Source organism: Balaenoptera ricei, chromosome 1 (assembly GCF_028023285.1).
Source record: "Balaenoptera ricei isolate mBalRic1 chromosome 1, mBalRic1.hap2, whole genome shotgun sequence".
Classification (NCBI taxonomy): Eukaryota; Metazoa; Chordata; class Mammalia; order Artiodactyla; family Balaenopteridae; genus Balaenoptera; species Balaenoptera ricei.
This window is the reverse complement of record NC_082639.1, coordinates 68,493,330-68,597,991: the sequence shown is the minus strand read 5'-3', so window position 1 is coordinate 68,597,991 and position 104,662 is coordinate 68,493,330. Positions and strand designations below refer to the sequence as shown.

Below are 104,662 nucleotides of genomic sequence, written 5' to 3'. Positions count from 1 at the left end.
GGCAAGACTGAGATCAAAGAGACCACTTTTTAACCTTTGCATTTATTTATTCAATCATTCATCCATTCATCTATCTGTTCTTTTTTTTTTTTTTTTTGAAGTATAACTGATTTACAGTACTGTGTTAGTTTCAGGTATACAGCATAGTGATTCAGTATTTTTGCAGATTATATTCCATTATAGATTATTATAAGATAATGGGTATAATTCCCTGTGCTATACAGTAAATCCTTGTTGTGTATCTATTTTATGTATAGTAGTTTGTATCTGTTATTCCCATAACCCTACTTTGTCCATCCTCTCTTCCCTCTCCCCTTTGGTAACCCCAAGTTTATTTTCTATGTCTGTGAGTCTTTTTCAGTTTTGCATATAGTTTTATTTTTTAGATTCCACGTATAAGTGATATCATGTAATATTTGTCTTTCTCTGTCTACTTACTTCATAAAGTATATTACTCTCTAGATCCATCCATATTGCTGCCCATTTGCTCTTCTTATTCCTTTGTTGTATACCTGAAACTATCATAACATTGTAAGCCAATTATACTTCAATTTAAAAAAAATTTTAGTCAAACAGGAAAAAAAAAAAAGATTCCCAGGTCTGCCTAGAGTAAGGCCCTAATTCCTAGACTCAGGCCTTAAAGACTGAAATGGCCAAAGGGTTTTGCCACTTAAGTTATTCCTGTAGCTGAATAGGGGGGCCACCTCCAAAAGCAGTGAGCATCCCCCAAGCTGTGTGTAGTCAGGAAGACCAGAGAGCCACGGCTGCCTCACCCGAGGGACAGAAAGGTATGGCCCTGCCTTCCTTCTCCTTCTTCACACTTCCTGTGGTTCTGCAGCCTCTTCCGGATACAGACTCAGAGTCTCTAGCTTCCCAGTACTGTCTTGCTTTGAACATTTTGTTTTCTTTCCACTTATTTTGCTTCCTCATCCCGTAATGCCTTCCTTTTCTATTTTCTTCCTCCTCAACATTTTTCCTTCCTTGGCTTTCTTCCTTCTCCTCTGTGGTTAGTCTCCACTTCTGCCTGTTATTCCTCAGCTGCTTAATATACACTTGAAGAATGAATTAAATTAAACAGATGAATGACAATTTAGGAACCCCCAAGATTAAAGAAGAGCCTGGTCATGACCATTGTGACCCATTTTCTAAAGAGAAAGTAGAGCATATTTAAAGAAAAATGTCTCTTTGAGAAAATAAAAATAATGAAAATAAATATTTTCCTATGATTAAATAATTTCCATTCCGTATGATTAAACATACAACTATTCCTTTATTGATTTCTTATTATTCTGCATTGTAGATGAACAGTGAACTGATTTTAACATGATACTCAGACTTAGGCTCAGGAAGAACACCCTACAATACTTATGTAATTTCACATTTGGGGCTACAATAAACTGTGGTATGAAAAATGTCAAATTTACCAATTTTACTACATTTAACATTTTTATTATTAAATGAAGAAGAATGTTGCATAATAAAATGTTCACAGTAATCATGAGCATAAAATAGAAATATATTTTAAAGAAATATAAATTTCACTCTTCCAACTCAAGTGTGTTAAATCATCATTTTCTTTAAATCAATTTATTCATTTCTGAATCCCTCTCCCAGAGTGTTGGGAATTCATGCTCTGGCATTTGGGGAACTCTCCACTTTCAAAATTGGACCAAGGACATTGAATCCAGCAGCAGGACAGTACATGTCCTGAAGCAGTTAGGGCATGTGTCCTAAGCCAACTGTCCCAGTGACAGCTTGACTGGGCCCCTTCTCCCTTGACTCCTGGATAAGGCTACTTCCAGTTTCCCTCTTGATATCCATGTGACACATTCCTGTTCTTTAAGTCAATGAGCATTGACTATTGTTCCTTATAACAATAGAACCCTAAGAAACCTGCATTTACTTCTCTGTTAACACTCTCACATCCTGGATGATTTGATTTGGTCCCATGCTCTATTTTTCTTTTCTTTTCTTTTTTTTGTATATGGTACAATTAGTGTTTTTATTGAAATACAGTTAATTTACAATGTTGTTTCAGTTTCAAGTGCACAGCAAAGTGATTCAGTGATACATATATATATATATATAATATATTCTTTTTCAAAATTTTTTCCATTAAAGATTATTACAAGATACTGAGTATAGTTTCCTGTGCTATACAGTCAGTCCTTATTATTTATCTATTTTATATATAGTAGTGTATATCTGTTAATCCCAAACTTCTAATTTATCCCTCCCCTGCCCCCTTTCCCCTTTGGTAACCATAAGATTGTTTTCTATGTCTGTGAGTCTGTTTCTGTTTTGTAAATAAGCTCATTTGTATCGTTTTTTTAGATTCCACAAATAAGCGATATCATGATATTTGTCTTTCTCTGCCTGACGTACTTAACTTAGTATGGTAATCTCTAGGTCCATCCATGTTGCTGCAAAAAGCATTATTTCATTCTTTTTTAAGGTGGAATAATATCCCATTGTTTGTGTATATATATGTAACACCTCTTCATTATCCATTCATCTGTCTATGGACATTTAGGTTGCTTCCACGTCTTGGCTATTGTAAATAGTGCTGCTATGAACATTGGGGCACATGTATCTTTTCAAATTAGAGTGTTCCTCTTTTCCAGATATAAGCCCAGGAGTGGGATTGCTGGACCATGTGGTAACTCTATTTTTAGTTTTTTAAGGAATCTCCACACTGTTTTCATTAGTGTTTGCACCAATTTACATTCCCACCAACAGTGTAGGAGGTTTCCCTTTTCTCCACACCCTCTCCAGCATTGATTATTTGTAGACTTTTTGATGATGGCCATTCTGAGCAGTGTGAAGTGATACCTCATTGTAGTTTTAATTTGTATTTCTCTAATAGTTATCAGTGTTGAGCATCTTTGTAAGTGCGTCTTGGCGATCTCTATGTCTTCTTTGGAGAAATGTCTATTTAGGTCTTCTGCGCATTCTTTGATTTGATGAACCCTTAAGACTCCACACAAAAACTATTAGAACTGATAAACAAATTCGGCAAGGTAGCAGGATACAAGATTAACATACAGAAATCTGTTGCAGTTCTTTACACTAACAATGCAATATCAGAAAGAAAAACTTTTTTAAAATCCCTTTTAAAATTGCATCAAAAAAATAAAATACTTAGGAATAAATCTGACCAAAAAGGTGAATGACTTATATGCTGCAAACTATAAAACATTGGTAAAGGAAACTGAAGGTGATTCAGAGAAATGGAAAGATATCCCATGTTCTTGGACTGAAAGAATTAATATTGTTAAAATGGCCATACTACCCAAAGCAATCTACAGCTTTAATTCAATCCCTATCAATTTACTCATGACATTTTTCATAGAACTAGAACAAATAATCAAAAAATTCATATGGAACCATAAAAAACCCAGAATTGCCAAAACAACAAAGCTAGAGGCATAACCCTCTCAGACTTCAGACAATACTACAAAGCTACAGTAATCAAAACAGCATGGTATTGGCACAAAACACAGACATGGATTAATGGAACAGAATAGAGAGCCCAGAAATAAACCCACACACCTACAGTCAATGAATCTTCAACAAAGGAGGCAAGAATATACAATGGGCAAAAGAGTCTCTTCAGCAAGTGGTGTTGGTAAAGCTGAACAGCCACATGTAAATCAATGAAGTTAGAAAACTCCCTCACACCATACACAAAAATAAACTCAAAATGGCTTAAAGACTTAAATATAAGACATGACATCATAAAGGACATCTTCTAGGACATCTTCCTAGAAGAGAACATAGGCAAAACATTCTCTGACATAAATCGTAACAATGTTTTCTTAGGTCAGTCTCCCAAGGCAAAAGAAATAAAAGCAAAAATAAACAGATAGGACCTAATCAAACTTATACGTTTTTGCACAGCAAAGAAAACCATAAACAAGTTGAAAAGACAACCTATGGACTGGGAGAAAATATTCACAAGTGAGCAAATGACAAGGGTTTAAATTCTAAAATATAAAAACAGCACATACAACTCAATACCAAAAAAACAAACAGTCCCTTACTTTAAATACCACACATGTTGATATGCCAAGGACTCTCAAATGCATGTCTTCAGTCCTGACCTCCTCCCAGAACATCAGGCTGACCACTTGATATCTCTACTGGATGTCTAAAAAGCAATTAAGTTTTTAACAGGCCTACAACAAAACCTGCCTTCAAACATGACCTCACTTCTCCCCTAGTAGTTGCTGTTTTAGTTAAGGATACCAATACCCATCTAGCTTTATTCAGACAAAGCCTAGGAATTCTTAATTTCTCTTTTTTTTTTCACTCCATATCCAAATTATGAGCAAATCTGTCACTACAAAATATTTTTCTCTCTAATATCCCTAGTGTAGACTCTTATCTTATTTAACTTAGATAGTGATGCAAGCTCTGTTTTGGTGTTTCAGTTACCTGTTGTTGCATAACAAAGTACCTCTAGTGTTTAATGAGTTAAAACAATCACAATTATTTCTCAGGATTCTATGCATTCACCATTAAGTGCTCCTGCTTCACTTGACTTTGGCTGGGGTGTAGAACAGCCAGAAGTCCAAAATGACCTAACTCCCAAGGCTGGAAGTTGGAAGTTGTTTCTGGCTACTGGTTAGTAGCTTTCCTGGGGCTGTTGGCTAGAAGTCTTGATTTTCTCTGACATGGTTGCTTGGCTTTCTCACAGTATAATGAGCCATAAGTTGATTCTTTGCAAAGACAAAACTGATTAACTCCTAGCAAGACAGATCAAGAGAATGAGAGAGAGAGAAAATGAGAGGTAGAGAACACAAATGATCAACATTAGATATGAAAGAGTAGGCATCACTATCACTACTTACCTAATCCTAAAGACATTAAAAATATAATAAAGATATTATTAGCAGCTTACATCAACATATTTGACAATATATATAAAATGGAAATTTTTCTAGAGAAACCCAACTTAAAACTGATAGAAGAAAAAATAGAAAATTTAAAATTTCCACTCTCTAATAAAGAAATTAAATCTTTTATTTAAAATCTTTCCACAAAGAATCATGAACAGACAAAAAGTTATCAAAATATCCGTCAGAGTTACAGAAAGATAGAGAAGATGAAAAGGCAGAGGGCTATGTACCAGATGAAGGAACAAGAAAAAACCCCAGAAAAACAACTAAATGAAGTGGAGATAGGCAACCTTCCAGAAAAAGAATTCAGAATAATGATAGTGAAGATGATCCAGGACCTCGGAATAAGAATGGAGGCAAAGATTGAGAAGATGCAAGAAATGATTAACAAAGACCTAGAAGAATTAAAGAACAAACAAACAGAGATGACCAATACAATAACTGAAATGAAAACTACACTAGAAGGAATCAATAGCAGAATAACTGAGGCAGAAGAACGGATAAGTGACCTGGAAGACAGAACGGTGGAATTCACTGCTGCGGAAAAGACTAAAGAAAAAAGAATGAAAAGAAATGAAGACAGCCTAAGAGACCTCTGGGACAACATTAAACGCAACAACATTCGCATTATAGGGGTCCCAGAAGGAGAAGAGAGAGAGAAAGGACAAGAGAAAATATTTGAAGAGATTATAGTCGAAAACTTCCCTAACATGGGAAAGGAAATAGCCACCCAAGTCCAGGAGGCACAGAGAGTCCCATACAGAATAAACCCAAGGAGAAACACGCTGAGACACATAGTAATCAAAGTGGCAAAAATTAAAGACAAAGAAAAATTATTGAAAGCAGCAAGGGAAAAACGACAAATAACATACAAGGGAACTCCCATAAGGTTAACAGGTGATTTCGCAGCAGAAACTCTGCAAGCCAGAAGGGAGTGGCATGATATACTTAAAGTGATGAAAGGGAAGAACCTACAACCAAGATTACTCTACCCGGCAAGGATCTCATTTAGATTTGATGGAGAAATCAAAAGCTTTACAGACAAGCAAAAGCTAAGAGAATTCAGCACCACCAAACCAGCTCTACAACAAATGCTAAAGGAACTTCTCTAAGTGGGAAACACAAGAGAAGAAAAGGACCTACAAAAACAAACCCAAAACAATTAAGAAAATGGTCATAGGAACATACATATCGATAATTACCTTAAACGTGAATGTATTAAATGCCCCAACCAAAAGACATAGACTGGCTGAATGGATACAAAAACAAGACCCATATATATGCTGTCTACAAGAGACCCACTTTAGACCTAGGGACACATACAGACTGAAAGTGAGGGGATGGAAAAAGATATTCCATGCAAATGGAAATCAAAAGAAAGCTGGAGTAGCTATACTCATATCAGATAAAATAGACTTTAAAATAAAGAATGTTACAAGAGACAAGGAAGGACACTACATAATGATCCAGGGATCAATCCAAGAAGAAGATATAACAATTATAAATATATATGCACCCAACATAGGAGCACCTCAATACATAAGGCAACTGCTAACAGCTATAAAAGAGGAAATCGACAGTAACACAATAATAGTGGGGGACTTTAACACCTCACTTACACCAATGGACAGATCATCCAAAATGAAAATAAATAAGGAAACAGAAGCTTTAAATGACGCAATAGACCAGATAGATCTAATTGATATATATAGGACATTCCATCCCAAAACAGCAGATTACACGTTCTTCTCAAGTGCGCACGGAACATTCTCCAGGATAGATCACATCTTGGGTCACAAATCAAGCCTCAGTAAATTTAAGAAAATTGAAATCATATCAAGCATCTTTTCTGACCACAACGCTATGAGATTAGAAATGAATTACAGGGAAAAAAACGTAAAAAAGACAAACACATGGAGGCTAAACAATACGTTACTAAATAACCAAGAGATCACTGAAGAAATCAAAGAGGAAATTAAAAAAAAACTAGAGACAAATGACAATGAAAACACGACGACCCAAAACCTATGGGATGCAGCAAAAGCGGTTCTAAGAGGGAAGTTTATAGCTATACAAGCCTACCTAAAGAAACAAGAAAAATCTCAAGTAAACAATCTAACCTTACACCTAAAGAAACTAGAGAAAGAAGAACAAACAAAACCCAAAGTTAGCAGAAGGAAAGAAATCATAAAGATCAGAGCAGAAATAAATGAAATAGAAACAAAGAAAACAATAGCAAAGATCAATAAAACTAAAAGTTGGTTCTTTGAGAAGATAAACAAAATCGATAAGCCATTAGCCAGACTCATCAAGAAAAAGAGGGAGAGGACTCAAATCAATAAAATCAGAAATGAAAAAGGAGAAGTTACAACAGACACCGCAGAAATACAAAGCATCCTAAGAGACTACTACAAGCAACTTTATGCCAATAAAATGGACAACCTGGAAGAAATGGACAAATTCTTAGAAAGGTATAACCTTCCAAGACTGAATCAGGAAGAAACAGAAAATATGAACAGACCAATCACAAGTAATGAAATTGAAACTGTGATTAAAAATCTTCCAACAAACAAAAGTCCAGGACCAGATGGCTTCACAGGTGAATTCTATCAAACATTTAGAGAAGAGCTAACACCCATCCTTCTCAAACTCTTCCAAAAAATTGCAGAGGAAGGAACACTCCCAAACTCGTTCTATGAGGCCACCATCACCCTGATACCAAAACCAGACAAAGACACTACAAAAAAAGAAAATTACAGACCAATATCACTGATGAATATAGATGCAAAAATCCTCAACAAAATACTAGCAAACAGAATCCAACAACACATTAAAAGGATCATACACCACGATCAAGTGGGATTTATCCCAGGGATGCAAGGATTCTTCAATATATGCAAATCAATCAATGTGATACACCATATTAACAAATTGAAGAATAAAAACCATATGATCATCTCAATAGATGCAGAAAAAGCTTTTGACAAAATTCAACACCCATTTATGATAAAAACTCTCCAGAAAGTGGGCATAGAGGGAACCTACCTCAACATAATAAAGGCCATATATGACAAACCCACAGCCAACATCATTCTCAATGGTGAAAAACTGAAAGCATTTCCTCTAAGATGAGGAACGAGACAAGGATGTCCACTGTCACCACTATTATTCAACATAGTTCTGGAAGTCCTAGCCACGGCAATCAGAGAAGAAAAAGAAATAAAAGGAATACAAATTGGAAAAGAAGAAGTAAAACTGTCACTGTTTGCGGATGACATGATACTATACATAGAGAATCCTAAAACTGCCACCAGAAAACTGCTAGAGCTAATTAATGAATATGGTAAAGTTGCAGGATACAAAATTAATGCACAGAAATCTCTTGCATTCCTATACACTAATGATGAAAAATCTGAAAGAGAAATTATGGAAACACTCCCATTTACCATTGCAACAAAAAGAATAAAATACCTAGGAATAAACCTACCTAGGGAGACAAAAGACCTGTATGCAGAAAACTATAAGTCACTGATGAAAGAAATTAAAGATGATACCAACAGATGGAGAGATATACCATGTTCTTGGATTGGAAGAATCAACATTGTGAAAATGAGTATACTCCCCAAAGCAATCTACAGATTCAATGCAATCCCTATCAAATTACCAATGGCATTTTTTACAGAGCTAGAACAAATCATCTTAAAATTTGTATGGAGACACAAAAGACCCCGAATAGCCAAAGCAGTCTTGAGGCAAAAAAATGGAGCTGGAGGAATCAGACTCCCTAACTTCAGACTATACTACAAAGCTACAGTAATCAAGACAATATGGTACTGGCACAAAAACAGAAACATAGGTCAATGGAACAAGATAGAAAGCCCAGAGATTAACCCACGCACCTATGGTCAACTAATCTATGACAAAAGAGGCAAAGATATACAATGGAGAAAAGACAGTCTCTTCAATAAGTGGTGCTGGGAAAACTGGACAGCTACATGTAAAAGAATGAAATTAGAATACTCCCTAACACCATACACAAAAATAAACTCAAAATGGATTAGAGACCTAAATATAAGACTGGACACTATAAAACTCTTAGAGGAAAACATAGGAAGAACACTCTTTGACATAAATCACAGCAAGATCTTTTTTGATCCACCTCCTAGAGTAATGGAAATATAAACAAAAATAAACAAGTGGGACCTAATGAAACTTCAAAGCTTTTGCACAGCAAAGGAAACCATAAACAAGACGAAAAGACAACCCTCAGAATGGGAGAAAATATTTGCAAATGAATCAACGGACAAAGGATTAATCTCCAAAATATATAAACAGCTCATTCAGCTCAATATCAAAGAAACAAACACCCCAATCCAAAAATGGGCAGAAGACCTAAATCGACATTTCTCCAAAGAAGACATACAGACGGCCACGAAGCACATGAAAAGATACTCAACATCACTAATTATTAGAGAAATGCAAATCAAAACTACAATGAGGTATCACCTCACTCCTGTTAGAATGGGCATCATCAGAAAATCTACAAACAACAAATGCTGGAGAGGGTGTGGAGAAAAGGGAACCCTCTTGCACTGTTGGTGGGAATGTAAATTGATACAGCCACTATGGAGAACAATATGGAGGTTCCTTAAAAAACTAAAAATAGAATTACCATATGACCCAGCAATCCAACTACTGGGCATATACCCAGAGAAAACCGTAATTCAAAAAGACACATGCACCCGAATGTTCATTGCAGCACTATTTACAATAGCCAGGTCGTGGAAGCAACCTAAATGCCCATCAACAGACGAATGTATAAAGAAGATGTGGTACATATATACAATGGAATATTACTCAGCCATAAAAAGGAACGAAATTGAGTCATTTGTTGAGACGTGGATGGATCTAGAGACTGTCATACAGAGTGAAGTAAGTCAGAAAGAGAAAAACAAATATCGTATATTAATGCATGTATGTGGAACCTAGAAAAATGGTACAGATGAGCCAGTTTGCAGGGCAGAAGTTGAGACACAGATGTAGAGAATGGACATATGGACACCAGGGGGGGAAAACTGCGGTGAGGTGGGGATGGTGGTGTGCTGAATTGGGCGATTGGGATTGTACATGTATACACTGATGTGTATAAAATTGATGCCTAATAAGAACCTGCAGTATAAAAAAACAAACAAAACAACTAATACTAAACTTTCATTGGGTTATTTGTATGGAAATATGTTAATATAAATGTTTCAGACATTACATGAAATTTCTAAAAATCTTGTATTTGTATGGAAATATGTATGGAAATATGTTAATATAAATGTTTCAGACATTACATGAAATTTCTAAAAATCTTACATTTGTATTTGTATGGAAATATGTATGGAAATATGTTAATATAAATGTTTCAGACATTAAAAAAAAAAATCCGTCAAACACATGAAAAGATGTTCAAAAACACTCATAATTAGAGAAATGAAAATGTAGAAAGCACTGCTATACCGTTTCTCACTTGTATTTAAACTTTTAAAATTTAAATTATGGCACATTTTGTTGGTGAAACTAGAGGGAAACAAGCACTCATATATTACTGGTGGGAATGCAAGCTGGTACAGCCTTTCAGGAGGGGAAGTGAACAATAGGTAAGAAAAGTACCTGTGTCCTTACCTTTTGGCCAACAATCACACCTCTAGGAATCTACCATGAAGATATGCTTCCAACAATGCAAAAATAACATACACAGGGTTATTCATTACAGCATTCTTTGTAATTGCAAAATGTTAGAAACAACATAAATGCCTATATATAGGAGATCAGGTGAAGAAATGGTACAATACACAATGGAGAATTATGCTGTATAAAAAAATCTCTATGAACTGATATGAAGTAATTTCCAGAATTTACTATTAATTGAAAAAAATAAGTGCAAATAAGAGTATCTATAGTCATCTACCTTTCATGTAAGAAAGAATGTAAGAAAATATACACGTATCCACTCATTTGTGCAAAAGAAATATAGTCAGCCTTCCATATTCATAAGTTCCACATCCACAGATTCAACCAAATGTAGATTGAAAATATGCAGAAAAAAATTCCAGAAAGTTCCAAAAAACAAAACTTGAACTTGCCACACACCAGCAACATAGTGTTTACATTGTATTTACTACCATTTACATAACATTTATATTGTATTAGTTATTATAAGTAATCTAGATATGATTTAGAGTATTGCAGAGAATGTGCATAGGTTATATACAAATACTACTCCATTTTATATATAGGACGTGAGCATCTATGGATTTGGGTATCTACTGGGGGTCCAGGAACCAATCCTCCCAGGGATACCAAGGGATGACTGTACAGGAATGATAACCCAGAAACTGAAGAGATTGGTTACTAATGGGTGGGGAAGGAGTAGAGTAAAAGGGGGACTGAAAAAGGAGTAGTAGGTATGAGGAAGGAACGTCACTTCTCTAAATATATTCTTTTGTTTGCCTCTTACTCGTAGAACTATAGTAATGTTTCACATACCAAAACAAATCAATAAACAATTTAAATCAATCAAGATGTGGGAGGAACCCAAAATACAATATGAACTGTAGCGACGGAACCTAACCTAACGATTTGCCCAGAAATGATGGAACCACATTCAAGGAGAGGGAGGGGGAAGAAAAGAACTAACCTAAGTAACTGAGAAAAACAGTACGTTGACTAAATACTCTAACACTAAAGACAAAAAGAACTGTAAAACATCTTATTCCGGTTACTAAATGTGTTAGCAATAGGGGTTTGGGTTAGCAATTTTGAAATAAATTAATGTTTGTTCCAACTAGAATTGAAGGAAAATTAAATATATTGTAAATAACAAGAACTATGCTTCTTTTTGCCAAAGAAATTACAAATAAGAAAAGGAAGAAGGCTAGCAGGAATCCTGTAGTGCTGTATTAGAATTGCAGGAATTGGTATAAGCACGCATACAGATAGATAGATAAGAAATATAGATGTATGTGTATGTGTGGATTAGTATGCAACATATATTCCTAGATCCATTAACTAAGAAAGGACTATCTTGCGGTGCCAGAACGTGAGACGGTGCTCCAAAAAAATGTCAAAAAGACACAGGATGACTGAAGGGGAAATAATTTGAGAAGCAAAATAAATAATAATCGTATTAGTTTATAACCCATAGAATAAAATAATAGCCATGAACCCATCCTGATATAAATAAATAATTTAATATGTAAATAAATGAATGACAAAGTACAGCTCTGAATTCCAATTAATAAATGTAGGAAAAATGAGGGAAATAGAAAATCAATATTAGGTAAATTCCATAAGATCCATCAATGTTTGCTAAAATTAGTAAGTGTAAGTTTGAGGAGAAATAGGACATTTACAGAGTCTCAAAGTATCTCCCCCGAGATATTTATTAATTTTGAAGGGAAAAATAGTAACTTAAAGTAGACAAATTCTGCAGACACCACCTTGACTAGGTAATTGAGGTTAACATTACCAGGATAAACATATTGATATTATGTACTCCTAGTTATCATGCACTGAGAAGAACATATAACTTTTATGGTATTCTTGGTAAAATGCATAACTTTCATCTCCTCATAAGAAAATATCAGATAAAGTCGTATTGAAGTCTATTTTACAAAAAAAAAAAACTGAACAGAAATCTTCAAAAGTGTCAAGGTCATAAAAGACAAGGAAAGAATTAGGAACTGTCACAGACTGAAGGAGACTAAGAAGACAACTAAATACAACGTGGGATCTTGGATGGATCCTGGGACAAAGGCATTAGTAGAAAAACTGACAAAATTTGAATGATGTCTGTAATTTAGTTAATAGTATAATACAAATGTTAATTTCCTAGTTTTGATAATTGTATTATAATTATGGGAAATGTTAATATTAAGAGAAACTGAGTTGAGAGTATATAGGAACTCTATAGGAACTCTTTGTACTATGTCTGCAACTTTTCTGTAAGTCTAAACTATTGCAAAATAAAAATTAAAAGAAAAATCTCACAAAGAAAACCCCAAACCCATGTAGTTCTGCTAGTGAAATCTTTTAAATATTAGAAGAATAAATAATACAAACATTATACAAAACTTTCAAGAACACTTCCCACATCTTGAGATCAGTTAACGTAGATACAAAACTTGAGATCAGAATAACCTATGTACAAAACTTGACAAGGACATTATAAGACAAGAAAGGAAAACTATAAACCACTATCAACATAGATACAAAAATCTTAAACAGTATTTAGGAAATTGAATATATCAATGAATAAAAAGGATAGTACATCCCAATGACTTCAGTTCATTGAAGTAATACAGAGTGTTTTTACATTAGAAAAGCAACTAATATGACATATTAATAAACAAAAAGTTTTGAAATAATATAAGATCTACACAAAGAGAAAATACTTAATAAAATTTGACACACACTCGTGATTTTAAAATAATAATAAAATCCTTAACAAACTAGTAATAGAAGGAACCTTCCTAATCTAATAAAGAGTATCTAATGATAAATAACTACAGCATGCATCACCCTTAATGGTGTAATACTGAGATTTTTTTCCAAGAAAAAGAGTATCTGCTATTACCAGTTCTATTTAACCTCGTATTGAAGGTGTTAAATGTAAACATGCAATAAGTCAAGATACAGAAATAAAAGGCATAAGAATTAGAAGGAAAAAGTAAATTCAGTGATTTGCATAAGTGTTAAATGTGTATGTGGAAAAATACAGAAGACTATGCAAGCACGCTGTTAGCAATAATATGTGAATTTAGCAAGTTCAGTGAATAAAAGGCAAATTGTGAAAAATCAGTTAGATTCCTATATAACAATAACAAAATTAATACTAAAATATAAAAGATACCATTTACAATAACATCAATGCATGTTAAAAAAAAAGTAATAAATCTATCAAATGTTGTACAAGAATAGAACTAACTAAATGGAAAAACGTTACCATGTTCAGAGTGGAAGGCTTTATTTTAAAGATATTATGTCAACCTGGATAAAATCAGGAGAAAGAAACCACACTGTAATTTAATCTGGGAAAGTTTAATACAAAGAACTATTTATAGTAACAGAGGGTTGTGACAATGAGAGATTATCTAGAAGTAAAAACTAAAAACTGTATAAATAGCAGATATAAGGAATAGTCATACCCTTAGGATGAATTAGAACACACAGCCAGAAGTACCAGTAGGGCAAAGAACCCCAGATCTTAAGTATGGCAGTGGCTTTCTAAATGGCAAAGAAATGCCTGTTGCGTGCATTGGTGGAAATTGCTGGAAATTCACTCTCTGGGGTGCTGGGGAAAGTTTCTCAGACAGCGGTGTCTCACTGGAGTCACGCTGCTACAAAACTGCCCGAGGGGGGGTATTGGGGAACGCCACAGGCTGCTGGGTGCTTCTGGCTGCCTTGCACTGCAGGAGCCTGGTACTGGAATAGCCAGCTTCGCGTGCTGCAGGAGCTGGACCCCGGAGAAGCCATGCACGCTTCAGAATTTGCAGAACCGGGAACAAAACCCTTCTCTTGCAATGTCTCTCCAGTGCCCTCTACTAACAATGCTCAACTTCATACCAACTGACAAAGGGAAAACATTTAAAAGGACAATTTTCATCAGAGACTGGGCAATAAAGAGTGAATTTGGAGCCAGGAGGCAATAAATTGATAACTGGAACAGAAGAGGAACACCCCCCAAACTGGAGGACTCACTATTATAAAACTATTGTAAAACCATCATTAAGATAGTGTGTGATTGATGAAAGATAGAGAAACTGACCAGTTGAACAGAATAGAGTCTATAGAGACAGACTCACACATATACAGTCGCCTGATTAATGATAAACACACACTGCAATACAGTGAAGAAAGGATGGTTCATTCAATAAATTGTTCTGAGTCAATCAGAAGGCCAAACAGAAAAAAATTAATTTTGACCCTACTCAAAAATTAATTCTAAATGGATTACAAATCTGAATGTAAAAGGTAAAACAATCACATTTTTAGAAGAAAACTATATGGAACATTTCCAGACCTTGGAGTAGGCAAAGCATTCTTAAATCGGATGCATAAAGCAGTAACTACAAAATCTGATACAGTGAAAAATATTAAAATTAAGGATTTCTTATCAAAAGACACACCACTAGGAATGAAAATACATCTCACAAATTTGGAGACGAGATTTCCAATTCGTATATGCAACAGAGAATTCATATCCAGAATATTTCAAGAACAGGTACAAATCAGGAGAGACAAACCAATAGAAAAATGAGTGCTTCATAAATAGTGAATAGACATATGCAAAGGATTCAACTTCATCAATCATCAAGAAAGTAAAAATTAAAACCACAATGAGATATCACTATTCACCTATCAGACTGACCAAAATGATAAAGATCAACCAAGTGTTGGCTAGAATGTGGCACAATGGCAATTTTGGTTGTGGAAGTATAAACTGGTAAAACCACTTTAAAAACTAATGGGCAATATCAATGAAAGCTGAGTATAAGCGTACCTTATGACTCAGCAGTTCTACCACCTATGCATTCTCCTATCCATATTCATCACAGAACACGCACAAGAGTGTTGATAGCAGCACTGTTTGTAATAGTCCCAGGCTGAAAACTCCTCAAATGCCCATTAGCAATAGAACAAATAAATATGGTATATTCACAAAATGAAATACTGTACAGCAATGAGAGCAAAAGAATGATATCTTCATACCTGGATGAACCCCACAAACAATGTTAAGTGAAAGAAGCCAGGTGGGAAAAGAATACATAATGTATGATTTATCAATGTTCAAGTATAGTCAAAACCTACCTATGGTGTTAAAAATCAGAATAGTGGCTGCCCTTGCAGGAGCAGTGACTAGAAGCAGGAACAAGGGGAGTGTTCTTGATGTTAGTAATATTCTTATTCTTGATCTGGGTGCTGGTTTCATAGGTATGTTCAATTTCTGATAATTTATTGAGCTATACACTTGTGATTAGTATACTTTTCTGTATGTGTTATACTTCTATAAGTTGCTTTTCAAAGAGAGAAAAGGAAACAAAAACAAACATAATGACATCAAATTAATGAATATGGTACAATTAACTCATACTTCAAATGTATTGGGTATAAGATAAGAAAAATCTAACGAATTCTAGTCACAGTCTTCGTTTGGAATAATATTCTCCTGCCGCAAGGGGGTTCCCTGGCTACACTCCTTTACTTATGACACTACATATTTTCTAGATTCTCTTGGTGTTCTGATGCATTTTACCTATTTATCTTTGAAGGGTTCAACAAGGCACACTGTTTACTGAAAATCTGTAAATCTACAGAATAGAATATAGCATGAAGCCTCTCCACAATTACTCCAAAAATGGTCATCCAACAAGTAGTGGAAGATGTTTCTTAAGACTCTTAATCTGATTACTAGAAAGTGTATCCTAATCTAATATTTAAATCTATCCCTTGTCATTTCCAGCCTCTGTTCTTGCTCTGCCTCTCAGGACTGAATTTCTCTGTTTTGGGCAGAGTATAAGCTTTCTATTAAGGCAACTGAGGTATTTTTATCAGCTACATCCTATCTCTAACTTCTTAAACTGACAGTTGGGTAGCACCCACAGATTTTTTTTTCTGGGTGTTGTCATGTTTAAATCTTTTGTACAAACATGTTTCAGGACTCTGTTAATCCTTATGTTAATCCTTATTAACTTTCTGTTAAATTTAGACAATTATGTCAACCTATCGTGTTATTTTTAATCTAATTCGGTTTTCAAATTAGATTCCACAAGTCTTGTGTTACACACAAATGTAAATGAATATCTCCTACCTCATAAGGTGCCTAGCATATAGTAATAACTCAATAATATTCATTTAATTCAATTCGGTGAAATAATGTATTCAAGAAGAGAGCAATTTGAACCCCAATAATTATAAAGTTAATTTACATTTCTCTATCTTGTCTACATATATTTTATAATATTTTTTCCTTTTTTTTCTGAAATCCATATATTTTATGTCTACAGCATTACCCAAGTCTTTAGGTCGAGCAAACCTACTTCACAAAGAGAATTAGATTATTCTGCCAAGACCTGGTTTTGACTAAGTTATGATGGTACCTAGTGATCATTACTTCCCTCTATAATTTTGTCTGCTCATGCATTCAGTCATTCATTTGCCAAGTATATATGGAGTGCCTGCAAGGTGCTCTGCACTTTCTGGAAGCTGGGATGGGGACCTTGAATGTGACAAGTTCCTACCTTCAAGGAGCTTTATGTTCAGTGGGAGAAAAATGGAAAATAAATAATTGAACAGATAAATTAGCAAGTTAATGTCACATAGCAAAAGTTCTGATAAGCTAATAAAAGCAAACTTACATAGTAGAGAGTTACAGGGAGATACTTTAGATAAGGTGGTCAGGGAAGACCTCTTTGAAGAAGTACCATTTGAGTTAAGACCTGAATTGTGAGGAACCAGCCACAAAAATGACCAAAAAAAAAAGTTTCAAGAACAGAAAATAGCAAGCAAAGAAAGATCTGAGGCAGTAACAAGCATGATGAGGAAAAGAAAGGAGGTCAAAGTAATGTATAGGGAGCAACAGCAGAAGTGTGAGATGAGGCGGGTAAGGTTGGCAAGGACCAGAGCAAGTGTGGACTGATCGGCCATAGCAGGGAGTTTGTGTTTCATCCCAAGTGTAATAGGGAGCCATTGAAGGTTTTCAATGGAAGAAAGATATGATCTAGTTGATAGATTGAAAGCATCACTATGTATGCTGAAAAGAAGAGGGATGGCAGTGGAAGGTGGCAAAAGTGGGTGACTATCCAAATGAGTTATGATGGATTGGCCTAGGGTGGTGGTGATCAGGATAAAAATAAATGAAGACGTAGGAAGAATATTTTGGAGGTAAAGCCAGGAGACCTTGCTAATGGACTGTATATGGGACTGGCAGAAAGAGAAACAAAGAACAATTTCTAAATTTTTGGCTTAAGCAATTAACTATATGAAGGTGTCATTTTCTGAGCCAAAGGGAAACTGGAAACTGAGGAAAGATCAGATTTTGGCACATGGATCCAAAAGTTCCACTTTGAGTATACAGTTAGGTGTTAAACAATTATGTAGCATTTTTCAGTTGCCTGTTAGACATACGAGTGTTGAGGAACTCGTTAGGTGTTCCTGTCACTTCACCATTTGTTCATCCCTTTATCTTCCCCTCTCTTCTCTGTCTCTGTGAGCTGATTTTTGGAAACTCCAGTAGAATGCGTATCCCAGGTTGGATTTAGATAATGTTCAATGATTCGTCCCTCTGCCCCACAGCCTAACATGCCCCCAAACAGCCATTACTGAAGACAGAGAGTGTAGTTTAACTTCTGCCTTACATATTGTAGAACGCTCTTGGGGACCATAAAACGTTTCTTGTTGTCAGGAATCAGGAACTGGTTTTTGTCCATTTTTGTATTACCTGAACCAGTGCTAGTATTTATATTAAAAAGATTATTTAAACAAAAGTTATGTAAACCAAATGTTATCACTTTAAAAACACTTCCTAAGCCAGCTCAAAGATCAAAACTTTGACAATTTTTTAATAAGGCAGATATCCAACATTTGCCTGACTTAAAAGTTTGTTTTCTCCACTAACCTGATAGGTCAACTCAAATCCCAACAGCCAAACCAGTTTGGCAAAATAGATGGTGATTTACCTAAAGTGGAACTGGACACTACTTAAATATCATTCTCACCGAATGACTTCACTTCTGATGTAAAGAAAACTGCTTCTGAAAATCTATGTTTTAATTTTAGTCAGAATGTAGCATAATGAGAAGGCTAGGAGAGAGAGGGAGGGAGGGAGAGAGAAGCAGACAGAGAGGCAGAGAGAGAAGAGGAAGAAACAGATTACAGACAAATATATTGATTTGTTTACAAGCATTTAGGACTGCTGGGAACTAGTTTTTAGATCTTAAATGTGTTGTGAATAAAATCTTCAGCTTTACAGTTTGTTCAGTGAAATATAAAAACACTATTCAGTCAAAATAATAAAAGTATATTAATGGCATTACCACAAGCAATAAGTATACTTTCTTATCTTGGAAACCATCTACAAAATAACAGATGTTAAAAGAATTATAAGTAAATTTCTCTTTTCTTTCTATAAAATAGTCGTGAATTCATTTATTTCTTGAAATTAAATAAAAGCATTTCAGATTCCACCAGATCAGCAAACATAGCTCCCTACAACTATTCAAAAATTTGAAAAGAATGATATAGAAAATATATGTATATAAATAAAAGTTTTTCTTATTATTTGAAGTCTGATTTTCAATTCAGTGATAAATAGTATATTGTAGAAGACACTATGGTGTATTGAAAATTACTCTTTGCAACTAATAGGACTTGCACTGGAATCTTTAGTTCCATTTAGTTCCAGTCAACAAATGTTTTTATCAAATAATGATCCTATCTCATATTTCTACTGCAGCAAATAATCAAAATTCTACTTACTAAATCTCCTGAAAAACTTCCAAAAAACTTGAATGTTGTGAGAATTATACTGATTAAGCTTAAATTTTCAATGTTCTAGAAAGCCAAATTTTAAAGTACCTCTTCATTTGTATTATTCATATCATCCCTACTATCTTGCATCAGACTCCAATAAATCTAAACCATGCCATTAAGGGTCAAGAAATAAAGAATAAACAGCTGATAAAAATGGCAGGATTGGAGAATTGGGCAGATAAATTTTAAAACTATTTTCCGTTATTATTAATGTACCAAATCTTTATGGACCATCTCTTGTGTGCCTGATTACTAAGCTAAGCACTGAAGAGAGAGAAGTGTACAGAATAAATATGGTCCCTGCTCTCACAGAGCTTTCCACGCAGCTTTTCAAGACACAGATCTTGAAAATACATTCGCACAAAAATATATAAACTACAGATAATAATTATGACTATTTAAATCGCCAATCTTTCCCTCACTCAACAAAATTATTTTTTAAATGCATCAAGATAGTCCCAGAAGAGTAGGGTTGAATCCAGTTAGATGGAAAATTTGCAAGCTGGGATACGGTGGGATTAGCTCACACATACTGATGGACAGAAAGAGAAGAGGAACAACATTGTCAGAATCTTTGGATTGCGGTGACTTCAGACCACATACTAGCCAGTGGTTCTGAGATATAACTCATAAATCTGTTTCTTAGTGTCCTCTCAAATCTTTGGCACTTGAAAGACGTGCAGTGATAACATTGAATCTGAGAATCTTTTGCTTTCAATCTCTTTAAATTTCTCAAATCCTAGTCACTAAGATTATTTCTGACTCACCTTACAATCCTATATCTATGATTGATAAAGCATAGTCTGACATAATTTATTCTGGAAAATTCAGTTTTGTGTATAGGCCATATATTCAATACTGAGTAAATATTGTATTTATTCTTTTTCCCACATAATAGATAATTTATGAAAGCTCAAGATCTTTATAATTTCATTTTATAGGCAGCTATACTCTCCAGCTTCTTAATATCTTTGCTAAGATAATATTAAATGTATTTGATTTTATTTGACATGGCTTCAGTGAAAATTTCAAAGTATCCAGAAATCAACTTTTGTATCCTCCATAGTTCTTACTATTATTTTTTGAAATATGAGTATTATATTTTTCCCATTCTATATAATTAACCTTGGTGAGAATTCACTAACTTTCAGAATGGTTTCCACTTCATTACTTGTCTTAAGTTTAGAGAGATTGCTCTCATGATTTCATGAGTGTTTGATTTCACTTTATTGGCTATTTCCTTAAAATCATTGGTTAGAATCTAGCAAGAATGTTCAAAGAATAGTGAATAAAGTATGTGTGCGTATGTTTGTGTGTGATTCTCTTTGCAAAATACAGAGTCAAGTTATTTTAATTAATGAGGATCTAATTGGTAGGATGCACAGGGAAATGAGGAAAGTAAGAATCCTAGGCACATGATTAGTTGTCAAGGAAATTCAAAAGCCAAGCACCCAGCCCGTACAGGAAGAAGAGGTTCCACAGTGCTCTTGGTCCTCATGGCACCAAAACATCTTTCAGGCACCAGGGCAACTGTAAAACTCTGGTCAACTTTTAACCCTTCCCACTATGAGAGTCCCTGCATCACTCTAGTTTTTCTGCTACCAACATGGCTCAGTTACTATGTCCATTTCCCCTCTAGCTACCAATTAAGTAATTTTCTCTATATTTCCCTATTCAAATTCCTGATAATGAGTGAATCTAGTGGGACCTGCTAACTACCATCAACACTTTCCAGGCCATCTTAAAAGTGTTCATCTTGGTACAATCATACATAGCCGATAAGTTTACAAGGCATGGAACATGGACACCCTTGCTTTCCTCAGCCACGCCTTGGGGAGAGCAGTTTCCCTTAGGAAGCAAGTAAATGGCCAGAAGCAGAAGAACCATCTTGCACTTATGTAGCAGAAACAAGAAGAAAACTCACATCTAACAGTGGCAGGGCAGAAAGCTAGAATGTACTAGCCCTCTGTTCTGTCCTTCTCTCTCTTTCTTCACTGTCACTGTTCCTCTTAGAATCGTCAGTGGGCTCATCAAGGGCTCATAACACTGCCCTCGACTAGACAAGGGCAACAGTCGCTCCAACACATTCTGCTCACTACTGTGAGAGGACTCTTTCTAAAATGCAAATCTTATGCGATTTGCCATGTAAAACAACAGTTTGGTGACTCTTCATGGCTTTTAGGATGACATAAAATTCAGTAAGGCCCAGGCTCTACCATACTCTCCAGACTCATCTTTGACTATCTCACCCTAAGCACCAATGACACAGTATTTCTAACACACCATGCTTTTACACATGGATATATCTTTGAAGATACTGTTCCCCATGCCTGGACTAAGCTTTCATTATTGTTCATTCTGATCCTCTCCTAGACTAACTGCCAGACAACTGCAAAAATCTGTTCTGATATCACCAACAGAAATGATGGACATGTTAATGATGTTCATATATTACATATCATTATTACCTATTAAACATTAAACAATCCCAGGATATAAATGATATTTCCACTTTACATATGAGAAAAATTGGTTCAAAAGAGTTAAATGATGTGTCTGAGCCAAGAAATCAAAGAAAGATGTATTCATATTATGTTAATCAGTGAACTTCATGTTTTATAAGAAACCAATCCTGGGCATATGTCTGGACAAAACTATAATTCAAAAAGATATTGATACATGTACCCTTATACATGTAGCACTATTTACAATAGCCAAGACAGGGAACCAGCCTAAACGTCCATTGACAGATGAATGGATAAAGAAGATGTGGTGTATATATATACATGAATATATATATATGAATACTACTCAGCTGTAAAAAAGAATGGAATAATGCCATTTGCAGCAACATGGATGTACCTAGAGATTATCATACTAAGTGAAGCAAGTCAAAGAAAAATACCATATGATGTCACTTACATGTGGAATCTAAAATATGACACAAATGAACTTATCTATGAAACAGAAACAGACTCACATAGAGAACAGACTTATGGTTACCAAGGCGGAGGAGAGGTGGGGGAGGGATGGACTGGGAGTTTGGAATTAGCATATGCAAACTATCATATATATGTATAACTGAATCACTTTGCTGTACACCAGAAACTAACACAACATTGTAAATTAACTATAATAAATTATTTTTTAAAAAAAAGAAACCAAGGACAAATTCCTTTATGCTTAAAACTACCAGGTGTTATTAAATTAATAATAGCCAATATAGGCTTCAAATTCCCATTATGTTTTCTATTCTTATGAAAGGAACATTGACCACTCAGTTGCCACGAGCTTAATGATTAATACATAGTTTTAATATATGGCTTTTAAAATTAGGACATATTGAAAGGCGTTTAACAAATATTTGTTAAGAGGGAAAGAAAGATCAGTATTTCCCATGAAGATAATATAATGTTACAATTTACAGAGTTATTAGCACAGGAAAATTAAGCACCTGTTTTGAAGAACACAAAGTTCAGAGATCAGGATCAACAGGTGTTGCTTCTGTTAATGTACAAATAGCCTGATTATATTCTAATGCTCTGTTCCACTGCCATGCCTTTATGCCTGATGACTCTTTGGAAATACTAGGAAGGCACAATTTGTCTTTCATTATTTATGACCTTAGGAAAGCTGAGATCAAATGAAGCATGGGCTTCTCATTCTTTATTTTAACCCAGGTATCCAGCTGAGACCACTGAAGCATAATGCATTTGAGGGAAGATGTAAGACCACACAAATTTACACTTACACCTACCGAAATAAGTGTATATTTTAGTGTTTGCAATAAGACTCCAATTTATCTTCACCTTAGGAGCTAGCAAACTGCTTCCAGGAAGCTTAAAAGAGTTTTGCAAATATTGGAGGGCTTATATGTATAACATTCTATGAAAGAAGAGATTAAAGATAAATAAATTATCTGATAGATAAGTAGATAGGAAGAGATGTAGTATATAAAATAATTATTACAGAAAGGGACTGGAGACAAAACAATTAAACAATGTTTTGACAAAAGTAAAACAGTAATAGAGTCTATATTCTGAAATTAATTCAGCCTGTTCCATTATAAGAAATTAGTTGAATACTGTTCTTTTTATTTTTTGCTTTATCGAGGTATAATTTATACACAAAAATACTGTACACATTTCATGTAAACTCATGCAAACTCTTCATGAATTTGGACATATGCAAAGTTTCTGTTGTCCAGGATGAATAAGTTGTAGAGATCTGCTATACAACATGATACCTATAGGTAACAAACCAGTATTGTACAGTGTAAAATACTATTCATTTTTTACAATGTATGTTGAGGCAGGAGAAATTGGGTTGAATAGAAATAATCAACTTTATCCAGGTTTTTAATATTGTAAGCATGGAATTGTGTGCAGCATTTCTTAATTTTTAAACATAATTTAGATATGTGTCCCTGTATCTAGTTTCTCACTGTTGATTTTAGTAGTTCCCTCTTTATTTTAATTTTGTTTGCTAGGCTTTTCAAGAATATTAGATTGTTGGGTTTCCTTCCCTCAGACAACCAATTTTTAGATTTTTATCAGTTTCCTTGTTCTACTTACTTTCTGAGTTATTAATTTCTTATTTGCTCTGTACTCTCTATCATTTTTGGTGTTGTGCTCATCCTCTGAGTTTTAGGAATGAGATTAGTTTTACCTTTCCTACACATTTCCCTTTAGTTCATAGTGCTTTCAATATATTTTTGTTCATTTTCAAATGCATTTGATAAATGTTTAATTCATTACTTTTAAATTTCAAAATATTTAAAGTTTTGAATTTGCTCTTGAGCAGATCTTTAGATGATGTATTTCATGTTTTAATATGAAAACTTCATTTTCACTTTCTCTAAATAGTATGAAGTTGAGTCTGAATTTTATTTTACATCCAATAGTAATTTAGGTGATTGTGCATAATAATTTAATTTTAAAATGTATACAAATTTTAAAATGATTGACTTTGTTATTGAAATATCTGGCCTTTGGGTATAATTTCTTTAGTTAGTTGAGTGCTTTATAGTATTCTAAAATTATTGCTTCTATCAAGTTATCTGTATATTTCTAACACCTTTTTACATGAAATATTGCAAGGTTACATATTCTGCTAAAATGGTTCATGACTATTATATGGTCATTGTGAACCATGCTTATTGATATAAAATTATCTTGCTTAATGATTTGTCTTGAATTGTCTTTTCTTTGAAATTTAATATTTCTTCCTTTGCTTTTTGTTTCTACTTGTCTTATTACTTTTTATCATTCTTTGTTTTTTAATCACCTGTGTCACTACTTTAGATATGCTTTTACAAGCAGCCTGTTGTTGAAGTATCCTTTTTTTTTTTTTTATAAATTTATTTATTTATTTATTTATTTATTTATTTTTGGCTGTGTTGGGTCTTCGTTTCTGGGCGCAGGCTTTCTCCAGTTGCAGTGAGCGGGGGCTACTCTTCATCGTGGTGCATGGGCTTCACATTGCCGTGGCTTCTCTTGTTGTGGAGCACAGGCTCTACACATGCAGGCTCAGTAGTTGTGGCTCACGGGCTTAGTTGCTTCGCAGCATGTGGGATATTCCCAGACCAGGGCTCGAACCCCTGTCCTCTGCATTGGCAGGCAGATTCCTAACCACTGCACCACCAGGGAAGCCCCGAAATATCCTTTTTAAATCAATATGAAATGTTGCTATGTAATAGGGGAAATTAAGCTATTTGTATCCATTTTCATAACTGATATAACAGTTCTCTTATTTCATACTTCCTCTTTAAAAAAAATACTCATTTCTTTTGCATTTTATTGCGTAGGCTAAACATTCTTAGCTTTTATCTACTCCAGTGATTTAACAATGATATATCCTGCTTTAAAATATGCTGCTAATCACATTAAGATTAAAAAATAAAAATACTATAATTTTCTGATTACCAAAATCAATAATGAATTTGCCTTACCCCACTCCAAGTAAAATGGGAATTTACTTATTTTTTTCTCCCCAATCTATATTTGTAAATATAATCTAGGAGTTCAATATATATTAGTCATACCAAATTATCATTTTTAATATTACATGTGTTTTCATTTAAGAATTACTTTTGATATTTACAGTATTTTAAAGCAATATTTTTAAATAATTGCTTATAATTTATTTTATATTGAAATGTTTTTCACACTCATCCCATTCCTCTAACACCACAAATTACTCATTTTGGTGTTATAAACCTTTATTTATTTTTCTGTTGACTTACATATGACTTGAAGTATTTCTCAAAAAGTATCCTTTTAGGGTAAATTCTCTGTACTATTGTGTATCTGAGTTTATTTTTTCATTAGCAACTCACGTGACCAACACCTTGACTGGATATAATTTTCTTTGATCAAACCTTTTATCTTCAAAATTCTATAAATATTGGCCCCAACTGATGTCTGATGGGCATTGTTTCCACTTTTTGGTGATACATTTGTGTACAAGTTTTTGTTTGAATACCTGTTTCAATTCTTCTGTGTATATTCTTAGAAGTGGAGTTGCTGGGTCATATGCTAATTCTATGTTTAACTTTTTGAGAAAACTCCAAACTGTTTTCCATAGCAGTTTCCCCAGTTTACATTCCCACCACAAACTTCTCTACATCCCCACCAACACTTGTTAATCCTGGTTTATTATTATTATAGCCATCATAGTGAGTGTGAAATGATATCTTATTGTGGTTCCACGAGGTTTTAATTACTCTACCTTATAATAAATTTAATACTCTCTGCTTTAGCAAGTATCTTTCCTATTATTTTGAAACAATCAAGTTAATTTTGTTTATTTTTAAATGACCTTTATATTAATTTTTTCAGATTGAAAAAAATTGATGTAATTTTCATTAGTATTGTGCTAGTTTTAATGGTTAATTTAGGGAAAATTTACATCTTAACAATTTTCAAATATTCTTTGGTGTATCTCAGTAAGACTTTGTATTTTTCATTTAGATTCTGAGCATTTTTATTATGTTTGTTCCTAGTTACTTGACACCAACTGGTCTGGCTATCTTGCAGGAAAGCCATTTACTGACATTGTAATTTTATTTTATTAACTGGTAATCCAAAGATTGAATCCAGACTAAAAGCAATCCATACTAAATACAATTATTTTGAATACTTTATTTCAAAAACTTCAATTAACAATATTTCATGTCCTTTTGAAAAATTAAGAGATCTAGCCCATTCCCAGAAATTATCAATAGGCTGGAACTAAGTTGCACTGTTCCCTTTGCGTAGGAAATACTCTTTCCAGTTTACTTTCATCTGCACTACTCCTTGTTTTATTTAAAAACTAGGGCTGAGTAGGAAGGGATAAACATCAGTGTTCTTATGCTGTTGTTGATATAGTTTATCTAATAACAGAGTTAGAAAAGTAGAACATTTCTTGTAAATGTGAGTCTTGGTTGAGTTTCTCAGAAAGCACAGCCTGGGACAAGGACTTGAACGCAGAGAGTTTATTTGGGAAGGAATGAAGGAAGCCAGAATGAGGGAGTTAGGAAGACTGAGAAAGCGAAGGAGAGAAAAACAAGGGAATATCCTTTACTGAACTGGTTACTGCAGTAAACAATGGAGGCACAATCCTCCCCAAGGACCTCTGAGAACTGTGAAGATGCCACCTCAGAATTTTTCCTTCAAATAATGGGAGCTGGTGTATTCATCCACTGCTTCCCCCTTTCTACATTAGTTGAGGGCTGCAGCTAGGGACACTTCATTCCACCACCCCACCCCCTGCCCCACCCAACTCTGGGCAGAATCAGCTCCCTTAGCTTTGGGGAAAGCCCTGAGGCAGAAAAAACTGAGCGATACTGCTGGGGCTTGAAGTAGGAATCAGGGAAGTATCCACCACAGTCACTTCCAAAATCAAAGGGTGCAGAGGATGTGGCTGGGGAAACCCAGCAGCATCTACAAAGCCATTTTCCTGTCAAAAGTAGGAAAATCAAGATAAAAATCAAATGAATGCATGTTTGAATAAAGTATCTCTGTGTCAAAAAAGATACAAATTAAGACTCCATTGTGAAGAGACCTTCAAGATGGCAGAAGAGTAAGAGGTGGAGATCATCTTCCTCTCCACAGATATATCAGAAATACATCTACATGTGGAACAGTTCCTACAGAACACCTACTGAATGCTGGCAGAAGACCTCAGACTTCCCAAAAGGCAAGAAACTCCCCACATACTTGGCATGTGGTTGACAGGGTCTTGGTGCTCCGGCCGGGTGTCAGGCCTGTGCCTCTGAAGTGGGAGAGCTGAGTTCAGGACATTGGTCCACCAGAGACCTCCCGGCTCCACATAATATCAAACAGTGAAAGCACTCCCAGAGATCTCCATCTCAATGATAAGACCCAGCTCCACTCACCAACCAGCAAGCTAGAGTGCTGGACACCCTATGCCAAACAACTAGCAAGACAGGAACACAACACCACGCATTAGCAGAGAGACCGCCTAAAATCATAATAAAGTCACAGACACCCCAAAACACCACCGGACGTGGTCCTGCCCACAAGAAAGATAAGATCCAGCCTCAGCCACCAAAACACAGGCACCAGTCCCCTCCACCAGGAAGCCTACACAAGCCACTGAACCAATCTTAGTCACTGGGGGCAGACACCAAAAACAATGGGAACTATGAACCTGCAGCCTGCAAAAAGGAGACCCCAAACACAGTAAGTTAAGCAAAATGATAAGACAGAGAAACAGCAGATGAAGGAGAAAGGTAAAAACCCACCAGCCCTAAGAAATAAAGAGGCAATAGGCAGTCTACCTGAAAAAGAATTCAGAATAATGAGAGTAAAGATGATCCAAAATCTTGGAAATGGAGAAAATACAAGAAACGTTTAACAGGGACCTAAAAGAACTAAAGAGCAAACAAACAATGACGAACAACATGATAAATGAAATTTAAAATTCTCCAGAAGGAATCAATATCAGAATAACTGAGGCAGAAGAACGGATAAGTGACCTGGAACATAAAATAGTGGAAATAACTACTGCAGAGCAGAATAAAGAAAAAAGAATGAAAAGAATTGAGGACAGTCTCAGAGACCTCTGGGACAACATTAAACGCACAGACATTCGAATTATAGGGGTCCCAGAAGAAGAAGAGAAAAAGAAAGGAACTGAGAAAATATTTGAAGAGATTATAGTTGAAAACTTCCCTAATATGGGAAAGGAAATAGTTAATCAAGTCCAAGAAGAGCAGAGAGTCCCATACAGGATAAATCCAAGGAGAAACATGCCAAGACAAATATTAATCAAGCTATCAAAAATTAAATACAAAGAAAAAATATTAAAAGCAGCAAGGGAAAAACAACAAATAATGTACAAGGGAATCCCCATAAGGTTAACAGTTGATCTCTCAGCAGAAACTCTGCAAGGCAGAAGGGAATGGCAGGACATATTTAAAGTGATGAAAGGGAAAAACCTACAACCAAGATTACTCTACCCAGCAAGGATCTCATTGAGATTTGATGGAGAAATTAAAACCTTTACAGACAAGCAAAAGCTAAGAGAATTCAGCATCACCAAACCAGCTCTACAATAAATGCTAAAGGAACTTCTCTAGGCAGGAAACACAAGAGAAGGAAAAGAGTTATAATAACATACCCAAAACAATTAAGAAAATGGTAATAGGAACATACATATCGATAATTACCTTAAATGTAAATGGATTAAAGGCTCCAACCAAAAGACATAGACTGGCTATATGGATACAAAAACAAGACCCATATATATGTTGTCTACAAGAGACCCACTTCAGACCTAGGGACACATACAGACTGAAAGTGAGGGGATGGGAAAAGAGATTCCATGCAAATGGAAATCAAAAGAAAGCTAGAGTAGCAATTCTCATATCAGACAAAATAGACTTTAAAACAAAGACTATTACAAGAGATAAAGAAGGACACTACATAATGATCAAGGGATCAATCCAAGAAGAAGATATAATAATTGTAAATATTTATGCACCCAAACATAGGAGCACCTCAGTACATAAGGCAAATGCTAACATCCATAAAAGGAGAAATCAACAGTAACACAGTCATAGTAGAGGACTTTAACACCCCACTTTCACCAATGAACAGATCATCCAAAATGAAAACAAATAAGGAAACACAAGGTTTAAATGACACATTAAACAATATTGACTTCATTGATACTTACTGGACATTCCATCCAAAAACAACAGAGTACACTTCCTTCTCAAGTGTTCATGGAACTTTCTCCAGGATAGATCATATCTTGGGTCACAAATCAAGCCTTGGTAAATTTAAGAAAATTGAAATCGTATCAAGTAACTTTTCCGACCGCAATGCTATGAGACTAGATATCAATTACAGGAAAAACTCTAAAAAATACAAACACATGCAGGCTAAACAATACATTCCTTAATAACCAAGAGATCACTGAAGAAATCAAAGAGGAAATCAAAAAATACCTAGAAACAAATGACAATGAAAACACGACGACCCAAAACCTATGGGATGCAGCAAAAGCAGTTCTAAGAGGGAAGTTTATAGCAATACAATCCTACCTCAAGAAACAAGACACATCCCAAATAAACAACCTAACCTTACACCTAAAGCAATTAGAGAAAGAAGAACAAAAAAACCCCAAAGTTAGCAGAAGGAAAGAAATCATAAAGATCAGATCAGAAATAAATGAAAAAGAAATAGAGGAAACGATAGCAAAGATCAATAAAACTGAAAGCTGGTTCTTTGGGAAGATAAACAAAATTGATAAACCATTAGCCAGACTCATCAAGAAAAAAAGGGAGGAGACTCAGATCAACAGAATTAGAAATGCAAAAGGAGAAGTAACAACTGACACTGCAGAAATACAAAGGATCATGAGAAATTACTACAAGCAACTCTATGCCAATAAAATGGACAACCTGGAAGAAATGGACAAATTCTTAAGAAGACACACTTCCAAGACTGATCCAGGAGGAAATAGAAAATATAAACAGACCAATCACAAACACTGAAATTGAGACTGTGATTAAAAATCTTCCGACAAATAAAAGCCCAGGATGAGGTGGCTTCACAGGCGAATTCTGGCAAGCATTTAGAGAAGAACTAACACCTATCCTTCTCAAACTCTTCTAAAATATAGCAGAGGGAGGAACACTCCCAAACTCATTCTACAAGGCCACCATCACCCTGATACCAAAACCAGACAAAGATGTCACAATGAAAGAAAACTACAGGCCAATATCACTGATGAACATAAATGCAAAAATCCTCAACAAAATACTAGCAAACAGAACCCAAGAGCACATTAAAAGGATCATACACCATGATCAAGTGGGGTTTATCCCAGGAATGCAAGGATTCTTCAATATACCCATATCAATCAATGTGATACACCATATTAACAAACTGAAGGATAAAAACCATGTGATCGTCTCAATAGGTGCAGAAAAAGCTTTCAAGAAAATTCAACACCCATTTATGATTAAAAAAACCCTCCAGAAAGTAGGCATAGAGGGAACTTACCTCAACATAATAATGACCATATATGACAAGCCCACAGCCAACATCATTCTCAATGGTGAAAAACTGAAACCATTTCCTCTAAAATCAGGAACAAGACAAGGTTGCCCACTCTCACCACTGTTATTCAACATAGTTTTGGAAGTTTTAGTCACAGCAATCAGAGAAGAAAAAGAAATAAAAGGAATCCAATTCGAAAAAGAAGAAGTAAAGCTGTCACTGTTTGCAGATCCCGTGATACTATACATAGAGAATATTAAAGATGCTACCAGAAAACTACTAGAGTTAATTGATGAATTTGGTAAAGTAGCAGGATACAAAATTAATGCACAGAAATCTCTTGCATTCCTATACACTAATGATGAAAAATCTGAAAGAGAAATTAAGGAAACACTCCCATTTACCATTGCAACAAAAAGAATAAAATACCTAGGAATAAACCTACCTAAGGAGACAAAAGACCTGTATGCAGAAAACTATAAGACACTGATGAAAGAAATTAAAGATGATACAAACAGATGGAGAGATATACCATGTTCTTCGATTGGAAGAATCAACATTGTGAAACTGACTATACTACCCAAAGCAATCTACAGATTCAATGCAATCTGTCTCAAGCTACCAATGGCATTTTTCACAGAAGTAGATCAAAAAATGTCACAATTTGTATGGAAACACAAAAGACCCCGAATAGCCAAAGCAATCTTGAGAAAGAAAAACGGAGCTGGAGGAATCAGGCTCCCGGACTTCAGACTATACTACAAAGCTTCAGTAATCAAGACAGTATGGTACTGGCACAAAAACAGAAATATAGATTAATGGAACAGGATAGAAAGCCCAGAGATCAACCCAAGCACATATGGCCACCTTATTTTTTATAAAGGAGGCAAGAATATACAATGGAGAAAAGACAGCCTCTTCCATAAGTGGTGCTGGGAAAACTGGACAGCTACCTGTAAAAGAATGAAATTAGAACACTTTCTAACGCCATACACAAAAATAAACTCAAAATGGATTAAAGACCTAAGTGTAAGGCCAGACACTATAAAACTCTTAGAGGAAAACATAGGCAGGTAACCACACAATCCAAAATGGTAGGAAGAGCTTCAGTCGTCGTGTCTGAGTTGCAGAAGGAGGAGAGGTATAATGGGAAATAACGGACTCCAACTAACTGTAGTAACTCCTTTCAGTCAATTTTTCTCAAGTCCTACAAAACACTTCTACTGATATCCATGGACCAGAATTTAGTTATAGGGCTCCCACTAGTTGAAAGGAATTTGGGGCAGGATACTCTTTTAGTGAGTACTGCGTATTAATTTTGAAGTGATTGGCTAAGAAGCCAATTCATTCCCTTAATGAATCTGATACCATATTACTCTATTTTAGTTAGACCCTTTAGAATACAGCTAATGACATATTTTAAATCCCACTGAACACTGAGCTTCAACAGCAGAAACATGAGAGAAAACAAAGTAATTATAGATCTGTACTTCATAGCCACTCTTTTATAAATTTACTGTCTGTAAAAAGATTCTGATGCCTGGGGAACTTTTCACTTAATTCATCATTCTTATTTACAGCAATATCACATATTTTATTTGCATTTAAAAAGAAGAGCTCAGTGGAAATTTCAGTCTTTTTTCTGGTACATTAACTTTTGTAACATGCATATTTTTGTACCACAGTTGTAGTTGGCACTATGGTTTATTTCACAATGGAGTCTTTTTTTTTTTTTAACATCTTTATTAGAGTATAATTGCTGTACAATGGTGTGTTAGCTTCTGCTTTATAACAAAGTGAATCAGCTATACATATACATATATCCCCATATTTCCCCCCTCTTGCGTCTCCCTCCCATCCTCCCTATCCCACCCCTCTAGGTGGTCACAAAGCACCAAGAGGATCCCCCTGTGCTATTCGGCTGCTTCCCACTAGCTATCTATTTAACATTTGGTAGTTTATATACATCCATGCCACTCTCTCACTTCATCCCAGCTTACCCTTCCCCCTCCCCGTGTCCTCAAGTCCATTCTCTACATCTGCATCATTATTCCTGTCCTGCCCCTAGGTTCTTCAGAACCTTTTTTTTTTTTTTAGATTCCATATATATGTGTTAGCATACGATATTTGTTTTTTTCTTTCTGACTTACTTCACTCTGTATGATAGACTCTAGGTCCATCCACCTCACTACAAATAACTCAATTTCATTTCTTTTTATGACTGAGTAATATTCCATTGTATGTATGTGCCACATCTTCTTTATCCAGAATCCTTTAATAACTTTTAAATAACATCAGACTAATGGAATTCTTAATAAAGGTTTCAATGTCCAGCCTATAAATTAGGTAATTCATGTGGCTCTTTAATTATACCACCACATTAAAAATTATTTTTCACAGCAGCAATGTAGCCTCAATTTTAAGAGACTGGTGTTTTAATCCTCTCTCTGTGCTCTTAAGCAAATGGTTTCACCAAGCTATAGATTTTGTCTATTTAAAATGACATAATAATATAATGGAATAATAATACCAAGTAAGGATCAAATTAAATCACTGATAAGCTTATGAATCTAAAATTTCAGGCAAGAGAATCCGATTTTCAGAACTTGATAAAGAGGTCTACTTGTGGTCAGATTCAGTTAGTCTTAGAGTACAAGAATAGTTATTGGTAAAAACCTATGAAAATGATAAAAGGAGACTCAGAAATCTCAGCGAAGGGAGGATGGTTTATAGGATTGCTCAGACTCTCCAGAAAAGATCCACTATAGACAAGATAGTGAAGAGCTTTGTTTGTCATGCTAAGTAGTTTGGACCAAATTTGAAGGCAAAGAAGAATGGAAATAATTCAAAAACAGGTAGGTAAAATAGTCATAGTTATTTTTAGGAAGAAAATTCCACACTCAGTGTAAATGGTCAAAGTGGTGACTCTTTGGGAAACAAAGTGTTTTCAAAAAAAACAGCTAGGCAGCTATAGATCAGGTAAAATGTGATACTTGACTTGCAGTGGTAATTGTAATGAAGAGCAAAATTTAAAAGCTTACATGTTGGGACTCAGCAGCCATCCACCCTCTCTTAATCATCAGAGAAAAAATGATTTATATCCATAAAGAAATGTGTCATTGGGCAAGTGAAGGTCGAACCACACAGGCTCAGATGGTATTAATAGTTACAAATTTAATAATGACACTCTTACCTACTTGCAGAATTTACTCAGCATTACAAGTGAAATGCTGAATTTCAGGGGGGTGGTCATAATTTTATAAAGAATTACTGGCAATGCTTATGAGAGTTGAATTATTTCCAAGAGCAGTGTTGTAATGTGATGGTGGATCATCTTCCATTCTTGCAGATGTTTTTCTTCTGAAGCTAGAGACATTAAAATCATTCTTTTCCCCTCATGCTTACTCCCCACAAATCAAAATTATGGGAAGTTTCTAAACACGTACAGGTGAATGACTACAATGCCAGCCCGTAAGCTAAGTGGTTGATGCTGCTTCATTAGGTCAGATTGAATTGCTGAATCAGTTCTGAACTGAATCACAACCGATGATAGGTTCTCTTGACAGGTAAAGGCAAGCTGGTCCAAAATGTATTACTGTTTTAGTTGGACATAAGCTATATTGGGCTTAAATCAGTAGAGGGCCAACAACTTGCCCTCAAAGCCAGTTGATACCTCTTTATTATAGCACAAAACTACAACCACCACACAGGTCCAAGCTGCTTTTCACCTCAAGGCCCTGGCACATGGAGTTCTTCTTGGAACACTCTTCCCAAACACCACAAGTTTCTGATTAGTGCAATTAATAAGGGCTGGGAGGTGTGTACCACAAACTAGAAAGAGGGGAGGATCCACAGGAGCCTCAGCTAGATCATCTAGCAAATGCTACCTCATGGGAAATGCCACTGTTTCTTAAGGCATTACTGAAAGCATCACTAAATGACAATTTTAATATCTGCCCAACCACAATTTGGAAAGCAAATAGCTATGTAGTGCTTCTAACTTTAGCTTCTTTAATTCTCAGGACATTTTTAAGCTCTCTCTGTTTTGCATTTTCTTTTGAGCATTGCTGTGAGGAAATCACTAATCTTATAAAACCAAAATCATAAAGTGATGACAAATGTCACAGTCTTCAGGAAACTATATCCAGTTGCTGTTTTCCACTCTTTTAATAGTCCAAGTTTTATAAATTAGTATATTTGGCACTGAGATTTCAGAATGATATATTTATTTAAAGAAGTAGCTACTTAAAACATTTTTATCTGTGTTTATGTTTGATATTCTTTGTAAGTCTCCCAGTAACCAATGATATATTATTCTTAAGAGGGAGAGGAACTTTCCTAGGTAGAACTGTGTTTTGAAAAAGCACAGCCTGGGCTTTTGCTTCTGTAGCTTTTTTCTCCTTTACCTTAGAAATACCATTTATTTGGACTTGTATAAAAGACCTTGTATTTTAATGCCTTTAGAATGAGATTTTGTGTTCAAGTGTTTTTATTTAGTTTTGGTCCATTTATTGTCTACTGTTATTCTAATTGTTTTTTAATAAAAACCACTATAATAATTTACTTGACCCAAAAGTATTAGTGTTATATTTTATTTAGAAACTGAAAAGTCTCAGTACCCCTCTGGGAAGCCAAAAACTGACTGAAGATTTATTTTACCAGAGCAGGGAATTATTTTAAGATCAGCTGGACTCAAGCAAGAGTGGAAAACTCAAGGATCAAAGAAGATTATAAACACTGAAAGTGTGGGGAGGAAAATATAAAATTTATCCCAATAACCTTGTTAAACACTTTTGGTTAGAATTAAAAGGTAAGCAATATTTTCAGACTGTGGGAATTTTGCCAGTCTACAACATAACACAAAAATTCCTTTGATACCAGGAAGAAATTTATAGCCATCTAAACCGTGGCCTCACTTAGGTGTACTTTGTCTTTTTGTATACAATTTTTACTGTCAATCTGTATTATCCCATGTTCTTCTAGCCACTTTCTGGATAGTTCTTACATTTTTCAGGTCAAATTTGTTTGGGGTTGGAGCAAAAAAAAAGTGTTTAGGAAAAGAATTAAAATGCCAGTACTAAAACAGTGGTACAGTTTTGCACTGTCAAAAAGCTTCATGGTTCTTTGTATGTTTCATATCATGCCATCTGTGGCTGGTTAGCCTAGTTGATTAGGCCAGTGGTTCTCAAAGTGTGTTCCTCAGACCAGCGTTGCCTAGGGACCTTCCCCTGGGATCTTGTTAAAAATGTAAATTCAGTGGTTCCTCCCAAGACCTACTGAATCAGTCACTGGGATGGGGCCTGGCAATCTGATTTAGCAAGACCTCCATGTAAAAGAGATGCATACTAACATTTGAGAACCGCTGGATAATAAACCTGAGGTAACAGATTCAACTCTTGTATGGTCCATCTACCATAACTTTATCTTAATGTCTCAGACTATACTCTTGTTATGGGCTGAATTGTGTCCCTCCAAAATGCGTATGTTGAAGTCCTAATTCCCCAGTCCCTCAGAATGTGGCTGAATTTAGAGATAAGGTGGTTAAAGAGGATCATTAAGGTTAAATGAGAACTCTGAGGTGGGCCCTAATCCAATATTACAGGTGTCCTCATCAGAAGAGGATATTAGACACAGACAAAAGTCCATGTGAAGATAAAGGGAAAAGACAGCCATCTACAAGGCAGGGAGACAGACGTTAGTAGAAATCAACCCAACTGACACCTTGATCTCAGACTTCTAGCTTCCAGAAATGTAAAGAAATAAATTCTGTTGTTTAAGCCACCCAGTGTGTGGTCCTTTGTTATAACAGCCCCAGCAAAATAATACACCTCCTCATTAACCCACTTAACCTTAAGCTGGAAACTGTTGATGGTCACAGAAAACATATGGCAAACAGGAAAAATGGCATTACATAAAATTATATTCTTCACTGGGAAAACAATTGAAAGGCTGAGTCCTACTAGTGATAGGTCTTAGTGGTATTGTTGAATACTAAGGGTAGTATTACTTTTGTGTGGTTTAGACAACTGTTTTCCATCCTGAGTTAATAATAGAGGCCAGGTGAGCGGAGTGCAATATTTCAAAAAGCCTAATGGAAATCTACCCAAGATAAGACTTCAAGAATATAACTTTAAAAAAAAATTCTGAAATTGCTAGCATGATGTTGGATCTATTGGTTATACACCTGGGATTTAAAAAGAAAAGTTAGATACCCATCTCACATGACATAAAAATATAAATTCCATGGAAACTACACAATTTAAAGATAAAAAAATAAAACTTGAATTGTAGAAAATGACATGGGGGATATATTTATAACCTTTGAGGACAGAAAGTCTTTCTAAACAAGAAACAAAAGAAGGAATCCATAAAAGGTTAGTTCTACCTAAGTAAAAATGTAAAATTCTTGTATAGTGAAAGACACCGTCAATGCAGAAGAAAATGGCAGCCTGGTAGAAAAGTATTTGTAACATATGTAGAAAAGTATTTGTGACATATATAAAAAAGTATTAATACCTGCTATGGACTGAATTGTGTCTGCCCACCCCCCAAAATTCCTATGTTTAAGCCCTATCCCCCAATGTAATGGTATTTGGAGATGGGGCCTTTGGGAGGTAATTAGGTTTTGATGAGGTCACGAGGGCAAGGTCTTCATAATGGGATTAGTGCCCTTATAAGAAGAGACCAGACAATCTGTTCTCTCTCTCTCTCTCTCTCTGCCATGTGAGGATACAGCAAGAAGATGGCTAGGAAGAGAGCCCTCACCAGTTATCTAATTGACTGACACCTTAATCTTGGGCTTCTCAGCCTCCAGAACTGTGAGAAATAAATTTCTGTTGTTTAAGTCATCCAGTCTATGGTACTTCATTAGAGCAGCCCAAGCTGACAAAGATAATATCCTTAATATACACAGTCTTCCTGCAAGTCAAGAGGAAAAAATGAGTGTATTAAAAATGGATAAAGGTCAGGCACAGGAAATTTATAGAGGAAGCACAAATGACTAATAAATGTATGAAAACATGCCCATCTTCATTAGCAAAGTGAAATGCAAGTAACCTAAAGGGTAACTTAAATATGCTTTATTTTTGCCAATAAGATTGGTGACAATAAAAAGATTGCTGCAATACACAGTAGGTGATGTCAGGAATAAGGCATCTTCTCTTAGACGAGAATGGCTGTACACACTGCACAATTTAGCAATGCATATGAACATTGAAAATGAGCATGTCTTAAGCCAGCAATTCCACAACATACACACACACAAATTATAAAGGTGTGCATATCCAAATAGCATTGTTTGAAAAAGGGAAATAACTGGAAACAAAAACAACTCTCCTTCAATAGGAAAATTGTTTATTTAAGTTATGGCACATTTATATTATGTAATACTATTTAGCTGTTAAAGAAGAGTATTCTGAATATATTGACATGGAAAATTGAAATTAAGAAGTGCAGAACACAGTAGATGTCTCATATGATCTCATTTTTTAAAGCTAAGATGATGTTGGTGTATACTAGTGTTGAATTGCCTCCTTTAACGTGGGAAAGGTAGCACTGTAACAGCAGGATGCACTTTGTTAATTTGGAGTTTGCCAATCAGACATTAAAAATAATTCAAATGAAATTAAATACGAAACTCTAAGACTGAGTTTACATCCTAAGTAAAAATGTAAAGGGCACTTCAAATCCAAAATATAGTTCCTTTAGATTTCAATAATTCTACCTTTCCTTTTTATGAATAAGATGTATATAAAACAGTATTTTCATTATTCTTTCATAAACTATCTAGATTATTAACTAAAAAGTATACTTTAACAAATATGAGATTTTTGATAATGTAAAAACCTTCCAACTACTTTTTCATAATTGCATATCATAACTTTATCATATTACTTTCAGTTGATATTTTTGCAGGGCAGAAAGACAGCTCTGCCGGAAATTCTTTGCAATAACTCCCTACAGAATCTTTGAACAGGACACTTAGTATATATGAACTTACATCTCAAGATTCCTAAGATTTAAATTTAGCCAAGTTTCTGATTCATTTCATATACTGTCATGTTTGGGTTCAAAATGAAGAGACTTGGAGAAAAAGAAAAGAAATGTAGTTTAATCTTGTTCTAGTGCTATTATACTACTTTGGGTTTTCTGACAGTTTGATAAAATTCAATGGCAAAGAGTATATCAAGGTATCAAGATATTCAATTATAAGGAGCCTGAAAATGCAAAGGCAAAAATAAATTTCAAATATCCTCATTTATTAGAAAAGCAACTATTTCAGACAGTGTTACAACTAAGCTATTTTTAGGCATTGTACAGAAAGGTCCCACTGCCTGCATTTTTTTTTTTTTTTTTTACTTCTTTATTGGAGTATAATTGCTTTACAATGGTGTGTTAGTTTCTGCTTTATAACAAAGTGAATCAGTTATACATATACATATGTTCCCATATCTCTTCCCTCTTGCGTCTCCCTCCCTCCCACCCTCCCTATCCCACCCCTCTAGGTGGTCACAAACCACCAAGCTCCCTGCATTTTTAAGAACCAAGTTTTTCTCTTTTTATTCTATGGTGTTTTGTTTTGTTTTGTTTGTCATCTAAAATTTCTATTAATTGCAAAAAGCTTGTGGAATATATAATGGCATTCATTCTGTCTTATCTTTATAGATTACAAGATTCTTAGGTGAATGAGACCTAAATGTTTTTAATCCCACGGTGTTTCTAAATAAAAAAAAAATTTTTTTTTTAAACCTGGTTCCAGTTTGAATGCCATTAGAAAGGCAATAATGAAAAAAAAGTTACCTAATGTGGAAATCACTAGTGCTATCTACCAATTATTTTCAGTTCTCCTCCTGGACATTTTATAGTATTGCATTTACCTGCCCCGCTTGAAGTTAGTGGGACCATATTACTTGCTTTGGCCAGAAATGTGTGAGCAAAAGTAATATGTATCACCTCCAGGTGTAAGCTCTAAGAGCCAGTGCATGATTCACCAGGCTGTTGTTCCCTTTAGCACTGCAGACAGCAACATATAAGATGATGGCTGCTTTGTCCTCTGAGGTCTCTGAGTGGTTACAGTGAACAGAGCTCCCCTTCTGAGTGGACAGCATCCACAGGTGAGATACAAACCTTTCTGGGTTTATGGCACTGAGATTTGCGGGTTGTTTGTTATCACAGGTATACTTGCGCCACTGTGTTTTGGAAATGATCAGATTCCCATCAGAATTATGACCTACCTACATAAAATGAGGCACAGGAAAAAGAAAGAAAGCAGATGTCACAGAAGAGTGGACAGGAAAGGGATAGCAAAAGGTAATAATGGAAAACAAGCTGAAATTCTTCCCATCTAATAGCAGGTAAAAATGGAAGTTTAGGTAGGTTCAAGAGTTCCAAGTTTGATATGATCTTCCTAAAAATAACCACTCTTGATAAACATCAGTCCAAGTTTATTTTTTAAAAATCATTTGTTTAAAGCTTTAAACTAGTCAAAGCACTAAAATTACATGAGTTGCATACTGATGGAAGCCACAAAATACACATATCACTCTTTACTCTCTTATGCAATCCAACAAGTATGAAGAGAACAAAATACATTTATTCACGTAACACATTTCATCTACTGTTAAAATATGTCAATAACAAGTTGAAGTCCAACACTATTCTTTACCAGGTGGTAAAATATTCTGACCTCCAGATGAGGAAGGAGGAAAATATACACTCCCATCCTTTATACTCTCACCTTAGACAATTAATTTAGAGCAATAATGGTGATATAGGTGACGCTAGCAATAAGTTTCACAAAAAGTTCACTTTATTTATTTAACAAATAATTTTATTTGGATTCTAAACTCAGATTAGCACAAAACTAAAGTAGGTTTTTCATTTTAAGACTGAAAATGATCAAACAAGACCATCTGTTTTACAAGACAGATATATCTATGTATATATATATGTGTGTGTGTGTGTGTGTTAACTTTTAAGTATTTTCCACTTCAGCAATACAGATAGTTAGAAGCAGCTTTCTGCCTTTAGAAAAAATGTTTAAAGAACATATTTCTATCATCTAGTTAAATCCATCAGCAAAAAATCTGATGTTTTGGGATACACTTACAGCTAATTATGAATCAGCGTTACTTGTCTCTGCATTCACAAGCATGAAAACCCATGTGCTGTTGGGGGTTTTTTGGTCTCATTTTTTTTAAAGTTCCCTAACATCAGGAAAAGTCTGGTATTTTCAAGTAATTTGCCTAGAGTAATATAATTCCCCAGAAATAATTTGATCAAACTGCATGTGAAGTTGCCTAGCTACTACTTTATCCAATGAGAAGGGAAATTCAATTACTCTAATGGTCTAATGATAAATTTTAAAATAGAGTATAAAACTTCAAAACTGGTAAACTTGCTGAACACTATTTACTTCTAGTACTTTGAACAAATATATGAAAATTATTGGTAGATGCTCCATTTATTATTCCTTATACAATAAATTGTCAAACTACACTGAAGTACATATAATAACAGAAATACAATTAAGTCAGATATGCATATTGTTGTGTTCACTTTATTTCACTTTCTGTGGACAAAAAAGCCTAACACAATGTAAACACACATATTCTTTGACTAATTTTTTTTTCAATTTTTGGTGTTTATTTTTTGAGTTTAACAGCATCATAAAACCAATTTAGTTACCCTAAACCTACTCTCAGATAATAGAGATAACCCTTCCAGGTTGTGCAGAGAATGACCACCCTGTCACTCCCCAAAATCTTGCATGCTAAGCTCATACTCTCCCACACATGGTCATGTCACAATATTTCCTCAATGCAGACACACATGGCCAGAGTGACATCATGGCAATAGAGCAACAATTCTGTCATTTGAGTAGAAGCCACGAGGAGAAGAGGCCTAAAACTCTGAATGAGGGTTTCTCCTCCACATCTCTCCCAGATCAGGCTCTATGGGAGTGTTCACTGCAGCGTGCTACCCAGCCTGAGGAGAAAGGATGGAGCTTTGGTTCCTTGTGCCTCATCTCACAATATGTCAACACTCTCTCAAGCAACTGTAGGAAATACATATCTCCTCTAAACCGTCTACAAGTTCTTTTAGTCTCTAAGTGCTCCTAAAACACATGAGAACATTTATGTAATACAACAATGATAACAAACTGCAATGGCTTTTTTTTAAGTATATACACTGAAGATATATATATATATATATATATATATATATATATATATATGTATATCTTAAAATAACCAGTATGTAGTTGCCAGTTTAAAAATGCACAAAAACTTTGCACATCCATGCTCATTTGCACCAAGAAATTCTTTCCAGTTTTGGCAAGTATCAAGCACCTACTCTGTACTCTATATATGAGAATGACCTGCATTTGTATGATTCATCATTTACTGGTCATAAACTAAGAATATCATATGCCAGTGTGTATATGTATGTTGCCCTACTTTAAATTCATTGGAAAAAAAGATAGTTGTCTTTAAATCTTCACTGAGGCTATTTGCTTAATTTCTTTTAATGTATTCATTAGAATTTACCAACATTGACCAAAGTTAACAATAACTTCCAATGTAAATTACCAGTCAAAAGCAAAAATTTGTGAAAATAATAATTTAAGTCTAATTGAACTGCACAGATTTCCTAGAGAATCTAAAATCAGTCTCACAGGGAAGATTAATTTTAAAACAGACCCCAGTTAATGAAGGGACTCTTTTTACAGAAATGCATTTCCCTATTACAAAGCAGAACTAGCTACCCTATGCTGTGATAGACCCATGACATTTTGAATGATTGCTAAAATTCTTTGGATTAAGTTATACAAACAAGCAAAGATAAAGTTTAAAATATCACTGAGAAATTTGGGGAAAGATTTCAACCCTTGATCTCTTGCTTAGCCATTATAAGGGTCTCAAAATGCCTGCTAATTGCCAACCCTCTCCTTGGCATTGGTAGCACAGGCTTTAGAAGATGCCACATTACAGATTTAAGGAGCCCTCTTCAACTGAAATTTCTGATGTTCTTTGTGTGTGTGTGAGAGTGTGTGTGTGTGTATGTGTGTGTGTGTAAGTGGAAAGAACCACACTAGCTGCAGATGGTCTTTGAATATTATTCTCTAGAGGTTGTGTTTCTTTTGTTCCCTGACATAGAAATGACACCATGTCAATGACTCTAAAGGTAAAGTGCATTTGCCAATGTTCTTTGCACCTGTCACTTGGGGTTTAAGTTCTACTTGTTTGCATTATCCATGGCAGAGCTTCTTAGGAACTGATATAATGCATGTCACCTATACACGTGCTCACAGAGCCTTTGTTTCTCTAAAAATTATTGACTATACACTAGAATTTTCAGAGGAAATGGTGATTAGTTGAAAACTATGACTTAACAAGAATATCTTCAAACAACACTTGACCTCCGTAATAATAAATGCAAGCAGTCGTATCTGTCAAATATGACAAGGATAAGCTCATTCTAAACAGGCTCACAAGATCAGGCAAACTGACAGCCACACCTCACGTACGTGGAAGTCATTATAAAAAGCCACAGTGAATCCACTGTGACGTGACAACAGACTAATTGAGGCTACATAATCTGGGGTAAAACAGACCAGATCAAAAGACGGCGCTCCGCTTCACTGTGCCTAGTCTATAAGGAACTGCTATAGAGCAGTGACACCCCCAAATAGCCATTTCACTGCACAGGTAGTAGACCAAGTAAATGCTACAGGCTTCAAGAGAGTCACTTGTTCCAAAAGCATCAATAACACAGATAAGCCCAAAATTGTTTTCAATTTGACTCCTGTGGCATTATTTCATCACGTTTACCTCCGGTTGACAAAAACATGTGAAAATGCGCAGTTATACAGTTAATTTAACAAATTTCGAAAGCCAAATCTGACAAAAGTGCCCCCCAGACTATCTGGCTGAGGGTTGATTTTTCCAGTTAGGCTCTCTATATTTATACATTAACTGAAATATTGCCAAAACTTTCCTTAATTTGGTCCTAGACCTACACTGATTTACCATCCTACTGAACTAGGTGCTTGTTTGCTGAGTTACTTTCTCTGTAACTGGTGACTCAGAAATAGCAGCAACCTTTAAGGAATTTTTAATGGAGCTGAGCTCCCAAACATGTAAGCTGATGATATGTACTCCACAACAGCGTCTGGTAAATGTGTAGAGACTCTTAAGGACAGCCTTCCGTAGAAGAATATACACCCAGGGATCTAAGATTTGATTCCATGTTGCCATTCGAAGAGTAAAAAGGGTTCTTTCACAGGCACCCATAAAATCTTGCCTATTCATTCCAATGCTGGCCATTGTCACCTGCAAAACAAAATACGGAAATCAGCTGAGAGACATTTTCTCGGTCCTATAGTTTTGTGGGTTTTTTTTAACATCTTTACTGGAGTATAATTGCTTTACATTGTTGTGTTAGTTGCTGCTGTATAACAGTGAATCAGCTATACGTATACATATATTCCCATATCCCCTCCCTCTTGCGTCTCCCTCCCACCCTCCCTATCCCACCCCTCTAGGTGGTCACAAAGCTCAGTCCTATAGTTTTTTAACTGAACAAACTGCTTTATGCTATTCATTTCACTTTCCACAAAGTGATGTTATTTTGCAAAATACTGAGAAAAAGAAATGAACAGTCACAGAAACATTGATGTAGACATCTGAATCCTTTGAATTCAAATTGACATCAGAACTACAAAAATGATAACTTATCTGGCAAGTCAAATGTGCACAAATAGAATGACCCAAGAGAGGACAAACACTGATCCTAGTAACAGACCTTTTCTTACTTCTGGGAAGAGAAAATTCAAAACCAACACACATTTGTAAATTTCAATGAAAAAACTAGAATTTATTTATGCAAATAAAGTATAGATAAGCTAAAGTTTGGATAAACTATAGAGTTTTTAAAAATTTATTTAGAGCATCTGATACTAATTTGCACATGGTATGTTATATTGTTCTGGAATGTTACTTTTAGAATTTTCTGCTTGGTAACTACAATGATACCAATGTCTTCTCTTTCATATTTCCTTTCCTTCGTCTCTTACCCTAGCCTTAACTTGGCTAAAATATTCCAAAATGCAATGGGATTTCCTAAGGGCTTTGAGGAAATGGGTTCCCCTCTTCATTACCATTGAGACTTAACAATAACAATGTAGATTTTGGTCTCATGTGTCCATTTCCTGACCACTCATGATGTTAAAGAGATCATTTTGTAGAATAAGTTCCATAAATGGTCCCAGCTATAGGTTAGAACTGGTCTAATCACTGAGCCCAGCTTTAACTTCTAAACGAACAACTGCAGAGCAAACAAGATATCTTTGAAAACACCTTGGATATAAAAACAAATAACAAATAAATGAACAAAAGGTAAAACTGCAAACTTAAGGGAGACTTAGATTATTATGTCACCAGGATTAAGAGAAGATGTAAAAGCCTAAAACCCAAATGAAAAGAAAATCAAGTCTTCTTGGTCTTCTTGATGGATCATTATCAAGAAGAAATATCTTAATTTGGCCTGGTGATACTAATGGTTGAAGGAAAAATGTCCCTTACCAAAACCTTCATTATCTACACAACAAACTAGAAACTCCTTAATTGCCTTCTTGATGATGCATCTGAAATCCTCCTCTATAACCTCATCTCTCCTGCCAACACCCTCTGCTCCAACCGCTGTAAAGGCCTCATCTGTCCCAAATGCACCATTCCCTTCTGAACTTTGGCTAGTGTAAGTCTCTTCATTTTGAACTTCTACTCCCCCTTTCTCTGCCTGACAAACTCCTACCCATCCTTCAAACCCCATGTCAAAATGGGCTCACCTCCATGAAACTTTCCCCGACTTCACCGAGATGAATTAGCAAGTTGTGCTGCCCCAGCACCCTGTCTATACCCAGTTGTATCACTTGCCACACTGCCTGATAATTATGTATTATCCTGTATATCTATGATCATCTCTTCTTTTTATTTTTATTTCTAATATCTGGTACAAAGCTGATACCTAAGATGTTCTTAGTAAGTGCTGAAATGAATAAAATTGTATTATTTTTTATTCATTGAGGCTATTTCTAGAAGCACAGCAACTAGTCATCAGAGAAACATCTGCTCGTCCATCACAGAGGTCTAATATTTTGAGGCTTAGAGTGCTTCTAAAAGTTTTAACACAACACCATCCGCTAGAAAGGATTCCAAGGTGGTTTGTTGCCACTAAAAGGAACAAGATCTTGCAGTCCACACAGATCCTTTGGGAAATGGTTCTTTCCTTTATGGGTCCTTCTGTAGGGGAAAAATGTATCAAAGTGCAGGCTTAATGATTCTCTAGCTAAATAAGGCCGGCCAAGTTTCAACACAGAGAAAATTAGTCCCCATACAATAGTACCTGGGTCAGGTCCAGAGTCCTATGTCCCTGCTCCCCAAGTTAGCCAGCAGGATTGAAGAAATAAGCCTATATGAGCCCTGTTTCTCTCAGAAGAAAGCAGAGCCAAGCCCCAGTTGGCTATCGGATTGAACTATTGGGTTGGCCAAAAGTTCGTTCAGGTTCTCCATAATATCTTACAAGAAAACCTGAACAAACTTTTTGGCCAACCCAATATTTTCACTTCATGTTTTTTCTTTACTCATCAAATATGTGTTGATTATCTGCTATGTGCCAGAAAATGTGCTAGGCACTGAGGACACAGTGACAAACAAAGCAGACATTTCCTGCCCTTATGGAACTTAAAATCTATTTGCTGAGTTTTGCGAGGGTTTTTTTGGTTCAAGAATGAAGGAATCAATCTTTCTCTTGCCTCATGAATATTAAGTGAATGCATTTCCTATAATGACTAGGTGTGTTCCTGAAGATCTCAGAGCCCAGCCAAGACATGGCTTTGTGTAGTCGGGAACAAAGATGCTTGGTGCAATTGCATGGAACAGCTGGGCCTAGTTTAGAAGCAACCTGAAACTAACACAACATTGTTAATCAACTATACTCCAATATAAAATAAAAATTAAAAAAAAAAAAAAACGCCTAAATTGCATGACACACACTTCTCTGACTTGACTCTCCTCCCTCCCTGCAAGCAGCAGTGTGGTCACCAGCTGTGAAAAGCCATTGAGTCCTCTGCTGAGGGCAGCCAGTACACAGGCTTCTCTCCAGAACACCAGGGCAGTGGCCAGGCACACCCTCTCTATCCCTCCCTTGACCCCCAGCCCCAACCTGGAAGAGAGGTTGCTCAAGGGTCTAGCTTGGGATAAGCACCAACCACTTACCCACCAATAAAGATGTGGGTGGAATATTCATGTAAAAGAAAGATCATAGTATATTGTTGACAATAGTATATTATTGAAAATTCAGGACAACCAAATATGCAACAAAGGATAAATTATGGTAATTTCATGTAATGGGAAAAAATGCAAGCACTGATGTTTGTGATTCAGTCTTAATTTTTTTTAAAGCAAGTTACCAAACTTTGCCGTACGACATGTGCGGCATCTTAGTTCCCCAACCAGGGATCGAACCCATGCCCCCTGCAGCGGAAGCAGAGTCTTGACCACTGGACCACCAGGGAAGTCCCGCAAGTTACCAAACTGTATTCACTGTATGATCCCAATTTTGAAAAAAAAAAATACATAATTTTGTGCATGCATAGAAAAAAAACCTGGGGTGTATTTCAATGTTTTCCTTTGTTAACTCCAGATAGTAGAACTACAGAAGATTTTGATTTTCTCCTTTGGTTTGTCTCTAATTTACTAATTTGTTAGATAGATTGTGCATTGCTTTTGTAATCTGTATCTTTTTTTCCCATGTAATTTGTTGAAATATACAGGCGTACCTTGTTTTATTGTGCTTTGCTTTATTGCACTTTGCAGATACTGCATTTTTTTCTTACAAATTAAAGGTTTGTGGTAACCTTGTGTTGTCAGATGATGGTCAGCATTTTTTTTCGCAATAAAGTATTTTTAATTAAGGTATATACATTGTTTTGTTAGACATAATGCTATTGCACAGTTAATAGCCTACCATATAGTGTAAATATAATTTTGTATGCCTTGGGAAACCATAATTTCATGACTCATTTTATTGCGATATTCAGTTTATTGCAGTGGTCTGGAACCAAACCCACAATATCTCCAAGGTAAGCTTGTACTATGGTACTAAAGAATCAGAGCTATTGTTAATCATTTGTGAATGTCTATGTGTATGTGAGAGAGGTGCTGCAGAATTGCTGGGGAATTTCAGCCCTGATAAGCCTGGTAGAAGGTTGGGAGTTGGGGTAAGAACAGGAGTGTCTACCGTTTTCCCTAGGCTCCATCAGCAGTCACCTCACAAGCCCTGAAAGCATTCTTCTCCAGCCAGCCCACCAGAACTTGGATTCCAGAGAGCCATGCACAGATTCTCATCACACACGCAGCCTTTCATCTAGTTTCCAAGAGCTACCCGACACATAACTATTATGTGTTATTTTCTAAAATATTTTCCACTGGACCTTGGCAGGTTACAGTTGGTCATCTTTGTTTATGATTAGAATTCTAACTGAGAAGTGGAAAGGCCAAATGTTTGGATATTCTATGAAAAAATAAATGAATTAACCTGATACTTCTCAAGACACTCAACGTTAAGACAATAGAGAAATGATGAAATCAAAGACGTGTATGGGCCAGAGTGTTTATGTTCATTGCTAGCTGCAAAGAGCAAAACAGACAGATGATACAATAAAATCTCCATTTATTTGGGCCCCATAGTACAATTATATCAACTGTTAAGGTCACCAAATTAATGAATCTAACAGGCTACTTTACTCACAGATAATAGAGCTCATGGTCACTAAAGTTTTATTCTGGGAGTTACTCCATCATCCCCTACCCTAAGTCTGTATATTTGTTGACTGGTATCAGCACTCCAGTGGCTGTTCACAATTAAAAGCAATGGTAAATTCAAGAATTATACTTCTGTTCCTTTGAGTAATCACGAAAGTAAATCAAGCCAGCAGTGAGTAGTTTGAGTGCCTACTATGTCCCGGCCTTGTGGTAGATGCTAGTGATGCAAAGAACAATATTTAGAGAAATCCCAACATATGATATATTTTGCTTCTTTATCTAGTTTTTACTTCTGTCTCTGCCACTAAAATATCACCTTTAAGGTATGTATTTTTATCTGGTTCTCTGCTGTATCCCCAGCACCTGGCATAGAGTAGGGCAGGTCAGTATTTGTTGAATGAATTAAATGAATGAAGTCCCTATGATGAGAGACTAATGAGAAGGCAAACAATTATAATTTGTAAGTAATATAATAAAGACATATAAAAGGTACCACAGGCAGAGCTATTTGCTGGTACATGATCACAGATGCAGTAATTAAAATGATGAGTTTTTGCAATTTTTCTAGTACATCAAAACTTCATTTATTCAGACTTGACTAATTTTGAATTTTGTTTCTGCTAGAGTTTGTCTGTATTTCTCCTTGGCACCATTTTTTTAAGGAAATTTAAATGAATACATAATCAAAAAACCATTTCTGGTAGAATGTCCAACTTCCTTAGATACCAAGCCATTTTCTAGCATTTTATTAACATCTATTTTCATATGAACAATGTCTATGACAACTATACATGGTTCTCATCTAGTCACGAAAGCAGGTACTTTCACACATAGCTTTCTTATTCCAAGAAGCAGACCATTCCTGTCCTCCTTTCTGTCATCATAAAAGACTTAGTTCGGGGACACTTTCTTTAGGGGCTGAAAGCATACACAGAAGTACAGTTCACTGATTTGCAAGTTCTTGTCCCTCATAGCATTGTCATCCAGAGACTGATCTTTAGGGTTGGCACTTGAATAACCACAGAGATGGGGGCTAATTGTGATTATGCGATTACAGTCCAGTCTTACCAGATGATGACAGTGGTCCATCTGGAAGCTTTACCAAGGAACCATTTCATTACACCTCCAAGTCTGAGAAGTTCAATCTATGTGTTCATTTGGATAACTAGTGAGTAAAGAACCAGGTATAGATGAATGATTTTTAAATGTCACAGCACCTATGAGTATTGCAAATTAGAAATTTCATTTAATTTCATTTCATGTTCATTTAAATTGCCTTAATGGCAATTTTGGAAAAGGTACATTATATAAATCACTGAATCCATCTCAATGCAACAGGTGACTTTTAGAGTTGAATATATTTGTGGTGATTTAACTCTGTAGCATTTATTCTTAAAATAGAATATTTTAACCTCTGCAACAGTGACTACAAGAACCTTGAGAAAAAAACTTACTCTAGTGTAATTCCCAAATAATAGATTTTTTTTTAAAGTAACAAATTGTAATGTAGAGGCTCTAACAGGATACATCTTTCAACTATGAACTTTTCCCATACCTGAATTTTATAAACTTCTACATTGTTGAATATAGAAGGTAATATTTCAGTCATTTCCTATTTATTGAATACTCATTAAAATTAAGACAGTATTTGCACATGGTGAATGATTCAGAGATAAGTAAGACAGAAATATTATAGTGCAGGGAGAAACGGACAAAAACGTGTGGTATTTCTTATACCACAACTCTAGAACAGCTGTGAAATGTTGTGTACCCCTAAAGTATACATCAGTGCTGCAAAATACAAACACTTGTACAATAAATTTTTTTTCTGTTTGATTTGATAGAGGATTAACCAGTGGTCTGATTGACAGTGCATTTTTGTCTCTGCCTAAAGACATTGACAGTTGCAAAGAAGTGAGAAAACAGGGCATGCTATATCAAGATAGCTCCCCCTAGAATGGGACTGTCCTAAATCATAATATTTTGTATGCATCTTTGCTGCTTCATGCCAGCTGAGGAAATCAGGTGCAAAATGAAGAGCGGGAAAAATTTTCAACTGAACAGTACATAGAGAAGAAAAAAAGTATAATACTTGAAAAAACAAAATATTAATCTTTCTAGAGAAGGTTCATTTGTAGAATCCGTGTATTTTCATTTTCCATTCCAGTATCTTCTCCCAGGCCTGCACTTTTTTTGAGTCTGTTTAGAGGGAAAATTTATGCCAGAACTCCTAGGAATAATCGTCCACGTGGTCCCCTGCTGCTAGGCCTTACCAAAAAAAAAAAAAGTTGTATTTTTTTTTTCTGACACTTTTCAAAGGAATAAAATACAGTCATTTACCCCAGAATACAAAATATAACAAAAATTTTAAATAAATAAAATGTTTATACACACACACACACACACACATATATATCACATGTGATTTCTTTAAGGAAAAAAATACAGGAAATGTGAAATGAATACAATCAAAAGATATGTTCTACACACCAAATAGAGATTGTATTGAGCTACAATGAGAGAAACTTACTCATAAATGAATGAGAACAAACTATACAGTTAAGAGAACATCTTTATTACAACTGCAGACTCTATCATAGAACTGGACCACCATCAAAACACAGGCCAGCATCAGGCCATAAGAACTGGTCCTCCTGGCAGTTATGGGATCCTAAATCATGGGAAAGGCAGAAAGTCTCCTGTAAACCAGAGCAACATGCTATGCCACCTACGAGTGAGAGATACAGCCACGAATAATAACAACTAAAATTAGAACTGAGTACTGCCCTGTGCTAGGAAAGCTCTTTTTATGTATTAGGTCAAATAAACCTGAATGAAAGCATGTCCAGGGCCTGTCCCTTCTAATTACTACACCAGACTGCCTAAGGGCCCTGCAATTTACTTGCTCAATATTCTTACCAAACTTCACTCAGGAGAGTAAACAAAGCTTCCTAGGGAGTGGGAGACACTGAGAGAGACACGCCTGAGGGCACAGAGCTCTCACTGCAACCAGGCCTAGAGAAGGCGGCCCCTGGAACCTGCTGCTGCAGCCCACCTCTCCTTCCACCCCAAGGCAGTGGTGGGGATGGAAGAAGACAGCCTTGCAGGATTGAAGCCCTGCTCCAGTTGTAAAAATGCCTGAAGAAGCCCTTCTCTTTTTCCCTTCAGATTAACACAGATATATCCAACTTGCCCCTGTGAGAGGCCAAGAATAAGGCAGAGGCCATAAAACAAGGGTTAGGATTGATGTCTCTGAGTCAGAGGGGTCCGAGGAACTATGCTAAAGTTTCTCGGCCCAAATCTAGTCATGAGCTACAGTAAATGATTATGTGTTTTTGTGATCACTACCACTAAGACCTACATTCGTGTTTCAAAGAAAGCAAAAATATAATTTAATTGATCCTGAGAGAAGGGAAAACAAAATGTGCTTCACTTATTATGTACACATGGACCTGTCTACATCACTTCACCTAAGAAGACAGAATCACAAAATCTTAGTGAACACAGGAAAGTTTCCTTTATCTAGTCCAGTCTTCTCCAAAAAGCACAAATTCCTTGCAGGTGTCCTTAAGTAACTAGAGGGAAAGACTCAGCACTACTCATGAAAGAATCTCTGCCATTTTAACTGTGTGAGTTGTTGAACATTCTCTATTATCACAAGCTAAAATTTATTCTATGTATCTTAATTTTTCCTCTCCGGAGCATCATGGCATAAGTGCACTTGTTTAATGTCAGCCTTTCACATACTTTAAAGATAACGCTGGTCTTATATTTTCTTCATTTCTTCAACTGCTCTCCATACAACACAGTTTGCAAACTCCTGGCTGTCTACCTCTTATACCCTAGTTTCATTCTTCCTTTTAAAAATTGCACTGGTCAGAAATAAAATTAACATTCTATAAATGGTCCAGTAAGTACAAAGCTCAACGGAACAATCATTTCCTGTGATCTGGACAAACTACCTACCTGTGCTTCCAGGAGTATGTCAGCTAGTTTCTCCTTGGCATGCAGCCTATGAATGGATCCTAACTCCTAGCACATTACAGGAAATAAGCTTCTTACTTATTAATTGTACTCTTAGTGAATATGTAGAGTAAGATAACCTTCACTTTTCCCTTCTTGTTTCCAAATTATTCACACTTAGATATATGAATATATAAATATGCATCAATATATTCATACATCTAAATATATGCAGAGTTAGAGTCACAGATTTATGACTCTGTCAGTGGATTTACTTCATGGTATAAACATCCAGTTCCAGAGCCTCATATGTCAAACCTGAGGCAGCACCAATGCATACGCTCTTTGATCCACTTTGATGATGTCCCTCAAACCCACATCCTGCTCCCTCTTCAGTGTCTTATCACTTAAAAACCAGAACATTATATTACAGGCTCTTAACTGGTCTTCCAGACACAACTTTTTAATTTATTCATTTATCTTATTTCAACTTCTTTATTCTTTTATCAAATATTTCATAAATGCCAAAAACATGTCATTTTCCTGTCCTTCCCTCACTGGGAATGACCTATCCTTCTATCCTTCCTACCCCATCTTCTCCAGGAAGCCTTCCCTAAGCTCTCTATAGCTTGGTAATCTCTCATTCTAAATACATTCCCATCATGCTTGGCACCACTTCATGAGCATTGACAGACATAGTATCAGTGTAATATGAAAAATATAATGAGATAATGTCAGTATATGTGTAATAGTCCTTCAATTTTATTGTAAGTGCCTTGAGGATAGCAATTATGTCTTTCACTTTCTCAAATCCTTCTCCTCCACCTTACACAGGAGAATAGGGAAAAGACTCCCACAGCTTAGGTGAGAAAGACAAGAAGAAACAGGCAATTTCAAGAACAGAAGTTCAGAGATTTAAGCAGAAAGCAGGCCTGACAACCACAGATCCAAGTCAAGGATTCAAGGTGAAAAACAACAGACATAAAAGAAAACTTATGTGGACATGTGTTTCAAGGAATGCCTCAGATATTTGAGACCATTAAATTTTAGTCTGTCCAAAAGTGCTTATTTACTTAAAGGGAACTGGTTAGTTACACTGAGTTTTAAATATTTAATTTTTTTAAGGTTAGAAATCAAACATCTCTCCAGAAATCTTTCCTGTCCTTAGGGAAGGGTCATAGTCTCTGGTCAAAACTGAGAATGATATGGGAGGGTGAAGAGGAGAGATACAGATGCAGAGATTTCCACTGGCCAGATCCCAGAAGGACTTGGGAGCTTGGAAATGGGAGGCAGGGGGAATGGGTGCATTCAAGGTGCTACAACAGAGACTTCTCTGTCTTAGAGGTTAAAAAGCTTGTGCCGATTATCATACTAAGTGAAGTAAGTCAGACAGAGAAAGACAAATATCATATGATAGCACTTATATGTATCTAAAACGATGATACAAAAGAACTTATTTACAGAACAGAAATAGAATCACAGACATAGAAAACTTACAGTTATTAAAGGGGAAAGGGGGAGAGGGATAAATAGGGAATTTAGGGTTAAGAGATACACACTACTATACATAAAATAGATAAACAACAAGGACCTACTGTATAGCACAAGGAACTATATTCAATATCTCGTAATAACCTATAATGGAAAAGAATCTGAAAAAAGAATATATATAAAAATATATAACTGAATCACTTTGCTGTACACCTGAAATATTGTAAATCGACTATACTTCAATTTAAATCAGTAAATAAACGCCAAAAATACAAACAAAAAAGAAACATTGTATATCTATACAAGAAAGTACTGTAAGAAAAAAAAAAGATGTGAGACACTCTTGATATATTCTAATAGGGCTGTCTCCATGGCACATTGTTAAGGGTAAAAAAGCAAGGTACAGGAAAGCATATATTACATTTTGTATGAAGGGGAAAATAATGTATACATATATTTATGTTTACCTGCATATTCATAAAATGTCTTTGGAAGAATAAATAAGAAACTCATATTAGTGGTTGCCTGTCAGGGATGGGACAAGAGTGAGAGAGACTTACCTTTTTAAAGTTTTTGAATTTGAACCAAATCAAAACATAATGCAAACAGTAATTCCAAAGGAATTACTGTGCTGGCCATTGGATATTCCTTTCAGTGTCTGACACCTCCAGTCACAAGAGTGGTACAGGAAGACCAGGCCCACTAAGGTGGCTTGGGCCTAGTAGGAATAGTGGAATTCCTTTACCCCAATCTGTCTTCAATGGAGGGTAGAAAGGGAAAGGAAAAGTCATGTTGGCACTTGATATATATTAACAAAACTCCCAATGGTAGTTACTATTTTTCTGATACTGCAGATCACAAAGACATGAACTTGCCCAAGTTTGCACTGCTGGTAAATGACAGAGGCAGGATTTAAATCCAAGGCTATCTGGCTTCTAAGCCTGTGATCTTTACCATTCCCAGTAATGAGACCAGTAGTGCTATGTTACATTCATGAACAAGAAGATGATAAAAAGAAAATAACATTAACATTTAGTGAGTAGTCACTATGTTCCAGGCACTGTTTTAACACTTTATACCTAATATCATTTTTAAACCTGTTAACTCTTTGAGGAAAGCAGTATTATCCCTATATTAAGATGAAGGAACTGAAGCACTGAGAAGTTAGGTAATTCGCCCCAGGTCACCCAACTAAAATGTGGTGGAGTCAGGATTTGAGGAGCAGGAGATGGTGAATAAGGATTCATGTACTGGTCTCCCTGGCGTTGGTAGGTCTCATTTTTAAATCTGTAGGTTTCTATTTCTGTCTGCCGATGTCTAGTTGTCTTTCTGTCTGATTCTAGCACTCTCTCACCTGGTATTTCTTTTAATATACTTTCACTAGTAACTTTTATTTAAATCGGGAACATATGCTTATAAATGTATTGCTCCAAATCTCTTGTGCCATAACAACAGATGTAACTAACAGGTAAGTCACATGAGTTGGGTACCAACTGAGGCTCAGAAGGACGGTTGTCAAAAAGCTGCAAGGGCAGAGGAGAGCTATTTATCCAGAAGGGAAAGGTATTTTTTTTAATATTAACTAATAGATGTAAAGTGATAGAATAGACAAAGCTCAGCATCGTTTTTTTTTTTTTTTTTCTTCTTATCTACCCCATGATAAATGGCATGATTATCATTTTATTAGTCTTTTTCCTCTCATCCTTTTGACTGGTCTTCAAATACTGTTTTGGATCCTTTTTTTAATTACTTTTTTAATCCACACTTCTAATTGTTATCCTTAGTCAATCATTTCTGTTCTCAGGCAACACTGAAAATAAAAAATCGGTAGGAAAAGAAAATGTGTATGAAAATATGTATGTTTCTTTATATATCCTAGTTATAAAAGTGATTTGAGGCATTTTACTTTGAATTATGCTTTTAGTAGTATTGTAAACTCTGGGTTTTTCTAGCTATGATTATCTACCTTAAACCCATAGTTAGGCTAAAGAAATATTGGTTATGCTCTAAACATTAGCAATGAGAGATGCATAAGATGTTTTCATCCTAATCAAGAAATGTTTATCTAAAATGTCATGACTAAGATAATTATTAACAACTCACATATGATTTAAAGAGAGAACAACTAGTTGGAAATCAATTGTATTGGAGGTGCACTGTTTTGGGAATAAAAGACTACTTTGTTTGACTGCTGGCAACACTTTTTTTTTTAAACATCTTTATTGGGGTATAATTGCTTCACAATGGTATGTTAGTTTCTGCTTTATAACAAAGTGAATCAGCTATACATATACATATATCCCCATATCTCCTCCCTCTTGCATCTCTCTCCCATCCTCCCTATCCCACCCCTCTAGGTGGTCACAAAGCACCGATCTCCCTGTGCTATGTGGCTGCTTCCCACTAGCTGTGTATTTTACATTTGGTAGTGTTATATATGTCCATGCCACTCTCTCACTTCGTCCCAGATTACCCTTCCCACTCCCCGTGTCCTCAACTCCATTCTATACGTCTGTGTCTTCATTCCTGTCCTGCCCTTAGGTTCTTCAGAACCTTTTTTTTTTTTTTAGATTCCATATATATGTGTTAGCATACGGTATTTGTTTTTCTCTTTCTGACTTACTTGCTCTGTTTGACAGACTCTAGGTCCATCCACTCACTACAAATAACTCAATTTCGTTTCTTTTTATGGCTGAGTAATATTCCATTGTGTATATGTGCCACATCTTCTTTATCCATTCATCTGTCGATGGACACTTAGTAGCAACACTGTTTTAATAGCAAAAGCAGACTGTAGCAGTAAGGTGTTTCAGGACAGATGTTAAGGTGTTTCAGTAAAACATCTGCCTTGAAACACATTATGTTTTTCCAAAGAGAAATTTCCTACAGGCAAAGTCGGTTTATTACTACAGAAGTTTGGAAAGATTTTCTAAAGCCTTCTCTAGGCTCTAGCACAATCATTTATTATGTAATGGGAGTTTTTAATGAAATGAGTGTCCCTTTAAAGAGAAAAAACATCCACCATTTTTAAGAGAAAATCAGTCATTCAAAAAGGCAACCTAAGCCCACAGACCAAATGCAAAGGCTCTCAGCAACCTTATGGGTACGTTTGTTACATACTCTTTACAGATGAACAAATTGAGACGCAGAACACATAACTAGGTAGAGTCTGGGTCAGGATTATAACCAATGTCTATTTAAATCTAAAGCATAATATGAGTATAGTTCAAAATGAAATCAACATATACTTCTGGTCAGGAAAAAAAATCAGACCTTGCAGATTATCCAGTCAATTTAATTAAAAATAATTCCATTTCATGGCAGCACTTGAGTCAATCTGGTTGTTTGGTCACCAAGATAAAACAACTCGTTAATCAATGAGATTTCTTTTTTTACTTTCTGAACTTAATTCTCTGGAGTAATGTAGTTACACTTTTAATTTTCCTTTGGGGTATCTAAGTAGCAAACTGAAATTCGTCTTCCTTAGTTGTAAGTCAGTGTATACACTAGCATTCTCTAGACAACAGTCTACTGGCCTAAATCCAAACAAATTCACTCTCTCCCATGTGATTTTCAACACTTAGCCATAAAGCTCTGTTCCAAATCTGTTTCCTCTATGAAACAATCTAGTGCAATCATTATACTCCACATGGTTCTTTCTCGTCACACTTTGTTATGTATTACCCAATTTTCAACTGTTTCAGAAGCACATATCATGACTCCAATAAACAGTAAATTCTATCAAGAAAAAGACTTTGTCTTGTGGACTCCTTTATCCCAAGTGCCTTGTTCAGTGTGTGGTACACAACAGGTGCTCAATAAATACCAAATGAAAGAATGAATGAGAAGAAATTTTATGGTCCATGGAGGCCACAAACCATGACTCTTATTTTACAGTGTGCTGGGCACATAGTGAGTGCCTAACTGTGAACTGGTATACAGTCTTCTCAGTAATGCAGAAAACCATCCCAATTTGCTGCAATGGCCGCATCATATCATAAATAAATGAATAGCCAACATTCATCAAGTTCATGATACTTTTATGTTCAACATCCAATAGAAGCAGAATTAATGGGTTGTAGGGTTTGGGGAAAGCGGATCTTTTAAAATTTATTTTATTATTTTATTTTATTTTAGGTAAGAGACTCAGTTATTTGAAGTGGTAAACTTAGACCTTAAAAGTTTGGCATAAGCATGTCATTGATGTGTCTCTTTGGCATGATTTTGGGAATGCAATTAAAATGACATTTTTGCATTCCATTAATCATCACTTCCTTAAGACCTCAGAAAGGCTGTCATTTACTGGTGTATTAGCATCATCATCATCATCATCATCAAAAATTACAATAAATTCTTTGGTTAGTTTAAGATACAGTTAAGACTCAGAGGCCAGCAATCATTGTCTAAAAACTAAACCATTTTACGACAATATGAAAAATTACTGCATTTATACCATTTAAACCTTTAATCCCATAGCTTTTTAAAAAGTCATAAAAATTCAACTTTTAAATAAAAACAAAAACTCTACAATGCAGTATAGACAATTATTAGGTTGAGTTGATGTTCTTTCTGAAATAAAGTACTGACTGGGGGACCTTCAAGATGGCAGAGGAGTAAGATGTGGACATCACCTTCCTCCCCACAAATACATCAGAAGTACATCTACATGTAGAACAACTCCTACAGAACACCTACTGAACGCTGGCAGAAGACCTCAGACCTCCCAAAAGGCAAGAAACTCCCCACGTACCTGGGTAGGGCAAAAGAAAAAAGAAAAAACAGAGACAAAAGAATAGGGACGGGACCTGCACCAGTGGAAGGGAGCTGTGAAGGAAGAAAGGTTTCCACACACTAGAAGCCCCTTTGTGGGTGGAGACTGCGGGTGGCAGAGGGGGGAAGCTTCGAAGCCACGGAAGAGAGCGCAGCAACAGGCGTGCGGAGGGTAAAGCGGAGAGATTCCCACACAGAGGATCAGTGCCGACCAGCACTCTCCTGGAGGAGAGGCTTGTCTGCTCACCCGCCGGGTGGGCGGGGGCTGGGGGCTGGGAGCTGAGGCTCGGGCTTCGGTCGAATCCCAGGGAGAGGACTGGAGTTGGCTGTCTGAACACAGCCTGAGGGACCAGTGCGCCACAACTAGCCGGGAGGGTGTCCGGGAAAAAGTCTGGACCTGCTGAAGAAGCAAGAGAGGTTTTCTTCCCTCTTTGTTTCCTGGTGCGCAAGGAGAGGGGATTAAGAGCGCCACTTAAAGGAGCTCCAGAGATGGGCGCAAGCCGCGGCTATCAGCGCGGACCCCAGAGACGGGCATGAGACGCTAAGGCTGCTGCTGCCGCCACCAAGAAGCCTGTGTGCGAGCACAGGTCACTATCCACACCTCCCCTCCTGGGAGCCTGTGCAGCCCGCCACTGCCAGGGTCCCATGATCCAGGGACAACTTCCCCAGGAGAACGCACGGCGCACCTCAGGCTGGTGCAACGTCACGCCTGCCTCTGTGGCCACAGGCTCGCCCCGCATCCGTACCCCTCCCTCCCCCCAGCCTGAGTGAGCCAGAGCCCCCGAATCAGCTTCTCCTTTAACCCCGTCCTGTCTGAGCAAAGAACAGATGCCCTCAGGCGACCTATATGCAGAGGAGGGGCCAAATCCAAAGCTGAACCCCAGGAGCTGTGCGAACAAAGAAGAGAAAGGGAAATCTCTCCCAGCAGCCTCAGGAGCAGTGGATTAAATCTCCACAATCAACTTCATGTACCCTGCATCTCTGGAATACCTGAATAGACAATGAATCATCCCAAAATTGAGACAGTGGACTTTGGGAGCAAAGATATATATTTTTCCTTTTTCTCTTTTTGTGAGTGTGTATGTGTATGCTTCTTTGTGTGATTGTGTCTATATAGCTTCGCTTTTACCATTTGTCCTAGGGTTGTTTCTGTCCTTTTTTATTTTTTATTTTTTTAGTATAGTTTTTAGCGTTTGTTATCATTGGTGGATTTGTTTTTTGGTTTGGTTACTCTCTTCTTTCTTTTTTCTTTTTATTACTTTTTATTTTTTTTTAATTTTTAATTATATTTTATTTTTTATTTTAATTATTTTTTCCTCCTTCCTCCCTTCCTTCCTTCCTTCCTTTCTTCCTTTCTTTCTTTCTTTCTCCCTTTTTTTCTGAGCAATGGGGATAACAGGGTCTTGGTGCTCCAACCGGGTGTCAGGCCTGTGCCTCTGAGGTGGAAGAGCCAAGTTCAGGACATTGGTCCACCAGAGACCTCCTGGCTCCACATAATATCAAACGGCAAAAGCTGTCCCAGAGATCTCCATTTCAACACGAAGATCCAGCTCCGCTCAATGACCAGCAAGCTCCAGTGCTGGACACCCTATGCCGAACAACTAGCAAGAGAGGAACACAACCCCACCCATCAGCAGAGAGGCTGCCTAAAATCATAATAAGGTCACAGACACCCCAAAACACACCACCAGACATGATCCTCCCCGCCAGAAAGACAAGATCCAGCCTCATCCACCAGAACACAGGCACCAGTCCCCTCCACAAGGAAGCCTACACAACCCACTGAACCAACCTTAGCCACTAGGGGCAGACACCAAAAACAATGGGAACTACGAACCTGCAGCCTGTGAAAAGGAGATGCCAAACACAGTAAGTTAAACAAAATGAGAAGAGAAAGAGATATGCAGCAGATGAAGGAGCAAAGTAAAAACCCACCAGACCAAACATATGAAAGGTAATAGACAGTCTACCTGAAAAAGAATTCAGAGTAATGATAGTAAAGATGATCCAAAATCATAGAAATAGAAAGGAGAAAACACAAGAAATGTTTAACAAGGACATAGAAGAACTAAACAGCAAGCAAACAATGATGAACAACACAATAAATGAAATTAAAAATTCTCTAGAAGGAATCAATGGCAGAATAACTGAGGCAGAAAAACGGATAAGAGACCTGGAAGATAAAATAGTGGAAATAATTACTTCAGGGCAGACTAAAGAAAAAAGAATGAAAAGAATTGAGGACAGTCTCAGAGACCTCTGGGACAACATTAAATGCACAAACATTCGAATTATAGGGGTCCCGGAAGAAGAAGAGAAAAAGAAAGGGACTGAGAAAATATTTGAAGTGATTATAGTTGAAAACTTCCCTAATATGGGAAAGGAAATAGTTAAGTCCAGGAAGTGCAGAGAGCCCCATACAGGATAAATCCAAGAAGAAACATGCCAAGACACATAATAATTAAATTATCAAAAATTCAATACAAAGAAATATTAAAAGCAGCAAGGGAAAAACAACAAATAACATACATAACCCATAAGGTTAACAGCTGACCTTTCAGCAGAAACTCTGCAAGCCAGAAGGGAGTGGCAGGACATATTTAAAGTGATGAAACAGAAAAACCTACAACCAAGATTACTCTACCCAGCAAGGATCTCATTCAGATTCGATGGAGAAATTAAAACCTTTACAGAGAAGCAAAAGCTAAGAGAATTCAGCACCACCAAACCAGCTTTACAATAAATGCTAAAGGAACTTCTCGAGGCAGGAAACATAAGAGAAGGAAAAGACCTACAATAACATACCCAAAACAATTAAGAAAATGGTCATAGGAACATACATATTGATAATTACCTTACATGTAAATGGATTAAATGTTCCCACCAAAAGACACAGACTGGCTGAATGGATACAAAAACAAGACCCATATATATGCTGTCAACAAGAGACCCACCTCAGACCTAGGGACACATACAGACTGAAAGTGAGGGGATGGAAAAAGATATTCCATGCAAATGGAAATTGAAAGAATGCTGGAGTAGCAATTCTCATATCAGACAAAATAGACTTTAAAACAAAGACTATTACAAGAGACAAAGAAGGACACTACATAATGATCAAGGGATCAATCCAAGAAGAAGATATAACAACTGTAAATATTTATGCACCCAACATAGGAGCACCTCAATACATGAGGCAAATGTTAACAGCCATAAAAGGGGAAATTGACAGTAACACAATCATAGTGGGGGAATTTAACACCCCACTTTCACCAATGGACAAATCATCCAAAACGAAAATAAATAAGGAAACACAAGCTTTAAATGACACATCAAACAAGATGGACTTAATTGATATTTATCGGACATTCCATCCAAAAACAACAGAATACACTTTCTTCTCAAGTGCTCATAGAACATTCTCCAGGATAAATCATATCTTGGGTCACAAATCAAGCGTTGGTAAATTTAAGAAAATTGAAATCATATCAAGTTTCTTTTCCAGCAACAATGCTATGAGACTACACATCAATTACATGAAAACAAACTGTAAAAATATACAAACACATGGAGGCTAAACTATACATAACTTAATAACCAAGAGATCACTGAAAAAATCAAAGAGGAATTCAAGAAATACCTAGAAACAAATGACAATGAAAACACGATGACCCATAACCTATCAGATGCAGCAAAAGCACTTCTAAGAGGGACGTTTATAGCAAAACATTCCCACCTCAAGAAACAAGAAACATCTCAAATAAACAGCATAACCTTACACCTAAAGCAATTGGAGAAAGAAGAACAAAATACCCCCAAAGTTAGCAGATGGGAAGAAATCATAAAGATTAGATCAGAAATAAATGAAAAAGAAATGAAGGAAACAATAACAAAGATCAATAAAACTAAAAGCTGGTTCTTTGAGAAGATAAACAAAATTGATAAACCATTAGCCAGACTCTTCAAGAAAAAAAGGGAGAGGACTCAAATCAACAGAATGAGAAATGCAAAAGGAGAAGTAACAACTGACACTGCAGAAATACAAAGGATTATGAGAGATTACTAAAAGCAACTCTATGCCAATAAAATGCACAACCTGGAAGAAATGAACAATTTCTTAGAAAAGCACGACCTTCCAAGACTGAACCAAGAAGAAATAGAAAGTATTAACAGACCAATCACAAGCACTGAAATTGAGAGTATGATTAAAAATCTTGCAACAAACAAAAGCCCAGGACCAGATGGCTTCACAGGCGAATTCTATCAAACATTTAGAGAAGAGCTAAAACCTATCCTTCTGAAACTCTTCTAAAATATAGCAGAGGGAGGAACACTCCCAAACTCATTCTACGAGGCCACCATCACCCTGATACCAAACCCAGACAAAGATGTCACAAAGAAAGACAACTACAGGCCAATGTCACTGATGAACATAGATGCAAAAATCCTCAACAAAATGCTAGCAAACAGAATCCAACAGCACATTAAAAGGATCATACTCCATGATCAAGTGGGGTTTATCCCAGGAATGCAAGGATTCTCCAATATATGCAAATCAAACAATGTGATACACCATATTAACAAATTGAAGGAGAAAAACCATATGATCATCTGAATAGATGCAGAAAAAGCTTCTGACAAAATTCAACACCCATTTATGATAAAATCCCTCCAGAAAGTAGGCATAGAGGGAACTTACCTCAACATAATAAAGGCCATAAATGACAAACCCACAGCCAACATCATTCTCATTGGTGAAAAACTGAAACCATTTCCACTAAGATCAGGAACAAGACAAGGTTGTCCACTCTCACCACTATTATTCAACATAGTTTTGGAAGTTTTAGTCACAGCAATCAGAGAAGAAAAAGAAATAAAAGGAATGCAAATCGGAAAAGAAGAAGTAAAGCTGTCACTGTTTGCAGATGACATGATACTATACATAGAGAATCGTAAAGATGCTACCAGAAAACTCCTAGAGCTAATCAATGAATTTGGTAAAGTAGCAGGATACAAAATTAATGCGCTGAAATCTCTTGCATTCCTATACACTAATGATGAAAAATCTGAAAGAGAAATTAAGGAAACACTCCCATTTACAATTGCAACAAAAAGAATACAATACCTAGGAATAAACCTACCTAAGGAGACAAAAGACCTGTATGCAGAAAACTATAAGACACTGATGAAAGAAACTAAAGATGATACAAACAGATGGAGAGATATACCATGCTCTTGGATTGGAGGAATCAACATTGTGAAAATGACTATACTACCCAAAGCAATCTACAGATTCAATGCAGTCCCTATCAAAATACCAATGGCATTTTTCACAGACTACAACAAAACATTTCACAGTTTGTATGGAAACACAAAAGACCCTGAATAGCCAAAGCAATCTTGAGAAAGAAAAACGAAGCTGGAGGAATCAGGCTCCTTGACTTCAGACTATACTACAAAGCTACAGTAATCAAGACAGTATGGTCCTGGCACAAAAACAGAAATATAGATCAATGGAACAGGATAGAAAGCCCAGAGATAAACCCACCCACATATGGTCACCTTATCTTTGATAAAGGAGGCAAGAATATACAATAGAGAAAAGACAGCCTCTTCAATAAGTGATGCTGGGAAAACTGGACAGCTACATGTAAAAGAATGAAATTAGAGCACTTCCTAATGCCATACACAAAAATAAACTCAAAATGTATTAAAGACCTAAATATAAGGCCAGGCACTATCAAACTCTTAGAGGAAATCATAGGCAGAACACTCTATGACATAAATCACAGCAAGATCCTTTTTGACCCACCTCCGAGAGTAATGGAAATAAAAACACAAATAAACAAATGGGACCCAATGAAACTTAAAAGCTCTTGCACAGCAAAGGAAACTATAAATAAGACCCTCAGAATGGGAGAAAATATTTGCAAATGAAGCAACTGACAAAGGATTAATCTCCAAAATTTACAAGCAGCCCATGCAGCTCAATATCAAAAAAACAAACAACCCAATACAAAAATGGGCAGAAGACCTAAACAGACATTACTCCAAAGGAGATATACAGATTGCCAACAAACACATGAAAGAGTGCTCAACATCACTAATCGTTAGAGAAATGCAAATCAAAACTACAATGAGGTATCACCTCACACCAGTCAGAATGGCCATCATCAAAAAATCTACAAACAATAAATGCTGGAAAAGGTGTGGAGAAAAGGGAACCCTCTTGCACTGTTGGTGGGAATGTAAATTGATATAGCCACTATGGAGAACAGTATGGAGGTTCCTTAAAAAACTAAAAATAGAACTACCGTACGACCCAGAAATCCCACTCCTGGGCATATACCCTGAGAAAACCATAATTCAAAAAGAGTCATGTACCACAATATTCATTGCAGCTCTATTTACAATAGCCAGGACATGGAAGCAACCTAAGTGTCCCTCGACAGATGAATGGATAAAGAAGATGTGGCACATATATACAATGGAATATTACTCAGCCATAAAAAGAAATGAAATTGAGTTATTTGTAGTGAGATGGATGGACCTAAAGTCTGTCATACAGAGTGAAGTAAGTGAGAAAGAGAAAAACAAATATCGTATGCTAACACATATATATGGAATCTAAGAAAAAAAAATGGTTATGAAGATCCTAGGGGCAGGACAGGAATAAAGATGCTGATGTAGAGAATGGACTTGAGGACATGGTGAGGGGGAAAGGTAAGCTGGGATGAAGTGTGAGAGTGGCATGGATATATATATACACTACCAAATGTAAAGTAGATAGCTAGTGGGAAGCAGCCGAATAGCACAGGGGGATCCTCTTGGTGCTTTGTGACCACCTACAGGGGTGGGATAGGGAGGGTGGGAGGGAGACGCAAGAGGGAGGAGATATGGGAATATATGTATATGTATAGCTGATTCACTTTGTTATAAAGCAGAAACTATCACACCATTGTAAAGCAATTATACTCCAATAAAGATGTTAAAAAAAAAAAAAGTACTGACTGCAACATTTCTGTCTTTTATAAAGCATTTTATCTTACCTAAAAATTCATAGTTGATAATATGAATTATATCAGCTGCCTTTGTGGCTGAAGTGTATGGCTTGTGGTAAAGTATAAGAAGAAGACTTTGAGAATTTGCCAAAGTGTTCTACTAGAAAAGAAACATGAGCCATGTTATCATTAATCCTTAACAAGAGCTACACGCCCTTGTGAGATCTGCCTTTTATGAAGCAGATTGAGTCCTCCACCTATTTTATGGGTAAGTCCTGGTTATCTCTGCAATGAGCACAAGTGCATTCTATCCCTTTTAATGGGTGACTGCATCCCATCCATGAAACATCTCCTTGACTCACTACTGACCCCAAACTTTTGCTCCGCCAAAGACACTTCACCCACATTACTCTCATGAATCACGGTGTTTGTTATGAGCATTTCCTTGCCATGCTACTGACTGAGGTATTGCTTACTGCCTCACTGGTAGCTTGCCAAAGAATGACATAGGTGGTGACCCCATTCTTTCTATTTGTCCCAAATGAGGATCTACATCATAAAGAGTATACGAAAATGCTGGTGACCTGGCTTCATTCCAATAAAATCACTGGTGTTCTTGTCGTGCCCCTCAGTGTTCAGGAGGACCTATAGGTGAAACTGTTTGGGACCCTGGATGTCTGTGGCAAACTGGATGTTAGTGCTATCTAGGCTACCTCTACTCTGTCCACTCATACCACACATTTCTATCATTCCTTGCTGACAAATGACGTCAAACAAAGCAAAAGGCAAGAGCACTAAGGCATGCCTAGCAGGTTTCAGTCACCTCATTTAAGACTATCTATAGAAATGAATCATGCCTATAATGGAGGTTCAGGAATGTTCCTGCCTTCTCCACTCTCAGTGTGGTGTTAAACTTGATGCTACATCAACCCTAGACTTCAGCAGCCTCTCGGAAAAATGTATTGGTTGTCTTCAATTGTTTATCACTGAATAGGACACCACTTTGAAATAAAGATCTAGCAATAAGTTTTTAGTTCCAGTGAATAACTTAAATTGTGTATAGTTCTTGCAGTATGGAGCAGGACCTGGGATTTTTTGTTTGTATGTTTTTGCTTTTAAAGGCATATTGCCAATCTAATATAAATATGTCTCAGTAATAGACCAAAATCAACAATAGTACTCCTTGGTGCGATCATTATGTAGATTTATTACATAAGCCTATCACTAATTTCAGAAGATTGCTTACAATTTATAACTAGTGAATTGAAACAGTTTCTAAGATTTCAAAACAGCAAACAAAATATTGTAATACCACCTTTGGTCCTGTAATATAAAAAAGAATTTGGGTGGCCATTGTCCCCTGGTTCCTGGGCAGGAGCCTCTAAGCCCTTAGAATTTCCCAAATGATAGATGTGTCTTTATTATTCATGATGGGCCCCTGGAATCAGGCCTGAGTTTATGCTAATGAAGTGACTCATGGTGGACCCATAAATAATTTCAGGATGAGGTCAGGCCATGCCGGACCACTCATGTAATTAGTGGGTTGGAGCTTGGAACCACATGAGATCAGCCTGACCTCCTGGAGATTGACAGGGTCAATGATTCAATCAATCATTACTAGGTAATGAAATCCAATAAAACCTCTGGACATCGAAAGCTTGGGTGAGCTTTCCTGGTTGGTGCTGCACCTTGATGTATTGGGAGGGTGAAACATCCTGAAGACATGTAAGCTTGGTGTTTAGCACCCTCCCTGATCTTGCCCTATGGGTCGCTTCCTTTGGCTAGCCTGATTTATATCCTCTACAGGAAAACATTAAACGTAACACTTTCCTGAGTTCTATGAGTCATTCTAGAGAATTATCTAACCTGAGGAGGTAGTAGGAACGCCTGACTTTATTTCCAGTTGGTCAGAAATGCAGGTGGCCTGAGAATCCCCAAGCTTGCAGTTAGTGTCTGAAGTAAGGGCAGTCTTGCAGGGGACTGTGCCCTTAATCTGTAAAATCTGAAATAACTCTGGCCAGTCAGCATCAGAATTGCATTGCAGGTCCCTTGTTACATCTTCAAGCACGTAAGTGTGATAAAGGTTAAGTAAGGCTGGAAATATTATAATAGCCCTGGACTGCTTCATTTTAGGCATCCTGATATTGATCTTACATGTTGGAACTGGTGATTGGGATACCATTTTCATACCATTAAAAAGCAGTCGGAGGATATACATGAACTTTTCAATTAAGCCAGGTGGATACCCTAGGCATAACTAGTAGCAAAAAAAATTCTTGCATTTGTTCAAAGTATAGAGCTTTAGATAAAGTTATTATGATCCCCTTCTGATTGACATAAGACAAATACTTTATTATAGAAAAGTATAAAAGGTTAGAATTGGAAAGAACCTTAAAAATCATGTAGCTTAAATTGTTAATTTCACAGGGAAGAAAATAACTGAGGCCAAGGAGATAAGTGATTTTGCCCAATAGCTATTTAGTGTCAGAGCTGGGACTAGATCTGCAACATCTCAAATCATACTGTGATTCCCAAGCTCCTTGTGGCAAAACATATTCAGTTACTGAGACAGATCTATTTTAGTCTAGTTGTCTTGCCAGTGAGAGAGAGAGCAAAACATAGCATGCAGGATACAATCACATGTTTTGCCTTTCTTCTATGATCATTAAAGTAGCCCTTTTCTTGTCTTCTTTACATTTCTGCTGACTTACCTAACAAAAGAGGTAGCCAATGCAGAAATTCACTCATTTCATAAGCTTTTATAAAGCATCTATTATAAATCAGTACTAGGTACTTAGAGATGTCAAGATTAATTATTAAGCCCCTCTTTTCTATGGAGGAGAACTTCATCCTTCATTAAAAAATAAACACAGCTGTATAAAGTCCTGTGATCAAGGCCTAGAGAGAGAGCACAGAGAAGAAAGCTGGGGATAACATGGGTGGGTCTTTTCTGGCTGACTAAGGAATTCGGCCGTTATTCTGTAGGCCTGACAAGCCATTAAAGGGTTTTAAGCAAAACAAAACAAAAACAGAAAGAAAAAAAAAACAAACCTTCCCTAAGGCATACATGGGACATGACCTTGCCAACTTGCTTGAAGCTCTCAATAGAAATCCTTCCTTATCTTGTTGCTTTTCTTTCTACGCCTCAGCAACCACAGTGGTTTTGCCAAAACTGTGAAGATGGCCAGATACACTCTAACTTAGTATTGTTCAGCCCCTATTATAGAAGTCTCATGATAAAGAAGGTATAACCAATTCCTTGTCTGAACAGTTAAAACTCAGTTCTGTAATTCCTGGCTCAAGTGAGGGCCATGAAGGAATTTGAGCCAGATAGTAAAGGAATCAGGCACCCACTTGATCGTGTAAGCACATTTGAGATCCCTCACAGACCTCCAGCCCACTGAGTCACTGAGGCACTGTCTTGGGGGAAAACAAGAGATTTCTGGCTGCAGGAGTCCTTCCAGCATGGAGTTCTCCAGTTCTCTAAGAAACAGTGGGAGGCATGTTGCCACTTATGTAATCCTTGGGTAGCTTCTCAGGATTCCAGGGATGAAGAGTGATACAGTCCACCAAAACAAACACACAAGTATAAATTAATTATACAAAAAAATGAATTCAGTCTTTGTTAAGAGGCCTAGCAATTAAGACCATCAGTTTACTATCCAGAGGCAAAGCCAAATTGAGGGGCATCCTACAAAATAAAGACAAGAATACATCAAAAGTGTCAAGGTCAAAAAAGACAAGGAAAGACTAAGAAATTGTCACAGAGACTAAGGAGTCACAACAATGTAATGCTGGATCTTGGATTGGACCCTGGAACAGAAAAAGGCCATAGTAGAAAAACTAGTGATCCAAATAGAGTCTATATTTAAGTTAATTATCTTGTACCAATGTGATTTTCTTAGTTTTGATCATTGTTCTATGGTAAAGCAAGATGTTAACATTAAGGGAAGCTGGGTGAAGGGGATAGATAGATAGATAGATAGATAGATAGATAGATAGATAGATAGAAAGAAACTCTCTTTAACATCATTGCAACTATTTAGTAAATCTAAACTTAAAAAAAAAAAGCTTGTATAGTTTTTTTGGTTTGTTTTTGTTTTTGTTTTTTTTAAGGAATATAGGTTTTAGAGTCAGAGTCTTGGGTTTAAAACATAGTTCTATTTCTTACTAGCAATGTAGCCTTGGGCAACTTCCTTAATCTCTCTGTGCTTTACTTTCCTCATCAGTAAAATGGGAATAATAAAAACAAGTTCATAAGTGAATAAGGTTAAATAAAATATTTAAACACTTAGTATTACGTCAGGTACATAATAAATTCCTAAAAATTACATCTCGTATTTGCTTATGAGCATTAGCATAATTATTAAAGATGTCATTATTATTGTTGATATTATTAGGATTTTCTGGTTCTGGAGTCACTTCAAGAACTAATAAAAATGCAGTAATACTGTAGATAGCATGTATTTACTCTTTTCCTCATTCTATTGGAGTCAGATGGAGTAAACTGGCTCTAATACCTTCTGGGGTAAACTAACTCATCAAGCCTGTGTATGTGCAGTTGCTGAGTATGCTGATTGTGGAGGTTGAAGAGGGCAAGTACAGGGATGGAGAAGGTTTCACCAGCCTCTAACAAGTGCCCTCATCAAGTTATATCATTCTTTTTCAATGAACAGATGATTATACTCAATAAGCTACTACACCAGCTGCCTGAAAGGCACCATCAAGATTAAGGAATCCATACACTGTTTTATGCTATCAATTACAACCAGATCTTTGTGTTCCAAAGAGCTGTTGAGATTTTGTTTCCAGAAATCTGGTATTGATATCTTTGCTGAATTGGAGGCCACTTTTATACATGCTAGGAATACAGTTCCCAAGAGTTAGGAGCGTATCAGGACAACATTTGAACTAATGAGTGACCTGAGTACTTTAAAAACCCTCTGGATCACTCCTTTAAACAATGAACCATAGACAGTCCCTGATTTACAAACTTTTGAAATAGCATTCATTTATCAGTTACTTTTTAGAGCACAGAATACAGCTCACATAACAATGTAGAATCTACTTACTATATAAGCTTGTTTAAAATATTGTGCCATTGACACACAAAAAATTAACTAAAATAAAATTCTGTTGCAATGTTAGTAATCCTCACACACACAAAAGAAGAGTTATTTTCTAAATGGAACTTTATGTCATATCTGAACGCTATGTAGGGTTCTGACCCCTAGATTCCCAATTTCCTAGGTAGTCCAAAGGTACTTATACTTGTCTTTCACATGCTCCTTTTCCCCAGATGCTATTCTCCAACGCAGACTTCTATTCCTGACCACTTCCCCATGAGTTCTGAATTGTACTAATTCTCCTCCTTCCACTGCTTCAAGGTACTGACCACCCTGGGCTCACTCCCTAAAGATATTATTCCATAACTTTAAGTTTTTTAAAAAGTAAGTCAGACTTCTAGGAGAAAGGAGAGGGAAATGTACAAACTAGTTCAGTCTTTCTGTAGGGCAACTTGGCCAAATACCTCATACATCTTCATAAGATATTTCCCCTTGAAACTATCAATTCCATGTCTATGAATTTATTCTAAGGAAGTAAATAGAATTACTGTGCAAAAATCCACAGGATGCACACCTCAATGTTGTTTATAAAACAGAAAAGCAGAAGCAGCCTCCAATAAGCAGGGATTTGTAAAATAGGTTATAGGATACCTACACAATGGAACAGTTTGTAGCCATTAAAATGATGTTGCCTTAGAATGCTTACAGATAAGATAAAACATTTATATTGTAGTTAAGAAAATAAAGAATATTACAAAATAGTAGCATTTTAGTTTGATTACTATAATAATTATAATAGCTGAAACTTATTGCATAATTACTACATACCTTCTGAAATAGGTACTACTAATATTCCCATTTTAATTATAAGGAAAAAGAGACTAAGTTAATTAACGTGCCCAAGGTCAAATGGTTAGTAAAGATAATCTGGCTCCCAAAATCACACCCTTAATACAGCCTCTCTAATACCTGTGTATATGCTTTGAGAAAAGCATGGAAGAATATCAACAGTACTTAAGAGAGGTTGGGTATGTACCTGTCGTAAGCAAATTTTTTACAATAGAATGACTCCCTAAAGATGTCCCAACCCAATCCCTGAACACAGTGAGATATGTCTCCCATGATTATGTTATATTAAAAGGCACAGTGGACCTTAACACAGTGCAACTATCACAGGTGGACCTAATCTAACCACAGGAGCTCCTCTAAAAGCAGAGAATTTTCTTCAGCAGGTAGCGCAAGAAGCCAGCGAAGATTCCAAGTGTAAGGAGGATTCAGTACACCATTTCTGCTTTGTTGATGGAGGGGACCACATGAGAAGGGAGTTCAGCTGCCTCTAGGACCAGAGAGCAGCCCGCAGCTGACAGCCAGCCAGGAAATGGGGACCTCAGATCTATAGCTGCAAGGAACTGGATTCTGACAACAACCTATTCAGCTTTGCAGAGAATTCTTCCCCCAAGCCTCTAGGTTGGAGCCCAACCTCACTCTTACCTTGATTTCAATTCCCTGAGCAGAGAACCCAGTTGAACCCACCCAGACTTCGGACCTACAGAACTGTGAGATAATAAAGTGGGCAATTTCACGCTGCTAAGTTTGTAGGACTTTGTTATCTAGCAATAGAAAACTAATACAGTACTTATGAGGGACTTACAATTAGGAAACTAAAATTTGTGTATTAAAAACCTACAACAGCATTATACTTGATGGAGAAAATATAGATGCATTTTAAGATCTGGAACAAGATAAGAACATCTATTATTACTACCATTGTCTAACTTAGTATTATAATTCCTGGACAATGCTATTTTAAAAATGAGGTATATAAGAATTAGAAGAAAAGGGATCAACCTTTGTTGTCTAGAAATGATTAGAATCAATAAATGACTGAAACCAATAAAAGAGTTCAGCAAGTTGCTGAATACATGACCAACTCAGAAAAATTAAAAACACTTCTCCTCACTAACATTAGCAGCCACAGAGTATAAGAAGAAAAAAATAAACATTCAAAATAGCATAGAAATTATAAACTATCTAGGAATTTACTTAATCAAGAAATAAACAAGCCCTTTAAAGGGGCTTACATTTTTCAATTCTCCTTTTTCTGTATTTTCCAAACCATATTTAACGAACACATTACTTTGCTAATAAAAATATACCATAACAATGGTGATATTCAAAACGTTTAGAACATTGGTACCAATCAATTAGAATGGCACGGGCAATAAAGAAGTAGTTCAGCCATACAGGTATATGCCAGGAGAAAAAGAGCTTCACGACTTATAATTATTAATTAAGTAATTATTATATTTCTCTCCCTGAATTGGCTGGGAAGAACAAACTTCAGCCTTCCACTTTCTTTGAAGAACTTCTCTCAATTAATTATTTTTTCCTGTACTTACAAAGAAAGGTAAAAGAGTGCAATTAGATCAACAAGGCAAGCTGGTTTACTTAAAAAATGCATGAAACAAAAAACAGAACTGGCGTAGAAGGGAGAAGGACATGTCTACAGGGATGGCAAATGGGAAAGTAAGAAAGCAAAACCAGGAAATTCCCTGGCGGTCCAGTGATTAGCACTCAGCACTTTCATTGCGGTGGCCCAGGTTCAATCCCTGGTTGGGGAACTAAGATCCCACAAGCTGCTCAGCTCAGCCAAAAAACACAAAAGAAATCAAAACCAGCCCAAGTGGCCTGCACGTGACCAGCAGGCTGACTATCCTATCCTGCCTGAGGGGACAGAGTAAAAACGTGTAGCTCAAATTACATCTCCTCACATGAACTCAGTCTTCAGAAAATGCAAATGCTGGGGACCTTGTCATTACCTGCCTTCAAATTATGAAATGACCAGGGTAAAAATCCTTGGAGCTTGATTTTCAGACCCCAGAGGCAATCAAAAGATAGTAATTAAAGCATGTCAACATACTAAATAAGTACTTTTACAAAATCCACCAGTGGTAAGTAAATTTAACATAAAAAGCAGCTTAAGAGGTCAAATTGGTGGGGTTTTTTTAAAATCACAATCCTGGTCTCCCCAACAGATAGTTTGTTTCTCCTCTTAACATAGAATTGTTTTAGAAATGTCAAGAAATGACTTCTAAAAAATACTATCTCAGAATTTTGCACTTACTCCTTTCCATCTTCGGATAATTTTTGAAATATTATTTGTGCATCTAGTTCACTATCACAACATCAGTGGTGCCTAACTAACAATAGTTGGCATTGCACAAAGCCATAAAATATTTAAAACTGAGGAAATGCAAAGATCCACTTTACAAAACAGAAACAGACTCACAGACTTAGGGAACGGACTTATGGTTACTGGGGGGACCGGGGGGGGGGGGGATTGATAGATTGGGAGTTTGGGATTGACATGTACACACTACTATATTTAAAACAGATAACCAAAGAGGTCAAGTTGTTTTCACTTTATAAACACATTCAAGGAAGGCAATAGAGACACCCTCTGTATACTTTAATCATGATTGATCCCAAACTGAAGGCAGTTTGTTGCCAGATTGCACCAATGATTCATTCATATCAGTAAGAAAGGTCTAGTAGGTCTGAAAATGACCATCAAAGGTATCAAGACTGGGCTTCCCTGCTGGCGCAGTGGTTGAGAATCTGCCTGCCAATGCAGGGGACACGGGTTCGAGCCCTGGTCTGGGAAGATCCCACGTGCTGCGGAGCAGCTGGGCCCGTGAGCCACAATTACTGAGCCTGCACGTCTGGAGCTTGTGCTCCGCAACAAGAGAGGCCGCGATAGTGAGAGGCCCGCGCACCGCGATGAAGAGTGGCCCCCGCTTGCCACAACTAGAGAAAGCCCTCGCACAGAAACGAAGACCCAACACAGCCATAAATAAATAAATAAACAAATACTTTAAAAAAAAAAAACGGTATCAAGACTGTTCTTCCCACTATCAAACTCTTAGAGGAAAACATAGGCAGAACACTCTGTGACATAAATCACAGCAAGATCCTTTTTGACCCAGCTCCTAGAGAAATGGAAATAAAAACACAAATAAACAAATGGGACCTAATGAAACTTAAAAGCTTTTGCACAGCAAAGGAAACCATAAACAAGACCAAAAGACAACCCTCAGAATGGGAGAAAATATTTGCAAATGAAGCAACTGACAAAGGATTAATCTCCAAGATTTACTAGCAGCTCATGCAGCTCAATAACAAAAAAACAAACAACCCAATCCAGAAATGGGCAGAAGACCTAAATAGACATTTCTCCAAAGAAGATATACAGATTGCCAACAGACACATGAAAGAATGCTCAACATTATTAATCATTAGAGAAATGCAAATCAAAACTACAATGAGGTATCACCTCACACCAGTCAGAATGGCCATCATCAAAAAATCTAGAAACAATAAATGCTGGAGAGGGTGTGGAGAAAAGGGAACACTCTTGCACTGTTGATGGGAATGTAAATTGATACAGCCACTATGGAGAACAGGATGGAGGTTCCTTACAAAACTAAAAATAGAACTACCATACGACCTAGCAATCCCACTACTGGGCATATACCCTGAGAAAACCATAATTCAAAAGGAGTCATGTACCACAATGTTCATTGCAGCTCTATTTACAATAGCCAGGACATAGAAGCAACCTAAGTGTCCATCATCAGATGAATGGATAAAGAAGATGTGGCACATATATACAATGGAATATTACTCAGCCATAAAAAGAAACGAAATGGAGGTATTTGTAGTGAGGTGGATGGAGTTAGAGTCTGTCATACAGAGTGAAGTAAGTCAGAAAGAGAAAAACAAATACAGTATGCTAACACATATATATGGAATCTAAGGAAAAAAAAAAAAAAAGGTCATGAAGAACCTAGTGGCAAGATGGGAATAAAGACACAGACCTACTAGAGAATGGACTTGAGGATATGGGGAGGGGGAAGGGTAAGATGTGACAGGGTGAGAGAGTGGCATGGACATATATACACTACCAAATGTAAAATAGATAGCTAGTGGGAAGCAGCCGCATAGCCCAGGGAGATCAGCTCGGTGCTTTGTGACCACCTAGAGGGGTGGGATGGGGAGGGTGGGAGGGAGGGAGATGCAAGAGGGAAGAGAAATGGGAACATATTGTATATGTATAACTGATTCACTTTGTTATAAAGCAGAAGCTAACACACTATTGTAAGGCAATTATACTTCAATAAAGATGTTAAAAAAAAAAAAAAAAGCTTTTGCACAGCAAAGGAAACCATAAACAAGACCAAAAGACAACCCTCAGAATGGGAGAAAATATTTGCAAATGAAGCAACTGACAAAGGATTAATCTCCAAGATTTACTAGCAGCTCATGCAGCTCAATAACAAAAAAACAAACAACCCAATCCAGAAATGGGCAGAAGACCTAAATAGACATTTCTCCAAAGAAGATATACAGATTGCCAACAGACACATGAAAGAATGCTCAACATTATTAATCATTAGAGAAATGCAAATCAAAACTACAATGAGGTATCACCTCACACCAGTCAGAATGGCCATCATCAAAAAATCTAGAAACAATAAATGCTGGAGAGGGTGTGGAGAAAAGGGAACACTCTTGCACTGTTGATGGGAATGTAAATTGATACAGCCACTATGGAGAACAGGATGGAGGTTCCTTACAAAACTAAAAATAGAACTACCATACGACCTAGCAATCCCACTACTGGGCATATACCCTGAGAAAACCATAATTCAAAAGGAGTCATGTACCACAATGTTCATTGCAGCTCTATTTACAATAGCCAGGACATAGAAGCAACCTAAGTGTCCATCATCAGATGAATGGATAAAGAAGATGTGGCACATATATACAATGGAATATTACTCAGCCATAAAAAGAAACGAAATGGAGGTATTTGTAGTGAGGTGGATGGAGTTAGAGTCTGTCATACAGAGTGAAGTAAGTCAGAAAGAGAAAAACAAATACAGTATGCTAACACATATATATGGAATCTAAGGAAAAAAAAAAAAAAAGGTCATGAAGAACCTAGTGGCAAGATGGGAATAAAGACACAGACCTACTAGAGAATGGACTTGAGGATATGGGGAGGGGGAAGGGTAAGATGTGACAGGGTGAGAGAGTGGCATGGACATATATACACTACCAAATGTAAAATAGATAGCTAGTGGGAAGCAGCCGCATAGCACAGGGAGATCAGCTCGGTGCTTTGTGACCACCTAGAGGGGTGGGATAGGGAGGGTGGGAAGGAGGGAGATGCAAGAGGGAAGAGATATGGGAACATATGTATATGTATAACTGATTCACTTTGTTATAAAGCAGAAACACACCATTGTAAAGCAATTATACTCCAATAAAGATGTTAAAAAAAAAAACAAAACTGTTCTTCCCTTAGGAGGCTGTCAGCAAATGCTCAGGAAATTTCATCCTTGCAGTACTGTCGAACTGGTTCCAATGCCACTCCCTTCTTTCCATTATATAAATTCTCTGTTATTTTTTCCATCAGGCTACCAAGTTTTGTGGTATTATTTGCAATACCAGAAAACCAAGCCCTTCTTCTGTGGTTATATAGAAGACATTGGATTCCTAAGCAGTTTTGCAAATAATACCACAAAAATGGCCTCGCTTAAAAGAACATGATTTTTCCCAGAAATAAACAAGAGGAGATAAACATATGTAATCAACAAGAAACTAGGCTTTGCATTCAGGTAAGTGTTTTGATAAAGAAGAGCTGAACTAGCCTTCAGATTTCCCTGGTTGGGTTAACCAGTGAAAGATACAAGATCCAAAACCCTGAATTGCAAAGGTCCAAAATCCCAAAAGGTGAAACGATGTCAGGTTGGCATCTTCGAGAAGAATTGACCTTATTAAATACATTCATATTAAGAAGCACATCATGAAAAGAAAGGAGGCGGTACAAACCGAAAATGGTGTTTACTACAAGTTTATGGAAAAGAAATCAGTGTAAGGAAAAGATGAGACCATTTAATCCAAGGAAGAAAAGAAAACAGAAAGTTTATAAATCAATGATTGAATCAAAAGACAAGAATTGCAATTCTAGAAGAGAACTCTGTCTCATGATTGGTAGTTAAGCGCCTATTTCACTAAACCCAAAGACCACCAGAGACCACATAAGCCTGAACTCAAGGGGGCTTTGGTCAAGAACTCTCTACCCTCTATTGTTTGGTGTAGACTAAACATAGATGAAGTTTCCAGCAAAGCTGCTCCTTGGAAGGTCATGGGCACTTGCTCACAGGGTTCTTTTGTAATAGAGCCAGTTCTGCTCCAGCCTCCCCCAAAAAACTACAAATTCCTTTGAAGTTAGGATCTCATTTTATTCATGTTTATATACCCATGTAGCACATATGCAAATAAGTGCCCATGGAAGGCACTTAGTGAACGTTTTTCGAATTACCACTGAGTTCTACTAGAGTATCATTTGGAATAATGGTCATAATAATAATCAAAACAATCACACAGCACCTTTCGCTGGGTGACTACCAGATGTCATGTGAAAATTCACAGGTTACTTGATTAAATCAGTATATAGATATAATCAGTACTGTTAACCATATTTTACAGAAGTTAAAATTGAAGCCTACAAAAATCCTTAATAATTCGTCAGAGGAGATGTGGCTAGCATATCCAAACTTGGGTAGTGAGAAATTTCTGCAAAAGAATGTATATATATATATAAAACTGAATCCCTTTGCTGTACAGCAGAAATTAACACAACATTGTAAATCAACTATACTTCAATAAAATTTTAAAAATTTTGAAAAAGAAATTTCTGCACACTACAATAGGCTATGGGAACTCACCTAATTAGAAGTAGAGATTCAAGTTTAGGCTACAGAGACTCAGTATAGTCATTATGTTGTGGAGTCAACACTGATGAAGATGCTCATTGATGTAGACAACATAAAAAATCGAGACATCTTTGACTATAGTAGGTGCCTACTAAATATTTGGTAAGTGAATGCAGAACTAAAGTGGGAAACTCAACAATTTTTCCAAGTCAAAGAATTGTACTGAGGTCCTAACTATGCCATTCAACAGGGAATGAATACTGATCCTTTCTTCCCAGCAACAGAAGCTAGAGAATAGTTAAGCACCTTGACTCAGAAAACACAGCCTCTTCTCAAGTCAGAATTTGCTGAGGCTTGTTATGGTGGGGCTTGCTCTCTTTCTCTGCCCTTAAATACTTTAAGGCCCTGTAGAAAAGCTCTGTAAAATAAAAGGATATGCCCCATTCATGCTTTATACAGTTTAAACAATGGGAACTATAGTATTAAAATCAATAGTAAAAAAAAAAAAAAATGTTTTTTATTCCAGAGTCAAAACCTAAAAACCCCAAACAAGGGATATGTAAACTCCTGGCCCATGGTCCATCTGACATGTAATACACACTCTTCTAGAAATGCATGTACATGTGTGTCCTTCATACTGTTATCATAGACACAATAATGGTTGAACATTTTTCTTTTGTTGTAAAATAATTATTAGGGCATTTCAAAGCTGATTTCTCTAGAGCAGCGGTCCCCAACCTTTTTGGACAAGGGACTGGTTTCGTGGAAGACAATTTTTCCATAGATGGCAGGGGGGATGGTTCAGGCAGTAATGCAAGCCATGGGGAGCGCTGGGGAGCTGCAGATGAAGCTTCACTCACTCGCTCACCTCCTGTGTATGGCCCGGTTCCTAAAAGGCCGCGGACTGGTACCGGTCCCTGGCCCAAAGGTTGGGGACCCCTGTTCTAGGGTCAAGAAACAGAAAACCATTTGTAACTAAAGCATGGAGCTATCAAATTTGTGAGTGTGAGAGTGTGTGTGTGTGTGTGTCTGTGTGTGTGTAGCTGTGCAAAACCAAAACCAAAAAAGATTACAATAATAAAGAGAATTAAAAGAGAGCCAAATAACCTCATCTCAAAAGCAAAATAGGATGGATAATCACATATTTCAACCAAATGAATGTTCATCAAAATGCCCTTTGCTAAGGCAGCAAAGAAGATGTACTGAGATTATAAACCAAGTAGAATAGATAAGATGTAACTAAATGTTTCCTTTAAAACTTTTGCCACACAATATAATTGTATTTTAAGCCTTAAGGAGAATTGTTCTGAAAGTGTTTCCTTTGTTACTCACAAGCTAATCTTTATTTAATAGTGATTTATTATTTGCCTTACTTCCCAATATAAGTGCTAGAAAAGCAATGTATACATCACTTATATTTCAAATGAAATTTTTCAAACAACTGTCTGCTATATTCCTGCTCTGTTGTAATCCATTCTCTATGTAGCAGCCAAAATGATCTTTTAAAGCCATACATCAGATCATATCTTTCTCTTGTTAAGAAAGTATTTCAACCTAATTTAATCCAAACTCACAGTGACCTAAAACGTCCTCGAAAATCTGACCCTTGCCTTCCTCTCCATCCTCAAATCCTACCACCCTTACCTGTGGTTAGGTTAACCAAAACAAATGGTTTTGTTTCTCATTACAAGAAGCTTATCCCACCACTGACTTTTTGTGCTGGTTGTTCCCTCTTCCCGACCACCCTGCCCATATATCTTCCTGTGGCTGACTCCTTTTTGTCATCCAGGGCTAACCTCATCATGAGGCCTTCCCTGACCATCCAACCTAAAAGAGCCCCAGCCCACCCTCTCTCATAGCACATACAGCTATATGAAGTCATTCTGTTAATTTCTTTGTTTACTTCTTCTTCCTCTCTCTCTCTCTCTCTCTCTCTCTCCCTCTCTCTCTCTCTCTCTCTCTCTCTCTCCCCAAATAGTCCCTACCCCTGGCTATCACCACCTTCAGAAGAATGTAACCTCCATAAAAGAGGGAATATTGCCTGTCTTATCCAGCACCATGCTCCTAGAACACAGAACAGTCTCTGACACATGAAAGGCTCTAAGAAAAATATTTATTGAATAAATGAACATTTCTAAACATATTATATTTATGGATGCATTTTAGGTTTTTTTTAGAGTGAATTTTCACTAAGGCCATATCTTCAGCTCTCTCTAAAAATCAAGGACGATGGCTTCTTCCAGCTGCAAACATGCCTGGTTATGACTGCAAGACATTTGGAACAAAGAGGCTGTTCACTGAGAGATGAACACATTTTCAGGATAAAAGTTTGTTTTGCTGTAATCAAAATTCTGAAACTGGCTCTTCATGGCACGCTATTCTTGATACTCAATACCAACTAACAGAGCTGCTATTATTTTTTTTTTTTATTTACCCAGATAAATTAGGACCCATTTAGCTTGGGGACAGCAGGGAAAGGTAGGAGACTCAGGACATTATCAATAGGGAGAAGAGAAGCAAATTTTTTTTTCTAATTTATTGAAGGCAGACTTTTTTAGCAAATTTGTTCAAAGACTTACTCCCAGTCAGGCCTATGTCAGAAAAATAGCAGAGTACAAAAATAATCCTCCTTTTAATCCTGTTCATCTTTCTTCACAAATTACAACCATCTCAATGTCTTTGAGCTATCTTCATGTCAGAGCTCTTCTCTGTGAATCTTGACTTAAATCTGAAGATATTTTAATTTTAACTATATAAAATTTGCATTGTAATACATGGCCAGTGATGTTACAACTGCTCATGATGCTAAATGCAAATAACGTCCAGCTAAATGCAAATAATGTCCAAGAATATGATTGTATTCTTTGGGTAAACCTTCTGAACATACAGAATTGTAAATAGTTTCCATGTCTGAAGAAATATACAATTGCAAGGGTAATAGGGATTCAGTGAGTTAACATCTGTGAAGTGCTAAGAGCATTGTCTGGCATATGGCAGGAGCTATATAGATGAGGGGCTTTAATTCTTATACTACAAAACGGAATTTCTAGGCAAAAACTTTGTTTAAAATGATCACCACAGTTACAGTTTCTAGTTACATTTCAAGAACTTTACTGCTTTTTTCCAAAACTAACATTTAAAAATAAAATCCTTATGTGACATCATATGCATTTAATAACCATCATTATAAGGATGTTGCTTCATTCACTAATTTCTTTTGTGATGAAAGGATTCTAATGGATGAGCTGCATTTTCCTTGAACCTCTCCAAGTAGTGTACCACGCACCACAAGAAATAGAGTAGAAACATATGGCCTTGACTCTGTCATTAGGGGCTCCCTGTCAATTGGAGATATTAGACAGTCACAAGACAAATAGTGCAAATTTACGACTATATAGAGTTTGATGCTATACTTTATCCATAGAAAGAGAGATAAATGTGGGTTAGAATAATCAGAACAGGTTTCATGAAGAGAATCATTACAGATGTAAATAAAAACAAATCAAGACTTCCAGAATTGTGATTTCTCTAAAAAAAAAAAAATCAGACTTGCATCAGCGTAACATGCTATAGCTACATATTCTCCTAGAGAGATGATCTTTAGCCACCAGCCGTATATACATTTGACTATACTTCATGCTAAACCATGCAACTTCGGCATGTCATTTATGAAATATTAGACTTTCTTCAAGAAATTTTGGAAAGAAAAATACTTAAGTTACTTAATCAACATTCAGATATGAGTGTTCTGATTTTAATTATAAAAGCATAATTTAAGGAACTGTATTCACCTGTACTTAAAGTCATGCTAGCACATTAATTCCTCCGTCCCCTCCTCAGGCTGGGTGGTAATCTGTCACTGAATAGGGAGGCCAAACTTCTCCCTCTACCTACCACAAAGAAGGCTCCTGTTTCCCACAGATGCCAGTGGCATTCAGTGTTCAGGAAAAATGAGCTTAATTCCAGAATACACACCTTCATCCTTCAAGCTGAAACGTTTTGGTTTTGGCTGTTGGAGAGGGGTGGGTAGTGGGGTGGAGGTAACGGAGAAACTCCTCAGGACTCACGAGGCTCTGTTACTCTGCTCAGGACCTGAATATACAGGGCATCCTTCAGAAATCACTGTGATGCGTGATTTTTAACTGATTGCTTACTTGTCTCATTATCCTGTTTAGCAGATAAATAAGCTCTGCGCGAGTTGAATTGACATGAACCTGAGCTTTCGGCAACCACGTAAAACAAACCAAGAGGTCCAAGAGAAAGGTGACTCCAATGCTGTGGTTACAGCTTAAGTCAGTTCATACTCAAAGCAGGTATTCGAGACAAGGGCACCGATATAGGTAAAGCTGGTTATTCATTCATCGTAACAGCCAAATATAAAATGGCTTGCCAAATCAAACGTGAAATCCACGTCAATCTAAAACCATCGAAATAAGCAGGCTAGCTTTTGTATTACTACCATTTATCTTAGACAGACAAACCTAAAGTGGGCAATCAGGAGAAGGTCAATAGCACACAATGGAAATTACTCCGAGACAGACTGTTGTCTTCTCCATCATCCAGGAAAGCTTTTAGCAAGATGGCCCTGGCATCCGTATCCACAGATCAGCCTGCTACAAGCTTAGAGAGATGAACTAGAAAGGCAAAGATGTCCTCTAAATGTCATGCATTTAGAACTTCTTAGTATTTTTGTTTCCTTGATGGAAAACAGCAATTCTTTATATTCCCTTGAAATAAGAAACAGTCTTCCTTAGCTGTCTTTGGACTTCCAATGGAAAAAACAATCACCACACATCCTATAATAGCTTTAAAACCACCTCATGCTAGCGAAGGTTATAAAGGCTATGGAATTTTTTTTTTAGCTCTTTTGTATGTCAGGTCATTTTTTGATTCAGAAATAGTATATGAGAGAAACACTGAAATGGTCAGTCACAAAAATGTCATTATAGAAGCATATAAATATTAAACAGTATCATAAACTAATTTTCTGTTCACTGCACTGAACACAAGCATAATGATAGAGATGTGTGTTGTTACTTCTGTGTTGCAATTTGGAAATAAGCTTTCATATTAGGAAATGAGGAGAAAGAAGGCATTCACACAGTTTTTTCTTTCTATATGCAATTCTAATCTGGCTTTTCCCCAAAGACTGCATTACTAATTTAAGCCTATCCACAGGATATGCTGAGTTGGAGAAATATTCTCAGAAGTTTCTTCCTAGTGCATAGGTCTTGGGCAATTCCAAACTATAACCTGGAGCAGGGACAGGCCAGTTACAGGTGCTGAGGTCCACTGTGGTCTGTAACAAATTCGTGGGAACAGGTAGAACTGAGCTACTTTCTAAACTGGAAATTAGCCATGCTCTTCCCTTCACTGACCTTCCTTCTTATTCAACTTCATGTTTCCCAAGTTAGCAGAACTAAAGCATCCACCAGAATACAGACTACAGAATATAAGAAAATTTACTCCCCATGATGTATTTTCTTCAATGTCAGAATTCTAGAGCTCAGCCAAGTGGTATTGGGGGCATGACAGAGAGGGAGAGAAAAGCTCTTCTTGTTATGTTTGAATGTTATGATGATGCTGTATTCCATTAATAAGAATGGCACAAAAAGATTCTTAGACTATCCCAGTAATAGTAAATGCATAAACAAAATGCAAAATACCCAAAAAGTCTATTGCTTTCATTGCACTAATAATGCTCACCTTCAGTATAAGATAAAGACGAATTCAAGGCAAACTGTTTTAAAAGTGAGAGGGAAGGTTGCTTTATGTTTATAAAAGGAATAATTTACAACAAAGATATAACAGACATGAATTAACCCTGATGACATTACGTTGAAATCTAAATCATCGAAATCCAATGAAAACCATTAGAAATACAAATATAAACTAACAAAACACAAACATAATAAAATTCCAAGTTCTCATACACATTATTTGACAGAACAATTAGAAAGAAAAATAAGAAAATAAGATTCTATAACCAATAATCTTGATTTAATACCTATGTATTGAACTTTGTAACTTAAAAAAGAGTGTAAATTCTTTTCAAATGCCCATGGGATATTTACAAAATCTGATAATAAGAAGTTAACTAAAAAAAGAAAAAAGAAAAAAAACCAAGAAGTTAACTAACTTGAAAACAGTAAGATTTGTAAGTTGATGTAAGGCATCTTTTTTTTTAACATCTTCATTGGAGTATAATTGCTTTACAATGGTGAAGCAACTGACAAAGGATATAAGGCATTTTTAAACTGTTAAACTAAACATCCCTCTGGAAAGACTAATTTTAAAAGAAAAATTTCAAATTTTGTGTTATGACGAAACTACAAAATTATTATTCAAAACGTGATTATGATCACGAAAGGGGACACTATATTGTAATTGATAAACTGAACATAAGTCTAAATAAAATGTGAAGAAAATGGTAATTGTACATAAAGTTAGTTAGATCAATAGGATGAAATAAAGAGTATAGAAAGATCCAAACACATTTAAGAATTTCGTATATAATAAAGGTAGGAATTTAGAACAGCTGCAGAAACACCATTTAATAAATGATTTGGGATAACTAGCTAACCATTCAAAAGAAAATTCATGTTATTAACTTGCAAATTAAACCAACATAAACTATAAATGTATTAAAAACATAAATAAAAAAATGAAAAAGCAAAAGTGCTAGAAGAAAAAAGAAATGAATACCAATGTCATCTTAGCCTGAAAAAGTATTTCTTAACATGAAACAGAAAGCAGTAACTACAAAAGAAATTATTGATTCCTTCACTGCTTGTATAATTAAAATACTAAGATAAAAGGCAAACAATGAATATGGAAAAACAATTGCTTTTATAACAATTGATTTTATAATTATTTTTATATATTAGCATTATCTGGTCTTTGTTATCCAAAAAGTTCTTGAAAATCATTTACAGATACCCACACATTCACAAAAGAAAGGAGATAATGCCCAATAATATAAGAAAAAAAGTTCACTCTGTTAATCAAAGAAATTAAACTAATATGTATTCTGTATCAGATGAGTAAAAGGATGCACCCAGTATGTTAATAGTGTTTATCTCTGGGTAGTCAGATTTGGAAGATTTTTTTAAATTTTAATTTGTAGTTTGCTGTACTTTCTTACAATAAAATTTTATAGTTAAAGAAAACATTGCATTTTTTAAAAGTAGCTTGAGGGAATATAACACATGAAATTTAATATTCCTTAATAAGGGTAAGATGCCTGTGGAAATAAAGGGAGGTCTTTCCTTTCCAACAGAGTTCCTATAACATGAGAGCGCCTCTCCACCCTCACACCTATATATGCCAGCTTTCTGCTGCCTTTGCTGCTTCATCCCTGCTTCGCTCCCCATCCTGCATTCTGTCTCTCTGTCATTTGTGTGGTTTTTATTTTCCTTGTTTTCTGGTCCTCTGCCGTGAACAAAAATGCGAGAAGCAAAATAAGGGAAGATGTAATCAAAGTAATAACAACAATTACTGTTGCTGCTGCTGCTACAGCAATGTTATTATTTACTATTTAATACTAATACACCTTTGGGCCCAGAGGTTCCTCCACTATTACTAAAGCAATTAACCCTCTACCCTGCTCCCAGGCAAGGTCAGAAAAATACAAATAGTTTTATTTATGTCATACTAAAAGAAGAAAGAGAAGGAAAAGGAGGACACACATAAGAGAGATTGGAGGAGCAAGCACAAAGACTGTGGGTAAATTGAAGGAGCTAGAAAATATGATTCCTAGAATTTGGCTCAGGAATATTTTCCCAGGTAATGTCTCTGTCTCTATGCTTTACTCTCCACCTGGAGAGACACCCAGCCTTTTGTTCAGTAAAAACCTGCTCAAAGAATAAATCAGTGAATAAATTAACAAGTAGATTAAAGCATAAGTGTTTTTTTATTTTCTTCATTTATATTATTAATGTTCATAGCAACTTGTTTTTCTTTATTTTCAGTCCTTGCTAACACTTTCTTAACCTAAATTCTTGGAAGGAATTAGTGGGTTTTGTGATGCTTCATTTCACCAACATTTATTTCTCTTCTATATCCTGAGTCACTTCCCTTGTCAAAAGATAGTATAAAATACTACTTTGAATTATGAAATTTTTATTATCTGATTTAATTTTTCTACTACTCATATTTCATTACTTGAAAAATCTTCTAGCTTTTAATATTAATTTATTACAACCTGCTGTATTCTAATCTTGTTCGAGCCTGTCCCAAATACTAAAGAGTTTGTTATTTGTACACTTTTATATCTCTAGAAATTATATACATTATTATCTCTTTTCTCCTTGTTTTACCTTACAATTTACATTACTTGACTTTGGATCACAATTTTTTCCAGTAATTTTTCCTTCTAAATGATATGATATAGATATTTATAAGTTATCAAAAATAATCTCATCCACTACATTCGTAACAGTATGCCTGCTACTCTTTTTTTTTTTTTTTTTTGCCATATCTATTTTATTGTATTTTTTTCAAGCAAAAGCATTTATTTGGTTTTCCATTTTAAACATAGCAGAGGGATAGTTAGGGAGTTTGGGATTGACATGTACCTGCTATTTTATTCTAACATAAAGTATAATCAAATATCTTCATATTTCAATTTTCTATATATGTCTTCCTTTTTCCTTTTCTATAAATACTGTTAATTAAGGCCATAGATATAGTGACCAATTAAATCACACAGATTGTTATTCTGCATCTAGAACACCGCCTGGCACCTGGCAGGTGCACAATAAACATTTGTCAAATAAGTAGACAAATAATTCCCTGTGGACCACCAAATTGGAAGTAATGGCTTCCTACTATAGCACCCTTATTCATTTAATAACTAATTAAAAAGTGCCTTTGATCAGCTTGTTGACAGATGATCTTTTGTTGGCTTTTATTGGTCGGCAGCATTAATATTTACCAGTAATAGCAACATAACGATAATAGTATAATAACTGAAGCATATGGTACTATGTCAGGCACTATTTTAACTTACATCTATTCATTTATTTAGTCCTCACAACAACCCAATGAAGCAATACTATTACTCTACCTATTTTACATGTGAGGAAATTGAAGCATAGAGTGGTTAGGGACACGCAGGAACCGGAAGAAACAGGACGTGAACCCAGGCTCTTAACTACTACACGACACTGAGCTAATATTTTAGCTCCTCGAGTATATCTTTTACTCCAACTAAGTTGTCAGCTCTTTGAGGAAAAAGCTTTATCTTTTAACTCCTGGAATGGGCACAGCCCCAATAGTAGTGCTTTATACATAACAGTCTCAATAGTTTTTTGCTAATTTTAGCTTGGTTCAATAATGTATAAGTTAATATCTAACACATAATTATAATACTACATTATTAGATTATTTGAATTCAAATAAGATGTGAAAGATTAACACGAAACATCTTTACTTCTGGTGAGACAGTGAAATGAGGCACAATAATCTGAACCTTCGAGGGAAATTGTTCAGGAACGTTTTCTGATCCCAGCGTGACCAAACCTTCTTAAGAGAGGAGAAATGGAAAACATCTGGACTGAACTCAGATGACTATTTCTAATTGAGATGGCAGGTGGCAATAACAGCAATAGAAGCTGGAGGATCTGGGGATTGCGTTGAGCATTTACTGTATGCCAATCACTATGTTATGAGATTGTAAGGAGGACAAATCATATTTTCCAGTGGTACCTTTAAGTAAGATCTATTATTATAATCAGTTCATGGATGTACAAAATTGGCTTAGAGTAACTCCAGGTCACAGCTAAGAGATGGTGGGGCTGGGACCCTGCCCCCGGCCTGTGCTTAAATAACTAGAGCATTCTAAAAGGAACGCTTGATTTGGGACTGTGCACGAAAAGCTAAAGGGAATCTTTTACACAATCCAGTTGTCTCTGTCTCCTTTGCCATCACACCGCAGCCATACTCTGTTTTGGCATTTCACAGTCTGAATTTAATTTGGGGGTTCAATAGCTTAGCAGGAGTGAGAAAAACCACCTCCCTGTCTGTATAAAGCCACAACTGTACCCACTCCTCTGTGGCATTACCATCCTGACACCCAGGATGGAGGATTGACAGAATGACAAATTTACACAAGCTTGGAAAGGTAATATTTGCAAATATCAAAAGACAAAATTCTCCTATTGAATGAAATCCTCTCTAAATACAGATAAATGGCATTGAAATAACAGGTAAACTCTGGTGTGGCTATAAATGATTTCCAAAGCAAACATAAATGCAATGCATTTTATATACCTCCTGTAAGGATAAGACTAAGCAAATAAAGTTAAAACTGGCAACCCAGAGAGATTTGGGGCAAATCAACATCTTGAATTGCTCTTGAAATGTTTGGGGGCTTAATTTAAAACCCCAAAACACATTAAGCCAGAAGAGTTTTAGATCCATGAGGGTATAAATTTAATCCACATGTTTCTGATTCATTTACACTTGAATCATTCAAGTCATGTTTTGTAAGTGCCGTCTCAATGTCTGATATCTTTGGGCATTTTTATGTCTCTCTCCTTAAAAACCAGAAGCCATATTTTTGCCAAGAGTAAATAAACTTAAAATACCTAAGTATTCCAGACAACCGTGCACAACTAAATCAACAGACTTTTGTGTAAATTCTCCACCTAGCAGTGTCTTTTTTTAATTGATTGACTTTTGCTGGTCCAATTTTGCACCATACTTTTCCATGAAGGGAGATCATATACTCAAATGAGTTCAATTCCAAAGGCCTATACATAACTCAATATATTTACCAAATCACACTGTAAACCTATGTGTAATATACTTTATATTTAGATAATGTGTGAACAAATGGACTTCTAGAAGATGGTCCTAAACTGGATTCTGCGGGAAGCAGACTTTGAGACAGAGATCCACATGCAGGCATTTTTCTGAGTACAGTGAGGTGATGAGGAAAGCAGGATCTGGCACAGGAGGAGCAGAGCTGGAATGGAATTACAAGCTCTGAAGCACATATGACCCTTCAGAAATGTCCCAAATGAGGCAAGAGGGTAAGTGTTTTGGATCCCCACACCCACCTGTCAATGTACACAGAATGACCAAAGAGAGGGGGGCACCACCACGGGCAAGGCAGCTCCCTTGGCTGAGGGTACTTTCCCCAGGGGCAAAACTCACCCCAAAGGGGATCTGGGTGGGGCACCAGTGTCTACTAAACAGGTCTGTTGGAGTTTTCTGAGAATTAATCCTCCATGAATATAAGACCTACTCAATCTTTTAGTCTGATTAGCAATACAAATTGAGCCATGTAGTCACTCAATCAGCTGGCAGAGGCTTGAGGTAAGCAAGCCCATTTTATAGAGAAATTTCAACATTTACTATGGAGATTTTATTTATGACAATGTACAACCAGTATCTGCAGGTCTTTACTCAAAGAAATTTTTCCCTTCTGTCTCCTGAAGTGACCCCCTCAAAGATAAAACACCAATAAAAAACACATACATTTTGGGAGAAAAAAATGTGTGCATGTAGAGAAAAAGGCGGTGCTAAAGATAATAATGGGGCAAAAATAACTACGAATAAGTTATATCACCTAATTGTTTCCTTTGCCTTCAGTACTTTGTGTTTAATACTTGGTTCCTTAGTTCATTCATTCAATAAACATTGGTTTATGACCTACTACTTGTAGAAGCTAAAACACAAACCAGTAATATAGCTCCTAGCTACCAAGGACCATTGAGACTAACAGAGGAAATTGGCATGTAAACATCATAACAAAATAATATCATTCCTAGTTTATCCATGATGCTGACAAAATTCCTAAATTCTAGCACCAGATTCAAATTGTAGAATGTTCAGGATTCTCCAGGACACCATTTCCAACTAATACTCCTGGGGAAGCTCTGAACACACGTTCCCCTCTCGGACTTCTCCAATCCAAATCCCAATTCGAAGTATTGGAAGTATTCCCGGGGCCGACCAATTAAGTCCTGACCTCATCAGCAGACTGGGTCCAAAGTGGAAATGAGGGCCATTACCCACTGAGCCCTCCTTTATGTGAGATTCATTTAGCAAATACTTACTGAGCTCAACTCTGTGCCAGGCACTGGTCTCAGAACTGAGGACACAGCAATAATCGAGGTCCCTTCCTTCAAGGAGCTTACATGCTAGAGGCAGAAGCCAAAAAACAACCAAATAAACAGAGAAATGTACCCCATGTTATCAGATACTGCTAAGTGCTATGAGAGTAAATAAAGCAGAGCAATGGAAGAGAGAAGAGAAAGGGTACTTTTTAAGATAGACTACCTAGACAACATGATATTTAAGAGAGGAGTCGGGGGAGAGCCACATGGATGTCAGGAGGAGAGTACTCCAGGCAAGAGAACACCAAGGCTTCAGGGACAGGAATGTGTTCCCAAATCTCTCAGAACTGCTCCTCTGCCAGCTCCTGTCGCTGACCTCACACCACGTGCTCCATGTCCACCCAAACACAAGAGCAGCCTGAATTCCCATCATAGAAACTACATTTAACGTATCTCTAAAACATACCTTTTCTTCTGGATATGAATTTTGAGCTGCATGTGTCTGAGTTGTTTACGAATTTCCTAAAAGTAGAACCTAAGTCTTACCAGTCCTTTCTCCAGACATCATCATTGCTGCTTCCACATTCCAAACAAGGGAGCACTCCCCCTTCACAAAGGAAACCAGCTAAAACAATTTCTTACAAATCACCTCTAAGATCAGCAGCAATGCAAGAATAACCAAAAAGGTCTGACATAAAACTATATGAGAGTGAGAGTCCATTTTGGTTTTAATTTTAGAATGAAACCCATTCGAAGCCCTTTTTATTTGGTACGATTAGATCCAATGATGGATCTAATTAGTTAAATTTTTTAACTAATTTAAAAATGAGTTAATTTTTTTAGTTTGGGAAATAATTCAAACATGTACACATTAGGTATATACATATTTATACATTTTCCGTATTTTTTTTTTCACTTGAAGCATGTAACTATACATCTGTTCACCATCCTTTTGGTGTAGAGGCAGGTGCACAAGACACATACACAGATTTCCATTACACAGGTCTTACATACGATAATGAGAGCCAGCATCTCAAAGAAAGCAATCTTCACTAATAGTCAAAATGTTCTATTCTGTTGTATTGTTCCATCATTTGCCACTAGCCCTGTAAGACCTGGTCATTATGATGCCAATACCTTTAGTAATTCAGTAGAATTCAATTAACCATTCATTTTTTGATTTATACCTGACAAACATCTTAGTGACCAAATGTTTAACTATATGACTAGAGATGCTAGCAGAAGAGTAACAACCTTAGAAAAATCAAATTCAATCTCTACCTACACCAGAAAACACATTTCTTGGGTAAACTCACCTACAGAATATCATTTTGCTCTTCATATACTTTATACTTCTTTTCCCAATTCAAAATGAACCTCTACCCTTGAAGAGAAGGTAAACAAACTAAACAGCCTTCCAGAAAAGATCCCTGAAGTTTAACTGTGTCATAACTCGACAGTTGCCGACTTAAGGAACAGACTAAAAATTACCATTTGGTTTCAATATTTGCTTAATTAACGCTCACCTACAGAACTCAGAATCCACATTCTGGTCAATCATTTCCAATCTCTTGACATTCATACTACTTAAGTTACAGTCAAGCAGTCAACAAGTATTTAATACTCTGCCAAACTAGTGAAATAAGCATAGCAATAATAATAAATTCCTTTTAGGACTACATATTCTAGAAATGGAATATTAAAAAGAATCAGTACCTGTGGAAAGACAGAAGCAAAGACTATTAAGGAAATGTTACTTAGAAGGGCTGTTAAATGTCTTCTTTTTCTCCGTCACTCTAGAAACATCAGAAAAAATCTTCAAGATTTATTTATTTGGAAAAAGTGATTACCTAGAATGCATGCAAGACAATTTTATAATTGCCATTTGACTCTCAAAGATTTTTGTATTAACTTGTTGCTAAATGGAATTGTAAGCTAATAAGTACCTATTATATTTTCCTGGATTTTTCAGTTGGGATTGTAATTAAATGAATTTATATGAGTTAACCATGTTTAAAACTATAAAATTCAGATACTGAAAATTTTTTAAAGTCATTAACAAGTTATATTTAAACTAATATTACAATTATACGACATTTCTAAATTTCAGTTCCTGAAAATACACATATACACACACACACACACACACACACATACACACATACACACTTCCCCCTTGGTGGGAAAAAAAAAAACATTAAATTTAAAAAAAGCACCATAGGGGATTTTTAGGGCGGTGAAACTATTCTATATGATACTGTAATGGTGGACACATGTCAATATACATTTGTCAAAACCCACACACTGTACAACACAAGGAGAACCCTAATGTAAACTACAGATTTTAGTCAATAATAATGTACAAGTATTGGCTCATCAATTGTAACAAATGTACTACATCAATGCAAGATGTTAATAATAAGGATGACTGGGGGTGGAGGGGTGGAGACATGAGGAGCTATATGTGAACTCTGTTTTCCACTCATTTTTCTGTAAACCTAAAACTACTCAAGAAAAATTAGGTCTATTAAAAGAGAGAGAGATTTTTAACAAACATCATGATCATCTTACCTTTGTATTAAAGTCAATCATCAAACTTAATAAAGTATCCCCCTTTTCATCAGCTACAAATTTTAAAAGTTTTAGAAATTATGCCACTATTGATGTTTTGATGCAGTAAATCCTGCCAAACCCAGACACCATCATCCGCATTACTCACTTCCTCCTTTTAGTGTATGCACCTGTACCCCATTCCAGTTTGAGGCTTGAAAATGACTGTGAACACAGGTCAAAGAGTGTCTTCAGATGTTCATTCAAATGACAAATCCAACATTTCATCCTCATCAATCAGAGAGAAGGCACATGGTGTAAAGTAGGGCATTGACATGGAAGATGTCACAATTATAGTGCATCTATGGGAATTTAGAAGCTTGGTTTCAGAGTTATTTTTTAAACTAAGAAGCTTTTAAAATATAGGGTGGAGAATAATGGCTCAGTCATTAATACCTATGCAGTTCCTCCTGGGCACTTAGGTGGTAAAGGAGAAATGGTTCAACAGAGGAATCAGTGTTGGGTGTTATTTTGGCATTCCCAAGCCTGGGTTTTTCACTCAGGTTCCATTTAGAGCTGTCTGGGGGTCTTAATGTAATGTGCAAGGCACTTATGCTCAGGCCACAAGTTATAAATCCTTCAGCCAGAACTTGCCATGAAGACCCAAGACTCCACAAGAGAAACTGAAAATAATGCTTGAATCAACTTGAAACATCAGTCCAGCAAGGGGTATCTGTGGTAGACCTACTACACATGTAATGCAGAAATAATTTTGCACACTAAGAAGCATTTTAGAAGTATTGATACATTGGTGTCATAGGTGGAGCAATAATTCACAGTTAAATAGAACGCAGACCTCAGAAAATGTTTCACAAACATAAAATTATATCCACTAGGAAATATGTTCAAAATATGAATTAAATTGTAATATATATTTTAACAGTAAAGAAAACCAAAAATTCAGGAAAAAAATTAGAGAAAAACATAAATTCAAAATATCCATGGTGAGGATGAAATTTTGTTACTTTCCATTCCCTTACAGTAGTTAACCTATAACTCCTATTTCTCAAAGTCAAAAGCCAGAACTAAGTAGAATTTTAAAGGTGACTCAGAACAAGCAAAAACCAAAACACCAGTGATTAGCCCAGTTGCCAGATCATCTGTCTTTCATTAAGTTCACTATTTCATGGCTTTCAGGTGTTCTCCAGAGCTGGGACCTTCATTTTTACATTTTCTTTAAATATTTTCAGCTACCTCTTTTCTCCCTTTCTTAGAATTCCCTTTCCAACACTCAAATTAATTTCGTTTTTGCTCAGACTCACTGTTTATTTTAAAAAGCTACTCTATTCAAAAGTTTAAGAAGAAGAGGAGCATTATTCTGAGGGAATTTCCTTTGTCAAGTAGCATAAATTAAACTCTCTAAGAATGAACACTGAAATGACTCGAAGTGTTGATAGAACTCGTCTCTGCTATTCAGATTCAAACAACTAAACTATGAGCTCAGGTGAGACCCCTAACTGGGGTCACCCAAGGCCTCCTAAATTGACAATAAGCCAGCCTCAAAATGTTGACTTGCCATTGACAGATGTAGCCTATCCTCTCCTCGGTTGGGCCCCTAGGACCAGTTCTGGAACATCATGAAAAAAATATTTAAATGATACAAAAATTCCAGAAGCCAAATTCAAATTGTGAGGAAATAACAGGGATAGAAATAAAGAAATATATTAAAAGTAGAAATCTTTTTGCAGAATAAAATCAACTACCATAGGATCTGTCTGCAGCAACAGCTCTCAAAGAGTTTTCTGTTCACCAGGACCATCAGGATTGTTCATTAAAACTCTACTGGCAACAATTCTTGGACAATGGACCTAAGGGGGCCTAGAAGAACTGCATTATTAACAAGCACCTGCATAACACGATGCAAGGTATGACCATGACCTTTGTGTTATGTCTACCTTTGTCTCATCCTTTTGCTTTACCTCTACCTGGGTATCACCTGTATTACTATCTTTGGATACCAATCTGTTTCTCCACTGGTACAAAAAAAGGGATGAAAATAATCTTTACTGCCATCAGGAGCTACATAGAGAAGGATGTTTTCTCTTTCCTTGTATGCTATCACTTTTTCCATCATAAAGTAAACTGTTGGAGAGAGTTATGGTTATACTTATCAATCATAAGTATTTTGTCTTCTACCTAGAAAGTCATATAAATGATTTATGTTTGTTGCTAATTCTTTAAACTTAGCCGTCATTTCCAAATAAAAATACCAAGATGTTAAATATAGCTGCTGGCTAAATTGAAAAAGAGGAAGGAATGAAATGATAAGAGAAGAATCCCTGGCTCTCCTGCCAATCATACCCCTCCCTGCATTACTATCATCCTGGGTTAGTGAACTAGTGATTCTTTACCTTATCTACCCATCTAGTTCACCTGCACTATCCAACTATCTCAACTCATCACCTCCCTTTGCAAGCTGAGACCTGGTCATTTTGTGTTGAGAAGCAGCCAGTCTATAAATTAAAAGTCCATGTGATTTTCTATCAAGACTTACTGGAGTCCATTCCAATATTGTTTTATAGCCATTTTTTTTCACATTTTAGAAACTAATCATATTCAGTATATTAAAACTATGTTACTTCTGTGAAAATTACTTTATACCACACTGCAACAGGTAACACTATGGTTAGAATTGTTTAGGGAGATATTTCTTTTAATTCTGGGCTTGTGGGGAAATAACCATCTATGTCATAAATACCTTAATTCTAAGCCAGAGCTAAGAACTAAAGTAAGTTCTGAGTAGAAGTAAATTCCAGCATTTAAAAGATGAAACAGCATTGCCCATCAAGACTACCAACTTTGAAAAGACAAGAAACCTTGTATTGAATATCGATTAACTGAACAAAGCAAAAATTGTCAAAACCATAGGTCCTTACCAGAAACGGACTCCAGCAAACGCAGGAGACACACATTATACCCAGGAGCTGGATGACCATTTCAAAATGATGAGACCTGCCTTGTCTGTGCTGCTGACTTTTAAATTTAACTCTTAAAAGTGAAATTCCTGTGATGGCATTGCAAAAAAATGAAATACCAAGGGCTAGGAGTCCCAGAAAAGAAAAAAGTAAAAGATAAAACCTATCTTCCCAGTCTTTGATGTGATCTGTATTGTAGAAACACCAGGTCTTCGACGCTTGAATTTTATAGTCACGATGCCCAAGGATGGGCAGCAAAGCTATGAAAACAGCAAAAAAGCACACTCCACTCAACATCATTTTAACATGTTTGGATGTAATTTTCGTAGAGTGAAATATTGGTTGGGTGACTCCAATACATCGTTCAATGGCCATCACACTGCCTAGAAAAAGTGGGCACAGACCAGAGAATACCATGCAGATACCAAAAATACTGCAAAGGACGTTTGATTTGTCAAAATGGATCCAGTCTTTATCAGAAGCATATACAAAGACTGCTATAGCTCCATTGATGAGGTGCCCAAAGAAATCTGTGATTACCAGAGCACTAGCCAAAAGCAAAAACGATGACTTGTACTTCTGTCTAAATCGCTGGTATGCCTTCATGAGAATAGCAATAGCAAGGCTGTTTGATAAGATTCCCACTGTCATGAAGGTTATCGAAAAAGATATTGAAAGCTCTTCTTCCATTTGGCAAGTCGTATTTGAAAGGAGCCCAGCTGCAGGAGACACTGGCTGTTTAGAATTGTTCGTGGACATTGTTGTGGAGATAAGAGCCGGCCACTCAAGTCATCTCCCTCTCAAAACAGTGCAGGCTTGCGGTCCAGAGATCTGCAGCATAAAGACAGAGAAATTATGAGCCCTGGATAACTGTTCATCTGACATTGAAGGCCAAAGCACCCCAGCACCCTGTGGTGGGAATCAGATTTATCTGGCCTGTCATGAGCAAGGTTGCATCATACTGAAAACAGCACACATCTGCCTGCAGTTCCACATTTCATTTTCAAGGTAAAGAAGATACCAGAATTGAGACCCCTTGGTTACCCTCTATGGCTACTCTGCCACTGGGCACCTCCTAAACTGCCTCCTGACACTTCACTGACACCTTAAAACTCCTAAGGTTTACGAAGTCGCTTAACAAGGCTAGATTTAAACCCAGTTGAGTTTTGTTTTTTTTTTAACATGTTTATTGGAGCATAATTGCTTTACAATGGTGTGTTAGTTTCTGCTTTATAACAAAGTGAATCAGTTATACATATACATATGTCCCCATATCTCTTCCCTCTTGCGTCTCCCTCCCTCCCACCCTCCCTATCCCACCCCTCTAGGTGGTCACAAAGCTCCGAGCTGATCTCCCTGTGCTATGCGGCTGCTTCCCACTAGCTATCTATTTTACGTTTGGTAGTGTATATATGTCCACGCCACTCTCTCACTTTGTCACAGCTTACCCTTCCCCCTCCCCATATCCTCAAGTCCATTCTCTAGTAGGTCTGTGTCTTTATTCCCATCTTACCACTAGGTTCTTCATGACCATTTTTTTTCCCCTTAGATTCCATATATATGTGTTAGCATACTGTATTTGTTTTTCTCTTTCTGACTTACTTCACTCTGTATGACAGACTCTAGGTCCATCCACCTCACTACAAATAACTCAATTTCGTTTCTTTTTATGGCTAAGTAATATTCCATTGTATATATGTGCCACATCTTCTTTATCCATTCATCCGATGATGGACACTTAGGTTGCTTCCATGTCCTGGCTATTGTAAATAGAGCTGCAATGAACATTTTGGTATATGACTCTTTTTGAATTATGGTTTTCTCAGGGTATATGCCCAGTAGTGGGATTGCTGGGTCATATGGTAGTTCTATTTTCAGTTTTTTAAGGAACCTCCATACTGTTCTCCATAGTGGCTGTATCAATTTACATTCCCACCAACAGTGCAAGAGTGTTCCCTTTTCTCCACACCCTCTCCAGCATTTATTGTTTCTAGATTTTTTGATGATGGCCACTCTGACCGGTATGAGATGATATCTCATTGTAGTTTTGATTTGCATTTCTCTAATGATTAATGATGTCGAGCATTCTTTCATGTGTTTGTTGGCAATCTGTATATCTTCTTTGGAGAAATGTCTATTTAGGTCTTCTGCCCATTTTTGGATCCCAGTTGAGTTTTTAAAGTATAATAGTCTATTTTAATAACTAGGTGACTTTCTAAAGTTTCTGCTTTTTTCTCTGATGAGCTTTGTCCCCAAAGTGCAGATTATTCCTTTGGGACCTATGACTGTCAGGCAGACAAAATCATCTTCTCCAAACTTTGGGAGGGTGCAAAGTGGAGCCACAAGCCCACTGACGCTGCATGGGGCTTCTCTGAATAAGTTCTAAAACTATTTAATTAGGTCAAATAACAGCAAACCACACGCATCAGTGACCCCTGGAAGGCTCAGCGTTGAGTCTCTAGGAAGATTTTCTGGTCCAGCTATCACCTGTGCAGAAATGTTGGCTGAAGAGAGCAAAGAAGGCGGGCCGCCCTCAACTGTGGGCGCATCTGCCTAGATGCTGTCGATCTAAGTTACAGCTTCAGGGTAGCTACATCCCAGGCGAATTATTTATTTGTCTCTCTTTCCCTAGTGAGTTGAGGCCTGAGTCACAGACCCTCTATACCCGCCACCACTGCCAACCCGCCCCGAGCTATTTCCGCCAGCGTTTCCCCAGCAGCTTTCCGGGAGGCTAGGAATTCCGGAGCCAGCCTTTCCTGGGACCTGCCCAAGTGGGGCCGCCCGGGGCTGCCCAGAGGGCAGCCGCCTCCTCCGGGTCTTACTCACAGCTCGACTTTCGATCACTACTACCCCACTGCCCCCAGGCCTCTGCTTGCAACATCCTTCTCGAACCTCTTAACTGCCTGAAACTTTCTGCGATTGCTCAAACGCCAGAGGCCGGTTTCCCTCCCACCCCGGGGGGCGCCAAAGGCCTGCACTGGCCCGGATGCCGGAGTCGAAGTGTCGCGGGCGGGGAAGCAAGGAGACGGAAGGGGATCTTTTCCTTTACCCGTTTCCCTCCTCTGAGATCCGTTCTACCCGGTCCCCACGCGCACACCTCAGACTCCGGACGGATCAGACATTGCTCTGCGGGTCTCCCCAGCTTGGGGCATCTGGTCCAAACTTGTTGGCCAGCTCAGGCTAAGGTGCCCTCCGGTGCCGCCGGCTGCAGCTGCCGCCGGGCGTCCGGGATAGGGTGGCTAAACCTCAGTCGGGTTGAGCAACCGGAGGCCAACGCGTGGGAATCCAGCCGCTGAAGGGGTGTTTACCTTGGCATCCCGGGCCGCGGGCAGGGCTCTAGGTGGAGCAGAAGAGCGCGCGGGTCCGTGGGCCATCCCGCGCCCGGCTCCGCTCCGTCGCTGCCGCCGGTTCCTGGGGCGCTGCGCCGCGCTCTCGCTCCGGCTCCGGCCCGCGCTCCGACTCTGTCTCGCCGCGCGTGCTTCCGCGCGCTCTCCCAGCGCGGAACCTGCCGGGTGCGCTGGGCTCCTCCGATCCTTTAGCACCTAGCGGCGCTCACCGCCTGGGCGGGGTGGAGGGCGCGGTTGACCTCCGCCCCTTCCTCTCCGCCCCTTTTGCGTTGAGCCCAGAGCCGGACCAGGAGAGACTTGAGCACCGCGCTCGGATGCTACGTCCCCCTCCTCAGCATCAATCAGAGCGGCCCTCTCAGCTGCCCGACCACTTAGGGGGAAGTTTTGTTTTAAACTCATTCTCCAGCTAAAGGCGCCATCTCTACGGCTGTAAAATAGGAACCAGGAGAGCTGAGGCAAGCTTGCAGAAAGCTGTCGTGACAGCGTCTTGAACTGTCAGATTGTAGTCTGCAGACAGTTCATCCCAAATCCAGCTCAAAAAGAATAAAGAAACCAGGTAGAAGGAAAGAGATGGTGTATTGGGGCTTAGGGACCGATATCCCCAGGAAGTTAAAAACAGGTATTCGGGCCACTTGTTGTCAATGGAAAGTCACTGCCTTAGGATTCACTGTCACTTAGAGGACTGGACTGTTCCTAGCTTTCTAAAGAATGTGAGAAGGGAAAGGGATAAGCAGTATTCTCACAGGACACATGCAGATAAAGCATCAGTAACATTTTAATGATCAAAAAAGCCCAATGGTGAGAGAATTTCTAGTGGTATATTTACCCAAAGAGATGTGATTCAACAACTTTTGTGGAGATTACTTTATGATCAAGTAAAGAAAAATCCACTACTTCGTTAGGAATTATAATTTGAGCCATTTTAATGCTGTAACCACTTTTTGCTAATATTGTTTTGATCTGTACCTATTAACTATCTCATTTTTATAGCTAATCACTTATGGAAATCTATTACTGACCTTTGCTCTTTTTATCAGTAAAATATTGCCACAACTTTTGTGAAAAACCAATGCCACATGGAAATAAACCCTCTTTTCTCCATTCTAAAATCAGAAAGGGCCTCTAAATTCCTAGAAATTGGAAAGGATCATAAAGTGCTGCAGTGAGATAAAATAAATTAGCCATTAACTATAGAAAAGAATGATTGCACAGCTTTCCCCTGTGGTAGATATTGAGGTTTTGTTTTGTTTTTTTTTTTTTAATGATATGATCATAACTTGTAAAATAAACTGTTACTCAGGTATGGTCAGGGAATTGAAAAATTTGGTTAACCAAATATTCTGGTTAGTAGAGAAATATTACATCTGGATGACCAGTGTCCAAAAAACAACTATGTAATAAACCACATGGAAAATGTGCATGACACAGAGCACTATTCTTTCCTTTAGTGATTAACAGCACTTAATCACATTAGATGCAATTACCTATTTACTTATGTCTCTCCCACTGAATTGAATTCCTGCAGAAGTCTCATTCATCTCTCCATCCTCACCCAGGACTATGCCTGGTCACTTATCCAACGCTGTCTGAATTCATCAATGTTACAACCGACATTTCCAGTATCACACTTCAAAATCTTGAACAGTCCCCATCTCTCCCTGGCACATCTTACTAACAACAGCTGCTCAATCTACTGGGTAAAAAAAGAGAAAATCCTCATTAATGCAATTTCAAGTCATAATATTTATTATGTAATATATTCAAAACATTATTAATTTATTTTTCAAAGTACTAGATAAATCCCATTTTTTTTTTAAAAAAAAAGCATCTACTTCACATGTATTCTTGGAGTTCCTTTTTTAGAATCCATTCCTTAATCAAGACACATTTCACCTGAGTCTCAATAAAAGATTCTAAAGCATCTACATCCCTTCTCAAGATAGAAAGAATATATTAGTATCAGTAGAGAAGGCTACTAATTTATATGGAAGATTAAACAACTAACTAACTACATTTAAAAGAAAAATATATATGTCTGGCCTTATCACACCCAAATCTGATCCCCTATTCCAAGTTCCCAATGGCAGCCTCTGACTGCTTATATAAGGAAGAAGAGCTGGCCAATCAGCAGATGAGAGAAACAAACAGATCAAAAATTGTGTGTGTGTGGGGGGAGGGGATGGCGGATAAACTCTTCTGAAAAGTGGTAGTTGGTATTGTTAGTGCTAAGTGGACGCACATAAAACTCTTAATTTATACATTCATTCAACAAATTTCTTGAGCACCTACTTTGTGTCAGGCACTGTTTCTAAGAGGCAGAGGTACAGCTGTGTGGACAAAGAATCCAAGCCCCTGCTCTGGTATGGCTTCTAGGCTGGGGGAGGGTACTTACTTTTGTGGAGCGTGTGTCCAAAACCTTGATGTGATTTGGTGGCTTCCCTTTAATGGAGGCAAAACTGATGTCAGCCTGTCTACAAGAAGATAACATACCATGACAGGTGTGTACCTGGCAATCACTTCCTTCAGGATTAGATGCAGAACACTTTGCTCAGAAGAATGTGCACATTATAATTAAAGTCAGAGAAACTGGGACTCAGTGACACTGAGGCTGAAATAAAAACTCCATAAAAATCAAAGGAAGTGTTGGAAGTTGATTTTTATAGTTTTAATAAAACTGTCTAGGAAAATTTTTCTGGAACTTGCCATTGACATTAATACTAGAAACGACGCCCAGCTTAGTAGTAATGAAACTAATAACAACTTCTTTTGTTTTTTTATTTTTATTATGTTACTCTTTGAAACACGAAAAGTAACATACATAATGCATTTGTAAGTTGTGAATTATAATATAAAATAAACACTGATGCACGTACTATCTAATTTAGGGACTGCATTCATTTCCTAGGACTGCTGTTGCAAAGTACCACAAACTGAGTGGCTTAAAAAACAAAAATGTATTGTCTTATAGTGTGGAGGTTAGAAGTCCAAAATCAAGGTGTTGGTTAGTTCCTCCTGAGGGCTGTGAGGGAGAATCTGTTCCATAACCCTGGCCTAGCTGCTGATGATTTTCTGGCAATCTTTATCGTTGCTTGGCTTGTAGATGCCTCACTCCAATCTCTGCCTTCATCTTCACATGCCATTCTCTCTCTTTGTCCTCACATGGCCATCTTCTTATAAGGAGCCCAATCATATTGGATTCGGGATCCACCCTACTCCAGTACGACCTGAACTTAATTGATTACATCTGCAACAACCCTATTTCCTAATACCGTCACACTCTGAGATACCGGGGGTTGGGACTTCAACATATTTGAGGGGGAGGGAGTAATTCCATCCATAACAAGGGCTCTACTAGAACATTACTAATATTGTTACATCTATCTGCATATTTCTGCCTCCATTTCATTCCTCTGTATCCCTCCCCCAGAGATAACCCCTATCCTGAATTGTTTGTCATCATTCTCTTGCCTTTTATTGTTTTATCACATAAATAACCAGATGAACCAATATGTAATTTAATTTTCCTTGTTTTGTAACTTAACCTTCTGTAACTTGTTTTTTTAATGCAAGATTTATAAGATTCACACATATTGTATGCAGTAATAGTTATTCATTTACAAAATTCTATAGTCACTCAATGTTTAGGTATCCAAAATTTTAGAATATCATCCTGTTAATAACCATTGGGATTATTTCCAGTTTTTTGTTCTTAGGAAATAATCTACTATGAATAATCTTGTATTTATCACTTTGTGTAGGAGTTTCTCTAGGATATATACCTAGAGTGAAATTACCAGGTCATAGCATATGAGAATGTCTAACTTGCCAAGATAAGGCTGTGCCTAAGAGTTTTCCTTTACGTTTGTGATAATACTTGGAATTGTCTATCTCTTTAATTATTACCAACCAGATGGTTGTAAAGTGATATCACATTGGGGAACTAAATTATATTTCTCTTTGCATTCCTGTTTCTTCTTCTATGAAATATCTGTTCGTCTCTTTTGTCCAAATTTTTATTGGGTTATTTGTCTTCTTATTAATTCTTTATGTGTTCTAGATACTAATCCTCTATCAGTGGTAGAGCAAACATCTTTTTCCAAATCACAGCTTGCCTTTTAATTTTCTTTACTATCATTTCTTTGCTATCATTCTTTTACATGCAGTGCTTAATTTAATGTTGTCAAATTTAAATATTTTTAATCTCATATTTTATGTTGTACTCTAGCATTTTTTGTGTCACATTTTAAAACGCCTTCCAGAACCTGGATTATAAAGATATTCTACTATATATTTTGTAAATGTTTTAGCATTTTTGCCTTCCACATTTAAGTCTTTAATCCTTCAGATAATTATTTTTGAGTATTTGTGAAGTAGGAATCCAGGGTTTTTCTCCATATGGATAATCAACATTTGTGGTGCCATTATTAAATAATCCCACTATTATGGGTTGAATTGTGTCCCCCAAAATGCAAATATTGAAGTCCTAAGCCCGGCACCTCAGAAAGTGACCTTATTTGGAGATAAGGTCTTTACAGAGGTAATCAAGTTAAAATGAGGCCATCAGGGTGGGCCCTAATTCAATCTGATTGGTGTCCTTATAAAAAGGGGAAATTTGGAGACAGACACACAAGGAGAACACCATGTGAACATGAAGATGACCCAATTACATGCCATGGAAAGAGGCCTTTTCAGACCCCACAGGGGCCAAAAAGGAAGAGAATCATAGCCCTCACAGCCCTCAGAACGAACCAGTGCCGCCCTCGGCATCCCTCAGAACGAACCAATGCTGCCAACACATTGATTTTGGACTTCTAGCCTCCAGAACTGTGAG

At 36.7% G+C, this 104,662-nt stretch overlaps 1 protein-coding gene across 1 annotated transcript; it reads right to left on the bottom strand.

Annotated features, from left to right (window-relative positions):
- Positions 1 to 42,587: 42,587 nt before the first annotated feature.
- Positions 42,588 to 100,031, bottom strand: PTGFR (prostaglandin F receptor). The gene is made up of 3 exons (XM_059899566.1): positions 99,793 to 100,031; positions 96,446 to 97,315; positions 42,588 to 44,328 (listed from the first exon to the last, which is right to left on the bottom strand). The coding sequence occupies exons 2-3, from the start codon at positions 97,241 to 97,243 to the stop codon at positions 44,038 to 44,040; spliced, it is 1,089 nt and encodes a 362-aa protein (XP_059755549.1). The 5' UTR covers positions 97,244 to 97,315; positions 99,793 to 100,031; the 3' UTR covers positions 42,588 to 44,037.
- Positions 100,032 to 104,662: the final 4,631 nt, after the last annotated feature.

Bases quoted from the DNA above. Each gene is read 5' to 3' on its own strand.
- PTGFR (XM_059899566.1), bottom strand. From the start codon at position 97,243: ATGTCCACGAACAATTCTAAACAGCCAGTGTCTCCTGCAGCTGGGCTC. The intron at 44,329-96,445 runs GTAAGGACCTAT...TTTGTTTTGCAG, and splicing joins TTTGCTGGAGTCCGTTTCTG to GTGACAATGGCCAGCATTGG.